Source organism: Triturus cristatus, chromosome 7, assembly GCF_964204655.1.
Source record: "Triturus cristatus chromosome 7, aTriCri1.1, whole genome shotgun sequence".
NCBI lineage: Eukaryota > Metazoa > Chordata > Amphibia > Caudata > Salamandridae > Triturus > Triturus cristatus.
In genome coordinates, this window is record NC_140590.1 from 1,535,549,155 (window position 1) to 1,535,693,333 (window position 144,179).

General features: G+C 44.8%; 1 protein-coding gene across 5 annotated transcripts; it reads left to right on the forward strand.

Annotated features, from left to right (window-relative positions):
• The first annotated feature begins 24,091 nt into the window (after positions 1–24,091).
• TP53RK (TP53 regulating kinase) lies at positions 24,092–91,255 on the forward strand. 5 transcript variants are annotated; one of them, XM_085619306.1, is made up of 4 exons: positions 24,092–24,232; positions 32,718–32,970; positions 82,938–83,445; positions 91,050–91,255. In XM_085619306.1, exons 1-3 carry the CDS (start codon positions 24,101–24,103, stop codon positions 83,414–83,416), a joined length of 864 nt encoding a protein of 287 aa, XP_085475432.1. In that variant the 5' UTR covers positions 24,092–24,100; the 3' UTR covers positions 83,417–83,445; positions 91,050–91,255. The 5 variants fall into 5 exon arrangements, with proteins under 5 accessions (XP_085475432.1, XP_085475430.1, XP_085475431.1 ...); XM_085619304.1 differs by having other exon boundaries at positions 82,938–83,412; XM_085619307.1 differs by having other exon boundaries at positions 24,157–24,236; positions 82,938–83,412.
• The last annotated feature ends 52,924 nt before the right edge of the window (positions 91,256–144,179 follow it).

Genomic DNA, 144,179 nt, shown 5'->3' on the forward strand with positions numbered 1-144,179 from the left:
TGAAGTTTAGATTTGGCATTTAGCCTTTGGATTCTTTCACAAGTAAATGGGATAAGAAAAAATCGGCATCCTTTAACTGTTCGTTTCGCCCAAGGGTGCCAGAGACAGATGATCACTGTATTTTCTTCTGCCCAGTCTATGTCCTGCCACAAAGGAGGTGGATAATCCCGGTGTGCAAGCTATTGGGTATATCCCACTACTGGGAAGAGTGCAGAATGTGACACAAACAAATAGATTGTGTTTCCTGTCTCTAGGTAATTATTGTGGGCATCGAGAATTAGAACAAGTAAATCAACAGAGAGAGACAAGGATATGTCCTAAAGATCTGTTTGTGCTAACATAATAAGCTCTAACCATTGGATGCGTCTGAAACCTTTATTCATCGCATCTTGTTTCCTCACTCTACATGCTACCAGATATCATTGCAACAAATATTTCATGTTGTCATGATTTGTAAAATTTTTAGGTCGAGCCTAGAACAGCGCATGTGCTGTTGCTCGACATTTAGTATACGGGTTTCCAAAGTGCTACCTACCAGATGTCGCTGGCCTAGCGCTTGCGTTCACGCGAGCGTGCACGCGCGCAGTCGCCAATCACTGCTGCGCGTGCACCACTCGCGTGCTTGACACACAGCGTGTCCCGTCCTCGCGATCACTTTCGCTGTGATCGCGATTACTTTCGCTTTCACGGCTGCGCGGCCGTTACTTTTACGGCCGCGCGGCCAATGCTTGTTTATTAATGCTTCTTTGCATTTTGAATGTTTTAATCGCCAAAAATGTATCTATGTGAAAGGAGTTTTATGCCGGCGATTGAGCCTTGTGTTTTTTTTCACGTTACAGACATTGGGGTCAGTTTACAGTGTAAAACTAGCCTGTAAACTGCCAGTAGGTCAGAGCCCATATCGTGTCTACTCTTCCTGCAGTAAGTATATAATATTTCTCCGTCTCATTTCACGTCCTGGGACACGTCTCTGCCGTACGGAGAAACAGAGTATTGTTGTGTCATAAGTGAGATGCTCAGCTGATGTTACAAGACAGTTTAAAAATTGTTGTGCGATTGGAACTTAGTGTAGGGTGCATGCTGTGATTGTTTACAGGTTTTCATCTCCTCTGTTGATGTAGTTGACGGATTTATAAATCACAGGAAGGGTTTGTGGCTTAAGGGTGATATTTTTGTATTTTCAAAAAACCTTGATTGATGTTAATCGGACTTTGTGAATGTTTTCAGCTGGCCTTTAACTGACGGTGCATTGTATGGAAGACATTTTGTCAGCTATTAATCTACAAAAATAAACGCAAGAGTTTTTGGAGCCATCTGAACTTACATAGTGTTTTAGTCCAACATCTAAACTGAGGTCTCCTCGGCTAAACTGAAACTTCATTTGTCTTGACTTGTGTCTACGTTTGATGACAAACCCAAACGTTTTTATAGCTGTTGGAATTTTACTTCCATGTAGATAACTGTTCTGCCACTTAACCTAATTATTTTATCAAACAATTATGCATGTGTTTTGACATGAATACCAAAATTATGCATTTGCTGTCTCGAAACTAGTGTGAACCATGGCACACCATCCGTTGTCGCCAGCTTAGAAGGGTCTCCTGTCACTTTCCTTTTCATGAGACTTTTACACCACAGTTCAAATTTGCATTTCTTTCCTACTTAAAATGTTACCTTTAACACAAGTGAAAACAGTTCAAATACTTGTACAAATACACAAAGCAGTTTGTTTTCATTCATTGTGCCTTTAGTGGAACATTAAAAGGGATTTAGAACAAACGTAAGCAGTTGATGGAAGCTTGGTCATTAATTGTAATTTATATGCTGTTGACCAGTGATTGATTTGATATGATTTCAGGATTCTTTTTTGTATTCAGAGATCAAATATTCTGTATATAAAAAAAAAATATTTCGCAATGTGTTTTGTCTTTATTGCATGTTGGGGATACTCTGGGTCATAATGCACACAACGCCAGCACTCATTTTTCAATGGTGCAGTGTTCAGATCGCTGAATGTGTGATTGGAGCATCTAATATTTGTTACCTTCAGCCCTATGCCTCCTCTTTCACCTCAGTTTGGAAACGCCTTCAACCACAGATATGTGAAAAAAGCCCACCGAAAATGTCACTTTAAAAGCGAAAGGGCACAGCTACTTCGTGTCACCAAACATTCCCAGCCAGTTGCTTTGATCAGGGTGGGCAACTGCCTACTCTGTTGCACTTCCTCTTGCTGGGTTGTTTCCTTTATTTTTGTATGTGTTATATCTTGTAAGATTGTTTTTCAAAAAATGTTTTTCCTCCATGAAATTGTAAAAGATACTTGTGAGTACTGAACATCTTTGCAGCATCTCTTAATACATTATGATAGTGGAACCTTTTGATTAGTAGTTAAATTAGTTTATCTAGTTTCCGTTGTTTTAGTTATGTCAAAATATCCAGGGTAACACTGCATGATAGTGAGGGTATCAAACTTTGTGGCAAGATAGAAGGCTCCAGAAGGTACTGTTTTTCAAAAGCTGGTTGAGGGTCACAGCCTTCAAATATGATTTGTGGTTACACCTCCATCACGAAAGAGCATATTGTTCAGCTTCAAGACCCTTCAAGAGGGAGAACCGAGAAATAGCTAGAAAATGCATGAAAAATGGAAGTAAGCAGATGACCAGATTTTTGATTATTTACATCAAGTACACTAAGTCCATCAGAGGAACTGGATGTACGCAAATGATCTGTAGAACTCTTACCTTTATTTCCCAATTGCTTGAAACTATCATTTTTCTCAGCTTTTTCGCTTTGTGGTAGGAAGGAACCACGATCCGTAGATTGGCCTAAATTCACCCTCCTTCCACATGCATGCTAGTGGTGGCATTACAGTTCAGGATGGAGAAAATAGTAATCTACTGATATTTGTACATTAAGCAAATAAGGATGTTTTATTTTCTTACCATAAAGAAAGGCAAGATTTTGCTAGTCATTTAGCTGTTGGGTCTGGGATTCTATATAATTTTCAAAGTACTTTTAGTCCAGTGAAACGACCATCACTTGGAAGCCATTCCGGACATACAGGAAATAAATGTCTCTGAATATCTCCCTATAGCGCATTAGATGTCGCCAGTACTAGATTTGACAATTATTCTGCATTTTTAGTGCCCAAAATGTTTGTTTGTGACCATCATATCAGCAGTATTTTTTAAACTCAGATGACAAACTGAGTGCATCTTTGGCAGCTTTTCATATATTTGCATGGTGGTGTGGCCCTAAGTACTTATTGAAACTAGTTCCTTTCCGACAGAAGTTACCTGTGCAAACAACATTGACGTTGCGTCAACTGGATAGGTCACATTGGTCAGTTTTAAATCCAGAAAATGTTTTAAGAAGGAATTCCCTTTACCACATCAACATTTTGAAGTAAAAATCTTTTGTCAGTTGCTTCTGACCAACTCCATTCATGTGCATATCTAAAACTCTACAGTGTATTGCTCCGACATGGTCGAGCACCCACTCTGTAAAAGTGTAAATCAAGCCTTGCTTGATAGCACAAAACCTCTCGATTACAGCTCGATGCATGTGCAAACCCAGAACCAGTTACTTTGAGGAGAACTTTCCAAGAAAATTGGTGGGTCCTCAAGTACTAGTTTTTGCACGACTTTTCCTGAAAGTGGGGTTGTCTACACATACATGATTACCATGAACAATAAATAGCTGTGCCTCCTAACAGGATCTCAACTTTTATTTTACATGCCCGATTTTCTAACAGTAAGTTTACTTGTCTCTGGAATGTATTTGTCCAAAACAAATGCACACCATATTTATCAATTTGTCTGATATGTGAAAGATTACGGTGATATCCAGGATTTGTGAATTTGTTTGGAAAGTTTTGAAAAAGAACCCCAAGTATGACTATTGTATTTTTAGAATAGGATGCTAAAAATGGATGTACGAGAATGTTTTTATTGTTTTACCCAAAACTTCATTAAGAGATTTTCACTGCGTTGTGATCACCTTCTTTTGCTCTTTCTTAAAAGAAATGGAGTGAAACAGATACTTTCTCAGCGTTATTTAATTATTAACATGCTTGTAGTTAAAGGGAAAAAATCATAGATGAAATATTTTTATAATCTCTTGTCAAGCTCTGAATTTAGCAAACTGGTCATTTGTTTAGATTGTTCAAGGCTCCATCCCCACCCCAAGAAACAAATGTTCTCAATTTCATAAAATAGTGGTGAAAATAGGTTGGAAAAAAGAATTACTAACTGTTTTTTTATATGTAACTTTTGTTTTTGTTGAAACACATCTATGAATATGATGCTGCATCCCCTAGACCGCTCCAGTTGTAAAAATACCTGTATCGTTTATAGGCTAAATATGCATGCAGTGACTGCTACTGAGATGTGTCTACAGTGAGTTTTCATTGTGTAGACTATAAAATTGATAACAAGGAAAAAAATGTATTTTTGAATTGTACGCACAAATTAAAATTCAGGTACTGATGTCATTCCAATGTCAATGTATTCTGGGGGATTTTAAGCAAGAATAGGTTGTTGGCTGATTCTCGCAATCTGAAATGAAGTAATAACAGGAACTGTTCTTCAATCCTTTGTGTGGTTCTGCATGTGTGTGGATAACCACACCACACTGGAGACTACCAACGATACCACGGACATTTTGGAGGTGTGACAAGTAGGATATATGCAGTTCTTGACCCTGCGTTACTCATTAAAGCCTACTAGCCTTAGGCACTTTAGACAACTTAAAATTTAGTGTGATTTCAGTGCAGTGAATTGTGTAGCTCGCACCAGGTTTTCTTAACCAATATGCCCTACATACTTAAAAATGTGCCCTAGGAACTATTATCTAATATTTACTAGATATAAATCATCAATATGTACTTTCAGAAGCAAATGTTTTTCCGACCATTCTGTGTTACAAACCTGGTACATCTCTAGAGGTAGATGTGCCTGCTTGCAAAAGTTGTAGACATCTCTTGGAAAAAGTCTGGCAAAAACATACCTCCAAAGGACACTTGGCGTAGCCACATAGTTGGTCTATTTGTTGAGCGGTATCCCCACCCTCCTATACGAAGTATCTTTTTTGACAGGACTGTGAGAATGCAAAATAGTAGGACAATTTCAGCTGCAGAAACATTCCAGTGTTTTCTTGGATGTAAATCTTAGTAAATGGTGTTAATCAGAATGAGTTGTTTGTGGTCTAGTATGGACAGAAAACATTCAGAGACCCTGCTAGGTGATTGACGCAGAGCCAGATTCATTGGTGGTGTGCCCAACACCACAGTCTTGACGCTTTGAGTCAAAGGAGGTGAGATCCTACCCCCACACCACAACTTGTTGACGTACCACATTGCTGTTATGTTGTCTGTCAAGGTTTGGACGGGCCAACATTGGATGGAGGTGCGGAAGGCCTTGAGCCCAAGTCGAATTGTCTGCAATTGCAACAGATTGATGTGATGAACCTGTTTTTAATAGGCCTCTGATCTTCAGATCCCCCAGATAGACTCCGCATCATAGGATGGAGGCATCCGTCACTACTGTAGTCATGGCCAAAGGAAAAGTGAAGGCCATCCCACTGCTCAAGTTAGTCTTGTTCCCCCACCAAGCCACTTTTGCAGCAGCTCTGAGGGAGATCACGGTGGAGTTCGATACGTCTCCCCTGTCCTGTAGCCACTACCTTCGGAGGGACAACTGTAGAGCCCTCATGCGCCACCCTGTGTGGAGAATGCAGGAAGCCACCAAACCTATGAATCTCAGGACGCTCAGCACTGCGACTCTTGCATCTTGCTGGAAAAATGACAGTTTATTGGATATTGCTGATCCTTTGCGTAGAGGAAAGGCTCCGAGACTGGTGATGTCCAGTACCAACTCTATGAACTGGAGTTGTTGGGAGGACCACAGGTCAGATTTGGGTTTGCTGACTTAAAAGCCCATATCGAACAGCAGGGAAGCTGTTGATGGCAGATTGCGTGACACCACCTCTGGCAAACCAACTTTGATTAGGCAGTCGTCCAGATATGAGAATATTGAGGTGCCTGATCTGAGTTGGGCCACCACTGAAATCACTCATGTGAAGTTTGAAGCGTTGCTGACAAGCCAAAGGGCAATCAGCAAATTGGTAGTGTAGAGCCACCACAAATTGCAAGTATTTGCAACGTGACTGCAGGATAAAGATGCAGAAGTACACATCCAGCAGATCGAGTGAGACTATCCTTTCTCAAAGTTCCAATGCCAGTAGTACCTGAGTTAGGGTCAGCATCTTGAACGTTTCGTTTTTGAGGAAAAAGTTCAATTCCCCATGGTTCAAGATCGGATGTAAACCGCTGTCCTTCTTGACCACCAGAAAGTAACGAGCGTAACTTTCTTAGCCCTTTTCCTTTTCTGGCACTAATCCATTGCTCCTTTCCATAGTTGTGCTAACATCTCCTGTTGCAGTATGGCAAGGTGGTCCAGGGATGGGTAAGAGGGCCAAGAGGGTTAATGGGTAGAGCCTGATGGAAGAGAAGTGTATAACTCCATTCCACAATTTGGAGGACTCACTGGGCCAAAGTAATGGCCTTCTAGGCCTGGAGAATGGACATCCAAACTCCAACAGGCTCCAAGTGGCTTTGGGGGAGCAAACTAGGTCTGCTTTCCTAGTGGTATGGGAGAAGTGGTGGTGTGCTGGGTGGATCCATTACCCCTTCCTCTGGATCTGCCTCTGTATTATTTTACCAGCAGGTTTGGCAGCTGTTGAATTTGCAGCTGGTATGGCTGGCAGTGGCTATGCTAGTCCTAAAACTTTCCAGTGCTGAATTAGCCTTATCACTAAGCAGACGTCCCCTGTTGAATGGCAGGTTTATAATGATCGCCTGGACATTCCAGTAAAATGTTGGAGGTCCTGGGCCAGGCATGGCAGTGGACGGTGTGGGAGGTGCCCATGGCACTGGCCAGTAAGGCCGGTGTTTCCAACACTGATTTTATGATCGTCCGCAAGTCATTTGGGCTGTCTTGTATAACCACTTTGAAATGCTGCTGCATGTCTTCAGGAGGCAGTTTACTTTGATAGATTTCAGTGCCATGCTCCCCGTATAAAAAGCTTTTTTTCCCAAGCCTCCATCCATTTTTATTCCCTTTCGGCAGGGTTTGTCGGGAAGGCTCCTCCTTATTGACCAGAGTAGGAAGCTTGTACGACAAGGCTCTCTGGGGAAGAATAGATAGCAATGGTGGATCACCTGGCGCTGAACAGTAACGAATGGCCACTGGTCTATTGATCGCTGTGGTCGAAGATGGCTGCGCCCACCCGCCACAACAGGGTCTAGTATGGCTTCATTAACAAGCATTGGCATAGCCAATAGGTCTTGCCTTTGCGACCTTATAAGTGTTTGGTTATCCTGCACAATATCCTTGGTGCAACAACATCAACTGTTGCATGGCTAAACACTTATAAGGTCCCAAAGGCGAGACCTATTGGCTATGCCAATGCTTGTTTTTATTGGTATGTGCACTGTTTTTCATTCACATAAGTGTTTTTAATTAGTTGTGTGCTTCTTTTACGGTTTGTATGACCGAAATAAAGAAATCATTGAATTTAATTGACTTGGGCCCGGTCGTTCCTGAACTTCTTGAGAACTCTGGACAGGGGTAGTATTGCCGGAAAGGCATGTAGGAGGCCGGAGCGCCACTCAAGACAGAAAGCATCTCAGAGCGCGAGCAGCCTTGGAAACTGCTGTCAGTGCGCGTTCTTTGCATAGGATCTAACCAAGGATCGCCCCACTCTTGGAAGAGACCTTGTGCCACCTACGGATGGAGATGCCATCTGTGATCCGCTAGGCATCAACGGCTGAGTTTGTCCGCTCTGACATTCAGAGAGCCCACCAGATGTTGAGCCACTATGGATATGCCCTGGTGCTCCAACCATGTCCACAGGTGCAAAGCCTCTAGACAGAGGGTCCACGACCCCGCCCAACCCTGTTTTTTACAATACCACATGGCGGTGGTGTGGCCTGTGAACACCTTGCTAGACCTGAGAACCCTAGGGTGGTCTTCACCTCAGCTTTTTGCCTACCTCCACCACTTTTCTGACCTCAGTTTTGCTGGCTTTGGGACCCTGTGCACTTTACCACTGCTAACCAGTGCTAAAGTGCCTGTGCTCTCACCCCTAAACATCGCAGCATTGGTTCATCCCCAACTGGCATAATTAATTTAGTAACTTATATGTCACAAGTAAAGTGGTGGCCCTTGTACCCAAGGCCTGTAAATTAAATGCTACTGGTGGCCTGCCACTGCAGAGCCTGTGTGAGAAGTTTACAATGCCCTCTCAACCTGGCAAAACAACCCTTTTGCCAGGTCCAAACCTCCCCTTTTTATATATGCAAGTCACTCCTAAGGTAGGACCTTTATAACCCACAGGGCAGGCTGCAATGTATTTAAAAGGCAGGACATGTAGTTTAAAGTTTTACATGTCTTGGTAGGAAAAACTCCCAAAATCTTTTTTCTCTATTGCTAGGCCTATCTCTCCAATAGGATACGGTTGGGGTTACCTTATTACAATTTATAAGTGTCATTTCTAATTGGGAAGCGATAAGATCCCCACGTCTGGTGTCTCTGGAATCACAATTTAAAATCCCATCTTATGATGAAGTCAGATTTTAAATTGTAATTCTTAAAATGCCACTTTTAGAAAGCTGGCATTTTCTTATTTTAGCCATTTGGTGCCCGCTGCCTGTCTCTGTTCAGTCTGGGTTGGGTGACAGCAGGGCATTGTGTATTCCCTCTACACAGTCACACACAAAGGGAGCTTAGATGTGACTTTGGTGGGCCAACCTGGGAGATGGGAGGAAGGAGCTGGGCACAGCTTCACACTTACACCTGAATAGGCTGTGTCCTGTCCAGACACAAAGGGCTGCATGCCCCAATGTAGTGAGTCTGGATTGAGGGCAGGAAGGGAGGACCTCTAGTCACTTCAAAGACCCTTCTTTGAAGTCTCTCCCACTTAAAAGGCACAACTGGATATAAGTACTGGACCTCTGACACCATGACGAAAGTACACTTCTGGACCAGTGGCTACTTGACCAAGAATAAGGACTGCTGTGCTGCTGAAGGACTGTCACTCTGCTGGACTGCCGCTCAGGAAGAACTGCTGCCTTGCTGTGCCTACCTGCTGCCCTCTTGCCTAGAGAAGAAGAACTGGACCTGGAACCCAGGACCCCAGAGTGACTCCAAGGGTGAGTCTGCTGGCCTCCTGATCTGAGCCTCAGGGACATAACAGGCTCCCCAAAGCTCCTGGACCCTTCTTCAACGAGATCCTGACACCCAAGAGGGGCCACTGAGGTCCTGAGCCCTTGGAAGTGCTTTTTGGCTCTTGTAATCAAGCTTGTGGGCTCTTTGCAAATGCACTCATTTAATCTAGAACTGCGTCGCTTGCACAAAGAATCAGCGCAAGCCGCTGCAAGTTTGTCTCTTCACACAGTATGTATCGCTGCACGTGACCGCGAGGCTCTGGCCTGCCCATCCGCGATGCCTGGCGGCTCTTCGTGCCCGGCTGTAGTGAAAGAGACACTCTTGTGGTTGGGCACCCTATGCTGACTACCACCATTTTAACTGACTTTAGTGTGTTATTTTACCCTAGCCTTAATGTAGGATGGTCCTGAATTTGCCTGCTTCTCTTCTGTCCTGTAATCTTGCTGTCTTTCAGTGGGAGCTGTCACAGAGTGGAACAGTCTTGCCAAGAGCAGAGTGTGTGGGATGTGCATTTGAAGGCGTGAGAGGGAGAGAGAGGTGTGGAATGTACTTTTTGGGTCTCGAAGTGCAGTGTTGTGACCGGTGGTGCACACATGTGCTCGGTGTTGTACATTGGTGAGAATTATAAGGTCTTACTATTGGCTTTGGCATGGCCTCATGTCATCTTGCTTTCTCACTTTGCCTTGCTTCAGTTCTTCTGCGTGCCCAGTGGTGTTTGCAAGTTGTTTGGTTATGAGAATTATAAGTGCTTACAATTGGCTTTGACATGGCCTCATGTGATCTTGCTTTCTGACTTTACCTTGTTTCAAGCTTTTTCAGTGCTTGCAAGTTGTGTGGATGAGAATTATAAGTGCTTACTATTGGCTTTACATTGGCCTCATGTTTTCTGACTTTTCCTTGTTTCTGAGTGCAAAGCAGTGCCTGCGATTCACATTCAAGGTCTTTCTGCTCCTCACTTTTTTTTCGCTCTCACTGACCAGAGTGAACTGGATATTATCTGTGGAATGTACAACTCTGCCTCAGAGTCAAAATACGGGAGCTTGGCCAGCCTCCGTCTTGGCTTTGACGCAGACTGGTACCAGCCAGCTCGGTTTTTTCCAATGAGACGGGGGCGAGGTTTTCTAGAAGCTTCGCCTCACGTTGAGTAATAGTATTAAAGCTGGGAACCTGCGGGGGCCAGGTGGAAGTTCACCACAGAATAGACGTATTGCTGTGGAGGTGACGGAACTTGGGTCCTGACTGAACTCCTTCCTGCGCTGTTGAAAGGGCTTCCCCAGCTAGAGTTGGCAAGGATGTTGCAGAATCAGTCGGTGAAGTGTTCCTAACCATCTTTTTGTATATATTTTCTACTCTTTGCTATTTGTATATACTGCATTCTATTTCAATTGTCCATTTAATTAGTCACTTGATATATGGGAGTCTGCAATTACTGATATATTCAGCCTGCCTTTTCTAAATATTGCATTAATAAATTTGGGTGTCATTTTTAAATGCACCGGAATTTGTCTTCTTGCCTCGCCTTTGGGAGTGCTGGGTTTTCGCCTCGCCTTTGGGAGTGCTTTGCAAACGTGTATGATTTAAAGGTGCAGTGATACATTTGCCTTTCTTTAACCCCTTCCCTGCACATGACGGAACCACTCCGTCATGAGCCACGGTTGCGCTGTGCTCATGACGGAGTGGTTCCGTCATGCTGCGGCCGTTGGCCGCCGCTCCGCCCACGTGGCGCTAATTCCCGCCTGTGCGGGCGATTAGCGCAGTGGGCGGAGACGTGACGGAACCACTCCGTCATGAGCACAGCTCAACCGTGGCTCGTGACGGAGCGGTTCCGTCACGAGCACAGCGCCACCGCGCTGCCCCCAAACCCCCCCCAGCGCCGCAGCGGAATTCCTGCCGCGGCAAAGGGGTTAAGGGAGTGCAGGGTTTGGGTGTGGCTTATTGGTGAGAAGTCACATTCATTACACCGGTGCACCACTGCCAGCGACGCACTCATTACTCCTGGTGACCTGTCTCCCAGCAAATGGGACTCTTTGCACTATTTTTGAGACAGTAAATCTTCAGCTGGACTTACCTGGTACTGGATATCCGAAGAGCTATTTTACAGTTTATTCTTTAAAAATTCATATCTCAAGTTTTACTTATTGGATTTTTGTTGTTTTGCTCTTGTTTTATTTATAAAACTAAGTTCATTTTTCTAACTTGGATTGGAGTCTTTTTATGGTGTTTTCACTGTGTTACTGTTTGAAGGGTTGCACCAATACTTTACACATTGCCTCTTTAAGTTAAGCCTGACTGCTCTGTGCCAAGCTCCCAGGGGGTGTGCACAGGTTAATTTAGGGTGTGTCTGTGACTTAGCCTGAAGATTGTAGTGCCTGCTTGGACAGGGTGCATACCTCTACCAACCAGAAACCCATCACACCAGTACCAGCCTCCCCCTGATTGAAGAAAGGCTTCCAACGCAACTAGATCTCCCGAAGCTCCAACAGATTGATGTGGAGCACAGAATCTACCGGAGACCAGAGTCCTCTAATCTCCACCTCTTCCAGATGGCAGACCCGGACCAGGAGTGATGCATCTGTTCCAGCAGTCAGCTTTGGTTGGGGAAGGGAGATGGGTCTGCCACTAACCCAATCATGGTTCGTGAGCCAACACTGAAGAGCTTTTGCAGTTCACTTTGAGATCTGGATCATGTCGGAGAGATTTACTTGAGGCTGTGCCCACTGGAACTTCAGGTCCCATTGCAGAGCCCACATATGCCAACGTGCATATGTTACAAGCAGTATGCAGGAAGCCATTTGGCCCAACAACCTCAGAGTCAATCTCCCTGAAATTATGGATAGAGGCTGAAAAATCAGTAGTATAGCACGAATATCCTGGACTCGCCGCTCAGGAGGATAGGCCATAAACTGCACTGTATCTAGACCAGCTCAGGTAAAAAGGAGCATCGGAGAGGGGTCAGATGTGACTTCGGCAAGTTGATAGTGAACCCCAGTGAGTACAGAAGATTCACCATAGTCTGGAGGTGGGACACAACTGGCTGTGGCGAGCCTGCCTTCAACAGCCAATCATTGTGGTGGGGGAGACTTGACGCCCTGACCTCATGAGGTTTGCTGCATGCACCAACTTCACTTGGGTGAAAACCTGAGGGGCACTGGTAAGGCTGAAGGGAAGCATGGCAAACTGAAAGTGCTCTTGGCCCACCGTGAACCGCAGGTAACATCTGAGTGCAGCAGCACAGGAATTTGGAAATATGTATCCTGCAAGTCCAACGCTACCATCCAGTCCCCCAGGTACAGGGCAGACAGGACTTGCATGAGTGTGAGCATCCTGAATTTCTGCTTTTTCAGGAAGAGATTGAGAAGGTGTAGGTCTAGATAGGATAAAGTCCTTTGTTCTTCTGGAGCACCAGAAAGTAGCGGGAATAGCAACCACAACCTACTTCTGATGCAGACACCCTCTCTATAGCTCCCTTGGCCAAGAAAGCCAACACTTCCTGACGGAACAAGGAGAGGTGGGTGAAGGGGTGGTTACAAAGAGGAGGGAGTAGCCCTTCTGGATGAGCTGCAAAACACAACTGTCGGATGTTATTGACCTCGAGTGGTGCAGGCGATGTCGTATCCTGCCTCCCACTGGATGCCCATGATGGTTGGAGGACAAACTAAAGGGGTTTGGAGGCTGTGGCTGCCGGGCGGAGGTGCTCGACTGACCCGACTTCTGGCTACCTGTCACATGGTACGTGGGAATCACATCCTCCGCCATGAAAAGATTGTGAATCTTGTTAGCCATGGTGGCTGGGAGTGTAGAGATGCGGTTCAAAGCCCCTTCCGTGGCCACAAAATGAGCGGAAGGTGGACTGGGGATGGCGAGGGGCCATGGAAAGACCTGTTGTCCTTTAAGCGCTCCAGCGCTGGGACTGCCTTCTCTCAGAACAGACGGGAGCCATCAAAGGGCATGTCCATGAGCGAGGCCAGGAAATCTCCTGAAAAGCCAGTGGTTCTCCACCAATGGTGGTGCCTAAGGGTCACCGATAACTAAATCATAAGAAGTGGGCTGTCGTGTCAAGCCCACTTCTTATGGTAATTTTGGCTGCATCCGTCCCATCAGCAATTGTTTGAGAGAATATGGCTCGGTCTCCTCTGAGACAATGAGCAGTACTTGCGCACCAAGTCCCAGATTATATGGGAGTATTGGCCCAAGAAGCACGCCGTCTTTACCGACTGCAGTGCCAGGCTGGTAGCCAGGCTGGTAGATGAGAACATCCTCTTCCTGGATTTCCCATCCGGTGGAGTGCTAGGGAATGCATTGGGGTTGATTTTGGAGGTGGAGGCCTGGACCACCAAGCTCTCCGGAGTGGGGTGCTGGGTGAGGAAACTGGGTCCCCTGGGGCGGGGCAATGGCGGTGGGCAATTGTCCTATGCACAGGAGCCCTTTTTGAAGGCTTGGACCAGGCCCAAATAGGACGCCAGTAAGGCGTCTATTAAATAGGAGTAATGGTTCAGTGGGGGCCACTCCTGGCTGAAGCACCTCTGCCAAGACGTTTGTCTGGACTGCCATGGAGGGTACAGTAAGGTCCAGGACCTCGCCGCCCTCTGCACCACCACTGCAAGTGGTAGCCATGGTAGGAGGGAGAAACCCGGCAAGTGTCTGGGAAGGTGTCCAGTCCACTGGTATCTGCCAGATCCTCATACCAGGTATCCTCTGGATCTTCTAATTGCTGATACCCATAAGTGTCCACAGACCTCTATCAATCATCACCCAATCCAGGCCTGTCATAGGAACAAGGCACTGGCTTCAATATGGGAATCTGCCACCGGTCGGCGACGGGCGACACCCTTCCGACTCAGTATCGGAGTCAGGAATGATGATGGGGGGTGCCACCTCTGGGTGTCAGTGGCACCGGAGTAGGCGTCAGCATTGATCGAGGTTGTTCGACCGGCACCTCTCTGGATCTGTCACTGGATACCTTGGGCCTGTCTGGCACAAAGCGCAAACCTGCCGGCGGGAGATCAGTAGGGACCAATCGCAGATCCTTGGGGTCCGAGGGCGGTCTAGAGGCGTCCGGCTACCCAAAAATGAGGTGCATGGCCTCATAAAAGTCTTTGAGTTGGGCGGGGGTCGCTCCAGCTCCTGGAAACCTAGGGAAGAGCAGAGACAGCCCAGGCTCCACCATAGAGCTAGGTCTCAATTGCTGATGGCCCCATGACTCGTCCGAAGACTAGCACGGCAAAGTGGAAGCCCCTCTGACTTCTTTTTACTTTTTCTTTTGCGACATACCCGATAATTTGGAGTAGGATGATGATCGCCTGGTACGGCTAAGCAAACGATCTTGGGACCTTCCTCCCGACCAAGATCTGAAACGTCGTGAGGTCGATCAGAGTCGGACAGTGAGGAGCTTGAGGGATTGCAACCTCAATGCTTCAGGGTGCATGGTGCAGCAATCCTTGCATGTTTTGGCATTGTGATTGCGGTTCAGGCACCAAAGCCAAACCAAGTACGGGTCTGTCACCGACATCCGGCTGTGACAGGTGACGCATGGTTTAAAACATGCCTTTGCGGTGGAAACATCACCCCAGAAGAAAAAGTTTCAAATAATCTTTGACAAAAAGTTGAAAAATAATCAGTCAAAAAGTGATTGGGGGTAGCTCTCTCTGGGTTTGAGCTTACTGCAGAGGAAAGAAAAGAACTGACATTAGCGCACTGAAGTGGTGCCTATATAGGCACCACACGTCACCATGACACCTACGACGCCATGTGGAGCCAAACAAACCCACGTACCAGCGCGCAAAGGTACTGCTCACCAATAGTTTCTGGATCCAGTCCTCTGCCTGGGGAATATTCTAAGGTTAGGAATCTGCGGCTAGAAGTCTCTATCAGATAAGGATTTTTTTTTTAACATAGCGTCTGAGCAAAGAGCGATGGGTTAGGCATACGGCTATTGTGGAGGAACTACAATGCACAGATCTTTTTCATTCCATTCCAATGCCTGATGGTAAAGCAGATCTGCTACTGAATCAGAGGTCTTTTAGGATCCATTGGTCAAAACATTGGTCAGTTCATTGCTGACCCAGGGATAAGCATAGATAAGAACCTGAGAAGTGAGGCTCTTACCTGACCAGTCATGCGTGTGTTTCTCAACTGTAATGCAACAACTGGTAATAGTTTTCACTACTTAGATCCGGGAAGATGGGCGGCATAATGACTCAGGCTGCCTGTGATGCTCTAATATGACAGAATAGGCAATGCAACTTAAGCATTCCATTGGCATCTGCCAACACATGCATTCCCTGTGATATTGTTTTTTACCTGGTATCCCATGTCTATGTTTCCCCGATTAAGATTTGAGTAACAAAAATGTAACTGCATGTATACATTGCTGCCAAAAAAGTACATGAAACACCTATTAAGTCATGGTCGAAAGTCCAGCGCTGCAAAAGTGAAAAGGTTTTTCCTAATATGTGATTATTCACTTCTGAAATGTATTAGAGCTTAGAAACACATTATTTTATATAGGCACATTTGTTGGAGAGATCTGTGTTTGTCCAGTCATATTATTGACTCAAAGTAACATAGAGGGCTAATATGCCTTCTGCAAAGCACTTCATGTGACATGCAGATGACAGATTTTTTAATTTATGTAGATAGGTACATAAGTTACTGTTTTTAACACAGAGATCCTTTTATTACTTGCCGTTCATAAATTGCAATCCTTCTAACATACCAGAGTGACCTCTATGAAAGACAATATGTGCCTCCAAAACCACGTAACCCACATTGTTTTATGTACCATGTCCTGTACATTGATTAACATACTTGTACGATTTATTGTCAATGTATCTGGTGTATGTATGAAGTAAAGCAATCTGACACCCCAAACTGGGACGAGTAGGGCTATCAAAGAAATTTAAAAAAATAGTGATTTTTTTATTATTTGAGTACATACTAGTACAAGGCAATACATCTGATATGCTTGCAGTGTATGCGTGTATTTTATATAGGTAACAAATAAGTTCAAAATCTTGCCTCCAAATTGTAGTTTCTCTTTTTCTACTTGTGAGTACATGCTGTGTGCCTTTGTTTCCCCTCCACTGCATTTGCATTTAGATGTGAGATTCAGGTAGCTCACAGCCAGGATCATACTGGAACAAAAGGGAAGAGCTGATGGTCTCTTAAATTCAGACTTTGTCTTGGGCTCTGCTGGAGGTAAAAATAAGAAAGCCCCCTCACTGCTTGCTCGCTGCTGCTGGGAACAGAAAGAAGACGACGTGTAGGAGCCACCGAATGTGTACCGGTGTCGGAAAATGACACCACGACAAGTTCAGTGTATTCAACTGGGGTCCAGCCTCTTGGCAGGGAGGACACGGCCACCTTGTGAAAATAGTGGGTGGATGCTGTCTGTGTGTATCCTTTACTTGTGCCCTGCAAGTACTGGCTGGCTATCTCACATATGATTACAGGGAGGAGCTCCTGGAAGATACACAGGACAGGTAGATGTACAGGCAGCAGTCAAGGGTTTCAACTCCTTGGAGTGGAAAACGTGTGTTGGACGTGTCTAAGAGAAGGATAAACTAGGTTCTAAAGCAGCCTTGTGAATTTCAACTAATACACTGCAGCTTCTATATGCTGCACTCTGAAGGAAATACATTTTGCCTCACCCCAGAAACACATACACACAGTTTATGCTCATTAAGTGTGTACCTGACAACACGATGGACATGCACTCATCAAATGGACATAAGTCTGAAAAAGTAACACAGTGCCACACTTAAGGCAATCAAATATCACATATAAACACAATGAAAAATCACACATAAGGAATCTATAAATTTGGCAGCTATGATCCACTGTGAGGTAATCTTGCATATGTAATGTTCATACTGCAACCAGGCCTTCCAAGTGGCTCCTTGTCACGTGTAACACCTCCCAACAAACCTGGGGCTACATGTACCAAAATTGTATATTGCGAATACCTAATTGCGATTTTCGGAGAATCGCAATTAGGTAATCGCAATTTATAATGTATGAAAATCAAAGAGTTTCATATAGCAATTCCTAGCGGGCCGCAAATCGCTCTACCTCATTAATATTAATATGGTAGATCGCAATTTGCGAACCTCTAGGAGTCCCTAAAATCACGGGGATGGTGGCCTGCTGGGGACGGCAGACCACCATGTCCGTGATTGATTTTAAATAAAGCAATCTTTTTTTTTTTTTTAATGCAGCTGGTTTTCCTTAAAGGAAAATGGGATGCGTTTCAAAAACAAAAATGAAAAGTTTTCATTTCATTTTTAGGTCTCGCGTGACCCAGCGCATGCGCTGGTCTGGCGAGACTTTTTGTGAGGGCTTAAAAAAATGCTACCATGGCCGGCCTAGAGCTACAGTGCATGTGCGTGGGTGCGCGCCGCGCTTGATCGTGATCACTTTCACGGCCGCTTTGATGTTTGATCGCGATTACGATCACTTTCACTTTCGCGGCCGCTTTGATGTTCTCCGTGAGCTTCTCCGTGAGCCAATGCTTGTTCCATTTGTAACTGGCCAGAACACAAGCGCTCAGTTCCTGAGCTCTTTGTTTAGTTTAATTTGAATTTGTCACTCTGCACTATCGTGGGACTTTCAGGCTCTAATCATTAAATAAACCCAGCAAATTAACCCAGCAGAGCCCCCACTCAGCCTGTCTCAGTCCCGGTTTCCAGACTTAGGCGGACAATACAGTACAATTTTAGGGTGGCCGCAGGTCTTCTGCTGGCTGAGGCTGGTATCTGCCAACGGCTTCACTGTCTGGGAGCAGGGTCACATGACGCAGTTGTGTACAGCGCGAGGCTCAGCGCTGGTGTTCCAGACAGCAGCGTCACTGTTCTGTTATGAAACTCACAGTGGCAAGCGTCCAGGCAAACGTTCCATTGACCCCAGCAATAGAACAGAAGATAATTTTAGTTTAACTATGTGGAGAGAAGCACACCATTTTTCCTTTCTTCAGTTAAACTTCTTGAAGAAAACGTCATCAATTGAAGAATAATTTAACACGCACAGTACCCCTCAACCCTTTCTACCGATCTCCTTCCACCATGGCAGAAGTGTCACACTCAGTCACCTTTCACTCTGAAGAGCACTGCCCTTTTTACCTTATCCCATTTCGGAACAGTGTCTCCTCCTTCCCCTTTCTCCTCACCAATCGTGCTACCCGTCTGAAGGCTTACACTAGCCTTTCTGAACTACTCACCAATATTAATATTTTTTCTTTCCTTAAGTGCCTCTCACCGCACTTCTGAGATAAGCACTATAAGTAACAGGTGATGATATCACCCAATGTAATGGCACTCAGTTTATCATCTCAGAAGGATGGAAGGTGAGATAGCCTTGCTGGAATTTGACCTTGTACGGTCACTGGTATCTTAATGGTGACCATTTAGCTCACTGAGCCTTGCTGGCAGCCTGCACTACATCCTCCACCTCGTGGCACTACGGGCACATCATTTGCATTTACTGCACAGTACACACCTGTCAAGTCAAGTCAAGTCAATGAAACTTTATTCGGATCAATAATAATCCATAAAAGCACAGTAAATCAAATAAGCGTTGCAAAATACACAGTATGATGCTATTTACAAGTAAAAACAACAGACCATACAAATTTTAAGACATTGTTAATCGAGCACGAACCACAGTTTTTAAGAAAGAGCTCACACGAAAGACAAGTTCATCGTCGTCCAGGGTCAAAATCATCGAAAATGCAAGTTCCAGGCTAATTGGTTTTAATTTTTTAAAATACGGGGTTAAAAACCATTTAATATACTTGATATAAAATTTACAGAAAAATAAAAAGTGTAAAATTGTTTGCTTGCTCCGACAGTCACAAGGGCATGGCTCAACACATTGTTCATTATAATTCCATAAGGGAAAACTAAGAGCATATTTAATGGTACCTGCCCTAAGACGGAATATAAGGCCACGCTTCCAGTGAGTCATTGGGAGAGTTAAATAACTGGGTGTAGGGTAAGTTAAAAGATTGCGAGCTAGATATCTAGAAACGCTAGGTTTCAAAGACTCCCTCGCTGCCCTTTCGGCACTGAACAACATATAAAGTGTTTTTTTAAGTTCACATTTAGATGGAAGCGTAGTGGTGGTGGGTTTTAAGAAAACATTTTGGGAGTTCACGCTGTGAAGTGCACTCAGCACCCCTGAAAGCCAGGGGATAGCCATGCCCTTATCACAACGTAAACAATCCTCAATAATGTCCCTGGTCAATTTGGCGGCAGGATTTTTCCAAATCGCCAGCCAAAAAAGGGCAGGGCGGGCACGAATAAAATCCCCTATAAAATGCAACCCCAATTCCTTATGGCATATATAGTGTGGGGAGGATATGGGGGCACAGAGGAGCCTCCTGCAGAATCTGTTTTCCTCTGCAATTATATGAGAACATCTAGTAGTTCCCCAAACCTCAGCACCGTATGTGGCAACCGGGACGCATTGGGCTTTGTATATTTTTTAAATAGCAGCCAGCGCACCGGTCTTCTTGGGGCGGGGGTGGCTCAGGATTGAGTTAATGGCCTTTGAGAACTTACCCCTGGAGTGGGCAATATGCCCACTCCAGGAGTTGCTCGCAGCAAAGACCACTCCCAAATACGGGAAGCTGCTAGTTGACCCCAGTCTCTCTGTCCCCACAACAATGCTACCAATATGTCGTTTCTTTGGGCCACATGACATTACAAAGGATTTTTTTAAATTAGTCTTTAGGTCTAGGGAGTCCATATGGTCAACAAAGCCATTCACTAAAGTGCGTAGTGCGTTAGGGGTGCGGCCCATAAGGACCGCATCATCTGCATATAGCAGGGCGGGGAGATGGTTACCGTTTATTATCGGGACATCGCCAGTTAGGGAGACCAAATGTTTGTGTAGGCCATTGATATAAATGATAAATAAAAGAGGGGCTAGAACACAGCCCTGTCTAACCCCTCTATTAACTCTTACCATCTCAGTTACCTCACCCCCATGGCCAATCCTGACACAAGCCTTCAAATCTCTATGCAAATAGGCCAGGAAGTGAACCATGGATTCGTCCAGACCATATTTCAATAAGGCCCTCCAAAGCAGCGACCTGTTGACAAGGTCGAAGGCAGTAGATAAATCCATAAAAGCAAGGTAAATTGGGCATTTACGTGCAACGGTGTATTTGCCCAAAATAAGGTTGAGATTGAGGCACTGCTCTGCAGTGCCAACCTTATTACGAAAACCCAGCTGGCAACTTTCCAAAATGTGGTTATCCTCGGCCCATGTTAGGATTTTATTATACAATACTCTGCCTAAAATTTTTAAGGTGTTATCGATAAGGGAGATTGGCCTATAACATGATGGTTGGGACCGATCGCCCTTCTTAAAAATAGGCACTATTATACTCGATGACCAAGTTAGTGGTGGTGGAGAGGTGAAAGTTAAATTTTTAAAAACGTTCAACAAGAGAGGGGCCCATAAGTCAGGGTAGGCTTTAATAATGTCAATGGGAAGGCCGTCTGAGCCTGGGGCTTTATTCCCCGTGCTCTGTGCGATGGCCTCTTCCACCTCAGATAATGATATGTCTACCCATGGAGAGTCGTTAAATATTGGAGTAGCCGTCGATGAGGATGGGACCGCATAAATCTTAGAAAAATGGTCCACCCAGGCAGCTCCGGGAATGGTACAATCCATTGGGGTCGAGAGCTGACCTGAGCAGCGCAGATCTTTAACCGCAGCCCAAAAGATATCCCCCCTTCCACGGGCAGCGGTTTGCGCTAACACCTCCCAGCGCTCCTCGAGGATCTCCTCCTTCCTTCTACTAATGGCCAGTTTATATCGAGTCCTAGCATTTTTCACGTCGGTCAAGTTCCTCAGGCAGGAAGATAAGACACGCCGCAAATCACGGTTGGCCAGAGAACACTCATGATCAAACCATCCCTGGTCAACCGCGATTACGCGCGGCGGGGTCATAAGCTGGGCTCGAAGAGCCGAGCAAATCTTAACGAAATCCTCAACTGCCCCAGGATTCGGGTTTAGATCAGACAGACATGAGAAAAAAAGGGGTAGTTTATCTCTGACCAGAGTCTGGAAAGTCGCCATAACATTAATACCCCTCCATTTTAATCTAAGGTTATTTGAACTAATGGAGAGGTTCCTAGCACCACATTCCTTGTTATATACTGGGCGGTGGATTGCTTTTAGGCAGATCCTAATGGGGTTGTGATCCCCTTGAGGCATAGGAATTACCATAGCCTTACTGATACGATAGGCCAGCCCAGGGGAAATAAAAATATAGTCAATTATTGATGAGCAATCTCTACCTCTAAATGTGGGCACTAGGGAGGCTGTTGGGAAACAGTTAACCATTATGTCCATGGCATTCTCCAGATTATGTGTGCTCAAAAGGGAAGTTAATTCCACACCTCTTTGACACCCAGGTACCGGATTACAGTCCTTCATGGTTCAGCAGTCAGCATTAAGTCTTGCATTAAAATCGCCTCCCAGCACAAGGCCACTGGTGTCGTCAAAATCGGGCCGAGACTCCAGAGTGGTGATAAAATTAAAGAGATTTCTAAAATGTATATTTGGTAATGAGCTAAAATCATTATTATAAAAATTAACCAGGAAAAAACGTATTTTCTGATTAAATAGTATAGCCTGGAAATTCTGATTATTCGTTGGTATAACCCTGGTAGTGCCTCCAACAGAAATATTAATCCAGATAGATAAGCCTCCCGAGGGACGGCCCATTCTGGATTTAGTTGCAAGAGTGTTATGACACTGGAACCCATTAACATGTAAATCTGCGGTGGCCCACGTCTCCTGTAACATGATTATATCCTGACTCTGGATAAAACTAACCCACCCAGGGTCACAAAGCCTTTGTTGGAGGCCTGCTACATTCCAGCTTAAAACATTCAAGGTGCCTGCTCTTGATACTACACTCTCTAATTGATTGTCTAAACTATTGGGAGTGACAGGTACTTTCTTCAGTTAAACTTCTTGAAGAAAACTCCATCAATTGAAGAATAATTTAAAACGCACAGTACCCCTCAACCCTTTCTACCGATCTCCTTCCACCATGGCAGAAGTGTCACACTCAGTCACCTTTCACTCTGAAGAGCACTGCCCTTTTTACCTTATCCCATTACGGAACAGTGTCTCCTCCTTCCCCTTTCTCCTCACCAATCGTGCTACCTGTCTGAAGGCTTACACTAGCCTTTCTGAACTACTCACCAATATTAATATTTTTTCTTTCCTTAAGTGTCTCTCACCGCACTTCTGAGATAAGCACTATAAGTAACAGGTGATGATATCACCCAATGTAATGGCACTCAGTTTATCATCTCAGAAGGATGGAAGGTGAGATAGCCTTGCCGGAATTTGACCTTGTACGGTCACTGGTATCTTAATGGTGAGCATTTAGCTCACTGAGTCTTGCTGGCAGCCTGCACTACATCCTTCACCTCGTGGCACTACGGGCACATCATTTGCATTTACTGCACAGTACACACCTGTCTTATTTACCTTAATCCAATGATTTGTACATTCCTACTTGAAGTAGGTGGTAAAATGCGAATGTTTTGCGACCGCATTTCTGTCACAACACATTCCTACATACTGATGCGATTCCGTATTAGGAAAGGGCGCCCTAAATATGCCCCTTCCTAGTAGCAAATCGCAAACCCATTTTGCGATTAGGTAACAGGTTACTGAATCGCAAAATGGGTTTAGATACATGTAAAAATACTTTTTTGAGTTCGCAAACGGGCCGCTACATGTAGGCCTTGGTGTTTAGGCAACCAATGTTTGCTTGCCGCAATTTCTGAGCGTGTATTTAAAATGCTGAAAGACAAACGTCACATCAAAGTTTGCAATATGCTGCAGCTTTAAAACGAGAGCCTGGATGAAGGTGTCACATATGAATGGGTAGGTGCTAATAACAGAATCTTATACTCTTGCAACTCCTGCATAATAGTGCGTCGTATGCTAATGACTATTTGTGAATCGCTTTATTATTTAGAAATAACTTCCAAAGCATGTTCTTTCTCCTGAGCTTTTCTCTTCCATCTCTTTTAAAAAATAATCTTTTAAGCCCTTCTGAATTTCCTTTTTCTTCTCCTTGCTGCCTTTATTCCCGTCTTTCTTTCTCTTTACCGTCAATTTATTTCACTTCGTTTACTTAGTCATGCCTTATTCTTTCCACTCGGGTACTTTGCATTCCTTTCATAGGCTCAATGGTTCCCTTACTGCGCTCATTTAAGATTGTATTTGGGGCATTTCTCACACCTCTCAATTAGCCTCACATCCTTATCAATAAAATGCATCATTTGTTAGCTCTTATTTTATTTACGACCTTCGCCTCGATGCTGGCAGTGCTCACAGAAAGGGTAGCATACAGTACAAAGGGAAGTCGTTTAGCATCAATTCAGAGTAGCCTGTGGCTACGCTCGAAGCCCAATGAGCGAAGCCAAGGGTGTGTGCACTTTTAGCAGCAACCAATGGCAGACAGCGAGATGTTAGCCAATTCGAGCCTGCGCTGCAAAAAAACTCCACCGTCGATTTTATTCTATGTAATGGAGACAGGGTATATATCTTTGAAATACATTTCCTTTAACGTAGGTAAAAAAAACCTAGAACATAACATAGAATTAAAAGAAGCACATTTAAGTTGTATTTCATGGAACGAAAATGCAGTCTTCATAAACTACGTTTATTATTAATAAAATTCATTATAAAAGTATCCTGTATTTTACGCTCATTAAGAGGCACAACTTCATTTAACAAGTTAACCAGTTTGGAAAGTAAACGCTGAGGCTTTAAAATTATTGTATTAGTATGTTTTCAGTAAGTACCTGGTTATTACCTTAATATCTTCATATTCCAAGATGGCGACTCCTTGTATTTGTGTTTATAGCACGTCCTCTGCGGAAGAGCCATTTCAGCTCTTGAGTTCAAGCAACGCAGGTCTCGAACAGCGGCGTGCTTTCTCCGTCAGCTCCGGGAATGTGCTTTTCTCTGTAGGTACTGTACAGTGAACAGTTTTAATAATGGTAAACGTGCGAAGTAAGGCTTTTTTTGTTATGCATCTAGCTGGTCAGCATGTGATTTGGAATTACTCTATGAATCGAGCTTGAGATTCTGACCGAGGAAGGGGTAATATTAACGAATCACTGCTTGTTCGCACTGTACTCTGCTTATGGTCTGGAAAGCGGAATGGAGACAGGCTTCTTTTAATATTAAGGGTCACTCCGAGGCCGCCTGCTCTCAAATATAGTGTTGTTTCATGGGAGTAGACATACAAGCAACGCACGGCAAAAAACAGAAGGGAATGCATGGTTACATTATCATTACAACAGCGACCCCTAGCGGAAAAAGAACGGCTACCTCTTACCGTTTATTAAGAAGAGAGCGCGTATTTTGAATAGATTGAAGCTAGCTCAGCAGCAAAGTTCCCGCCTTTCATGCATGAGGTTGAGAGTTCGAGAATGCAAGACGTCCAAGCACGTCAGGCTGATCCGGTGCCTCCCGTGCATTACACGCTTGCTATATCATATAATGGATCAAGTGCTCGATTTCTGAATTGTAGGAATTGTGGTTCCACCGGTCCATTTACACATTTTGTGTACTTGCTCTAGGGCACATTCCTTAAAAAAAGAAGTGGGGTACTAACCAAGTTAGACAGAATGCAAGTGACATCATGGTGTTTGACATCACCGCATGTGGCATCACAACACATGACCTCAGATCTTCACACCTCACATGTTGAGCAGGTCTATCAAAAGTACATTTAAGCGTATTATGAGATTTTGCGTCGAGTTTGTACCAAAAAAGTGACGCAACTCTGACGCAAAATCTATGCCTCAAAGTATACATTAAAAAAAACTGCAACAATGAAATTGGCAACAAGGAGAAATATTGTAGTAAATCTGTTAAGTTCAAATGGTTGCAAAGTCTGGATTTTAAAATATCTTTTGGGGTTAAAACACCTGCTGCAGAGGTCTTTTTGTGCCCAGTAGATCTCAGGGAATAAAATGAAAAACTCTGGAAGTTAACACATTTGCTGGAGTCATCTTTGTTTTGTTTAGTCACATCCTTTAATCAAAGAAGCATAGAGGTTTAATGTGTCTCTTGCTAACCATATCTTGTAACATGCAGACAACATATTTTTATTCTATGTAGATAGGTAAATGGTTACTGGTTTTAACACAGAGATCTTTTTGTTATTGGCAGTTCATAAATTGCAATCCTTCTAATATAGCACAGCGAGCTATGAAGGATATGTGACTCCTGCACATTATAAGTCTCACTGTCTTATTTAACACATCCTGTACATTGATTTACACACTTGTATGATATATTGTCAATGTGTAAAGTTTATGTGTGATGTAAAGTGCTCTGACACCATCATGCATTGGGATAAGTAGAGCTATAAAAGAAATAAAACAAAATAGTGTTATTTGAATTGTGTAAATACTGGGGCAGGCCAACACACCTGACATTCTTACAGTGCATGCATATCACATATATACAGGAACTGAACAAAGTCATGCCTCTCTTAATTACCTGTGAAGTGATAACAAGCTGTGTGCCTGCACGAAGGGATGAAAGAGGTAGCCGAGTGGATGGCGACCAGCCGCCTGAAACGGAACTCTGACAAGACGGAGGTCCTCATCCTGGGCTCTTCACCCTCCGCCTGGGACGACTCCTGGTGGCCTCCCGCCCTGGGCGCCGCACCCAAACCGACAGACCATGCACGCAACCTGGGCTTCATCCTGGACTCCTCCCTCTCCATGACCAGGCAAGTCAACAACGTCTCCTCGGCGTGCTTCAACATCCTACGCATGCTACGGAAGATCTTCTGGTGGATCCCCACCGAGACCAGGAAGACCGTCACCCAGGCCCTCGTCACCAGCCGACTGGACTACGGCAACGCCCTCTACGCCGGTACCACCGCCAAGATCCAGAAGAGACTCCAGCGGATCCAGAATGCCTCAGCCAGACTCATCCTCGACATCCCACGAACCAGCCACATCACCGGACACCTGAGAGACCTTCACTGGCTCCCCGTCAACAAAAGAATCACCTTCCGCCTCCTCACCCACGCACACAAAGCCCTACACGACCAAGGCCCGAGCTACCTCAACAGCCGGATCAACTTCTACGCTCCCAAACGCCACCTCCGATCAGCCAACCACGCCCTCGCCGCCGTCCCCCGCATCCGAAGAGCGACTACAGGAGGAAGGTCCTTCTCCTACCTGGCCGCCAAGACCTGGAACTCCCTCCCGACCGACCTGCGCCTGACCCAAGACCACCTCTCCTTCAGGAAGAAGCTGAAGACCTGGCTGTTCGAGCAGTAGCGGCACCCCCCCCCCAGCGCCTTGAGACCCTACGGGTATGTAGCGCGCTCTATAAGTGTCATTGATTGATTGATTGATTGTATTCCTTCCGTTGCTTCTATGTGTGAGGTTCCAGATATCTCCCAGCCAGAATACTTGAACAAAAAGAGGCTTGATGGGCCCTTAACTTTGGCCTTTGTTTTGGGCCCACTTGAATTTAAAATAACAAAGTCCCCTTGCTGCATGCAGTTGCTGCTCAGAACGAAAGCAGACAACGTGCAGACGCCGCTGAATGTGTCCTGGTGTCTGAAACTTACACCGGGACAAACTCAGTATATTTTAGTGTTGGCCAACTTCTTCACAGGTTAGAGAGCGTCCACCCTGTGAAAATACTGTGTGCACGCTGTCTACCTTCATGTACCTCCGACTTGTGCCTTCTTTGCTCTACCAGCCTATTGCACTCTGCTAGACCATCACAGCACTAGTGAGGGTTACTGTTTGTAAAAATTACAGAGATTTCCTTCCAGCCCCATTTGCTGATATGAGGTTTTGAACATAAGGTGAACTGCTGCAGAGAAATACCAGCTGCCTCGTGAAACTAGTCAATGGTCTGTTGGTCTCACTTACTATTTGTGTTTCACCAGTAGAATTTATATTTTTTTCCCTCTCAACATATATAGTCTAAAACCCATATGCCGACTCGATCTATTACAAACTAATTTCATTGGTCTACTGGATTTTTTTTTTCTTTCAAATATTTATCCAGAGTTTGTGGAAAGTGTTCCCATGGCTGAGAGCGTAGGTTAACGGGAAACCCCACAGCCTTAATTGCATCTTGTAATCCTTTGACACCAGTATGAAGAAAAAAACCTGCCTCACTAGGTGCCTACCTTACCTTGCACATTTGGCACATATAGTCCTCACCATAGTGGTTAATCTTGGTTAAATATTACCCCCATTGTACTGAACAATTCAGTTTTGCAGTGTGCGTGATAGAAATACAGTTAAATACATGTACCAACAGAGTATCTTATGTGCAAAATGTTATGTCTGAAAAAATAATAAAAAGAATTTGTACAGTAAACTCCATATCATTTTTATACGAATTCCCCTTTTTGGACGTTTCAAATTTGTATAGGTAAAGCTGTTCATTCTGCCTATTATTACCAGATGGTTTATCCTTCCCCCTCAGTGGCACCACATTTATGTTTGTGGAGGTGGGAGTGTATTGGAAAATTAGAATTTAAAAGAAGTTGCAGTACATACAATCATACCAAAAAAATGTAGAGAACTGAAAAAGTCTTGTTTTATATATAAAATAAAAAGTGGTTTTATTTAAATATTGAAAAAGTCAGGGCGGACTGGCCTCGTAGTTCGAGCTGGACTGTTCCCATTGGAGCAGGGTCAAGATTGGTTTGCAAATGGTTGGGTCCAAACTGAGGTGGCATGGTGTGTAAAATAACGATGGGCTGGGATGCCGACCAAGTTGTTACCAGTGGCTGAGATTAATTCAAGCATTCCATCCATCACTTTTTTTTGTATACCTTAGTGTGTCGCCCTAAGTGGGACAGGTAAGCCCAGACGTGGGTCTTGTGCACACTGTAACATTGGAACCAAGCTATCTATACCTAGCCGATGAGTGTGGTGAAGAACCTGATGTTAACAGTGGAGATGAATAAAGGTAGTCTTTATTAAAACCAGCCTCCGGGTGCGTGATCCCCTCTTGCCATCCAAGATCCACTGTCAAGAATAGAATCTCCACTCCAGAGGACACCACAGAACACATAATAACACATGGTTCTAAATATCCCATAAAAGGCAAAAGCAATAGCTGGACCCATCATAACACATCCCCTCTCGTTCCATAAAAGCAGAAAGGAAAACCCCCAAGAAGTGAGGCACTTTCCTCTAATATCACATGGTGTGCTGTGGAGGACTCTGCAAGTAATCCCACACAGAGAGCAACTGGTCTGCTTTGTGCACGCTGGCCTTAACATTCATTTGTTGCCGATTTCGTGGACAGAGGCGCGCTAACCTTGTGCTGTACAGTTGCTGATCTTGCGATTGCTTTGTGGCGGATATTGAAACTGGAGAACAGCGCATAGCTCGAGGCTGCCTCGCACTCGTAGCTTCTTGTGACCGTTAAACCAGTGATACTCAAAGCATGCGCTCCTCCTGACCTTTACGTCCGACCCTCATGGTCAACAGCAGCAGCAGCATTGGTCTACTGTTTATTAGACTCAATGCTAACATTAAAAGATGTTAAATAAACAGGCAAGCATTTATTTAAAGGTTAATTTAAGTTAAAGGAAGTAACTAGGGTGTCCTGCAAAGCTTAAATTTAGAAACAACTATTTTTAAAGACAGCTTGCAGCAAATATGTAAAATATGATAAAAGCCTGTTCAAAATTCAAAAACTGTATACCATTAACATGCAGAATAGTTTCACCTTACAGGGATGTGGAATCCCTATAGGCCGGCGCCCAGAACATATTGTTTGGGGTTAAGGGCAACACATTTTCATGTGCATTTTGTCCTTGGGACAAGTAGGCCCAACCCCCTGCAGCACAAACCCTTTGGCTGCCAGTTTGCAGTACCACATTATGGATCAGGGAAGGGAACTGTCTGCAGTTAAGGAAATATATATTTTTTCCATATGTTAATGCTGTTCAAATTTGTATTTATGGCTATTTAATTGACAGCCTTTCTTATTAGTGTGAGTGCGCTAAGTAAATGTTGTAAGCTCTGACTGCATTACTGACAGTGGTTCCAGTATAAAAATATGTACACACGTTTTCAAAGTTTAGCAATATGAGGCTATGTATAATGCTCCCAGAATACTCTGTTTTGATGCAAATATTTGCAGAAGCTTGAAAGCAAGATTGATGATTATTTGCTTTCAAAATAAAATGTTCATGAAAAAATGAAAGCAGGAAAAAAAACATTTCACTAAACTACTGTCAGGCACCCTTTCTTTGCAGCATCATTTAGTAACATGTGTTGATGCAGGCTAGCATTTCCCAAAAATATTCATAATTGAAAATCGGTTTAACCAGTTTTAATAAGATTATAGGAAACACAAATATACAAGCATTTGCAAAGCCAGTAGGACTGAAATTGGTGGCCAGCTTTTAAGTTTTGTCAATGTGTGACTTGTTTTGGCATGGTTTTTGTAAAACCTTATTTGTGTGGGAGCTGCCAGGCCCTCACCATTATAAGAAACATTGGCAAAAGCAAAAAAATGTTTTGGTCTCAAAAAGCACACACTGCCACAGTAGTTACTGGCACTGAACCAAACTACTTTGTGTGCCGATATGCTACTTGTGAAAAAGCAGAAAGCTGTCACTCACAGTGAAGCCAGCTGATACAGAGAGAGAGAGAGACAGAATTTTAGTAAACCAAAAGGTCATGGTCAACGCCAGACCAAATTAGGGGTACAATTATTAAAGAAAGTCTCAAAAGTGCTCCCATGGTATATGTCCTTGCATTAGATGCAGCTATATGGCTTTCGTGAATTCCCAAGAATTTACAGAAGTAGGGCAAGAAATAGTACTCCTAGAAAATATTTGTGAACTGCATTTTAGCATGAGCAAATGTGCATGTGTAGATTTGCTCATGCAAAAATCAGAGTGTTTGCAAGTTTACTTTCCCTAAAACCACTTTTTCCCCACCTCTGGAAGAAGGTTTACGTCTGTCAGGAGTAAATTTCCAACATTTCTCAGTATGGGAAAATATTAGAGAAGATTTGTTGAAAACCCTCAAAACATGCAAGTTAGTAGGTTTGCACAGACTCAAAAGGGCATTCTAACCCTGGAACTATTGCGTACCACTACCTTCAGCCCAGTATGTAGATCTGCGGAAACGTGGCAACATAAGAGGATTGCAAGTATTCAAACACTACTATGGTATGAGCCCTGGCATAATCAGAGGCTATATCAGAGCTCCTATGTTATGAGATTGCTGCCATAATTTGTTGCGGCACAACATGGCACCAAAGGGACAAGAAGATTTTGTTACAGGACAAGTTGATTAATGAAGCAAGCTGCCCCATGGACAAGTAGATATTTGATTAAATTCCACACCCCTGACCTTCGTACATCAGATTATATCAGATGTACTATGTAAGAGTTCTTGCATCCAGTCGCCCTAAATCATTTTTCTTTGCAGTGCGGCATAAATTCCATACAAAGATACTCCTTGTGTAATCGCATATAATAGAGACCTAAAACGGCTTTGACCATTAGTCCAGAGGCACAGACAAAGTATGGAGTTGGCCGGGTCAGCCGATCACCTCATAGGCTGCTTGGCTGGCAAAATGTCATCAAAATGTGGTGAAGAACGTAATGTTGACAGCGGAGATGAATAGAGATAGTCTTTATTGAGAGCAGCTTTCCGGAGCGTGATCCCCTCTTGTCAGCCAAGATCGAACTGCCAAGAATAGAATCTCCGTTCTGGAGGATACCACAGAACACACAACGATGCAAGTTTCTAAATAACCACTTAAAGGAAAAAACTCTTGCTAAACCCATCATAACAATACGCCATAATGAGGGCAAAACAGGCCCTAGGTTGCTTGTGTAACGGTTCAATGTGGACCTTGCCTGCATTTCGGGCTGGACTGTTACCATTGGAGTAGGGTCATGACTGATTTGCACATGGCAGGGTCCAAACTGAGTTGGCATGGTGTGCAAAGTAACAATGAACTGGTATGCAGCCCTAGTAATAGCCAGTGGCTGAGGTTAATGCAAGCATTCTAGCCATCACTTTTTCATATACTTAATATTTTAGGTTGAAGCAGGGGCTCGAGATTGATAAGGAAGACGAGCAAAGTGGGTGGAAGGGTTAGGACTGCTTGCGCAACGAGCAGCATAACATGAACCCTATACGTAGTGGACTGCGAAGCCTCAAAAATTCAATCGGTCTGGGCACAAGAAGAGGTTTAGTAGAGGAAGGAGGGCTCCTTAAGGCGGAGTACCAGTAGGGTGATCTGTCAGACCTGTGCAGCTCTGAGAGTAGTATGGATGTTTCCAGGAGAAGTTCTCGCTCTTCCAGAGACATTGGCTGATCCCACTAATCAGTCACCTTTCTCAAATGCAGCCTTATTGAAGCCGCAATTTTTACTTATTCGAGATTTCTGCACTAAATTACTTCATTACTCAAGCTGGCTCCTTCCAGCTGGGCCTATTTGATAGATTAGCTTCCTGGCCTCAGACTTGTTTCTGCCGTTAAAGCAACTGCAATATACAGACTTAACTGAGTGGAAGCCTGTTGTACAGTGTGACTGTGTAACATCTCTCAAATTCTTCTCTGATTCCATTAAAGAGTAACTCAAATCAAAGATCCAGATCCAGGAGACTGTCTGTAACTAATGGACCCAGTAAGGTGGCAGTACCTTTCACACTGTCTGACTTGAGTGGCACAAAGATTCTGTGTTTCTTCTGCCTACTGCTAGGGCTTGGCCCAGCAGAGTCAGCCATTTTTCTGAAGCATTCCAAGGTACCATGCACCCAAAGTAGATACACCGCTACCGCTGCTTCTAATTTGGCACACAAAAGTATGTTTGAGCCTGTGTAGTGAGATTAACAAAGAGCACAGGCTCAAACTCAGATATTGTTTTGTTATCCTAATCTCAGAAAATTTACTATGCATAAGTCCTAGTGTTCTAAAATTAGTATCAGTCATCAGCACCGACAAACCATAGCCTGTAATCTGGTGCACTGCGTTGGGCATTACATTACGTTTTAACTTCGATGCAGAGACCAACACTATCAAAGAAAAATATAGATGGTGAGTATTTTGCCCTCAAAGCTACTTTCATGCTAATAGACAAATTGCAAAACAATAGAGAGTAAAGGGATGTAGAACATTTCAGGCCCTTCTAAAATCTCCAATTTCAGGTCACTTTTACATGAAAATTGTTCTTTTTTTATAATATAGCTATGACTTGGTCATATGATTGCTGAAGTGATGTTAAACTCTTGAAATGTTTAAATGAGCGTGTTAAAAAATCTTGTTGGTATGGCTTGCATGACAAAAAGGCGTGAGCACGTTGGAAGGGTGGTGGAAAAGTGTGATGTTATAAGATGATGAAATGCTTATATTTGCTCTTGTCACCAACTCATTATTTTGGTTAGAGTTTACTCTGAAATCCGTCTTATTTTTTTAGGCTACCTTCACATCACTGATGGAGGGAGACGTCGAAAAGTGTGCTCGACAGAGGACTTGCAGTTTTCTAAAAACTTTAAACCTTGTTAAGCAAGGAGCTGAAGCTCGTATCTACAAGGGCACCTTCCTGGGAAAAGCGACTGTTGTGAAAGAAAGATTTCCAAAAGCTTACCGACACCCTGTTCTGGATGAGAAGTTAACCCACAAAAGGACATCCCAAGAGGTCCGCTCAATCCTTAGATGCAGGAAAGCAGGTGGGACTAAAATTCTGTTTTTTATTTTTGGATTAAAATGAAGGTTGCAAATCTCATTACTTTACCTTAATTGAACGTACTTACCAAAGAAATGTTCTTTTTATTATTTCAAATGTGCAATCAATTGCAAACGTTTTATTATTTTGCATTAAAAATGAATAAAAGTGCATGAAATTTAATTTCTTAAACATGCTTTTAGCTACATTACCTTCTATCAACAAAGTTTATAAAACAATTTAGTTACATATAATTATCAATCAATCAAATAGCTTTATTTCGATATCCAATATCTTAAAAGCATTTCCATTATTACATCCGTCAATCATTTAAATCGTTAAAAAAAATATATAAAACATCAATTTAAAAAATATAAAATACATTCAACGTTCGACACATCCAATTCTGGATACCCTCGGTATTAAGTAATAGAATTATTGCAAAGGTAGTCTAATCTAGAATCAATATTTACAAAACTCATTAATAGCCCTTCTAATCATAAAAGCCTTTTTCCCCTTTGGGTTAAACTTAGAGTATCTCTCGAGAATAAAGTGACTGTGCAGAATATCACAAATAAATCGTAACACTAAAGGTAAAAACATAGTTCATTGCAAGTCTTTGCGCAGGAATTAAAATCTTACAATCCAAGCACAGCCAAGATATTTGGCTACTCCACAGGCAAAGAGGGTCCGCGAGTCAGCCTTTAAAATACGTAAAGCAGTGCAATGTTCATGCGTACTCAACTCTCTGCAAATAGGTTTCAGCCATTTCATCCTTGCACTTTTATAGGCAGGGCAAGCAAACATAAGATGGGCTATGCTCTCTGTCGGTGCTTTGCAGCAGGGGCACCCTAAGGACGTCTGATGTGGGGTGCTCCATTTTGCAGTTAACTCTCTAACCGGCAGGGAACCTACCCTAAACTGGATATAGAGCGCTCTATCACGTGGTGTTTTTATAAAATATAGGTATGGTTCTAAAAACGTGCGTTGCTTGTGAAGATAATACATATAATTATAATAATACGATACGGCCTGTACTACATCATACAAGGGAATTACATTAAAAATGTATTTTTCCACAATTATTTTAAATCAGAATATACTACAATTCTTTACAATTATTGCTGTAGCAGAATACAAAAGCCTGGATAATCTAGAATGCCTTAATAGAAATAATTATCCTTTAAGGTTAGAATGGGTAACTTAGGTTCTCCATTTTAGGTCTCGGCCTGACGTATGCAGCGCATGCGTTGCCCTCGTCTTACGAGGCTTCTTGGAATTGAGACGATTCCAGAAGCCTCGTCCCAGCTCCGCCTTCAGTTTTGATTTGTGCGCGTCGTTTGGCGTCACAAATTATGCCGAAGGCAGTGCAATGATTGCATGCAAAGCATGTCTATCGCTGCTTGTTGCCCCCCTGTCTCCTTTTAGCCATGGCCAGCGGGATTGAATCTCTTACCCTGGCGTGGCACAGAAGGTTTAGTATTAGCTTGCCGTACGTTCTTTTGTATGCTTGTTTTTGTTGGTCCTTATAGCGCGCACACACCACTCGCGGGCTTAACTACACGCCCGCTTTCATTTTCACCGTTGCGGTTTTATTATTTTAATTTGGAGGTCACGCGTCTTTTAACTAGAAGCCCACTTTCATTATAAATTACAAACGTGTTCCTGCATTGTGATTCCGCGTGCGATATAAATAAAAAGATTTTGACGCAGAGAGTTTAAAAGGCGGAGAGAAAAGTTTCCGTCGAGATTGAACTCCCCTGTGAGATGCTGACTTCCCACCCTTGCCTTTCTCTTTGCTGGTGGCAGCTTTGTTTTTTTGTAGATTTATTTGGCAGCTCTGACTGTAAGGTCCCCTCCCCCATGGCAATCTCGGAGAAGAATCTTCGGGTTAGGTTAAGCGTCTGGTGGTGACTCGCTTCAAATACCAACCAACAGGAAAGGCGATAATGCCTCCAAAATGTGGGGCCTGCGGTGTCTGTGCCAGGCGGTCTCTATGGTCTGCGAGCCCTGCTGTGCTCTGAAGCCACCTCCGATGCCTGCCTCTGGCTCCAGCCGCAGCATCTGCGGTGAGCTGGCGTTCCGAGATGTGCTGACGTAAGCCAGGAGTTTAAGCTCTTTTTATCTCTTACTGTTTGCTAGACCACCACAAAACTTCATGGGGACGTGTGATCTTTGCTGTTAGACAGTTCAGGGAAATACATTCCCTGTTTTTATTTTTATGGAGGCGTTTGAAGCTGAGACTGATTTTGCTCGGGTGAAATGCTTAGGGCTGTTTTTATTATTTCCTAGCACGGCGTTACTTTGCCAGCAGTAGATTTAATGCATTCATTTCCTCAGTGCCATCTTTCGTGCTTTTATGAGTCTCTTTTTTATAATTACAAGGCTGACACAAACTCGTACAGTATGTGTTAGTAAAGGCTGTTGTAGGGCAGGTAGGTAAATGTCTCACTTGCCCTTAGTGCAAATCATAATCGCGTGAACGAGGGCCAGCTACGCTGAAAAGTAGAATGCTGTAAAATCTGTGTAATTTTTTTGCCACTAACGGTATCCGAGCAAACATGCTTTCGAAATGGTATTCTTAAACAGTGCTTCCGGGTTTGTTGGAAGAAGTCAAAGTGTGATATTAAATTGTTTATGTAGGTTTAGTGATGTGCAAGCTGGTTAGGTGTGAGGACGATCTAACAATTCTTCGGTGTAGGCATGATCACCTGCTGTGACTCGAGCTGTGCCATGGGCCCCATCTCTTGGTTTTAGCAAACAGAAATTTTCAACATGTTTTTTTCTGTGAGGCACGTTAGTTTGTGAGAAAATTACACATTGAAACTATTTACACTAAAGATGCTGGCACAGTACATCAATGTGCACCTACACGAACAGTTTTTAAAGTGCACGTGTCTTTAAAAGTGCCACGTCTCGTAGTGTCTTCAAAAGTGCCACGTCTCGTAGTGTCTTCAAAAGTGCCACGTCTCGTAGTTTGCAAGTGATTCCACTTACACACCGAATATCCACCCCACTGTTCTATTTTGTACCTTTTCTCTCATGTAACATAACTGGTTCTATTGTACAGCGCTCTGACACCTTCAGCTAAAGTCCGCGCTATATAAAAATGCATTAAATAAATGAATAAATAAACTGTGTACCGCTGACCCTCTCTCTGGATGCCAGAGGCTGGTTGCCATGCCAACGTTTTAGTTTTGTAGAGGGTGTGGCTTCGCCGGCTTGCGAAATAGCCGCACACTAGTGAGGCTCCGCCGGCCGAGCAGAATTAATCCTCCAATATCCATCAATATCACCCCAAGATAGCGCTTGCTGCTGTCACACAGACTGGTGGAAGAGGCGACATCGCCGAAGTCCTAAAATATACGCGCCAGGAGCAGTTGGAGCCGGAGCTACATACCAGGTCTGCAGACGCACGACCCTTGCGAAGCCGGGATCTCGGGTGAATCCGTGCCGGGAGGCCCCGAGCCGTGGCTGGGAGACGCAGACGGGACGAAGTGGTAGCAGCTGGCCTGTGGAGAGAGAACCTCGAGCTGCAACATGCTGAAGCTGGTGGCCGATACAAGCAAGCGTGAGGTAGGCAGCGGATGAGTCTGCATGGGAGATTGGAGGAGCCGACGCATGCTGCGCCCCGGAGGGAGCGGTGAACTTTGGTAACTCTGCCGATAAAGTAGGTGCGGCGGGGCACTTTGCAGTAGCGGCCTGGGAGCTTTGCGGGGGCCTAAGCATATAGTCACGGTGACTTCCCCCCAGCTGAGGCCATGCAGTGGGACACTACCTTCGGGAGGCGGAGATGCCGATGTGAGGGCTCGCCTGGCCGCCGATACGGAGATAAGTCATGCATGCAGTAGCGAGCTCGGGGACACCAGAGGCACCGTGGGCTGGTTGGCATTAGTGTGCCTAAAGAAAGTGGAGGGATCCTGATATACCGGCTCGCGGCTGATACTGTGAAGGGAGATAGTGAACCACGCGGGACACGACCGGTGTGGTTTGAGGAGGCCGACTTATAGCGAAGGAGCTGAGGCCCTTGGGACATTAGATGCGGAGGCTGGGCTGTTGATTTTCTGCGGGGAGCTACGCAGAGGACTGTGGTGGAACCGAAAAGCGCTGTCACCAACTAGGAGCCGCCACGCCACTGACTTGGCCTTCATTGCCGCTGTACATTTCTAGCAGTGCAGACGCATGGTCTGCAGACGCCGGATTACACGCTGAGGGGTGCCACCTAGAGCCCGGGGGCACAGGAGGAACGGTCCATGCCGCACCTTCAGTACGCCGCACACTGACTGCATCAGCCCGGTGGTGCCTGGAAAGGCCGTGTCGGGCAAGAGACGACGATTGTGCAGGAGAATACCAGCGGAGGGGAGTGCTGAGTCGCGCCGGGCAGGTCTGTCCTGCGAGTGCCCCATAGCGATGCTGTGACAATAGGACGTCTGACTGCCCTGTGAAGCCGCAGAAGGGAAAGACGACAGTAGCGCCATTTGTGGCAGCCAATTGTTCCTCATTGGAGGTGGCCGGTTGCGGTAGAGCTGGAGAGGCACACATCGGCCACAATGGAGAAACCAGATACGAGGCAGCCGAGGCTCACTTTCGACAAAGAAGCAAACAAAGCGGCGGAGGGTGAGACTGGGCAGCAGAGTCAGGTGGAGGAGGGGGCCACCTCGATGCCACCGGCAGAGGACATTCGTGCCATGTTCAAGGACCTTAAGGCAAGTCTTCAGGGTCTCGATTCCAAAATGGACTCCCTGGCGGTGCGAATGGATCGGATAACACAGAGAATGGACAAACAGGAAGGTCGAATAGGAGTGTTGGAAACTAGAGTCACGGAGGCGGAAGAGGGGCACACGGAAATGGATAAGTAAATGCGTGAGATGGATGGGGTGCTACAGGTAATCCAGTTAAAGAATGAGGATTTGGAAGCGCGGTCTAGAAGAAATAACATATGGATCACGGGCATATCGGAAACCACAGACATTCAGAACATGGAGAGATACATAGAGACCATGATGAAAGAGCTTTTTGGCCCTGCTTTGTCCCCCATGTTCCTCCTAGAACGTGTACATAGAACATTGGGCCCTAGGCCGCGACCTGACGCTCCGCCAAGACCTATCCGGGCAAGAGTCCTCAACTATAAGGATCGAGATGCGATACTTCGATCGGCACGAGAGAAAGGGAATATACAATATGACGGAAACACCCCAGTATGGAGAAGGAGACCGAGCCGGAAAAACTCTGGCGGGATTACTCAGATCGCCTAGGGGAGCGGCTTACATAACTGAAATAAGCACGGAGGACGGGGAGTTGGTCAGGTCACCGCCGGAAATTGTAACCACAATGTCCCGGTATTACGAAAAGTTATCTACATCCAAGACTGCCCCTTCCCAATATGACATAACTGACTACCTCGATACCATGGCATTGGCATGGTTCAGCAATAGTGCAAGGCAATACATGGACCTTCCCATCATGGTGGAAGACGTTCGGCAAGTGATAGGCAGTATGCCGGCTCGTAAGGCTCCGGGGGCTGACGGGCTGACAGCGGCCTTTTATACAGAATACTCCGATATATTGGCGCCACGCCTGTTGCAGGTATATCACGAGGCTATGGAGACGGGCATCCTTCCCCCCACGTTGAGAGAGGCTATTATCATAGCTTTGTTGAAACCTGGCAAAGATCCCACAGCCCCTGACTCGTATCGCCCCCTCTCCCTAATAAATCTTGATGCTAAAATCTATGCCAAACTCATAGCAACCCATGCTACCGCAAATAGCATTGCCAGATCAGTCTGGTTTTATACCGGGCCGCTCAACTGCCCATAATTTACGTACGCTGTTTGGTGTTTTGCACTATCTGGCCCCCTATGTCCAGGCAACTGCTGCACTACTAGAAGCCACCAAGACGTTTGATTCATTGGAGTGGCGATTTCTCTTTGTTTTGTTGCCCCGCATGGGGTTTAGCCCCTTGTCTATTAAACAAATACAGTTACTGTACACGAAACCTATGGCTAGGGTGCGAATAAATGGGCAAATGTCGGAACATTTCGCCATAACCAGGGGAACTAGACTGGGCTGTCCATTGTCGCCGCTGCTGTTCGGTTAATGGACTGGATAGTGAGCAAGGTACAGAAATGGAAGCAGCTACCGTTGTCACTAATGGGGCGTATAGCCATCATAAAAATGGTGATACTTCCCAAGCTCTTATATTTGTTCGTCAACATACCGATGCCTCTAAACACAAATTTTTTTTAGACAGCTGCGATCTCGTGTCCTCGAACTGGTATGGGCGGGTAAACAGCCGAGAGCATCCTGGAAGCTGTTGACACTACCCTTTGCTCAGGGGGGCTTGGGTGCTCCTGATTTCGAGCTTTATGCGTATAGTGCGCAGGCGCAGTATTTGCATTTTTGGCAGCACCCTACGCCCTTCCAGCCCCATGTAGCGATAGAAATTGATAGAGTGGCTCCCACCCCGCTGGAAACGGCGATATACCAGCCTTACAAAAGGCCCCATTTAGAAATCGATACGGTAGAAACAATGAGCTGGGCATGGAAAGGGATAGCTAAAAAGGCCAATATTGAGGAATTATATGCACCATCCATGCCGCTGAGGGGCAACCCACTATTGGCTCCACTAGAGGACATGGTAATAACGCTTAGAGCCACGGCTCATGCCCTAGTGAAGGGTGGGGTTCTCTTCCCAGATAATACTTCCCTAACATTACAACAGATGTGCAATGATCAAACACCCACGGCATCATATACACTCCTGTACTATCAGCTTCGGGCCGCGTGCCGTGCTCGATATGCGTCCTTCCCGCAAGCACCGCTTGCATTACCTGCGTTAGAAACGTGCTGGTAAGTCCGTCTCCTCGCAAATTGATTACGCACATATACAGCACAACGCAAAAAGAATCACCGATAATAGTATGCACGGCCAGGGTGGAGTAGAAGGCTGACTCATGTATTGTTAACACGGATAAGCAATGGCAATACTGCTGTTCGCAGCTGCAACGTCTCTCACCCAACTATAGATTGAGGCTAACCCACTTCAATTACTTGCACAGATTATATAGAACGCCATCACAGCTGCATCGCATGGGCATACACCCAGACACTAACTGTTGGAGTTGCGGGCCCCTAGCGCTACATTCTCCCACTTAGCTTTGGACTGCGGTCCGATAGGGAGATACTGGGAGGCAGCGTTTGGGCATATTCGGCAAATCACAGGACATCAGGTGCCGATCACTCCACTGACGGCGCTTCTGGGCTTTGTTTTTGAGGTCCCAAAGGAATCCCGTAAGCTTACGGCCATGTTGTTGCTGCTGGCAAAGAGACAGGTTGGAATTCGTTGGAAAAAACAACAGCCACAATAGCGGCATGGCTGAACACAGTGATCTATTATAAAGACCAGCTGTCCCACTATTGGGAGTTAATGCCTAGCAGATTCAGGCCGGCAGACATGTGGTCACCACTAGTGGCCTGGCTGGACGCGGCTCTGACCTTCAAAGGCGCTAGGCAGAGAGGAGCTGGAGGGTTCGCCATAATATGTGGGCCTGAACTAATCTATGCAGTATGCGTTACACATTTTGAGAAGTAAAGGGAGAGTCTCTTTATGATCAAGAGGCACATAGGGGATCATGGGACTAGTCGGACCACGACAACCAAGTAAACCGCATGACATGCTGGGTGACAACGCAGTACACTAGGAGAAGGCCGATAGGGTTGGGGGGAGGGAGGGGTTGTTGGTTTGTTTAGATTTAATACATACACATTTGCATCATCAGCTGATATGTGATAACGAATGGATATAGTGGATGTTACACAACTGGAATGATCTATCGCTGCCGGCCCGCTGGGTTGTAGGCGTACAAGCTGTATTCTGTTGATAATGCTGATGCCAGTAATAAGCGGCCGGCCTCCGGGTTGTAGGCAAACAGCTGTGTTAACATACTTTCTCACGAAAAAAAACAAAAAAAAAACGTTTTAGTTTTGTTAGCAGTAGTGTATGCCAAGGAGAACATCAGGAGCAGGGTGTTTATCTGTCTGTCTTCCTGCCACATATAAGTAACTATAATCTTGTAGATGTCGTGTAAATATTGATGATGTTGATGGCAAATTGTAGGCTCTTCCTCACCTCATGGGAATTCTTAGGGCAAGTGAAGCATTTTCAAACTGCATTGATGTTGTTTCTACATTAAGTAAACAGTGCAGAACAGGAAACGAAGGAGAATACTAACAGTTCCCCAAACTCTGATTTTGGGATCATTTCCTCCCAATTGTACAGACTTTACTATAACGCCTTCAAAATGTGGGGCCCGGAACGTCTGTGTCTTTTCAGTCAGAAAATAATGGGTTACGTCTATTCTGAAAGACCACACAAAATAAAATAAAATGCCCACAAAGAAACTAATTCCTTTTCCAATCATAGTAACTCCAAAAATATCTTCTCAGCCTAGCGCAGTTATACTTAATCAAAAACTTCAAGTAGTGCGACGTAAAACAGAGAATTATAATGCACCCCCGAAAGAGTAAAATATGAGGGGGAGAGGAGAAGTCAAAACCAGGAGGATTGTGGGCATTTCTTTCAACAGCACCGCATTCCTCATATAAATTGTCTGTGAAATCAACTGCTTACAGTTAAAGATCCAACCAGCCGATGGCAGTAAAGCCGACACTAGGCTGCAAAAGCAGGTTATTCATTCCAGGCCGTCCCTCTAGTAAAAACAGATTGCAAAACCATCTTTCACCAGAACATTGACTTAGCTACACAGAGTGGCAGAATCCTGACCTTGCACACATAGTTCTCTACAAACAGTTCGACGTCTATTTAATTTTTAAATCCAGCCACACTCACTTCCCCCAGATGGTAGGTCTTGTTTAATTTACTCTTCCAGTTCAAATCACAGCATATTTTGAGACTTGCGCTTGATAACTGCAGGTCGATTTTTATTTTTGTACAAGGTCAGTTTTCGAGTCTTTCTTTTTGCAAAGGTTGTTTTCAAGTGACGTAGTCCACTAAAAGCTACTAACATGGCTACACACCACTGTGCCCTGCATGGTGCCTGCTAGGAGATGCCCCCTCGGGCTTGCAGCAGTGCCCACGCTGGCCTGGGCATTACCTTCTTAAAGAAAGGGATGCGCTTGGCATTGGAGGTGGGGGTGGTGACGCTGCTAACCCTGCTGAGAGGGGAGCGGGGGCTGCCCGGCCCCTCCGCCTCCTCTTCCTCTGGCTCCAGGGGCTCGAGCTCGTCCCTCAAGTGGGTGATATCCAGGGGACCTGGTGGGGGGGATAGAAGCGAAGAGGAGGAGAAGGGAAGTGAAGGGTGAGGGGGACAGGAAAGAAAGGGAGAAAGTGATTTGGGGAAGGAAGGGCCAGGGGAAGAGTAGAAGAAGGAAGAAAAGAGTGGAGGAAGCATGAGACGCGTGAAGGGAGGGTGGGCAAAAGGTGTGAGAAATAAGGGAGAGGAGAGAGAACAAGCATTAAAAATGCAATAGGTCTCGCCTTTTATTAAGTTAAAGCCATTTGCTTTGCTATACAATACCATTAGCAAAGCAAATGGCTTTAACTTAGTAAAAGGCGAGACCTATTGCATTTCCAATGCTTGTTAACTTCAGCTGTCAGTCATCACATATCATTATGGAAATGCTCTATATAAGCAAGCAAATTCCAACCATCAGATGGTATAGCCCAAAGTTCATATTTAACTAGGCTATACATTTACCATTAGTTTGTTGCTAACTATGTGTGCACATTTCCTGGGTTAAGTCATTATTAGAGTAGTCCTGCCTCGGGTTTTTATGGCTGCCTGTAAAAATTATGCAGTCACAAAACATACATATGGGATTTCAATTGTTGAAAGACTAACAGTGCTGCAGAAGAGTTTCACAGACTGAATTTTCTCAATAATGAGACGATTAACGTCTTTCTCTCTGTAACATAGAGAGAACAATAAAATATGTGAAGTTGATTGTTTTGATTTACAATCACAAGGACACACAGAAAGATGGTTTGATGAACATGAGTATGGCGGATAGCCTAACATTAAAGGGACGTAATTTAAGCGAAATCTTGTCAAGATGTAACGGTGCTGGGAGTTCTCTACAAAGGCAAGGTAGGAAAAAGGGCCATACAACACCGGGGGTAAGGCATGATATGTCATTATTGTACCTTTATCTTTATTCCTTTCCCATCTATCTTGTGTACTTTTAGCCATAAAACGGTCTTTCAGTCTCGATTTAGGGAAGGATTCGCAAAGATTTGGGGTGTCATAAATTTCCGCCAAACCCAGAGAAATAAGTCAGTCTAACATAGGATAGCCAGGGTATTTTAATGGCGTGATGTAAATTCATAATATCTTTTAAAAATAAGTTGATTTAGTTGGACCGTTTTCCTCTTCCAGATCGATAGCATTTCAAACGTGCAGGAGGAATCAATGTGTGCTTGATGCAATTAACTGGAATTTATAACATATTGTTTGTAATGTTGATGTTACTAGATAACAGATAAACCATGATTCTGTTAAGGAAGTGAACGATGAGGAGTGTTCTTAAATTCTATATGTTTACTCTGACAGCAGCCTTTACTTAAATAACAAGATTTCAACACCCAAACAACCTTAGTCAGAAAACAGTAGGCTGTAAAGTGCTTCAGTAAAAACAACACCTGACATTAGCAAACAAATCATAGCTGGTCACAAAGTTAATATTTGCTCCTGACCACCTCTTTCTTTGCGATGGTGACACTTTGATATTCCAGACCAGTCAGCTGCCTTCAGGATATATGACCATAGCTTTTGATGCCATAGAACACCTTCACGAATGAGCGCCAAACGTCTGACTGTAAATGGTAGGAGAATGTGCAAATAGTCTTCATAGGGAGAGCAACAGCTACCCTTGAATACTGCACCAGATAATCTTGCGTGCTGTTATTGCTTCAATCCATTTAAACACGTGGGTCTTCAGCTCATTTGGAAAAGCCTAATTAAAAAACATGCAGTGTTAGTTTTGCTGTAACCCGGTAATATTAAACAGGGTGTGGAATTTAATAAAATATCAACCTGTCCATTGGGCAGGTTGCTTCATAAATCGACCTGTCCTGTAACAAAATCCACTTGTCCCTTTGGTGCCATGTAGTGCGGCGACAAATTACGGCAGCAATCTCATTATATAAGAGCTCTTATATAGCCTCTCTGATTATGCCAGGGCTCATACCATGGTAGTGTTTCAATACTTGCAATCCTGTTATGTTGTCACTTTTCCGCAGATCTACATACTGGGGCTGAAGGTAGTGGTAAGCAATAGTTCCAGGGTTAGAATGCCCTGTTGAGTCTGTGCAAACCTACTAACTTGCATGTTTTAAGGGTTTTCAACAACTCTTGTCTAATCTTTTCCTATAGTGAGAAATGTTGGAAATTTACTCGGGACAACGACAGATGTAAACCTTCTTCCAGAGTTGGGGAAAAAAGTGGTTGGAGGAAAAAGTGAACTTGCAAACACCCAGATTTTTGCAAGAGCAAATCTACACATGCAAATTTGCTCATACTAAAATGCAGTTCACAAATATTTTCTAGGAGTACTATTTCTTGTCCTGTAAATTCATGGGAATTCACGAAAGCCGTATAGCTGCACTTAATGCAAGCACATATACCATAGGTGCACTTTTGAGACTTTCGTTATTAAATGGGCTCCTAATTTGGTCTGGCGTTGACCATGAACTTTTGCATTTATTAAAATTCTGTCTCTCTTTCTCTGTGTATCTGCTGACTTCCCTGTGACTGACAGCATTCTGCTCTTTCACAAGGAGCCTATCGCCACACAAAATAGTTTTGTTCAGTGCCAGTGTGTGCTTTTTGAGACCAAAAACAATTTTCGCTTTAGCCAATGTTTGTTATAATGGTGAGGGCCAGGCAGCTCCCACACCAATAAGGTTTTACAAAAACCATGGCAAAACAAATCACGCATTGACAAAACTAAAAAGCTTACCACCAATGTCAGACCTACTGGCTTTGTCAATGCTTGTTTATTTCTGTTTCCCATAATCTTATTGAAACTGGTTACACTGATTTTCCATTATGAATATTTTTGGGGAAAACTAGCATGCATCAACACATGTTACTAAATGATGCTGCAAAGAAATGGTACCTGAAATATTACAGTAGTTTAGTGAAATGTTTTTTCCCGGCTTTCATTTTTTTAAATCAACATTTCTTTGCTTTCAAAATAAATCTTCAATCTTGCTTTCAAGCTTTTGCAAATATGTGCATCAAATCAGAGAGCTTTCTGGGAGCATTATACATAGCCTCATATTGCTAAACTCTGAAAACGTGTGTACTCATTAGGTCTCGCCTGATTCAGCGCTTGCGCTAATCTGGCCGAGACATTTTGTAAACAGGCTTTTTCAAAGTGCTGCCTGGCCTAAAGCTACAGTGCACGTGAACGTGCACGCGCGCCCTCCGTTGCACGCGATCGTAATCGCGATTGCGATCACTTTCACTTTCGGCCGCGTTGCCAAAGCTTGTTTTATTTTCATTTTAGCTACAGATCTCCCCCCACCTCCGTTCTACAACCACCTTATTTACACTATGTAGCAATAACGTTATTATAAACTACTAGATGTTTGCCGAAATCATTTATCTCGTTATAGATATAGGCAGCAGAGTTACACAGAAGCTTGCTTTACTTTGCCATTTACTTCCAGGCAATGTTTTACTTTCACCTACAGCTACACCGTCATTTACATTGGTGTTTGCTTGCTAGCGAAGGCTTACTTTTGCAAAATACAAGCAGCAGCAGCTTTTCTTTCGGCGAGAGGTGAAGTTTTTGTTTTTGTTTTCGCTACAGCTTCCCCAGCATTTGTAAGCCGCATTATTAGTGTTATTGTTTACATATTTCTTATGCGTGCAACCCGTCTATTGTTCAACTGTTTGTGAGCTTCGGAACGCAACGTTCTTCAAGCCTCGCTTTCTGGCCTGAGGCGCCCCCTCCCCACTCCCCCCCCCCCCCCCCCTCCCACATGTCAGTTGTGGCTGTCTCTGGCGCTCAGCTGAGATGATAAATAAACCCTAGACTCCACCTCCTTTCATCTTCCCTGCACAGATAAATAGTAATCATGGAAAAAAGGCTTAACTCCGGTCAAATGTTCAGAACACAAGATATGTTGCAAAATTCCCATTCGGTGCCAGTAAATGCTATGGCTACCATTAAGTGCCCACCCCACAGTGTCAACCAAAGCACATCAGATTTCTTGCAGGGTCCTATGGTTTTAACTAGTCCCAAAACGCGTCTTTCAGAATCCCACTGGCTCAGATCTTTGTGAACTGCGTCAATCAGTTTGGTGCACTAGATTTATTGTCACCTTTACTTCTATTTTCCACAAGAGGTGGGATGTTAGATCGATGGTGGAAAACGGTGTGCACACAAACGAATCCGGACGCAGTGAATTGCTTCCTCAGTAACTGTGAGTTTGAATGTATTCAAATTATTAAAGGCTTTGTTCAAATAGGAACCTCTTCCGAGCTGCCTCCACTCCGCCTGTTCTCCGTTCCAACTGTGCACCTTCTGCACGTGTGCCTCATTCCAGAATGTTTGGAAGCTCGCACTTAGAACACTACATGGGACACACATGGGTAATAAATGGTCTATACAGCCATTAGTTATACCTCGGATTCGGATAGCAATATCCTTGATGCCAGTGCGCTGACCAAACCTAGCAGGGACTCGAGAAACGGCAGCCTGCCGCGAGCTCATGATGAAACACTATCCGGGAAATAGATTGCACTGGCAGTTTATATTTGTGTCTGTGATATGGAGAAGAAGTGGAGCTCTCTGATCGGGGTTAAGTATATGGCTACAGGGCATTTCACAAAGTATTGGAAAACACGTGTGAACTATGCTTATTTTACGCCTATGCTCCGCCATAGTTTATAATTGTTACAGGTATCTCACGCGTTTCTCTGCTACACAAACGGTGTAATGTATGTACTTCTGTTTGTATATGGTGTTCGTGTCCATTATTTTAAAACTGTAGAAAAGCGACCTCTTAGTTTACCAAAAAGTTTTCATTTTTTCTTTTTCATTTCTTTAATATAGCATTACGTTGCCTTTCACAACAACATAAACAACTCAACGAAGAGAAACATAAATGCCATTACATAGTCTCATTAACACTCTTGTTTTTAGGGATGCAGCATTACTTAAAACGTTTATATTCATCACAGCCAAAGTGTCCCAACACCAACCCCAGTATCAGTATGAAGGTGTTTTAGGTTCCCATGCACCACACGCGATTCAGTGGAAGAAGTGTTGTCATTGATGGCAAGGGACAGACATACTCCAGAGATCCAGGCTGCATTTGCTGATACTGCTCTTGTTATAAAAGCTGCATATGAGATCAGAGACAAGAGGCGAGCGCCCATGGCGCGGACAAGCAGTTGTTTGGCCAATACTGCCACTTTGCTTTCAAGGGCTGGAAGAACAGAGGAAGCTTGGAAAATGCTGGAACTCTTCAAAAAATGGAATAGAGTACCCAACAACGAAGTGAGGGTTGAGTTTTTGAACTGCACCAAGCAGAGTGGTAACAAAGAGCAAGCAGTTAAGCTTGTTCAGCTGGCAGCTGACTTTGGTTTGCCATCTGCAGGGACCTTAGCGGAAAAAGTAATGCAAGATTTCTCTATCTCTGAGGAACAAAAACATTTTAGAGCAAGCTTTGGCATAGCCAATAGGTCTCGCTTTTGGGACCTTATAAGTATTTAGTTATGCAGCACAATATCCTTGGCGCAACAACATCAACTGTTGCATAGCTAACCACTAATAAGGTTCCAAAGGCGAGACCTATTGGCTATGCCAATGCTTGTTTTTATACTGGAACCACTGTCGTAGTGCAGTCAGAGCTTACAACATTTACTTAGAGCGCTCACCCTAATAATAAAGGCTTTCAATTAATGAACTATAAATAAAAGTTTGAACAGTATTAGCATATGGACAAAAATATTACCTTAACTGTAGACAGTGCCCCTCCCTGATCCATAATATGGTACTGCAAACTGGCAGCTTCTCGGGTTGGGTCTACTTGTCTCAAGGACAAAATACACATGAAAACCTGTTGCCCTTGACCCCAAACAATATGTCCTGGGCATTGGGCTATAGGAATTCCACATCCCTGTAGTGGTATTCTTTCCTGGTTCAGATTTGGCGACATTAAACCTCACACAGGCAGGACTGATGTTTTTCGGATTAAGTTAAGGTCTGCTTGTCATAATTCTCATGGTCTTATAATAAAAGTGCCTTTTGTGCTGAAGTTGTCTATGGGCTGGTGCCTGTCTCCATTGTGGACAGAGTAATCAAAACATGGCAATGAGCCCTTTGGGACTTCAATTACTCTCTGGTGATATTAAGTTCCTGCCAGGCCTCGAAAAATCAGAAAAATATTACCAGACCTGCAGATCTAGTAACTTGAATATTCTACTTGATATTAATTTCCTGCCAGGCCTAAAAAAATCAGAAAAATATTACCAGACCTGTAGATCTAGTAACTTGAATATTCTACTCTACCTAAATGTAATGCGCTTGATCCCTAAACTCCCCTCAAAGTGTGAGATCCTGGTAAATATTTTAATTCACATTTTCCTTTTTTTCATTATTGCATACGAAAGCACCTTCAAATATGTGAGTTCAAGATGGCTGCTGTACAAAAAACTGTTTGGTTTGTCTTAATTGACTCAACATCTGAAAGAAACACGTTAGTTATAGATTCCTTACTTTATAATAACCCCCAGGCCTCAGACTGGATCCAGAAAGTTTTACTTCAGCAGTACCTTTGCGTGTCGGAAGGTGGTGTCGATCAGCTCCGCGTTCGTCGTTGGCGTCGTGACGCCGGGATGATGTCGCGGTAGCTACTTAGACGCCGCCCTCGCGCGCTGACGTCAGTCTTTTTTTTTCGTGCCAGGCAGCGCAGATCCTTAGAGAGCGGTACCTCCAGTCTCTTTTTGACTGACTTTTTCTCGACTTTCGTCGACATCTTTTTTGAGTCTACGACTCCTGATGCATGAGGGATGCCCGGTTTCAAGGCCTGTGGCTCCTGTCCCCGACTAATGTCGGTTACGGATCCACACCGCATGTGCCTTTTTTGCCTGGAGGGCGATCACGACCCCACGTTGTGCTCCGATTGCCGGTCGATGGCGCAGAAGCCTTTGCTGGAGCGGTCCCGTAAGCTGCTTGAGCGCCGGCGGTCATCTCCGCGCCGTTCGAAGTCCCGGTCACGAGGGAGGTCGAGGGAGCGGTCACGGAGCCATCACCATTCGTCCAAGTCATCGAAGTTTTCGCACTCAGGGTTGGGTAAGTCGAAGCACAAAAAGAAGTCGAAGAAGCATCGTCGCTCTTCGACTTCTCCCCTTCGGTCGGCTGGCGCGATGTGGGATGTGGGCGGTACCCCTCCCGCGGAGCCCGAAGAGTCGACTCCAGGCTTCCCTCCCTTTCCGGGACCCGGTGCGACTCCCGCCCAACTTCGTACGTTCTACGAGGCTATACATGCCATCTTTGGGTGGCCCGAACCTGCCTGCGCGCCTTTGGGCCCCGCGGACTCGGTTGGGGGGCCTAGGCCATCTCCGCCGTCTGCTCTGGCGCCGCAGGCCCCCTTTGGATCCAGGCTCCGACGCCAAGAGGGGTTTATGTGCCCCTGTTCACTCCTGGGGTCCCTTTTGTCAGATTGGCAACCTGAGGATGAGGAGGAGGACTGGGAGGGGTCAGGTGACCCTTTAACTGATCAGATGAGATCTGAGCAGGAGTGGAGAGAGGAACTGGGGGATGTCAGTGGTCTTGACACATCTCCTGACCTTGGCATGATGTCTCCTCCTACCGTGGCTACAGAGGAAGGAGTGTCTAAGCTCTCGAGCTTCCTGCGGTGACGGTCAGGACTAACCTGACAGAGGTGATTCAGCCAACAGCGAGCTCTTCAGAGACCCTGCTGCCGTTTAATGAGGCCCTTACCGACATCCTTTTAGGTACGTGGTCCAGTCCCAACACTGGGACTCCCGTGGTAGGATGATTGCCCGATGCCACCGCCCAGCTCCGGGCGACCCCACTTTCTTCTCCCAACACCCCACCCTGGAGAGCTTGGTGGCCCAAGCCTCCACTTCCAAGAGTGCATTCCCTACCGCCCCAGTGGAAAAGGAATCCAAGAAGCTGGACCCTCTTGGGAAGAAAATGTTCTCTTCCGCCAGCTTGGGATTGCGGTCTGTAAACACCACATGTCTATTGGGCCGTTATTCCCACTCTGTGTGGGAAACGGTTGCGCAGGTGCTGCCCCAGTGTCCAGAGGAGGCCCGGACAGGGCTGTCGCCGCCGGGAGGGATACGGCTAAGTTTACCGTACGTTGTGGGCTGGATACCGCCGACTCTAGGCAGGACGATTTCCACATCTGTAGGCCTTCGTCGCTACGCCTGGATGAGGTTGATTGGCTTTTCAGGGGATGTCCAGAACACCTTGATGGACATGCCCTTTGATGGCCGTCACCTTTTCGGCGACAAAACAGACAATGCTCTAGAGCATTTCAAGGACTCACGGGCTACGGCCAAGTCCTTGGGCCTCTCCAGCCGCCCTGCGCAGTCTGCTTTTCGCCCCTTTCGTGGCTACGAAAGGGGTGCCCCGGTACGTCCCGCCCAGAGCCACAAGCCACAGCAAGTTACCCAACCTTCGCGCGGCCGGGGATGTGGGTACAACCTACGTAGTTCTGGGGGCCAGTGGGCGGGCCAGTCCACTTCCCCCCCCCCCCCCCCCCCTGCAGCAGCCTCCAAACCTTCCTAGTCTGACATTTCAGGCCCATCAAATGCCAGTGGGCGGCAGGGTTCGCCATCACCTCCCCCACTGGCGCACCATCACGTCGGACAGGTGGGTTTTGCAGATAGTCCAAAGGGGCTACTCCCTCCCCTTCGAGCCTACCCCTCCAGCCATGCCACCGCAATACCACCGCATGTCGGAGGATCATCTGGCCCTTCTCCAGCAGGAAGTTACGCCTCTCTTGGTCAAGGGAGCCATCGAACGCGTTCCTGTCCCAGAAGTAGGTCGTGGTTGTTATTCCCACTACTTTCTGGTCCCCAAGAAGGAACAAGGGTCTGTGTCCTATCTTGGATCTCAGGGACGTCAACAGCTTCCTCCGGAAGGAGAAGTTCAAGATGTTGACGCTTGCTTAGGTCTTGTCTGCCCCGACCCGGAAGACTGGATGGTAGCGTTGGACTTGCAGAACGCTTACTTTCATATCCCCGTCCTGCCGGCCCACCGGCATTGCCCACGGTTCATGGTAGGCCACGAGCATTTTCAATTTACCGTGCTCCCCTTTGGCCTTACCAGCGCCCCTCGGGTGTTCACGAAAGTGATGGCGGTGGTCGCAGCTCATCTGCGCAGATCAGGGGTGTCAGTCTTCCCCTATCTTGATGAAGGGGGCTCGCCCCAGGCAGTCGTCTCCGACCTCCAGACTACGGCCGACCTCCTTCATTCGCTAGGGTTCTCACACCTGATTCCCTCTCAGAAGCTCCTCTTCATCGGAGCGGTCTGGACACGACGTGGTTTCAGGTCTATCCTCCCGAACAGCGAGTCCGGGATATTCAGGCTATGATTCCGATCTTGAAATGCTGTCACTGGGGTTTTGGGTTTAGGTAAAGGCGCCACAGGGAAACTTCACATACGTTATCTGGTTTCTTGCTAAGTAATTTGACGGTGCTATAAGGTGGGAAGTACCGCCTGACTTCCCAGAATTAAGAGCCTTTGCTCTAAACAGTTGTGCAAACAATCCTTAGCACACGTCCTCGTATCACAAACTAAAAGTTATTTCATGTTTTCACATTTACTGTTCAAATCAGTTAGCAGAAGAAATAAATTAGTCTTCTCTTCTAGATGGTTCTTTATTCATTAGGTGTCTTCTGTGTGGTACATAACAGCCAGCCAACACGTGTTTCGTCGCAACAAGGGAATGTAGTCCCGCGACTTTTTCAAGGCTGTATTTACAAAAGAAATTGAAAACCTATATTGTACATAACTTGAAAACATGTACTTGATGATAATGTCATAGCAACATGGTGGTGAGAGTCAAGAACCGACGTAAAGCGGGTGAACTATGTAGTCCATTGCAATAACAGAACGTATGAACATTTGAACATATCACCACGATTCGTGAAATCATAATATAACCAAAAGTTTCTATGATTCTAATAACAGTGGAGAGAGCTGAAACATCGTGCTTGAGTGGGGAAAACACGCCGGAAAATAAAGCTAATCCTATTTGTGAATGGCAAACCCACGTGAAGATAGTCGTGGTGTGATGAAGCGGGTTTGACTCATTATATTTAAGACTAAAAGGTGTGCGTCTCCATATGTGCTCATGTGAAGAGACGGTTTATGTGCCGTATATCGGTGAAAAAAAGAGGGTGAACGTAATACTAAAAAGCATCCGGTCATAGCTACCTATTCTTGGCTTAGTAGAAAATTTCTGGAAAGAATGAACATATCTAAATTAAGATATAGTCCAAAAGACTTTAGGAAACCAGAACAATTATAGACCAGAGCAGTACTCATTATAGTAAAACACCTACTTATTAGGTGGTGATAATTCCAAACCACCTATGGCTTCTGCAGTAATGGCATCACTTTCTTCATTTAGTCAATGTTCCTTGATCAGGTTCAAATACTTCTCAGTACTACAAAAATAAGTTACACTAATTACTTAACCTTAGTCTTAGATTATAAACTGTTTATGCTACTAGTGGTACGCGGTAATGTGCTAATGGGGCACGATGCTATGTGTAGTTTAAAGTTCTGAATTTGTCTATGGACAGGAATAATCAGATGTTTATTAAAGTATGACGTGCAACTATGATAAAATTTCCACCTGTCACATCTCGAGTATACGTGTTACTAACAATCACGAGCGCTTATAGGCTAAACAACCATTTGTGCAGGCTAATGCCAAATCGAAAACGTCCCTTAATTTAGACCAGTTAGCGTTAACCACCATTGTATGCTCATTTCCCTATTTCAATAATATCGCGTGATTTGTAAAATATAATCGGGTGTAACCACTTACAGACTACTATAGATACGGAATACAGTCATGATGAACTCTCTATCTGTCACCAAACTGAAGCGTCCCTGAATATATGCCAGAAAGCGTAAACCGCCAGTGGATGCTATTCAGCCCTATTATTTTAGCGTGACGCGACTTGTAAAAATAATCAGAAGTAAACACATAAATCCCTTCTAAAGGAAAGTATTTATTAACTATTCTATCCGTTACATGAGTAGACAGTCCTCATATACTCTGACTCGCATCGTGCTCGAGCAGCGCTTACCTTATATGACTGAGAGTGGAACCGAAGTGACGCCCGTCTCTGGTTTCCCGGTTTGGAGTGTGTGCATGCGAGTGGTTTCTCTTGTGGCTATATTTCCGGTTTGGAGACGTGAAGCGTAATCACGTGACTAGTTCTATCTCGTGCCTACTCCCATGCCGTGATTAGAAGAAGGACTAAGGTGAACTTGCAAATACGGCGGCCATTTTGAAGCTAGTCCATTCTATCATAATGTTAGTGGTCTATGGTCATGTGTGGGCCAGTAAATAGTGCACCTGCTTAGTGTTTGGTGAAAGTCAAGAACTAATATCTATCATATTGGTCTCTCCAACTATTAGATTCAGCACAAAGTCTTTTAACGTAATAATGTAAAAAGAAAAACAGACAGTGCGAACTATAGGCATGTTGTAAAACATAAGTATCTTAATTATACATACAGTTAATAGACATCATGTATTAAACAACTGTGAGTTAACAAGAAAGTTGCAAATTGGAAAAACACTCTTTTCTTCTGTAGAGATGACATAAAAACATAAACAAATCTGTCATCTCTATTCCATTAGGATTGGAATTTCTATTTAGGCAATCACATGTGTTGTAGTATGTTATAGGTAGAGTAATCCTATAGACCATTGTGTATTTAGATCTAGGCAAAACGGAACTCTTGAGTTAGTCAGTATGTTGCAGTTACTAGAATTCGGATAAAGGAGGTCTCACCTTCCTAGAAAGTAGTGTAATTCATGGTCAATGTTAAGACCATGTTCCACACTGTGCATTTTTAAAATCTATTGTGCCTCTCTTTGTCTCAGTGTAAGTTCTCTGTTCCCTCCCCTTGGACTTCTTGGGACATGTTCTATTCCATAGAATTTAAATGTGCGGTTCATTGTTTGAGCAGGGCAAATAGACATGTGCGCCGCTAGTGGGTATCTCATGTCTCCCTGTTTTATTGCCCTGGTGTGTTCCCCTATGCGATCCCGCAAAGGTCTGATTGTGCTTCCAATGTAGTATTTTTCACATTTGCATTCTATTATGTATACTACAAATTTTGTTAGGCAATTGATGTTGGAGTTTATTTTGTATTTCCTTTCCCCTGGTCCCATGAATTCAGTCTTACGGTCATCCGCCCATTTGCACGAGCTGCAATGACCGCATGTGTAAAAGCCACATGAATATTGGCTAAACCAATTGGTTGTGGTGGTTGGTTTTGGGTAGCTTGGACTCAGTAGGTTCCTCAATGTGACCCCCTTCCTGTATGTTACGTTGGGTTTGTCTGTAATTAACTCCCTAAGAGTATTGTCTGCCTTTAGTAAGTGCCAATGTCTGTTAAGGCTCCTTTTTAGAACTGCCGACCAATTGTTGTAACCGGTAATCAGTCTGATTTTTTGATCGTTATCTTTCTGTTTGGGTTTGTCCCTCAGGGTTTCAAGTTGGGTTATTTTTTCTATTCTCTCTTCTGCTTTCTTCAGTAAAGACTTGCTGTAACCCCTCCTTTTGAATCTGGTTAGTATTCCTTTTTTCTGAGTCTGAAATTCATCATCCCTACTGCAATTACGTCTAATTCTAGTCAGCTCTCCAAATGGGATTGAGCGTATTTGGTGAAAGGGATGTGCACTACTTGCATGTAAAAGGGAATTGCAAGCTGTTGCCTTACGGTACAGTCTACTTTCAATTTTACTGTTGTGTATGTACAGTTCCACATCTAGAAATGATATGTGCGTTTTGCTGTGTTCCATGGTGAATTTTATGTTGCATTCATTGTTGTTAAGAAATTCAAAAAAGCTAAGGAGTTTAGAATTTGTTCCTGTCCAGATCATAATACAGTCGTCTATGTAACGACCCCAAAATAGAATTGAGTCGTTCCATTTGGCACCCAATGCGCCCCAGATTCTCGTCTCCTCGTACCAACCCATAAACAGGTTGGCATACGAGGGAGAAAATCTGGAGCCCATTGCAACTCCCTGTGTTTGTCTAAACCATTGTTCTTTGAAAAGAAATACATTGTTGTCCAATATAAGTTCTATCATTTCAATTAGCATCTCTGTGTGGTTCCAAGAGCTTGCAGCCCTTCTGTTCAACATCCTCTTGACTGCCCTTATGCCAATGTCTCTTTTAATACTGGTGTATAGAGCGGTTACATCTAGTGTGACCATAGTCATGTTTTCTTCCCAGTTTAAATCAGCCAAAGTGCTCAAGATATGTTTCGTGTCCCTTATATATGAAGCTAAGTTGGTTACCAAAGGCTTCAAAAAAATGTCTACGTACTCAGATATCCTTTCTGTCGGACCACCTATGCCTGATATTATAGGTCTTCTTAGTTGAGTGTTTATGTATTTGGTTAGTGTCCAAATTGGATTGCCTGTTATGGTCTCATAGCATTCTTGGTCACTCAATTGGGTCTGTATTTCTTGTTCATAGTCTGTGCTACGCATGACCACCAATTTGGACACTAACCAAATACATAAACACTCAACTAAAAAGATGGCAAAACCAGGGACTTCTTGATGACAATGAATTCACTTATCTAAAAGTTGACCGACCAAGATATCCTTGCATTTACACTGTACCAAAAGTACATAAAAATCTTCCTTTCCCACCTGGAAGACCTATAATATCAGGCATAGGTGGTCCGACAGAAAGGATATCTGAGTACGTAGACATTTTTTTGAAGCCTTTGGTAACCAACTTAGCTTCATATATAAGGGACACGAAACATATCTTGAGCACTTTGGCTGATTTAAACTGGGAAGAAAACATGACTATGGTCACACTAGATGTAACCGCTCTATACACCAGTATTAAAAGAGACATTGGCATAAGGGCAGTCAAGAGGATGTTGAACAGAAGGGCTGCAAGCTCTTGGAACCACACAGAGATGCTAATTGAAATGATAGAACTTATATTGGACAACAATGTATTTCTTTTCAAAGAACAATGGTTTAGACAAACACAGGGAGTTGCAATGGGCTCCAGATTTTCTCCCTCGTATGCCAACCTGTTTATGGGTTGGTACGAGGAGACGAGAATCTGGGGCGCATTGGGTGCCAAATGGAACGACTCAATTCTATTTTGGGGTCGTTACATAGACGACTGTATTATGATCTGGACAGGAACAAATTCTAAACTCCTTAGCTTTTTTGAATTTCTTAACAACAATGAATGCAACATAAAATTCACCATGGAACACAGCAAAACGCACATATCATTTCTAGATGTGGAACTGTACATACACAACAGTAAAATTGAAAGTAGACTGTACCGTAAGGCAACAGCTTGCAATTCCCTTTTACATGCAAGTAGTGCACATCCCTTTCACCAAATACGCTCAATCCCATTTGGAGAGCTGACTAGAACTAGACGTAATTGCAGTAGGGATGATGAATTTCAGACTCAGAAAAAAGGAATACTAACCAGACTCAAAAGGAGGGGTTACAGCAAGTCTTTACTGAAGAAAGCAGAAGAGAGAATAGAAAAAATAACCCAACTTGAAACCCTGAGGGACAAACCCAAACAGAAAGATAACGATCAAAAAATCAGACTGATTACCGGTTACAACAATTGGTCGGCAGTTCTAAAAAGGAGCCTTAACAGACATTGGCACTTACTATAGGCAGACAATACTCTTAGGGAGTTCATTACAGACAAACCCAACGTAACATACAGGAAGGGGGTCACATTGAGGAACCTACTGAGTCCAAGCTACCCAAAACCAACCACCACAACCAATTGGTTTAGCCAATATTCATGTGGCTTTTACACATGCGGTCATTGCAGCTCGTGCAAATGGGCGGATGACCGTAAGACTGAATTCATGGGACCAGGGGAAAGGAAATACAAAATAAACTCCAACATCAATTGCCTAACAAAATTTGTAGTATACATAATAGAATGCAAATGTGAAAAATACTACATTGGAAGCACAATCAGACCTTTGCGGGATCGCATAGGGGAACACACCAGGGCAATAAAACAGGGAGACATGAGATACCCACTAGCGGCGCACATGTCTATTTGCCCTGCTCAAACAATGAACCGCACATTTAAATTCTATGGAATAGAACATGTCCCAAGAAGTCCAAGGGGAGGGAACAGAGAACTTACACTGAGACAAAGAGAGGCACAATGGATTTTAAAAATGCACAGTGTGGAACATGGTCTTAACATTGACCATGAATTACACTACTTTCTAGGAAGGTGAGACCTCCTTTATCCGAATTCTAGTAACTGCAACATACTGACTAACTCAAGAGTTCCGTTTTGCCTAGATCTAAATACACAATGGTCTATAGGATTACTCTACCTATAACATACTACCCAACACATGTGATTGCCTAAATAGAAATTCCAATCCTAATGGAATAGAGATGACAGATTTGTTTATGTTTTTATGTCATCTCTACAGAAGAAAAGAGTGTTTTTCCAATTTGCAACTTTCTTGTTAACTCACAGTTGTTTAATACATGATGTCTATTAACTGTATGTATAATTAAGATACTTATGTTTTACAACATGCCTATAGTTCGCACTGTCTGTTTTTCTTTTTACGTTATTACGTTAAAAGACTTTGTGCTGAATCTAATAGTTGGAGAGACCAATATGATAGATATTAGTTCTTGACTTTCACCAAACACTAAGCAGGTGCACTATTTACTGGCCCACACATGACCATAGACCACTAACATTATGATAGAATGGACTAGCTTCAAAATGGCCGCCGTATTTGCAAGTTCACCTTAGTCCTTCTTCTAATCACGGCATGGGAGTAGGCACGAGATAGAACTAGTCACGTGATTACGCTTCACGTCTCCAAACCGGAAATATAGCCACAAGAGAAACCACTCGCATGCACACACTCCAAACCGGGAAACCAGAGACGGGCGTCACTTCGGTTCCACTCTCAGTCATATAAGGTAAGCGCTGCTCGAGCACGATGCGAGTCAGAGTATATGAGGACTGTCTACTCATGTAACGGATAGAATAGTTAATAAATACTTTCCTTTAGAAGGGATTTATGTGTTTACTTCTGATTATTTTTACAAGTCGCGTCACGCTAAAATAATAGGGCTGAATAGCATCCACTGGCGGTTTACGCTTTCTGGCATATATTCAGGGACGCTTCAGTTTGGTGACAGATAGAGAGTTCATCATGACTGTATTCCGTATCTATAGTAGTCTGTAAGTGGTTACACCCGATTTATATTTTACAAATCACGCGATATTATTGAAATAGGGAAATGAGCATACAATGGTGGTTAACGCTAACTGGTCTAAATTAAGGGACGTTTTCGATTTGGCATTAGCCTGCACAAATGGTTGTTTAGCCTATAAGCGCTCGTGATTGTTAGTAACACGTATACTCGAGATGTGACAGGTGGAAATTTTATCATAGTTGCACGTCATACTTTAATAAACATCTGATTATTCCTGTCCATAGACAAATTCAGAACTTTAAACTACACATAGCATCGTGCCCCATTAGCACATTACCGCGTACCACTAGTAGCATAAACAGTTTATAATCTAAGACTAAGGTTAAGTAATTAGTGTAACTTATTTTTGTAGTACTGAGAAGTATTTGAACCTGATCAAGGAACATTGACTAAATGAAGAAAGTGATGCCATTACTGCAGAAGCCATAGGTGGTTTGGAATTATCACCACCTAATAAGTAGGTGTTTTACTATAATGAGTACTGCTCTGGTCTATAATTGTTCTGGTTTCCTAAAGTCTTTTGGACTATATCTTAATTTAGATATGTTCATTCTTTCCAGAAATTTTCTACTAAGCCAAGAATAGGTAGCTATGACCGGATGCTTTTTAGTATTACGTTCACCCTCTTTTTTTCACCGATATACGGCACATAAACCGTCTCTTCACATGAGCACATATGGAGACGCACACCTTTTAGTCTTAAATATAATGAGTCAAACCCGCTTCATCACACCACGACTATCTTCACGTGGGTTTGCCATTCACAAATAGGATTAGCTTTATTTTCCGGCGTGTTTTCCCCACTCAAGCACGATGTTTCAGCTCTCTCCACTGTTATTAGAATCATAGAAACTTTTGGTTATATTATGATTTCACGAATCGTGGTGATATGTTCAAATGTTCATACGTTCTGTTATTGCAATGGACTACATAGTTCACCCGCTTTACGTCGGTTCTTGACTCTCACCACCATGTTGCTATGACATTATCATCAAGTACATGTTTTCAAGTTATGTACAATATAGGTTTTCAATTTCTTTTGTAAATACAGCCTTGAAAAAGTCGCGGGACTACATTCCCTTGTTGCGACGAAACACGTGTTGGCTGGCTGTTATGTACCACACAGAAGACACCTAATGAATAAAGAACCATCTAGAAGAGAAGACTAATTTATTTCTTCTGCTAACTGATTTGACCAGTAAATGTGAAAACATGAAATAACTTTTAGTTTGTGATACGAGGACGTGTGCTAAGGATTGTTTGCACATATGATTCCGATCTTTCAGCCTCTATCCCGGATTTCGGTCAGGATGACTGTGAGGCTGATGGGCCTCATGGCCTCCTGCATCCTGCTGTTCGATCATTCCAGGTGGCATATGCGGGCTCTGCAGTAGGACCTGAAGTTCAGGGGGGCACAGCATCAGGGGAATCTTTCTGATTGCTTCCAGATCTCGGAGGGCACTGCATGTCAATTGCAGTGGTGGCTCACGAACTAGGATTGGGTCAACAGCAGATTCCTATCCCTTTCCCAACCAGACCACACAGTGGTGACAGACTCATCCCTTCTGGGATGGGGCGGCCACATGGGAGAGGCGGAGATCAGAGGCCTCCACATCAACCTTCTGGAGCTTCGGGTGATTTGTCTTGCACTAAAAGCATTCCTTCCCTCTGTCCAGGGAAGAGTAGTGCAGGTGTTCACGGACAACACCACCGCCATGTGGTACTGCAACAAACAGGGCGAGTGGGGTCGTGGACCCTATGTCAGGAGGCCCTCTGCCTCTGGACATGGCTGGAACATCAGGGCATATCCCTGGTGGTTCAATACCTGGCAGGTTCCCTGAGCGCCACGGCAGCCGAACTCAGCCGCAGGTGCATGATGGATCACGAATGGCGTCTTCACTCAGAGGTGGTGCAAGGTCTCTTTCGGCAGTGGGGAGAGCCTTGGTTAGATCTATTCGCCACCGAAGAGAACGCGCAATGTCAGCAATTCTGCCATTGGTATTTCCAAGGCGCCACTCGCTAGGTGACGCTTTTCGTCGTGAGTGGAGTTGCCTTTCCGCCTATACCACTTCTGCCCAGAGTGCTGAAGAAGATCAGGCGCAACCGGGCCCAATTCATCCTTGTGGCTCCAGATTGGGCACAAAGAGTCTGGTATCTCGAGCTGCTTAGCATGGCCATCAGTCCTCCGACCCGTCTGCCCCATCGGGAGGATCTTCTGTCGCAGCATCAGGGGACGGTCCTCCACCCGAACCTGTCCAGCCTCCACCTCCTTGTATGGAGATTGAGTGGCGGCAGTTGACATCTTTTGACCTGCCTCCTGAAGTCTGCGATGTTGTCTTGGCAGCCAGGTGTCCCTCCACTAAGACGGTATACGCCTGTCGGTGGAACAAATTTGTGTCATGGTGCACAGCAAAGGCTGTGGATCCCCTCTCTGACCCTCTTTATGATGTTCTCTTGTTGTTTCTTTCTGTGGCCCAGCAGGACTCTGCTCTGGGCACTATCAAAGGCTATCTCTTGGCCATTTCTGCCTTCCTTCGGCTTCCAGATCAGCCTTCTCTTTTCAAGTCCCCGGTTGTCAATCGTTTCTTGAAAGGCATACCTCATCTCTTTCCTCCTATTCCTTTCGTTATGCCGCAGTGGGACTTGAATCAGGTTTTAACTTATTTAATGTGCGCTCCCTTTGAGCCGCTTCATTACTGTCCTTTGCGGCTTTTAATGCTTAAGACTGCTTACCTGGTTGCCATCACATGTGCCAGAAGAGTGATTGAGCTCCAGGCTCTTTATTCTCAGCATCCTTTTCTGTCTGTCCATCCGGACAAGGTAGTTCTCCGGGCTCATCCATCCTTCCTGCCCAAGGTTGTCACTGCCTTTCACATCTGGCAGACCATCACTTTGCCCACCTTCTTCCTGCCTCCGCATCCTGAGAAAGAGGAGGAGAGTCTCCACTGTCTGGACCCAAAACATGCGCTTTCCTTTTATCTGGATCGCACCAAAGAGTTCTGGGTGGATGACCAGCTCTTTGTTGGGTCCGTGGGCGCCAAGAAAGGTCGGGCCGTACACAAGCTGACTATCTCCCAAAGGGTCGTTTTGTGTAACAAAGCCTGCTATTATTTGGCAAAGAAGGAGCCTCCAGTGGGGCTGCGCGGCCATTCCACCAGGGCGACGGCAGCAACTACTGCTTTGGGGTGGGGAGTGCCTCTCAATGACATCTGTCAGGCAGCTACGTGGGCTTCGTTGCACACATTTACAAAACACTGCTGCCTTGACAGTCAAGTCCAGAGAGACAACTTCTTTGGCCGTTCTGTTCTCCAGGACTTTCTGGTGTGATCTTGGTTTGCACACCCACCTCCGGGGTTGGTATTGCTGGGGTATCTATTCTAAGGTAAGGAATCTATAACTAACGTGTTTCTTTCAGCTGAACAAGTTACTTACCTTCGGTAAAGATATATCTGTAAGAAACATTAGTTATTGATTCCTTACCGCCCCACCCATCCTCCCGTGCTGCGAACGGATTTCTAGGGCTATGGATATCCTTTCAGGGCCCTAGGTTTGTGCACCAGTGGTCAGTGTCTTGCATGGCTCTGCGTTTCTGGTGCAGAAAGTCGTGTACAGAACTGACGTCAGTGCGCGAGGGCGGCTTCTAAGTAGCTACCACAACGTCATCCCGGCGACATGACGCCAACGTCTAACGCGGAGCCGATCGACACCACCTTCCGCTTCGCAGAGGTACTGCTGACGAAAAACTTTCCGAATCCAGTCTGACGCCTGGGGGTAGTTCTAAGGTAAGGAATCTATAACTAACTAATGTTTGTTACAGATATATTGTTACCGAAGGTAAGTAACTTGTTCTTTTGATCCCTGTGTAATACAAATAGAGTTCACATATAGGGTACACATGACCCCTGACTTGCCTCTTAGTTAACTAAAAGCATTGTCATCTGGGGTGGCAGGAATGTTACTCTGTTCATATTTAAGAACTCTAACATTTAATGAAATATTACTAAAGCATGATGTGGTAGCGCACTGTCATTTACAAACATTTTCTGTTCAAATGACCACAAGCCTTCCCACTGGCGTGCAGGTGAACAGATAAAACTGTACAGCGTGTAAACGATAATATGTGGAAATCGGTTTCAGCAAATTTCAGCAAATACAAGGACGATATGATAATGAGTTTTGTCATTCAGGCTACTGTTGTACACACACAATAAATGTTGACATTTGAATCAATATCTCCTTGTACCTAGATGATGGACCCTTCAAAGAAAATGCTTACTTAAATAAGCAAATGTATTTAAAATATAGTTACCATTAGTGAGCAGTGCCTTTATTGCAGTCCCAGCAAAGGTATTGAACTAAAATCTCTAAGGGCAACCTTTTTGCCTTTGATGTGGCCCAAGTTCATATAGAGGCTTATTGGGCGTCACCTTCTTTTTTCGATTATCTTTGCAGAAACTGCTGCATTTTACCAAAGGTTTTTTTTTCTTCCGGGATTGTAACTGGGAAGAACGAAACCCTTTGCCTTACATTGTAGAGAAACCATTGAATGTTGGGAGGCGAAGCAGTAGTTGGAGTCAAGCTGTGTGAGGGAACTTTGGGTAGCAGGTCAAGGATCAGAATGTTAAAGTCAAGAGCAGACCATTAATTATCAACAGCATGTCGCCATCAAGAAAGCGTCCAGAGGACATTGGTTGGAGCAGAGCCGAGTAAACATTCTAAAGCATGTATGTACACTGAGCTATGAACTAGCATGTCTGTACCCTTAGTTATGAACCGCCATCTTTGTCCCAGCAGGGCCTGCTGCTGCCTCAACTGTCATCCCACAAAACCTTGTCTGCTATCTGTCTAAGCCCCTCTGCAACTTTTATTGTTCTACTTTCACAGCGGACAAACTCCACCCCCCCAGCCCCACCATATTATGGCGCAATAGTCCTACAGTAAAAGTACCCACCAAGCTAAAAACAAACATAATTACTAAACAATGGGGGAACCTAAAAAGCCGAAGGACATGGGTATGAAATAGTACAGAAACAATTGCTCCCAGCGGGATTATGTTATCGCCGATAGTACCCAAAACATTGGAAACAGACACTCAGGAAATGCAAAACCGTTTATTCCAATCTTTATCATAAGTTTAATAATTGATACATTTTATACGTTCATTCCTTATATAATAAAGTTGCTCAAAAGTTTGTAAAAGAGTGATTGAAGAAAGTGCTCGTGAAAGAGATGAAGTGAAGGGCAAAGGTTTGAGTGCCAATATACAATTCATATAACCATTATATACAACTTCATTCAGAAAAGGCTTGTACGGAATTCTCTTATAATACATATTTTCAACATCTCATTTAGCACCCTATATTGTGGAACAAAGATAAGACGAGAATCGTATCTCCGGTACAGGTAATTTATATGTGTTGACGTTTTGACCCCAAGTAGAAGTTAGGCCCTATCCGGAGTATGGCCCGGCAAGTTTAACCAGGATCCCGTGGTGAAACTTTACAAACTGACTTGAAACGTGGTTCATATCATGCCGCTTGAATCGGTTCTTAGTGACTATGCCGTCTTCTGGGAGAGTGGGAAATAACTGCTATTTCCAGTCCGTTTGTAAAATTTCACCCCAGGATTCTTGTTAAACTTGCTATACTCCAGATAAGGAGCTAATCTCGACATACGCCTCTTTTCTTTTACTCTCTATTTGTGGAAACGTCCAGAACTTAATTTGGATCCCCGTATGCCCGGGTTGTAGATTAAATCGCACCTAGCACGTCCAGGGATTGGATCCTTGTGGACCTTTGTTCTAACTGATTTATCGACCTGCAGGAGCCGGCCAGCCCTGAGCGGGAGGCCCCCCACCAGTCTCCGACCGGTGGTCTTTAAGTTGATCGTTACCCTGTTCTGCTGAAGACAACCACTTAAGGAATTAGTCAGCCTACCTTCTACTTGGGGTCGAAACGTCGACACATATGTATTACCTGTACCGGAGATACGATTCTCGTCCTATCTTTGTTCCACAATATAGGGTGCTAAGTAAGACGTTGGAAATCGGTATTCTAATGGAATTACGTACAGGCTTTTTTCTGTATGAATTTGTATATATTAGTTTTATGTATTGTATATTGGCATTTAAACCTTTGCCCTTCTCTTGATCTCTTTCACGAGCACTTTCTCCAATCACTCTTTTACTCAATTGTGAGCAACTTCTTATATAAGGAATGAACGTATAAAAATGTATCAATTATTGAACTCATGATAAAGTTTAGAAAAAACTGTTTTGCATTTCCTGAGTGTCTGTTTTCAGTGTTTCGGGTACTATCGACGATAACATAATCCCGCTGGGACCAATTGTTTCTGTATTAAAACGAACATAGGCACCTTAGTGCGCACACCAAAAAGGTACTGACTTTTCTCACTCTATGGAGACAGGCAAACTGTAAGCCCAGATCAAACAATATGACCACTGTGTCATTAAATGCAAAGCTTTGGTGACAAAAGCCGTCTGTCCTTCCAGCTAGGAAAATGTAGTTCATTTTTAATTTGAGTAACTATTTCAAATTTCTAAAGGTTTCCGCAAGACTACCTGTTCGTTAACACACGAAACAAGAAAAAGCAACTATTTGCACTGTTTATTGTGGGCTTGGCAATAATCTAGAAAAAAATAAAAACACATATTAACAGGTTAGTATTTTTTTCAAAAGTGTGCGTTTTTTGTGGCTGCAGAGAAATAAAACAGTTCTGGTCATTTCAAAGTACAGTCTTACAATTTCAAGTAATGTGCATGTCTGTGCATACAGTATGTCTGTTTCTGCATCAGTGTTTTTTTTTCTACGTGTGTGTCTGTGTGTTTGTATATTTGTGTCCACTTTACCCCATTCCACTCCACTCCACTCTTCACCACTCCACGGTACTCTACACCAATCCACTGTACACCGCACTGCATCATTGCACTCTACTCTACGTCACTTCACTCTATGCCTCTTTTCTCTACACCCCTGTACTCTACTCTGCATCACTCTACGCCAATGCGATATACCCCACTCTACTCTGCTATGCACCACTGCACTCTACACCACTCCACTCTATGGTCTCCACTCTGCAAAACTGCACTCTGCCACTGCCCCTCTATGCAAGTGCACTCCACTATGCACCACTCCAATGTATACCAGTGCACTCTGTGCCAACAAGACTATGCCACTCTAATCTACTCTGCACCACTTCACTGTACCCTGCACCACTCCACTCTACCATTCACCATCCCACTGTACATCAATTCACTCTACTCTGAAACAATGAATTCGGCGCCACTCCACCCTATGCCAATGCAGTCTATGCTGCACCACTCCACTCTTTGCCACTCTACGCCACTGCACCCTGCTCTAACCACTGCACTCTACTCTAACCACTGCAAACAATTCCAATGCACTCTACGCCACTTTACTCAAAATCAATGCACTCTACGTATGTGAACTGCAAGCCAATCTACTCGACGCCACTATACTCTACAATACTCTACGCCACTGCACTCTACACCATTGTACTCAGCCATTGCACTCTGTGCCATTCTGTTCTACTCTGCACCACTGTACTCTATGCCACTGCTCTCTGTGCCACAATACTCTGCACCACTCTATTGTACACCACTCTATGCAGATCACTACGTCATTCTACTATGTCACTGCACTGTGCAGCAGTCTATTCTGCAACACTGCACTCTGTCAGTGAACTCTACTGAACTCTGTTCTGTGCGACTGCATCCACGTCACTGCACTCTATTCTTCACCACTTTACTCGACTCCATGCCAATGCTCTCTACATCACTATACTCTATGCCACTCTACTCTGCATCACTCCACTGTACACAACTGTACACTATCCTGCACTGCTCCTCTCTGTGCTACAACACTCTGCTTTGCAACACTGCACTCTCTTCCACTGAACTTAACACATCTCTACCCTGCACCGCTGCAGTCTATTCTTCTTTACTTCACTCTATGCCAATGCACTGTACATGCCTAGGCTCAGTGCCACTCTACTATGCATCCCTCCAATTTACGTCCTTCTGCACTACGGCACACTACTCTATGCCACTGCATTCTAAGCTGCTTCGCTGTACTCTGAAGCAATATATGCTAATGCACTCTGCACCACTCTGTTCTACTCTATGCCACTCCACTCTGCTGCTCTCTCCACTGCTGCACTCTACACTTCTGCACTCTGCGCTCTACACTATTGCATTCTGCACTGCTACACTCTTTGCCAATGTATGCTACACGCCGTTACTCAAAACATTCTACGTCACTGCACTGTATGCCACTATACTCTACTCTGCAACACACTACATCACTGCACAATACAACACTGTACTCTCCGCCACTGAACTCTGTGCCGCTCTATTCTGCGCCATTGCACTCTACGGCACTGCACTCAATGCCACTTCACCACTCTATGGCACTTTACGCCACTCTAATCTACTGTGAATCACTGCACTCCACAGCACTTCACTCCCAACCTCTCTACTCTGCACCACTCTAATCTGTGCCAATGCACTCTACTTTAATATGCACCACTGTGCTCTGCACCACTCCAGTCTAGGCCACTCCACTCCACTCTGCACCAATCCACTCTACACCAGTGCACGCTACACCACTACTCTATACCGCTCCACTCTACCCTGCACCAGTCCACTCTACACTACTTCAATCTATTCTGAAATAGTCCACTCTATGCCACTGTACTCTACGCTGCGCCACTCTACACCACTCTACTCTGCACCACTGCTGTCTAAACCACTGCACTCTACCCAATGTACTCTACATCACTTTACTCAAAACCAATGCACTCTATGCCACTATACTCTACTCTGCAACACTGTACTCTACGCCACTGCATGCTATGCCACTCTACATCATTGTGCTCTACGTCACAGCCCTCTACGCCACTCTATTCTATTCTGCACCACTGTACTGTTCGCCACTGCTCGCTACAGCACTCTACTATACTGCACTCTATGCCACTGCACTCTACGCCACTGCACTCTAAGACACTCTCCTCTGCAAGACTGCACTCTCCGCCATTTACCTCTATGCTTCGCTGCACCACCTGACTCTGTGCCACTGCATTCTGTCACTGTATCACTCAACTCTACGCCACTACACTCTACTCGACTACAACGTACGCCACTACACTGCATCACTGACTGCACTCTATGCCACTCTAATCTACTCTGCCCCACTGCTGTCCATGCCACTGCACTCTAAAGCCACTCTACACCACACCTCTGCACTTACACAACTTAACTTTACACTGCACCACTTCATTCTACTCTGAAGCAATCTACTCTACTCCATAGCACTCCACACCCCTTTACTAAAGAAAAGTGCACTCTATGCCAATCTACTCTGCACCACTATACTTGATGCCACTTCACTCAAGCCCACTCTAGAACACTCCACTCTGATGCTCTACTCCGTTAAACTCTACTCCACTCTGATACTCCACTCATTCACTCCACTCTGTCACTCTACTCCACTCAATGCCACTTTACGACAAACACTCCACTCCATGATGCTCTACGCAACTGCCTCTACACCACTCCATGCCACTTTACTCCATTCTATTCTATGACACACTACTTCACTCTACTCCACGCTGACACTCTATGCCTATCTCCTCTACTCCTCTCTATGCCATTCCACTCTACTCCACTCTATGCAACTTTGCTCTATGACAATCTACTCCGCTCTACACCACTCTACTTCACAACAACATACTCTACGCAACACCCTCTACTCAATTCTGCTCTACCCTACAGTGCTCTACTCCACTCTATGCCCTTCCACTGTACGGCATCTCTACTTCCTCCATGATCGTCCGCAGGAATATATGCCATTCCACTCTATGCCACTCCATAACACTCCACTTCACGCTTCTCAATTCCACACCACTACACGACTCTCTATGCCAGTCTATAACACTCCACTCTAGTCCACAACACTTTACTTTGTGACACTCCACGCCACTCTCCTTTACGCCTCTAACTTTTAGCCACGCTGAACAGCAGCCAAGCTTGTCAACAACCTGGCTAAAACATATTGGCAAAACCAATAGCTCTTGCATAGACGAGACCTTTTCTCTTTGCAAATGCTTGTCCTGCCATCAAAACCCCACTCCCGTCACCTTCTGCTGATCTTCAGGGGACAAAGAAAAACGTTATTTGGCCCTGAATTACCTTTACCTAACATGGCCCTCACAACCTGTCAGTTGTCCCTCCCAGACCTTCTCCTAGACTTTCAGACCCATGACCATCTCTCACAGTATTTGGCTCCATCCTGCCAGCCACCAGCGTCTGTCAGAGCTTCTTAATGAGCACTTAGATATCATCACTTAGCCATGAATGGCACCTCAGTCAGCCTGCAGACCATCCTTCCAGTTCAGATATCTACAAAGCATCGTTGCTATTTCTCGGGCACTAATCGTGACCTCTAAGATACCCTCAGTCCCTTCTTTCTGACTTTCAGAGCCCCTTACAAAACCTACATTAGTTCCGATTTCCTCTTTCCCGCATAGCCCCAGACACCTGTGTTTGGAGGGCAGTCAGGTCCTTCACTTATCTGCAGATGGTTATACATTTATGTATGACACAGTGCATATTTGTAACTCTGCCAAGGTCCTTTTGCTAATTGTCACCTTGAAAACCTCTTAGCAGGTACATTCTGTGTCCTCACAGCAACTTCTTAGATGACTGACCAAAACATAAACAACAGAGAAGAACAAATCACTTACCCAGCACCTCTAGAGCCATGCTGGTAATAGTGACCAATACTTATGTGGCCATTGGCTCGCTCAGCGCAGTTTATTTTCGATATATCGTTTTCAAAGTGCTCTGTGTTCATTTAGCTAAAGATAGGCAAAGAAGCCATTTCCTTTGCACTAACTTATTGAATGAATTATTCAGTTGTAAAGAATCAGTTGGGCTGTATTTGAGGGAGAGCAAGATGGCGTCTGTGTAGGACGCGAGCTCACGTCGCTCCCATCCGTGAAACTCACGACGTGGGAAAAAAAAATGAGTTCTGCCGGAGGATCCTGTCTGGTCTCTACCTCTACGAACATTTCAGTCAAGGTGTACCAGGAGCTGAATTATGGATTAATCGGAGGCTTCAGGCGGCGGCCGGCATCGTCCTAAATGCTATGTGGTGTCTCCTTGGCTCCAGCACTCTCTGTTACGGCTCACGCTTAAGTCGCAAAGCAGCGAAGAATGCCCTGCCGGGGAACCAGGAAAACAGGCATGGCTGCTGGTTCATCGGGCGGACTCCCTCCCTCCTCGCTGGACTGTTGTAAGGTGGCAATGGGGTTGGGGAACTATGAAGGGGCTGGGGATAAGGGAAACGCCAAAATCAGTGGTTTAGAGAGTGGAACTAGGACTCAACCCGGAAAGGCTGGCTTACCAGGAGATACAAGGGGGTCCCAACCCTTAATCGCCACTTTACTATCTGGCAATGGCAAGGGCCATTCTGTGGAGTATAAAGAGCGGAGTCTGAACAAGGAGCCAGGGATAAATTTGGCTGTCACGCGGGTGGAGGGAAGAGCTGACGCCCCCTCCCTGGTGCAGCAGAAGGCAGTAGTGGTTTTAAATGACCCCAATCCACCTCAGAGCAAGACACCACCACAAAATTATGACCCTCAAACCACTTCTAAAACCAGCGAAGGGACACTAGATGATGTAGCTTTAACCCCAGCTGATCATGAAGGTGCCATTGGTGACGGCCCTAACAATGAGGGTCAGGGTCACGACTGGAGTAAGCAGACGCAGTTGAGAGACGCTTATGTGGAAACCAGATGTAGGAGCCAGCCTGAGACATCTATCCCCCCAGAGACCCTCACTATTGAAATCACGGGGTCTGCTCCGGAGGCCGTTCGGGGTCAGGGCAGGGCTACAAAAGAGTTGCTTCCAATATGCACAGCTAAGTCTCCTGACGCTGGGGAGAAATTCTTCTCACTGGACGAGTCAGATCTCTCTAATCTGGAGGATTCATCGTCTTCCCTAACTGATGAACTAGCCTCACAGTCGTCCTCCGGTGATGCTCTGGAAAATACCACTTTTTTAACCCAACGTAAACACTCTGGCAAAGGCACATGGGGGGAAAAAAGAAGAATAAGAAAAGGTGAGTTGGCGGTGAAGTCTCCAATGCCAGTAGCAGAGACATCTCTGGGTAATCTACATTGGGACTATTCAGCAACACAGTTGGTTTTCTCTGGAGAGGAACCCAAAGGACCCCCAAAGGAATGTAATGTTGGAACATCAGGCACGCTCCTGCAACCTTCCACCGTTGAGGGATCTCTGACGACCATCCTCCAAACGATAAAGCAGGTCCAGGAAGAAGCCTGGAGCTCGAGTTGGCAAGCCTTGCTACAAAAAAACTACATGGGACTATTAAAAAAATCAACAAATCCTGCTCAGATATTGCTGGTAGAATCACAATGGTGGAGGAATGGAATGAGCACCTGGAAACTGAAGTTAAGTCTCTAAAACTACAGGAATCTTCACAGGAAGCAACGATGGCCAATGTTCTCTGGAAGCTAGAGGACTATGAGAATAGACAGAGGCGCAATACATTGAGAGTTTTTAGGAGTACCTGAGGGAGCTGAAGGCTCTGATATAAGAGTGTACATCATATCTCTTTTCAAGGGCGCCTTCCCAGAAAAAAACAACTGGGACTGGGGGGCAGAAATCCAACATGCCCGCAGATTTCCCTCAACGCTGAAGAAATCCCGATCCAATGAGGTAGAAAGACCTAGGGCGATCTTGGTCTACTTCGTGAAAGCACTCGGACCTGTGGTGTGGCAATCCTGGCTAAAAGGGATTTGATACTGTTTTTCACACATGTTTGTACTGATAAACTTGGGAGATGGGTTATCTTAGAATTTCGGTTTAATGTGTGTACTTTTACCTTGTACTCTGTATATGGACCAATTCTAGATGGTGCAGTTTTATATGATTGGCTGACTAATGAATTGGTGTCTTGGCCATCTCCTATTGTTCTATGTGGAGACCTAAACATTAATCTATCTAGTAGATGGTCCTGTGAGGAGCAGTATAAATACTGTGGAAGGAAACCTAGGGTATTCCAGTCTCTTAAAAGCCTTTGTAAAGATCACACCCTGATGGATGTTTGGCAGATTAAGAGAACATCTGAATATGGATATACCTTTTTTTCCTTTCCTCACCAGTCGCGTGCTCGACTGGATTTTTTTTTTTGTCTCACGTTCTATAATCCAAGAGTGCGATATCGAAATTTACCCCCGGGTTATGTCCGATCATAATCCTCTTGTTTTAGTAATTAAAAAGGGCGGGCCCTGCTAAAAGGGTAGTATTTGGAGCTTTGAGCAGGCATTACTGGTTAATAACGAATACCTTACCCACATGAAGAGCTGGATAGCACTATTCCGTTGAGAAAACCTAGGTAGTACCTCACTGGAAATTGTTTGGGATACGCTGAAAGCAGAGATTCGGGGAGAAACCCTGCATTCACGTTAACCAGGGTGAGGAAGGAAAAACAGAAAATGCGGGAGCAATATGCCATACTAGCCCTGGAAGAAAGGAAATGAATAACTGCCACACAACAGGGGGGAGATATCCAAGAGGTGCAGATGGGAGGTCATTATGGCAAACACAGCTATAAACGATATCACGATAGCAAAGACAGCAGACAAATTCCTAGTCTATAGGAAACAAGCCTATGAATACGGCGAACAAGTCGGTCGTACACTTGCTATAAGGACCAGACAAGAGTGTGGTCAGAATGAAGTTAGGGAGAAACAGGATCTAGTACGGGGTATGATTTCCGATCCAGCATGAATAAGGTTAGCGTTGAAAAGATTGTATCAAACACTGCATCTGGAAACTAGCAGCTGAGAGCACGATGATATCTTTCCCTATCTAGATCTAACTCTACTCCCTAGATTTGGTGAAGAAGAGCAGGCGGGTTTAGAAGTGACCCCTCCGCGGGAAGAGATTTTAACCGGTATCTCGTCTCTGGCGACGGGGAAGGCATCCGGGGAGGACGGCATCCGGGATGTATTTTACAGAGCATTTGCTTTGGAACTGAGGGATTGCCTAACGGGATTGTTCATGCACATATTTAAAGGAAACAAGCCCCCTGCTTCATGGTCGCTGGCAAGATTGTGGTTTTCCCTAAAAAGAACAAACCCGTAGGTGAACTCTGGTCCTACAGACCGATCACACTGATTAACGGGGACTCTAAAATCTGCTCCAAAATCCTAGCTTTCCTATTGTCCCCAGTCATCAGCATAGTAAATGGGCGGCAACATGGGTTTATACCTGGGAGAAACAGACCACATTAGACATGTAATTGCATTGTTCGATGCTGCCCAGGTGGCGGGAGACCCTATGACTTTGATTCTGCTGGATGCAGAGAAAGCTTTTGATAGGGTCTCCTGGCACTACCTCTGGAACGTGCTAGAGAAAGTAAATATAGGACCCGAGTTCCAGCAAGCACTTAAGGCGCTATATTTTAAGCCAGAGGCTAGGGTGTTTGTCGCAGGGGAACTCTGATTCATTTGTGATCTCAAGAGGGAGCAGGAAGGGCTACCCCTGTTCTCCACTTTTGTTCTCCCTCTATATAGACCCTTTTATTCGTAGGCTTGAGTTAAATGTCAGGATCCCCCCCTATGGTTTTTAACAGTTGGGGTACAAAAACTCTCGCGTACGCTGATGATATTGCCCTAATTACGCCCGAACCTTCTATAGCAATTGCCGAGATTGAGAAAGAGGCAGCGGAATTCGGACGCATTTTGGGCTATTCTCTAAATAGGGGAAAAACTTTAATTTTGGTAAATAATCAGATATACCTGCAGTATTCACGGGTAGCCACGAGTGCGATATATCTGGGAGTTGCCATCAACCCCGATCTGGATTGTATCGTTAAGGACAATCTCGAGCCTTTGTTTGAAAAATCTAAGAAACACCTACTTAGTCTGAATAACTTACACCTATTCCTGGCTGGCCTATGCAACGTTATGAAAATGATTTTCTTCCCCAAAATTCTTTAATTTTTTCGTGCTATCCCCTTAGAGATAGGAAACCTATGGCTTAAAAAATGAGACTAATTGATCTCCCGATTTGTTTGGTCTTACGCAAAACCAAGGAGAGCTTTACATTTTCTGACCCTCCGAAAAGACCAATGAAGGTGGGGACTTCCAAACTTAAAGTTGTATTACTGGGCTACTGTTTTACAGAATTTAGGACCCCTGCTACAAGAGAAAACATCCCGGCAATTAGGAGTTGAATAATTCCCTTCCCCATATGACTTATTGGTAAGTGAAGGGGCATGGGGAAATTTATGGAGGCAAATTGAGCTGAAATGCTTCAAGCGAGTTTGCTTTAAGACCTTATTGAATACCTGGTCAACAGTCCGTAAACTAACGGGTCTGGGCTGGCTTCATTTTTTATACCCCTCTGAATGATAACACGTATTTCCCAGAAATCTTCTGGGACAAACATGCCCTACGCTGGGTTAAAACGAGCTCAATCAAGGTAGGCTTTTTCTTCTCCACCATGGGTATAAAATCATTCCAAGAGATCAGGGGTGAATTTGGCTTCAGTCATAAAGATTTTTTTACGTACCTACAAGTCAGGGATTTTTTATATCACAAGGGTGGAGGGGTGATTGGATTCCAAAGGTGTGACCTGGTTGACGCTCTGTTAGCAGGAGGCAAACGTTCAATTGGTATCATCTATTCCCTCATCAACAATCGTATGAAGGATGACATTGACAAACACTTTTCGAGATGGCAAGAACAACTGGCCATCCCTGAATCTAGTTTCCGGTAATCCTTCTCTCTGGTCCAATCGTCGTTCCTATCTTCTGAACTACATGTACAGTATTATAAAACTTGTTTTAATCTATTTTACACTCCTAGTAGGATTATTAAATGGGGGGATCGTAAAGGCTCACAATGCCCTAGATGTCAACTTAGGGGGCCGATATAATACATATTTGTGCCACTTGCCAGTCTCTAACTCTCATTAAAACTCAGATCACAGATTTTTTAAATAATAAGTTAAATATTCAGGTATCCTTGTCCCCTGCTGTGATTCTTTTGGGAGTATCAGAAGTTAAGAGACCGGTCAGCGGTAGAGTGTTGGTCTTTATTGCCATGACCATCTACCGTTTATGTATTGCCTCGGCATGGCTTTATAACAATCCACCAGTGTTTCAACAATGGTTAACTAGGGTGCTGGCAATTTGTAATCTAGAAAAGGCAATTTGTTCAAGGAAGGGGAGCCATGGTAAAAGGAAGGGTCTTAGGATATGGGGGCATCTATTGGATTGGATAGAAGTAAGGAGTTGAGAATGTTAGGCCCAATGCACTTTAACTAGGTCTATATTAGGATTTGTTTTTCTGTCCCGTAGGGCTTGTTCTCATTTTATTTTTTATTTTCTTCTCTCTCCCTTTGTATGAACTTGCTATGAAATACGATCTGTACCAATGGTAAAATGTTATTTAAATGTGTAGCTGGGGTGGGTGAGGTGTGAAGGGTTTTATTGGGGTAAAATGATTGCCCCTTTTTCTATGTCATGCATTATGGTTTTGCAATTGATAATAAATAAAATATATTTAAAAAAAAAAAAAGTAAAGAATCCGTTGATTGACTTTGGTTGTCACATAGTTGCTATGTTTGTAAACAATATATTTGTGTCCACTAGCTCTGATGTTATTTGGATTTCATTTTGCTGTAGTACATTTTCTGAATCTTTCAATATAACATTTTACAAATATCTAATGAAGATGAAAGCATTCCCTTTGCATATACCATTTATATGGAGAAATGTAATCTGAGTATGTAGTCAGAAATGCGGTAGTGTAACTTAGTTTATGGTGGCCTTTTTGGATGCTGGAGACATTGAGCATCAAATATCAATTATTTTCCTGGTATAGGAGTGCTGCAACTATGAATATGACTTTATCAAAGGGCTGTGACTTTAAAGTTAAGCATTGACTCCAGGGAATGACAAAGCTTTACTTATGAAGGAACTAAGCCAGTTCTCAAAACACTCTCATCATGTTAAAGGGAACTAACTGGATCCATCAGAACAGAGTCTTGTAAACACCTGGTGTGAGAAAGTGCCCTCTTTCTTGCATGGTATGCCCCCACTTTTTGCTGAATTGCTGATGTGCTTTGACTGAGTGTGCCCTGGGCTCCTGCCAATCAGGTAGGTGGGTTGAAGTCCTTTAATGCAGCTTATCTTGATGATATTGCTGTCATTAGTTCCACCTGGCAGGATCACTTGATCCACATTGGGAAGGTTTTAAAAGCCCTGCAAACTGCAGGGCTAACTATCAAGGCATCCAAATGCCAGATAGGGCAGAGCACTGTGGTGTACTTGGGCCACCTTGTTGGTGAAGGCCAGGTTCAGCCCAAGATCCAGGCCATCCTGGACTTGTCAGCTCCAACAACCCAGACCCAAGTCACGGCATTCCTTGGCTTGACTGGGTACTACAGGAGGTTTGTGCCGGGATATGGGTCCATTGTGACTCCCCTCACAGAACTCACCTCCAAGAAAATGCCCAAGAAGGTTAACTGGACAGTTAGTTGCCAGAAGGCTTTTGATACCCTGAAAGAAGCAATGTGCTCAACACCAATTCTAAAAGCTCCATATTATGCCAAGCAGTTCATAGTGCAGACTGATGCCTCTGAGCTAGGGATAGGAGCGTTCCTATCCTAGACCAATGATGAAGGCCAAGACCAACCTGTTGCTTTTATAAGAAGAAGGCTTCTCCCCAGGGAGCAGCGTTGGAGTGCCATTGAGAGGGAGGCCTTTGCTGTGGTTTGGTCCCTGAAGAAGTTGAGGCAATACTTGTTTGTTACTCACTTCCTAGGTCGAACTGACCACAGACCTCTCAGATGGCTAATGCAAATGAAAGGAGAAAATCCTAAACTGTTGAGGTGGTCCATCTCCATACAGGGAATGGACTTTGAAGTGGAACACAGACCTGGGACTGCCCATGCCAATGCAGATGGACTTTCCAGGTTCTTCCACTTAGACAATGAAGACTCTCTAGGGCAAGGTTAGTCTTATCATCTTTCGTTTGGGGGGTGGGGGGCCATTTGTGTGAGAAAGTGCCCTCTTTCTTGCATGGTATGCCCGCACTTTTTGCTGAGTTGCTGATGTGCTTTGACTGAGTGTGCCCTGGGCTCCTGCCAATCAGGTACCCAGGGCCTGTGTTCCTTCCCTAAAACTGCATTGAAGCCTAAACCCAATTGGCATCTCTGCCCACATGTCAGCCCCTGGTAAATGGTACCATAGGTACCCAGGGCACTGTGACCACGGAAGGCCCCTAAGGACTGCAACACTTATTATTCCACCCTTAAAGGCCCTGTACCCTGACACACACACACACTGCCTTTGCAGGCTGAGTGCCTGGGTGCAGAACAAAACAAAGAGTCGACATGACACACATCCCTGTGTGACATGTCCACAAACCACTGCCCTGGTATACATCAGTCACCCCTCTAGCTGGGTGCCCTATGCCAGTGGTGAGGGTACAGGTGCATGAGCCCTGTAGCCCTACATTGCCCAGGTCCATTCCTGGGCCCTGTAAGTGCAGTGCTGCCATTAAGAGTATATGGTGCTGGGAGGTTGTCATTACGAACCCCACAGCACCATAATGGCTACACTGAAGACTGGGTTTGGTATCAAACTTCTCAGCACATTAAACCCACACTGATGCCAGTGTGGGATTTAATGTAAAATGCACCACAGAGGGCATCTTAGAGATGCCCCCTGAAAAACAACCAACTACCAGTGACCTGACTGAGTGGCTGCGCAGGCTGCCACCACCAGACATGTTTCTTGACCCCTGCTGCTCTCGGGGGCCTGAAACAATGCACATCTTGGGATGAGGTGCCAAGCCTCCTCCCCTAGGATGGTCAGGGTTCACGAAGGAGAAGCTTCAAAGGCATGCTGCCTTTGTGAGCCTCTTCAGACCATTTGCTGCTTTCGGCAACTGGTCCCCACTGGTTCTACCCCCCACTTTGGACGGGTGTACCGGCGGGGAAAACAAGTGAGGAAGAGAGGTGTGCCCACCTCTGCCAACTCCACCCCTAAGGTGGGGGAGGCGAGGTGAAGCACAACCTCGAGTCCCTGCCTTCTTGAGGATGGGGAGACCCAGCCAACCAGGGACAGGCTCCTGCCCCCTCCCACTGGAGAGTAGCAGAATAGGGGGTGTACCCACCCCCGGGAAGGGACCCATTGATCCCTGCCCTTTACCTACCTGTAACGCCCCTAAATTTAGTATTTAGGGGCACCCTGAACCTTCCTTCCTCGGATCCAGCACCCAGAAGAAAAGAAGAAGGATGAAAAGCCGTGCAGAGCTAACATGAGGACAACGCCCACGGACTTGGCCCCAGCCCTACAGGCCTGTTTCCCCTCGAACCTGCTCCTGCAAAACCCCGGCATGTCCAGCGGCCAGCAACCTCATAAACCCCGGAGGTCCTGCCTGCATTCACTTTCCAAGCTACTTCTCCCGTGAACACTGGACGTGTTTGAACTGCAGCTTCTGGTGCCAGCCAGAAACCGCAAATCCAGCCCACTCTGCACCCGCCGAGCCCGGCCCGAGCTTGAGTGGAAAAACACCACAAGGAGGTCCCCCAGGCGATCCTGACCCAAGATCCGGTGACCCCTGACCTGCCTCAAGCCTCCTGACGACGCCTGCTACCTCAATCCAGAGGACCCCTCCTACCGCGACCAGAGCGGGTAAGAAAATCCGACGTCCCCAGGCACCCCTGCACCTGACGCCCCACAGCCTTGTGTGCCCAACCCAGCAGTGCCTAACCAACCCTCAACATCCCAACTTGCCCCTCGAAGCGGTGGTCACTCCTGGAAGATCCTCGTCCCCGAGACTGCAGTGTTTCTTTGTCCCGGAGAATCTCCATTGAAATCAACAGGGCACCCGACCTCAAAACAGCACCCTGCATCCGGCCGCCCTAGTGCCGCTGAGGGTGCCCCTTTTGGGCTAACCTGGTCCCCAACTTGCCCTGAGCTTAACCCTAGGAGCTTGGCTCCCACAACCCTGTGGCCTCCTTGCCAGCAGCCACCAACCGGAGCCCCCTATCCTTCATAGGATAACATTGGGCCTCAACACTCTGTACCCGGCCGCCCTAGTGCCACTGGGGGTGCAACAACAGTGCATCACTGACCTTGGGGGACCCCTGAGTCTTACCCCAGAACCCTAACTCAAAATACTGATTACCTACCTGGAAACCGATAACCTCTTTTTCCTCATTGAACAACATTGACACTTTTCCTTAAAAAATCAGCCGAATAACCGAAACGCATTTTCTCAACTGTTTTCAGGAAATATCCTAGTGCTGAATCTAGGTATCCAGCACTGAGGAAGAAAAAGTATCATTAACATAACTTACCTGCTAAGTGAATGTCCTTCCATAGGATAACATTGGTGATTCTATGTGAAAAAGTTTCTGTCAACTTTTGAAATGCAATAATATTCTTTAAAAATCGTACCTCTAACTAAAACGCATTTACTCACCTGTTTTCAGGAAATGTCCCAGGGCTGAATCTAGGATCCAACCCTGTGTTAGCAAAAGTAATCTGAAAAGTAATTAACTGCATTTTTCTTAAAAAGCCTATTCATTTGAATGTACTATACCTGCAATGTGTTGCAAACTGCTTACTTAAAACTGTAACCAAAGCCAGTACAAGTCATACTGCAATTTTGAACTGTGTTCATACAAGTAATTTACTACTGCAAAGTATTTATATGCTTACCTGTACCAGGCTTGCTTTTTTTCTAGAAATAAAACATTATATTTTTTTATACAAAACAATTGGCCTAGAGTTCAGTTCTTGAGTGTGTGAATTCATTTGTTGACTGAGTGTGTATATTAAATGCTTAACAATGTCCTCTGATACTGCCTTACTGCTGAACCAAGCTACCACTTTAGAGAGTAAGGTTCTGTCTAACTTTAAACTCTGCCAGACCTCTGGAGTCCCTTGGACTCTATACACACTGTACCTCACTTTGGTGCAGTATATATAGAGCCAGTTTCTTAAACCTGGCCAACAATGAGGATCATTAGAGAAGTACTCTGTTGGGGTCTTAAAGGGGGCCCACTACTGAGAAATCTCATAGACAGTGAATTTCTTTATGGCGACATGGTTTACCAAGTGTTTGCTTGAGCCTAGTCAGTGTACAGTGGACAGCCATATTCATAGTTTTGGTCTGTCCACGCTTTTTCTGAGACTGTTTTTAGCTGGAGGCAGTTTAAGACTTCACTCTTCACACCATTATTCAGCCGCTACAGGTGGGTACTTCCCCATGCATAGAGATGAACTTAGAATTGAAATGTAATATGCAAACTCAGGCTTAAACAAGCATTTGCAATGCAATAGGTCTTGCATTTGCGAGATTCTGAGCTATTAGCATTGTAAATGACAATGCCTTTTATTTATGTGTTTTAAAAACCTGCAAGCAACGACTAGGAGTGCAAAGTGCAAATAAATAAAAGGCATTGTCATTTACAATACCAATAGGTCAAAGTTTCGAAAATGCGAGACCTATAGCATTACAATTGCTTGTTTCATGTTAGCCACCTTACACAGGATCAGGGATTCTTTGCAGCGTGTTTAGAATCCATTGGCAAAGTCAATAGGTCACAAAGGTGAGACCTATTGACTTTGCCAATGCTTATTAAGGAATGCGTCTAGTAATATATCCTTCTGTTACGACCTTATGCCTTGTTTGGTATCTGGTGAAGGCCACAATAAATTGTCTGTGTTAAAGAATCGCCATTTCAAATAATTTGTGCTGCAAACGCTCGTTGCCTGCGCAGTCACCTTTCCTGAGCAGACTTCTCGCGCTAATTCTTTAAAAACAATCTGGTGGCATCATGTACTACGACGCACGTCGTTAACGCACATGCTGGAATTACTTTTACATTTCATTCAACCCCCGTGTTATTCTGCAATTAATGGAAGAGCTGAAAAGGCTGCTCCCTGGAGAGAGTGCGTCTGGAAATGGGTTCTGTTTTATTTGCAAAATTGCCAAGTTGAAGTGCTCTGGGGGCAGCCGGACTGAGCAGTGGGCGCTGAATGGAGGCTCTGTCCAAACTGGACAGCCTGAGCCATGCCACAGAGGGGCAGGCCTTATTAGCATACCAGATGTTAGGCTAGTGAGAAGGAGTGCATTTAGAATGCCCTATTGGCCAGTCAGACGCTGCCCGTTGTAAGTGATTTGCTTGCCATATGATAGATGAGATGTCGTGAGTCCCGGGCCCACATGTCATTAATGAGGACACAGACACAAATTGTAGTAGTGTACTGGAACTGGCCCAGGGCACGTGTGCCCGGCCCCTTTTATTAGCGTGGTCACCTGACCGTTGACACCTGTGATGAGTGGGTGTATTACACAGGCAGAACACTAGAATGTGTCCAGCAGGACAATGCAATAGGAACCAACACCTCTTCTGACCCACGCTATGAATGCCCCTGCTAGGGACAGTTTGCGCATTTGATAAGCAGCTGATGTAAAAAGCTTAGTCGGTTTTAGTCTGTTCTTAGCGCGCCTTTACTACTCCATGACAGGGACTCACGGGTGGCTAGTAAGTAACGCTGGGGGGAGGGGGAACAGTCAGAACCGACTGCAGCAAGATTTTTCTGATCAAGTGAGCAGGTTTAACAGACAATACACAAAGTCTGCATAACACAACCACATGTAGAAACCAAGACGCCACCTGCAGCTGATGTACACAGCTTCAAGCTGCGAGTGGTATCCGGCGCCATAAGCAGGTGGAGTAGATTGGAAGGGGCCTGCCTGTGACCCAGAAGTATGACAGAGGTGCACATAACAGAACTGCCCCTGTAACCCCAGAAGGCGGCCAGCGAGCACTTACTGTTGTGGGAAGCAGCGGCCTCTCCATAAAGCGCTTATCCAGCTGGAGCACCGACCTCTTGGCACGAAGGTCTGTGTGTATCAACAGCTCGCTTTTTAACGCCTGCCAGGTGAGCATCTGGAGCATCGCAATCTAGGAGTCAGGGCAGCCCGGGGGTGGAGGCTCCTCAGCGAGGTAAGTGAGCGGGACACTGACTCGAGTCGGGCCCCTCCTGCATGAGCACCTGGTACAGAGCTCTCAAGGTGTTCCGCTCCAAACCCCGGTATCCATTGCTGGTAATTTCTGATGATTGCTGGGACTTGTAGTTAACGTTTCCAAATGCAAACTACATGTACCAGATTGCAACACATATCATTGGAGAACTACGTCTGGCACTCAACAGCGTGAGATCTACAGAGTGCTGCATGCAAGCAAACACTGCTCCTATAAAGTGCAGGCCCGCCTGTGGGATATCGAATGCAGACTGTTGCAGGACACATCTGTGTATGTGTTAAATGTGTGTCCTGTGCTGGGACCCAGAAGCCATACGAATAGTATTCTGCCTGTCCATAGGCCTATTTTGCGCATGCGTTTTTTATAATTCTGCTCCTAGGACAGTACTTGCAATAGAAAAGAGAGAAAGAGAGGCTACAAGTCCCTAAATGTAAGGCGCAGTTAGTTTAAAAGCAGGCGCTGGAGTTTGGTTGGTTGGATATGGCGCCCTATTACATTAACATTAAAGTGCAGCCACTGTTGACCTGTATATTAAATAGCAGATTCCTGCGTGGCACATGATCATTACAAGTTTATCGAAGTGCAGACCATAGTGTTTAAAAGCGACTTCATCGCTTTATATTAAAATGAGTCGTTGTGCCTAATCTAGAAAAAACTCAATGACGAAAAAAGTACATGTACCGTGTAACAACCAAGTAAAGGGGCCAGTAGCCATGGGATAATACAAATGACGACATGACTGTACTAAGGAGGGACTAACAAGCCTCATAATGAATCAGAAGACAGCATTTACAAAGACAAACGCACAAGCCAAAGAAAAATAAGGGCAGGGGAGTGGGCGAGCCTTCTGTCCGTACTGAACTACCACAGCTCTTCGCAGGGCAGCGCTTTTGTGCTGGCTCACGCTCGACCTAAATATGAGCTCTGCACTACATACAGTAAGAGGCGTAAAAAGGAGAGGGAAAGGCCAAAATACATTTTAGCCAAAGTACAAAGTTAAAATACCCTTTAAAAAACAGACCAACATAAAACACTATACAACATTGTTCCTTACTGTGTCTTCAATTTTTTTTATTTTTTACTTTGAATAAGACACTGATTGAAGCACATTATTTGTGAATGTTGAACAGCTGAGCAGAGGCAATCAACTGCCCAAGCAGCCAGTAAAATTGCATACCCCTTCTTTGGTATGGAAATCTCTATACTGTTGGGCTCTATATTTGAAACACGGTTGACAAAGTTTATTTATACAATATGCTTTCTGAAGTAACGCATGTGTATTTCTTCTCAGGCATTTCGGCTCCAGTGGTCTACTTTGTAGACTATGTCTCCAACTGTATATACCTTGAGGATATTGTACATTCAACCACTATCCGGGATCATGTTACTAACCTGCAACGTTCTGAAAATTATACTGCAAAACTTTACCCCCTCGCTGAGCGGATAGGCCATATTTTGGCACGAATGCATGACGAAGATGTTGTTCATGGAGACTTAACAACGTCTAATATGCTATTACGATCACCCGCAGAAGCCCTGGACGTAGTGTTAATAGATTTTGGACTGAGTTCCATCTCTGCTCTTCCAGAAGATAAAGGCGTTGACCTGTATGTCTTGGAGAAAGCATTCCTCAGTACTCATCCTAACACAGAGGATCTTTTTGCAGCGCTTCTAAAGAGCTACTCGGCTACATCTAAAAAGTCCGGGCCAGTAATAAAGAAACTGGATGAAGTTCGCCTAAGAGGAAGAAAAAGATCAATGATTGGGTAACAAACCAAGAAACCTACTTCTCAAAACAGGTTTCTGGTTCCTCTTTTGTTAATTATTAGTCAATATTTTTCATTTAATTTTGCAGTGCTTAAATCTTTCAGGTCTGATGTAATTTCTACCGCGATCTTTCTGACCACATTGTTCAAAGGTATTATTGAAATCCTAATATTTCTTTTAGTCCGTTCTTCAGGGATTCTGCTTAAGAATGGGTTGATGTAATACTATACTGTCTTCCACCATTACTGCCTACTATCTATATGCAATAAACTTAAATGCAACGTCTCCTGTGGTAAATGAACATTGCATTTTTTTCTTGCAAGCAGTTGGGGATCACAGAATAGCCAGTTTAGCATGCACGAAACATCGGAATATAATTTGTCAAAAACATAAGTATGATCCATCTAGTGAAAAATATGTGTTGTTTTAATTCTCTCCCTTTCTTTGCCAGACCTCTTTGCTTCCAGATTTAGATGTAGGTCCCTTATTTTGGAGATGTATGTACGGAACTAAGAGATTTCACTTTGAAGACCTTTACGTCGCATTAGCATATGATGAAATACTCCAAATCAGTGATGTGCCAGGCTACGGGACTAAAGACTCCATATTTGAAAAAAAACACCTATGCAAGGGTCTGAATTAAGGCGTATTAACACCTTTAATTTTTTTGTACTTGTACTTTTGTGTAAGTTTTACATAAAAAAAAAAAGAAGACATTCAATCCAATAAAAAAGTTGACACATTACTTACATACAGCAAACAAATGATGGACGGAATGCTGACAATGCAAACATTCTCCCCCACTCAAAAGATCTGGGTTTAATCCATTTTTCTTTTGCCCACTACGCCACCCCAGTTTGGATCCAGCCATATGCAAATCAGTCTTGACCCTGTGCCTCATGGGAATAGTCCAGACCGAACTGCAAGGCCAGGTCCTGCCTGGACCGGAAACAAGCATCCTGGGACTGGTTTCAGGGTATGTCACCCTTCTTCAGCCAGGCTAGCTTGAATCCAGCGGCACAGTGAGCAAGGGACCCACATCTGCGCATACCCATCCCACTTAGGGTGAAAAGTGTTACAGCAAACAAATGATGGACGGAATGCTGACAATGCAAACATTCTCCCCCAGTCAAAAGATCTGGGTTAAATCCATCGTTCTTTTGTCTAGGATGCTTGTTTCCAGTCTAGGGAGGACCTGGCATGGCAGTTCGGGCTGGACTGTTCCCATGGGGCACAGGGTCAAGACTGATTTGCATATGGCTGCGTTCAAACTGAAATGGCATGGTGAGTAAAAAACGATTGATTTAGGCCCAGATCTCTATACTGGTGTTAATGTATGACATTGTTCTGCATTCTGTCCATCAACTGTTGTGTTTGCACATTACTAACATATTAAAGAACCTGAGAATAATATTTTCCAAAATTACAAAAGGAATTTAATAAACTTCAACCCATCATAATTCTATTTGATTTTTTGCTGATTATCATCATTCTTTTGCGAATATAATACAGTTCAGGCTACTCAATTGACAAGCTGTAATTTTATCACCCATACAATTGCACCCCATGGTTGTGCGCCTTTCTGGACAATCGCCTTTTCTCACCAGCGCACTACTTAACGTGCCATTGTAGCATTGCCCATCACCTAAAGAACACAAAGGGCTGAATTTGGTTTACTGAGCACCCAGTGCTGTGAAGCTGGAGAAAAAGTTAATTGGGAAAATTACCTATTCAGTTACAATGCACATATTCTAATAAATTCTATCTGTACGTTTTTGCAATAATGGTTTTGAATTTTTCTTACTACTGATTGAAGCCACTTGCACTTCAGGTTATTGTATTGGTTTGTGCTGTCTTGCAAAGCGAACTGAAGCCGCAGCGCCTCAGAGAAAGCGTTGTGTCGCCAGGGTTTCTGGAAAGGTATAAATTGAGACCGATATAGGTAGTTCAAGAGACGATGACTCGCATCGTTACCTGGTGCGACAGAAGGAGGTGGCTGCACTACAACAAAACAACTTCTTGTGTGAGCTGCAGCAGGCAGTCATTTTAAATAGAACTCAGCCTTTTTTTCAAAACATTTTTTTAACTTTGTTACGGAGCTTTCTGGTCTTTGAGGGGGAGACACTCCCTCTAGAGTACTGTATTCGAAGCAAGAACCAATGAAGGAACTGTCACTATCAAAAACCATAAATCAAAATCTTCTTTGTTGGTGAGATCTTAGTAATCATGATGGGAAACACTTATGGTGTATGACCCTTAATGTACCTGATGATGCCAGAGGCTCCTACCTGTTGAGCCCCTTTCCCACCAAGGTGCAAACATGAAAGCCTGTATGCGAGAACCATGGGTACACTAATTTGTTAAGGTGCAGCAGGATCTGTCTGACAGTCATGCATGTGAACAGCTGCAGTATTTCTTCTAGAATGAATGCATGGGAGGAAATCAATTGAAGTGTGATGATGATAGGACACTGACTGTTATCTATCAATTTTCTCAAACTTCCTGACATCTAATTGTAAGGTCCACAAAAGCATTTTGCAAAAATCTCTTAAATCACCTGACATTATGGGTAATCCAGAATTCAGTGTTTCTTGATACCCAGGATATATTTAATTTTTCATTCTCAAGTTATGCATGGTGTGGCGACAATAATTTATCACTGTTATGCACATACCTGTTGCTGGCACAGAGTATCGTTTGTTTTTGAACCAGTACCAAAGCTCTGTGTCACTGTGACTTGAAACCCTGGTGGACTTAACAGTGCACTGCTTTTGTAGATGAATTGACATTCAAAAAGTAAATAATGTAAACCTTTTCTCCCATTTCTCTTTTTCCCTGTTGACACTATTTTCAGATTTCAACAAGTAGTTCATTTGAGAGAAAAAAACTTAAACAAGCTACACAAATTACCCCTTACACAACATAGTTTTCAGAAATGTGTAGCTTTGTTGATTCACCTGTGGATTTCACACCTATGTCTAGCACAAAGGGGAAGTGGGTAGAAACTATAAACATAGGAAATAGAGCAAACAGGCCCGAAAATACTAAATCCTGTTTTACCTTCATTTTCCAAGGTATACATTTAACTCCATTCAGATTGTTATTCTAGTAAATAAAAAGATGACATGTTATGTAACCCGGGATCTTTTAAACAGATCAGAGCTGTCCAGGAGTCTCCAATATTATAGACACTGAAGTTGTGCTCTATTTTTCTAAAGTTCTCTTTCGACACCTTAGCACATAAAAAGGGCAAATATTCTGCATAAATTCAATTATATATAACATTTGCTCATCGTCCTTCCAAGCACTCGCAGAAAATCTTAGCATGTTCAATGTAGGGGTGGATGATAAATTCTGCTCCGCCAGCGTAGTTGGTGTAGTTTAGGCAACTGCACTTTATGCATGTAATGCGGATTTCCCCTTAATTTTTCCAGCAGCCATGTGGCAGACTTTTTCTCACGCGTAGCTCGCCAATGATAGGTTGGTGAGTGCTAGCGAGATTTGGCGTCCCCTGTCACGATTTTTGGTCGGCAGCAAGATTTCCTCAATGCAGGCAGTTGCGACCATTCGCGGTCAGAAAGCCGCTGTTCAAGTAGAAAATCTACTTGAGCTGCAGCAAATCAACTCGAGAGGCAGTGCTCTCTGGTATGCCATGTGGTGTTGTTCACACTTACTTTTCAGCATGGAACTAGCTCCCGACACTAAAAATCAGCAGAAGCACATTTGCAGAATTCCACGGAATCTCACCACGTTTTTATGTAACTGAGTGTGGGTGAGTTCCACTCACCCTTAGTTAAATGAAATATTGAGATTGGTTCAGACATGCAGAATGCTTATAATTCTTGCACTAATGTTGTTTTCTAAAATTATTGGTTCAGTGACAGATAAAAATAAGATAGAGAGAATAGGCTTCTCTATGTGCCCGTATTTGGTGAGATTAGGGGTATTGTTTCTAATTAACTTATTGCAGACCGGCTCTTGTGCGTTACTAGATGGTAATTGTCTTTCCTCTCCTTATTAGATCTCGCCTGTAGCTCTGGCCAATAACTGAGAGCGAACATTTAACAGAAGTTAAAACAATCTGAGGAGGGCATGATCACTGTGAGCAACCTGAGCGAGTGTTGAAAGGGCAAGTTGTAAAAAAGGTCATGTTGAACAATCCGATATGTTGAAGGGACACCGATAGACCCCAAAGAATTACGGCAGTGGGTCAAAAGGACAATATGCTTGATTGGCAACGCTAATACTGCCATCTCCAACGAACGGAGGAAAAGTATCCTATTGAAAATTGACCCAAAACTAATTGAGCTAGCGAATAAAGAAGGAGGACCATCTTCTCAAGGACTCCTCTTTGGAGAAGAGTTCATTCGCAACATGGCTAAATATGTGGGGGCCTTTAGCTCTATTCAAAAGTCTCAACGCGAAATAAAAAAAGTATTTTTTCAAGATAACATTTTTGGAAGGGCCGGGCGAATGCGGGGTCGATTCCCCGGCCGCAGACAATCTCCCTCCAGACTCTTTCTGGGAAGAGGCACAAGATTCCAATAGACATCCTTTTATGGAGGCCAATCTTTCTTCCCGCAAAGACAGAGAAACCGTACAAGACCTTTCCGGGGAGAGAGAAGAAACCGAGGTTTCTCCTCAGGTAAGAACCTTGAAAGACCCTTCAGATACCCCTATAAAGGTGGGAGGAAGACTAGCCTTTTTCTCTGGGAATTGGACTGTGATAACACTAGACCAATGGGTTCTAGATACAGTCAAGGGTTACAAGATAGAGTTCATAGATACCCACATTCAAAGAATAAGACCTCGAGAAATACAGTTCTCTCAACAACAGAGAGAATTAGTCTCTCAGGAAGTAAAAGACCTGTTAGCCAAAGGGGCAATAATGGAAAGTTCACAAATTGGTTTTGTGAGCAACATTTTCCTAGTGGAAAAGAAAGACAAAGGACAGAGACCTGTGATACATTTGAAAAGCTTAAACGAATGGGTAACGTACCATCACTTCAAAATGGAGGGAATACATCTCCTAAGGGACGTTCTGAGAAAGGCCAACTGGTTAACTCGTCTAGACTTGAAGGACGCTTACCTGACCATTCCCATTTGGCAACCACACAGGAAGTTTCTTCAATTCAATTGGGAAAGAAATCATTGGGAATTTCGCACCCTCCCCTTCGGGCTTTCTTCAGCCCCTTGGTGTTTCACCAAGGTATTACGACCGGTAGTAGCATGGCTAAGGCAGGGGGGTGTAAGATTGATTATTTATCTAGACGATATCCTCATAATTGGTCAATCCAAATCGATGGTAACTCATCACACGGATCTTACTATCCGACTACTTCAACACTTAGGCTTCGTAATAAACAAAAAAATCATGTACAATTCCATCCCAAGAAACGCAATTTCTGGGTTTCATGGTCAATACATTGAATGCAGAACTGAAACTTCCAAGGGAAAAGATAAAGAAACTTCGAAAAGAGCTCAGAAAGATACTATCTTTGAAATTTTTTCCCCTCAAACTCTTAGCCAGGATCCTGGGCTTGCTTTCTTCAACCATCCAGGCAATTTTTCCAGGACCTCTACATTACAGAGCCCTTCAGAGACTGAAAGCGAAAGCTCTCAGAAACAACCTCTCCTACTCACAAATGACTTGTCTAGACCAAGACTCAAAGAAGGAACTGCCTTGGTGGCTGAAGAATGCAGAAGCCTGGAATGGCAGGGCCATCTTTGGGGAAGCACCAGAATTGATAATAGAATCAGACGCGAGCCTAGAGGGATGGGGTGTCACATGTGGCAATTCTTCGACAGGGGGTTGTTGGACACAACTCGAGAAGGAACTTCATATCAACTTCTTGGAGTTACTAGCAGGTTCTTTTGCGGTTCAGAGTTTCACTCAGAATTCAATAAAATGTTGCATAATGCTACGCATGGACAATGTCTCTGCAGTGAAATATGTCAACAAGATGGGGGGACCACACTCAAAGGGTCTTACGGAAATAGCTAAATGTTTCTGGAACTATTGTTTGAACAAGGGACTCTCTGTTACAGCAGAGCATATTCCTGGTTTGAACAACGGCGTAGCGGATTGGTTCTCAAGGAATTTCAAGGATTCCAGCAATTTTAAACTAGATGAGAAAGTATTTATGATAATCCAAGACAGATGGGGTCGGTTCGGGACAGATCTTTTCGCGGACAGACTGAACACACAGCTAAAGAGCTTCTTCAGTTGGAAACCGGACCCTCGGGCATCCGGAGTGGATGCCTTCCTCCAGAACTGGCAGGGCTTAAAGCCATATGCCTTCCCGCTGTTTGTCATGCTTCCTCGTCTTCTCCTACATGCCCATTGTTACTTACAGAACATGACCGTGATAACCAGTCTTTAGAGGTCGCAAGCGTGGTTCCCACTCATTTTAGAGATGACTGTGGACTTCCCGATCCTAATACCACCTTTCAGAGAAATACTTCGGGGCCCAGAGGGCGATTCTCTTCCTCTCATAGACCAGGGTCTTTTGACTTTGACGGCATGGAGGATTTCAGGCGACAATGGAGAATCTCGGGTCTTCGGCAGGATGCTTTCCAACTCATATCTGAGTCTTGGGCATCTGGAACAAGAAAGGCATATCGACTGGCGTGGAACAAATGGGTTCGCTGGTGTATTCAACAACACTATGATCCCGTTTCAACTGATTTAGTTCACGTAGTTAATTTTCTATCTGAACTCTTTTCTTCTGGCCTATCTTACAGAACAGTTAATGTCTATAGATCAGCAATTGCTGCAGGCCATTGCTTAGTTGATGACGTATCGGTGGGACAAAACCTTTTAACTAAGAAAATTATGAGAAGCATGCGGGTTCTTAATCCTCCAACCCCTAAATATACCGCCTTATGGGACGTAAGAAATGTTTTACAAGTTATATCCTCTTGGGGGGACAATGTCGAGCTTTCTCTTAAACGTATCTCTTACAAGCTTACTGTATTGCTTTGCCTAGTTTCTTTTAGACGAACCTCTGATGTCAAGGCCTTGGAAGTTTGTAGCAGAGCTTACCAACCTAAGGGAGTCTGTTTTTATCTTAGAATAAGGACTAAAACTATGTCATCTTCGATCTTCTACCCTTTCTTCTCTTTGAATGAAAGTTTGTGCGTTGTCAAATGCCTGAAAGAGTATGAAGAGAACTGCCTCCTTGAGAGGTGTTGGAAGCCAATTATTGATCTCTCACAGATTCCCACATAAAGCTGTTTCATCTCCCACGCTTGCAAGGTGGGTGAAAGAAGTGATGAGAGAGGGTGGTGTTGATGTCTCTATCTTCGGCGCACATTCCCTCAGAGGCGCTTCAGCTTCTAAAGCTTTTATGTTAGGAGGTGGACTGCAAGATATTCTTAGAGCCGCTGATTGGTAGAATGAAACTATGTTTAAAAAATGTTACTTTAGGCCAATCAATGTGATTGACAATGTGCTTAATTCACTATAAACTTGCATAATGTTGCCCTCCGTGTCGTGCCATAAAATTTAGATTTTTCACAGCCTGGTGGGCAGAAAATCTGGATTTTATTAAGGACACGGAGGCAAAGATTATCCCACCACTTCTTGACCCTCCCAGGGTTTATTCATTTTGACCTATTGTGTTTTTTCTTACAGAATAATTCTCCTATGCATTACTGCTGTTTAAAGAAAGTTCTTCACGTCATTTTCAAGATATGTTTATTGTTCGCAGCATTGGACTAAGACAAAGAAGGAAGACTGATGTGTGCTCATGCTCTATATACTATATGGAATGTTGTTTAAAGTTCTATATTCTATTCATTGTTACTGCTGAGTTGTGGCAATAAAGGAGATTTGCATAATCTTTGCCTCCGTGTCCTTAATAAAATCCAGATTTTCTGCCCACCAGGCTGTGAAAAATCTAAATTTCACACCTATGTCTAGCACAAAGGGGAAGTAGGTAGAAACTATAAACATAGGAAATAACCACCACTTACAAAAATTCAAAAACTGTGGTAACATTTTTAAAAAAACTTTTTTCTATTTCAGAAAGCCAGTAAGAGGGCATTCTATTCACACAAATCGTTTTTAGATGCCACTTTTTTGAAAAAAGTACACCTGCTTTCTGGCAATAAAAAGTTTCTAATTCTTAAAAAAATAAAAAAAAACAGAATTTTGCTTAATCTTGGGTATTTTCTCAGTTTCCTCCAAGGTAAATTCACAGGCCATTGGTATGTTTTGTAATCTCTAAAATGTGGAGGAAACCGAAAGCAAAATTGGCCCACTCGTTTAAAAACAAAAAAAGAAAGTTGAGGCTTATGTGTGTGTGTGTGTGTAGTAATTAGGAGACCACACTGGACTGATGATGTCAACATAGGTTTATTCATGTAGCAGGTAAGCAGGTAAACTGGTAGAATAAGTCCAAATATAAGGCATAGCAAACCCCACCAGGACCAGCCTGCCAGCTGCTCAGCCCCATCCATCAACTATCATCCTCATTCAGTCACCCAAGCATTCCACTCATAGCCCACACACCAAACATTCCATTCAGAACACTCACACAGGCTGAGCAGCTAGGGACAGGGAAACATGGGAGAGGCAATCCATAACATCAGGACACCACATACCTCTTCCCTAATGAACAGAAGAATGATGCAACATAAACAAAGCATAGAAGATAAAAACAGCAATTAACTATAAACATAAAATTACAGCAAGAATAAATAGTTCACAACCCAGGGACGAGGGAAAAACATCACAAGGGGAATAGAACTAATGAAGATGAATCTAAAGCCCAGACCCAGGGATGGCGGGAAACACCCATCATGAGAGGGAAAGGAACAGAAGACTATAGAGAAAGACGGATAAACAATAATACCCATCCCCCTCCTCTAATGGAAAAAAATGAGTAAACGTAAAAATTTAATATCTACATGTAAGGAGTAAAGTTAATGTGGACAGAAGGGACTAGTACCCAGCGCCCTGCCCCCACCCTAAACGGGAAAATGTGTATGTAAATGTGGACTAGAGAAACTGATGCCCAATGTCCTGCCCCCGCCAACAAAAAGGGACAACAGTAAGTTAGAAAATTTTCACTATATAAAGAATAATGTTATGAGGACAAAAGGGACTTGTACCCGATGTCCTGCCCCGCCAATCAAAAGGGACAAACCAGTAAGAGAAAAAAACGTGAATGCTCTCCAATGTGAGGAGGCAGGCAAGGTGAAGACCCTGCAACAAAGACCCATGCAGCGCAAAGCGTCTTAAGCACGCAGGGAAGACACCCTTGCAACAAAAACCTGTGCAGCGCAAAGCGTCTTAAGCACGCAGGGAGAACACCCCTGCAACAAAAACCAGTGCAGCGCAAAGTGTCTTATGCACGCAGGGAACCCACAACTGCAACAGGTCAAAGGAAGGAAAAACACAACCCTCCAGAGACCACCCTCACGTAAGGGTACAATGTAAAATGAGTAATTGGGACTAATAACCCATTAATGTGAAAAGGGAAAACAAAAACCCTAACGTCAACCCTTGTGTAGGGGCACCAGCATAGGCGTTTAATAATGCAACAACTTTTAAACAACTCAACCCAAAAAAGGCAACACTAGTGAGGGATACTCCACAAGAATCAGAAACAGTCAATAAAGTATGAGAAGGCCACGCCTGTGAGCGACGACTCACACAAATTTCCAACAGTCAACCAGAGTCTCGTTTCCGTAACAAGAGTGCGATTTCCTCCACTCAACTGTGGACAAAAGTTCCAACAAAAAAAAATGAAAAGTACCTGCGAAAATGAAGAGTACCTGCGAGTTCTTTCTCTCTAAAGGACACACACAGCAGGCAAACAGACAGCGATGAAGTGGCATGGTCGATCTTCTCTATACAACTTTCTAGTCAGTCTTGTGGCTTGAATAAAACGTGGTTGGCAAATAGGCGGAAGGAGAACCAACAACTCAGATGGGGTTTGCCAACCCCAAAATGGAGGTACGCTGCATCACGCCATGCCAGGTAGCTCCCGGCACGCTTGTGCAGCAAAACGTCTGTCACAGCAGCGCCAGGCACTAGATTGTCGAGACAGTCACAGATGGAGCCACTAGCGATCGGTGCGTCTTAAACAAACAAGTAAGCCCCCCACGCGCTTACAAGAGCTCGTGCCTAGTTTGTTTAAATGAGTAAAGGGCGTTTGAAAAACGCTGCTGACAACGGGTCTCATGGTAGGCTAAAGATCAAAGACAAAATGTGTCTCACCTGACTTTCCCATTGGGTTAACCTTGTGTTGCAGTTTGTGTTGCTAAATGTGGGGAGACACGTCTGAGTAAATCAGCTCCACTATAGACCTTCAATAAAACAAAGCGCGAGAAGCCCCAGACATCGTGCCATTCCAAGTAATCCATACGTGTTCAAGGCTTTTGGCACGTGTCAAAAGGGTCTCAGGAAACACCAATGTCATGTCCCCAAAATGCCCTTCAATGTTTTTGTTGATTTTGAACTGCGCAAACTTAACTTCAACACTGCCAAGACGTGTCACCAGTCATCACCTTTTCGAGGCACAGCCAAAGTAAATATATGGTGCAACACATAGATGAGATGAGCTTCATATGTGTTCCTTGGTTAGAGCCATTGTAAGACCCAGTGTGTAGGGAGCTTTTTTCAACGCAGGCAGAAAGCAGGCACACAATCTGCGCCGCATCAAAGTAATTTAAGAAAGGGCTTACTGTATTTGAAGGCTCGGTATGAGCAGGCTCCACAAACTACCTAGTTGTAGTTGCCTCATGAGATGGAGTACAGCACGCTTGTCTGGGGGCTGCCCGATGTAATGGGCACTGGTGGGGCTGCACTGCGTGCCGTAGTTGTACCTGTATCATTTGTTTCTTTTGTTTCAGAATGTCTTCAAGATGACATTCCTGTGTGGTCTCTTGTGACTGTCTTTTGTAGCATTTCCTCCCTGTTGTAGCTTCATCCAGAAACAACATAAAAGCCATGTTGATGTGTTTCACGTCCACTTGTACCACTGTAGAGCGTAGGGACGCCCTCAACTCGTCGCCAAAAATAAGTGTAGTAATTAGGAGACCACACTGGAGTGATGATGTCAATGTAGGTTTATTCATGTAGCAGGTAAGCAGGTAAACGGGTATAATAAGTCCAACTATAAGTCATAGCAAACCCCACCGGGAGCAGCCTGCTAGCTGCTCAGCCCCATCCATCAACTGTCATCCTCATTCAGTCACCCAAGCATTCCACTCATAGTCCACACACCAAACATTCCATTCAGAACACTCACACAGGCTGAGCAGCTAGGGACAGGAAAACATGGGCGAGGCAATCCATAACATCAGGATACTACAGTGTGATCTGTTCCAAATGAAGGGGGGAAAAACATTGGCAAAGTCAATGGGTCTGACTTCACACAAAAGCATGATCACACCAGCATAGATGAGTGCAGGGAAAAGTAGCAAGCCTTTCTGTATAGAATGTGTATAGAAGATAAATAATAGAATGTGACAGACAGTGTGGCGATTGAATGAAGTTTACAGATGTAAAATAGTCTGGCATTCATTCTAATGTGCGCACTTCTTTGAAGGCTGAATGACATGCCAAAGAGCATGTGATGAGAGATTAATACTCCTCAGAGTGAAGCCAAAGTCCACTCATGCACATATTTTAAAGCCAGACCTAAAACATTTTAGCCCCAGGATATATACACCACAGAACGTAAGAGACTAATGGAAACGGAATGTCCTCAAACAGAAGTGTTTGTGTTTAAGCTCCAGATTGGTGGATTGAATACAAGTATGCTGGTTGAGTGGGAGAAAGCTGAAAGGGTAGCTCATGTGTCTGGAAGTACTGTCACAATCTGATGATAAAAAAAATAAGTGCTGGTCGTGAATAATGAGTGTCGGTGCCCACCACCGGCACAGATTATCCACTGCAAAAGTCTATAGATTAAGTGGTGTATAAATATCTAGGGGGTTGCCGTAGTGACCCCACAATAACTAGGCAAAGTACAAGTAACAAAAGTATGCTCTATTGTGGGAAAAGATAGTACATTCGTTATTAGCATAATACTTAAATTAGTCACTGGAGCATATGTCTTATTTCAAAATACATTGTTTATTTCACTCATTACCTGTATAACAGTCTTCACTCTTGGTACTGGTACTTGGATTGTGTCTTTTCAAAATTAACATTTGAACATACAAATAAAGACATAAGAGAAACAAAAAGAGTAGTGGGAATAATCACAGAACTTTTTCTTACAATAACATAAATGTAACAACTAGAAAAACATTTTGTTCTTCCAGTTGGGCTGAGTGGTGTGGCTGCACTCGTTATTTAATAGGCAGTCCACCAAGGAGATAATCTTTAATGTGGTTTCTCATTAAGGTTAATTCTGTCCTCTATTTCTGTAATATGTGTCCAGATTGTTATTTGGTAGTTTTAAAGTTTGTTGGCTCCTCCAAGGATGATAGTGACGCATTTCGGCCCTTTTGAATGTAGGCCTCCTCAGGACAGTGGAAGAAAGAGGTACCTTGTACTCCAGTGGCGTGAAGGTACTGGGAAGTAGAGATCCCCATGGGTAGAGGTTGCTTGAACAAAAGCAGGGGATAGGCGGCGGATGTGTTCATCTGCTCGAGAGGAAGCCAGGCAGTTGTGCATGGGGTTAGCTGTATTTGCAGATTGAGCAGCTCACGCGGCAAGGGGGGTTTTGGGGGCAGCCAAACCTGGTGATGTCTGCCCCCCTCGCAGATTGGGAGGGGGCTGGGTGGTCCGACTAGCGGCCAATTAGTGTATTTGGTCTATGTTAAGATGGCCTAATTAGAAGTGGCTGTTTGGGATGCTCCCATCCACCATTTTAGGTTTGGTGACCTGGTGGCTGGGAGCATTGTAGTGTAGCTTTTGCGTTTTTGTCACTTAATTTTGGTTTAGAGGCTATTTGACTAGCTTTAAGTGCTTTGCTTAACTGGTACGGTTAGTGTAGAACAGTAGATTGTATAGCGATGGAGGATTACCGTGTCCTCGAGGCCGTCAGGCTTTTGAGGGAGGCCGGGCGCTTGGATCTTCTGCTGCCAGAGGCCGCGGGAGGTGCGTGCCCCTTAAGGTGTGCTTCCGCAGGGGTGGTGGACACCGTCACGGCCTGCACGTCCCGAAGCAGGCCAGGAAGAGTAAGGTGAGTTCACGGGGCCGCTCATGTGTCAGGAGAGCAGACCTGATAAATGGTGCTGAGCCGTAGCCTCGTGTTCACGCTGAGGCTCTGGCGAAGGTGCGGGGGCGGAGCCCACCGGAGGAACACATCCCGCGTGTCTCCAGCCGGAGTACCTCAGGACATCCTTCCTGCCCGGAGGAAGGGGCCGAGTGGGCCTGAGGCCCCTGATGTGGCAGGGGTTAGTCAGATGAGGGAGGGGCGTAGGGGAGGGGTTCCCCTTGGGCTGGTGTCCTCCAGAGAGTGCCCAGTGAGTGAAAACAGTCAGCTCGTGGCCTTCGGGATAAAAGAGCTGGTGGGGGGAGGCAGATGGGTTGGGGGGACTGCTTTTTATCAATTAGAGTATGGGGATGAGCTGGTACTCGGCAGGGGCAGGGAGGAGGGGGCCAGCATCCTGGGAGCGGAGGAGGGTCCTTTTCGGGGGAGGATAGTGAGGGGGGTTGTGGGAGAAAGGGGCAGGCAGCATGGTATGGGGGTGGATGAGGTTTTGCTTTGGGCTTTGGAGCCAACAGGGGGGAGCCAGGACTGGGAGGGCCTAGATATATTCACTTCGTGGAATGAAGAAGTGAGGGGTTGAGCAGGTTGGCGCAGGTAGACGCCTACATGGCGGAAGGAGGATCTGTAGTGTTGGAGGCTAAAGGGGTGATACAGAAGTAGTGGGCCAATGGTTCAGGGTTCGGGGCCCTGCCGGGCACAGGCTGACATTCAGCAGTGCTTGAATGGAGTGAAGGTGAGGAGGGGGGGGGGGGAGGGGGTGGTTACCGACCGGGAGTGTGAGGATTTTTATAAAGTAGGGCGTAGGTGGGTGGAGAGTACATTGGGGGCAAGTAGGAAGAGGAGACGGGACATAGGGGAGAAGTCATGTAGGCCCAGGACACTAGACCAGTCTTTTGTATTGCAGTAGAGGAGCAACGGCAAGGTACAGACTTGGCAGAGCTGGGAGCGGCTCAGAGGTGCTGAAGAGAAGGAACGGCGGAGTCTGCCCAGTACCGTCGGGGATCCAGTCGCGGCTGGCAGGTGTAGGCCCGAGCGGTCTCACTGGCCCAAACACCCGACGGACCTCAGCAGTCTGCAGGCAACAGAGACACAGGAAAACACCTCTGAAGGGTGCCTGGGAGTACCAGCGGGTGCAGTCGGCACCTCCCAAGGGAAGGAATCGGGGGTGGGCAGGCCAACAGATTGAGTATTGGGGTTGGTATGAAGAGTAAGATTATGATGAAGAAAGCCTTGAGGAGGGCGAGCTAAGAGAGATCAATGAAGGGGATGCGGGAGGGGGGGCAGAGTAACGTGTCTCATAGTATATTGCAGGACGTGCATTGGAGCCTGCGGGGAGGACAGCAAGGTCGGCTCAGAACACGACTCCCATGGCAAGGTGGACTGCAGCAACACAGGCACCCTCCTTAGAGCCAAGTAAAGCACAGGTAAAAGTTGAAAAGCCAAAAATGGTTTCGGTGGGGATCGGGGGAGGAGGAGAGAGTAACAAAGGGAGGCGCGTAGGTTGAGGAAGGGTAAATACATATTAGATGTCAGTGTGGGCACTGAAGATAATGGTAAGACGGCCACAACTGAGATAGAGGAGAATAATGTGACGGTAAAATCTGACAAAGCGGAGAAAATGGCTACAGAGAAGAAAGCAAGGAGTTAAAACTAAAAAAATTGCCTTACATGGGGGTAACTAAGTCGCTGGCGGCACATTTAATGTTGGCAACTAACGAGCGCATTTGGAAGGGAGAGTATGTTGAGATGATCAAACTTTTGCATAGGGAAGTTCGCGCAAAAGAAGGATCAAAAGAAGAGGGATATGAGCTGGCCAAGTGGCCAAGGATTACACTCACGATAGATAATTGGACAGCATTTTTGTTATACACAAGCGTTTACTGTGAGAAGTACCCAGAGCGTTGTGTAGCTCTATTCAAATATATGGATGTAATCCGGAAGGCCCAGATCACAGAGGGGGATATGCGTTGGCGTATTATGACAAGGAATTTAGAGCACGCATGGCATGGGACCCTGAATCAAAATAGAGGGAGTTAGATACAGACCTGTGGCAGCATACTATGGGGGCATCCAGGGCCGGTAAAACGATTTTCACGGCCAGCGGGCTCCTGATAGTTTATGGGCCCTTTCAAGGGAAGCCCACCCGGGGAGCGTTGAGAGGAACAGGTAGAGATCAGACCTGGTTGGGAGGGTCCTGCTGGGACTTTAACAAGGGTTTGTGCACTCTACAGTTTTATAAATTTAGACACGAGTGCTCGAAGTGTGGAGGCGGACACTCGTTGGTTAATTGTTTTGGGGGAGGGGGTCAGGCCACCAACAGGGAAGTCAGCAGTGGCAGCAAGGGAAAAGCAATACGGGTGGGCAGCAACAACAGCATTTTACAGAAGCGCGGGGGCAAGGGGGGCTGGGCCAAAGGCTCACACACTGGTTAAGGTAGACCAGTTGGAAGCAGGTTTACAGGGTTATGACAACCAGAAGGCTGCAAAAACTTTGAAAGAGGGGTTCAGATGGGGTTTTACACTAGGATATGGGGAACCAAGATGCAGAAAATGGGTGGAAACTTGCAATCGGCAAAAGAACATCCTAAAATAGTTCAGGAGAAATTGGATAACGAAAGTGCGTGAAGGAAGGATGGCGGGCCCCTTTATGGACTGGCCTCTAGAGAATTTGATGTTTTCACCGATTGTGGTGGTAACTAAGAAGGAACATGATCAGTTCCGTCTTATTCAACATTTGTCATGGCCAGATGGAAGCTCAGTAAATGATTTTATTGATGGAGAGGCTACTGTTTCACATTTGTCAGTTGACGTGGCCATGTCACTAGTGGTGACGGTAGGCGCAACGGCTGAAATGGCAAAATGAAACATAAAATCAGCTTTCCGTTTGCTTCCAGTCCATCCGGATGATTGGGATCTTCTGGGTATCCATTTCAATGGGAGATGGTACGTGGACAAAGCATTACCGATGGGCTGCTCATGTCATGCGCATTATTTGAGTGTGTCAGCACGTTTCTCCAGTGCCTGTCGTACCAATTGGTGACGCATTACCTAGATGATTTCTTTTTTGCGGGCACCTCAGGCTCCACGGAGTGCCAGATTGCCCCGGAAAACTTCAAAGAGCTCATGAGGGAGTTGGGGGTGCCTTTGGCTCCAGGATGATGCAGGCGCGCTTGCCAGAGGACAAAAAACAAAATATGTTTGGGCTACTGAATGAAATATTGGCTCAGGACAAGGTCACAGTTAAGGAGATTGAAGTGCTGCTAGGGCAGCTCAATTTTGCTTGCGGAGTGGTTAGGTTGGGGAGGACATTTTGAAGAAGATTGGGTCGGGCACTTATTGGACATAGACCACCACATCACCATGTGCAACATTTCAGCAGGGGTAAAAGAAGACCTGAGAATGTGGAGGGTCTTTTTGCAGGAATTCAATGGCGTATTGCTTGCAAGGGAGGGGGACATTGTCTAGGATGTACAAATGTTTCGGATGCAGCAGGCAGCAAAGGTTTTGGCAAGGTAAGTGGTGTGCTCAGCAGTGGCCAGCTGAATTGGGGGGTGGGGGGTAGGAGTATCAAATTTTTGGAATTCTTTCCTATAGTAGTAGCAGTGACTTTGTGGCGCGAACTGCTGGCACACAAGATGACATTCAGAATTGACAGTAGTGGAGATAGTGAACCACCAGTCAGCCTGCGACAAACAGGTTTTGAAGCTGTTTAGAGTTTTCGTGACATAGCATTCATGGTGTGGACGATGACATAGCGGATGCTCGATCACACTGGGGGAGATTCTGTGGGCTAGCCAAGGACGCCGACAGGACCCCGGCGCCCATGCCGCAGCAGTTGTGGTACGTAGGCAACACAGGGTGCAACAGCTGGTGGTAGGGTCGTTGGCAAAATCCACGAGATAGCCTGGGAGGAGTTTTTGCTCTCAGTAACCCAGCGGCGTTCCAATTTAGAGCAGAGAAGGGAGGATATTGTTCGATTCATCCTAAAGTTGATTGATAAGGGTATATCCCGAGTTACAATTGCAGGAAATTAGCTGGAATTGACTTTGTGGGCAAGTTGATATGGGGTTATGCTCCATCTGCCCGGGGAGCTAGGCACCCGGATGCTGGAAGGTTGGACTAGGGAACAAGGTCAGGTAAAGCGTAACAGAAAACCTTTGACTTGGCGCTTGCTGGGCAAGGTTATACAAGCATTGCCTCTGATTTGCTCAGACGAATTTGAGACCTATTTATTTTCCACGTTGATGGTGTGGATGTTTTTTGGGGTGTTTCGGGTGTCTGAATTGTTGGGGGACAAAAAAGGTGGGGGGATAGAGTGGGAGGATGTGGTACCGCGGCAGGACAAGGTATGCATTTGGCTACAAAAGTCGAAAACAGACAATAGAGGTGCGGGTAAATGGGTGTCCCTACAGGCTTCTTTTCCTAGGATAACTTGTCCTTGTAGGTGGGAGATAAAATGGAGGGCTTTTTTTTAAAACCAGGGAGGGTTTGGTATTTGTAAATGCAAATGGAAGCAAGGTCACTGTGTTTCAGCTGTTGGCAGTCCTGCCAAAGGCCCTCAAAGCTTTGGGAATTGATGGTACAGGTTTTGGGACACATTCTTTCAGAATTGGAGCTGCATCCGAAGCGCATACCAGGGGGTTGGGGCCAGAGGACATTATGCGGCTGGGGAGATGGTCATCTGATTGTTAAAAACGTTATGTGCGCAGCGTGGCTGTGGGGGTCTAATGCGGTTGGATCCATTACCTAAGTTCACACAGTTTTTCTCATTTCAGGTTCAGTGGCTGGCCCCCTCTCCAGGGAGATGACAATTTGGATAGTTGGGCATTCTTTTGTGAAGTGGGCCCAGATTCAAGCTCGCAAGAGTTATTTTGGAGAGAATTTGGGTTTTTATAAAAAGCTTTTTAATGTGTCTTGGTGGGGAAAAGGGCATATGCTCTGTTTGAATGGCTTGCTTGCTGGTGTCAAATAAGTGTCCGGACATTTTGGTCCTTCATTTGGGGGAAAATGACTTAGTAAAAGAGAAAGGGATAGTTTTAATGAGGAGCATGGAAAGAGACCTGGCCATGCTCAAAAAGTAGTGGTCTGGGTGTTCAGTCATTTGGACTGAGTTTGTCCCCCATAGGGTATGGCAGGGCACTGTTAACCCTGGGGTAGTGGAGAGAACCAGGAGTAAGTTTCACACAGAAATGGTTCGTTTTTGTAGGGAGCTGGATTTTGGGAGGATTGCGGATAGGGAAATCGGTTTTGACACAGAGTTTTTTAGGGGTGATGGTGTTCATCTTTCGCGTCTGGGCATGGATTCGAATCTTCTGGAAATTAAAGAGGTGCTAGCCAGGGCCCTGAATGTCCAAAACAATGGAGGAGGTTGTTCCTATGAGGAAGGGGGGGCAGAAAAAAGGGGAGGTGACGTAGCCTGCTCTTCTCCCTCTTTTTCCTGGGTGGCAGGGTTTTTAAAAGTTGGCCAGGGTTGGCAGAAGTTTTTGGTTAAGTGTTGGTGGGGGGCGGGGCAGGCCGATAAACGGCCATTTTGTGTATTTCGGCTATGTTAAGGTAGCCCAATTATAAGTGGCTGTTTGGGATGCTCCCAGACACTATTTTAGGTTTGGTGACCTGGTGATCGGAAGCATTGTAGCGTAGCTTTAGCATTTTTGCCCACCCTCCCATCCCAAAATGTTGTTTTGATTGGGGTTTTTTAAGGGTTAACTATTTCTTTTTTTCCTCAGGCTAGGTTTGTTGGGGACAGGTGCATAGGGGATGCTCATTTGTTCAATTGTCGCTTGGAACAGGTGCTGGCTGGGTTTTTAAAGGTTGGCCAGGGTTGGCAGAAGTTTTTGGTTAAGTGTTGGAAGTTTGTGAGCTGGGGCAGGGAAAGGGTAGGCAGGTAGGCTAAGTTTAGAGTAGATGTTTGGTAGTTACAGTTGCAGAAAGACAAGTAGGGGATTTGAGTTTCATTGGAGGGCATGATTTTTACCTGCAATACTGTGTAATGTTATGTTACCAGCAGGGTGGGGGATCGGCTGAGGGGATCTTAGGGGCGGGGGGGATCAGGGGGTTAGTGATTTGATGTATAGCGAGGTTTTAGTTTGGTAAGGTAGTTGCCAGTATTTTTAATGTGATATGCACCTGTTTCAATAAAGCGGCCTTTTACACACACAAACCTGGTCTCGATGTGGCTTGCCCCCCTCCCTCCCAAGGCAGCACGACTAAGGCTGTGCAGCCTGAAATACGCTGGTGACTCTGCCGCACCGACCCAGAAGCATCACATCAGTCACAAGAGCCTCTGAGCGGATGAAGGACTTTGCCGCCACCCCCTTGTGATTGGTATTCACACACCCTTGTAGGTTGCTGCCCCCCAGTGTGACTAGATTGCCCCACACAGAGAACTCTACAGCTCGTCCCATTGACAGCCGTCCATCTTCCTCTCGAGCAGACGAACACATCTGCCACCTATCCCCTGCTCTTGTTCAAGCATCCTCTATCTCAAAGAGTAAAGGCTGTTACACAGCTGATGAGCGAAATAAACAATGCATTTTGAAATCAGACATCTACACCAGTGACTAATTTAAGTATTTATTGCGTTAATAACGAATGTACGATCTTTTCCCACAATATACCATACTTTAGTTTACCTGTAGAGTAGGTTGCAGCATGTGGGTGGAGTAGAAGCTTGATGAACATGTGTAATGAGTGAGGAAAACTTGTTGAATAATATAAACTATCTTTGGGAAACTGCATTGCTGTAACGCATGCAGTAGCTTCTAATTTTCATCAGCCTTCTGAAGCATCTGTATTGATAAGGATCGGTGTTCGGGGTGTGCCATAAAATATAGTTTGGTTGGATTTAATTTGACCAGGAGCTGTCAGAATTGCTGCTTGGGATTCAACTCATGCAGCTACTTCTGCGTTTACTCGGTCTTATTTCAGATAGGAAATGTTTGCAGTTGTTTTACCCTGCTGTTAATTTTGTCTCTTTCTGTGACTGCTAGAAATTATATAAAACATGAAAGGAAAAAAAGAAATGCAGGAGACTAATTACTCAGAGGGTTAGGACACACTACTTCGTCTTTTTACCTTCCTTATTTCACCTTTGCATGGATATCCAAAAGGGGCCTACTGTAGACCAGCTGCAGGGAAGTCTAAGAATCGTCTTAGATTTGATATGGGCATTAACATCACGGCAGTGATTTACTTTATTTCTATACCAGGGCCACTGGAATTACTCGGCAGTAAGGGGGAAAATTATGCGGCATTGTTGACTTAAGTTGTGCAGCGAGATAAGGTAAAATATGCAGCTTAATGTGCCACATTTTGTCAGTCTTATTTCATTATTTTGTCCTTTGTAAGCATATGGATTCTGTTTTGGGAAAAGTTTTACTTCGTTAGTACCACTTTAACACACAAATACAGCAGTAAGAAAAAGAAAGTGACCAGTTAAGTTTGTCGAAGGCTTTTCCTCTACTCAGCAACACGTGTTTTTAATAAATTTTGATCTGTTTGAAATAAAGATTTTTTTCGCATGGAGCAGGTGATGATCTGGCAAATGCGACCAACCCATAATTATGCGGAAAATGCAGTGGCTGCAAAACCACGCTGTCAGTGGCCCTAATCTAAACGTATGCAGGCAATAATGCAGTATGTTTATCTGCACAGTCCACACAGGTTCCAGCATTCCTTGAAGTCTCGACAACATCCTACGGATGGACACGCTGTGATCACAAGAAGTGTGCTGTGGTTTTCTCTGAAATGCCATGTGTGTTGTGTAGTTAATGCATCGAGCTGCAATAATCATGCGCAAGCACTCTCTTAATTCGATTTTACATGATTTGCTATGTGTGAAAGTCTCGAAGAGAACTTCTTGATTTTAGAAAACATGAAGTTCTTTCCAATTTTGAATTTTGCAGCGTTTTTCGGCGGCCCATGCTTCACTGTGACTCAACCCACTCTTTTCCCATTTCTATTACACTCCCTGCCTAAATATCACTGATTTTGTTAAAAGCACTTTGGTCTTTCCCTTTTTTAATTTTAAGTGTTTTTTGTTTTACGTCTGTCCCTTTCCCCTCCTTTATCATGCAATTTGGCAGCCGCATTTTTTTTCTCCTCCCCCCCCCCCCCCCCGAATTGTGCCACTTGAAGCTGAAAAAATATTGCACACATAAAGCAAAACTTTGTATTTTTTTTGTGATTTTTCTTTTTCAGTATTTTTATTCGGCGTTGGGTATATACTGTTTTATAACACCGGTTTTCTTCTCAACCATGATAAAACTGTCCCATTAAAATTGCAGTTTCTCTTCTAACCTTGAGTGAGTTCAAGAGTGTTGCTTTCAGAGCAGAGAAGGGCGTTACACTGATGCATACCTTTTTGAAGTGAGTGTTGGTCTTTTGGGATGGCAGTCTTGAGGGCAGGCTTCTGTTCAGCATTTCTTGTCAAATCTTCCCTTGGATAAATCTGATCTTTGCCTTAGGCGGCCCTGAGGCAGTGCTGAGAGCCTTGTAGGAGAAGCACAAGACTCAGAGAAGGCACTAAATATGGTGGAGTGATGTGATCGTGTAGGTCCATTAAGTTCCTTGCTGCAGTACTCTGTGTTTTCATAGTCTGAGTTGGTAGACTGGCGCTCCCAGGTTAAATCTGCATAGTGCTGGTGCGTCACAACTTGCATGAAGGAAGGACCAAGAGGAGACCCATGTCGCCCACAATAGGACTTTGCCCACAGCACCAAACAAAGAGGCATACTCTGTCCCTCTGGCAACAGATTTGCAACTGCATGAACCAACCTCCTCCTTGGCTAAAACTAGGCACACCCAAAAAGAGGGACCCCTGTGGATGTCAGAAGCACTCTCAGACTCCCCTGGGCTAGTTCCCAGCAAACTGCTGGTAAAAACACTCACTGGATTCAGAGAAATGCTGGCCATCGGGGCCTCTTTGGTATCGCCCAAATTTAGGTGTTCCAGTGCATTGTGAAATTTGCCCCGAAGTTTGAGGACGCTACATCACCCCCCCCAGACCGAATAAAGTTCCAGTACTTTTTTGCTGTGCTGACCGCTGCCAAGGCTTGTTGATCATCAATCTGGTAACCAACCCCCACACTCAATGCTGCATCTATAAAGAACACTGTGCAACCATCATTCAACATCACCAGCTGTGTATCTTTTATGTTTTTTCATTCTGTTCCATGCAGCACTATGTAAGTCAGCACTAGCACAGCTCCTGTTCAGTACCATGGACAGCCAGAACATTTCTGCACCTGGACCCCACGGGCTAGGTAGAATTGCTTTGAGTGTCTTGGCCTGGTTCTGGGACCCGCAAGACCTTAACCCTGTAAGTGTACTACATAACTCAACTTGCAAGTGGCTGATTGTCACTAGTGATTTGTGCCGTTGACTCCAATGTTATCTTTTTCATGTATTGTTCTACACTGATTTAATATTGCTTCAAAAATGTATAACTCCAATTATATGTAAGCTATTCCGTTCATTTTTGTTGTTTAAATTAAGATAAAAATACACATTCTTTTTGTATAAATTGTGATTGAATTTCTTGAGTCATGTCAATTACTTATTGTTCATGTTGGTGCTCTGAAATGCTCAACACATGTTCAATCTTGGGTAGATCTGTCTTAATGACTGGTTTTCTACTGATAATCTCACTGCCCGAAACCTTAAATTGTTGAATGCAATTGTGTCCAATTGATTATGTATTTCGTAATTTGTATTGGTAAAGGGATTTAGTGTACTCCATGTGGGGGATAGTGACTACTTTCCACTAAGTATGTCACTTGACTTAGGGTAAGGAGTCATCAAAAAGCATCTCTCCCACTACTAGTGGAATGCTCTTAAAGATTGACGATTCAAATTGAAGAACTGTTAAATACTCTTGTCCTATTTCAGTTGAATAGTACATGTATGGCTGTAGGAGGAAGCACTTCTAATTTAAATAAATGGTATAATCAAGTGAAGTGTCTAGTAGTAGATCTGGGTTGTGATACTAAAAGGTGTACAAGGACCTTTAAAGCGAAAAAGGAACCCTCAACCATGGTTTGATAACCAATGTCAATTAAGAAAAATTACGTTGAGGAAAATAATGAAGTGGAAAAATAGGGAGGTAAATGAAATTGTAAGAGAAATAAAAAGTATTGTTTTGCGAATATAAATCCCTGATTGATTTTAAAAATAGAGAATATTTTAAGAAACAAATGGAAACCATGATATTTGTAATAGAGGCAAAAGATTCTAGAAAATAGGTCAAACTGGTATTGTGGATGATACATATAGAATAAGCTGTTTGGTCCCTAAGGATCTGTGGGTATTTATCTGGTGGAAACATGTAGAAAAGGGTATAATGGTCACCCACCCAAGAGATATGACTGTGAAAATAAGTTATTGAAACGCTTTACACTGAATCACATCAAATAGGTTATTTTGTTCCTTATGTTGACTAGAGCAGCTGGTCCTGATTACCTCCTGGCAGTTATAATTAAATCAAATAGTGATTGTTGGTCATGGTTTTAGAACTAACTTTTAGCAGTATTGTGACTACGGGAAGGTTCTGGGTAGCTGGAAAGGAGCTTTAATTAAACCAATTTTTAAGATAGGAAATTCTCAAAACCCAAAGAATTATAGGCTCAAAAGCCTAACTGATGTTGGGTCAAAAGATTTTTCTAAAATCATTCTTACTGAGTTGCAGAAGTGGATTGAGGTTAAGGATTTAATCCTGGTAGAACAAGTAGTTTTAAAACAAGCGTTTGAAATGCAATCGGTCTCGCCTTTGGAGCCTTATATTTTTCTAGCTATGCAGCATATTAACCTGGGTGCTTAAACATCTACTGTTCTTTAACATGGAGGGAAAGTAAGCATCAAACTGCGTGACACGCCAGGTATGGGAACACATGGAGAGAAAAATTGCCTTTCAGCGGGAAATGGTATAGTCCAGAGCTCTGTTTTTAATATAAAATCAGGGACTTCGGTGGTCATATCGCTGAAAATACAAGGTTTGAAAAAAATATTATTGTCTAAGGGGGCTTGTGGAAGACAATTTCTATGGACTGGAATCCAGAGAATGCTGAAGTGATTATGGTATTTTACTGACCTCTGCCGGTCGTTTTATATCAAGAATGTTAAATAGAGGCAGTTGCCAGAAATTTTGTTTTTTAAAAAGTCCCTCAGCAGAAAGCAATTCTGGTATTTTACTGACCTCTACTGGTCGTTTTCTATCCAGACAGTTAAATAGAGGCAGTTGAACAAGCAGAAAGCAATTGTGGTATTTTACTGACCTCTACTGGTCGTTTTCTATCCAGACAGTTAAATAGAGGCAGTTGAACAGAAAAAAAGTCTCTAAGCGGAAGCAGACTAGTCCTAGGGCTGATCTCCAGAGCCCACAAAGTATACACCCATTTAAGTTTGTACTAAAGTATATACAAGAGGTCTCAAATGCTCGACCCAATAAAGGACACTCCACCGTAGATCAATGCTTTACTCTTTGCACAGAAGTATATAGAACCTAGGAGCATAAAGTAGATGCTTGAATTCTGGAATCACCTATTAGCTGATAAGCACAAACTTTCCTTTTACAGTAAAAACTAATTATTGAACTGAGGTGGGATGCGAGACTAAGAGAGCCGATACAATGATAATGGGTCTGTTTCTCTTGGAGTGTCTTACCCTGGAGGTTCCATTGAGGACTTTGTGAGTTTGACTGCGTGGTTCACAGGGCGTGGTTCACAGTAAGCTCAGGTCAATTTTAGAACATATGGGAGTTGATGTTCAGATTATTTACTTTTTTAAACATTTTTATAGCAATGCCAAGGCACGCGTGTGTTGTGGTTTGAAGGGCGAGTGCTCGGCTGCTTTCGCGATCAGGAGCGGAGTCAGGCAAGGCTGTGTCCTGGTCCGTTCCTTTTTAACCTTTATATCAATGGATTGGGGAGGCCCTTCTTAAAGATAACCACCACTCCCCTCAAGTGGCCGGACGCCCAATACCTGCACTCTTGTATGCGGACGACGCGGTGCTGATGTCCCGCACACAAGTAGGTCTCCAGAGAGTGCTTGATAGTTTTTCTTTGTTTATGAATGATCTTGGTCTAAGAATAAATTCTTTCAAGACTTTCATTATGCGTTGTGGCCCTGGCATCAAGAAACCTAGAGACATTTTTGTGTCAGGACAGAAGATTGGGGTAACCAAGAGGTTTTCATATCTTGGTATTCTGTTTGCCCACAACGATAATTGGGCTCATACAGTTGCAGCTTAAAATTTAGAACTCCTATGAACAACATCCGCCCTCAATACCTTTGCTAGGAAACTGGGCCAAAGACCACCGGAGGAGCTTATCGCTATTTATAAGGCAAAGTGTGTTTCAGCGGTCGTTTATGGGACAGGAGTCTGGGGGTTTACTGACCTGCTCCCTATCCAACGCGCAGAAAATTCATTCCTAAGATACATTCTAACCGTCCCTAATAGTACTTCAGCATGTATATGCCATGCAGAGTTGGGGCTCCCCTTCATCTCTGATTTAATAAAACTTGAGCCCGTGCTATTATGGCATAGGCTCTGGACCAAAGAAGAGGCAAAACTGAACAGAGATATCCTTTTGGATACCCTGAAACTAGAAGGGGCTCCGAGGATCCCATGGATAAGATATGTCCGTAATTTCATTAAAGATCTGGGCTATCTGGAGTATTTAACTAACCCTAGTACCTTTTGGTCAATAACCAGGAAGGAATTAAGAAAATAGGGTATTCTGCTGTTGGACTCCATTAGAATGTTAACTGTCCTGCACAACCAAATGATTTTAACTTCTTTTAACATCCAACCTTATTTCACCTTTTTACCAGGAGCTCATGACAGGTTCCTATTAACCCGATTCAGGTTGGGGGTTTTTCACAGATTAGTCACCCATCCTAAAATGAAAGATTGAGCTGAAGACCTCCAACCATGCCCCTGCAATAACACTTCTGCCCAATCCACGATTCATGTTGTTCTTTTTTGTAAATGTTATTCCCACGCGAGGAGTATTTATTTTGTACCTGTCTTAAAGTGGTTTGGCCCTTGACAGTGTCGACCAGCTTTTTTGGCACTGCACACTTGGTCAACAAGCAAAGTGTTTTTAGGATAGCAATTTTCTTGAGAAAAGTGCTGAGTCAAAGGAAATGTATGCTCATTTAATGCCATATGAAAGAGGGCTATGCTAGCTTACCCTGTCCTAATTAATATTCGTATTGAATTGCGTGTAACGAAGAAACGCATTTTGTCTCTCCGCAATGTGTTTTTAAGACTGTTAGCTATGAGGAAAGTGATGAGCTAAAGGAAATATATGCCTGCTTAATTGTTTTATATGAAAGAGGGCTATGTTAGTTTAATACTGTTTTAACTAATAGCTTAACTGAATTTTTATTGTTTGTTATGAAAAAAAAATCTTTTTAACTTGCTTTCATGATTGTCTGATATAACATTCAAATAAAACCTTCTTTTGATTTTATTTGCTTGGACTCAAATTTGAAAAATGAAATGCTGTGGTGAAATCCAGATTTGCAATATTTTCGTTTAACAAGTTCAGTGTTGCACTTGATAGACTTCTGCGAGGGTCCAAGGTCCTCTGCCTCAAAACTGGCACAACCACATTGTGCCAACCAGGAGCCTGCTAGAGCAGAGTTCTCTGCAGCCTGCTTCTCAGAGAGACAATTTTTAACTGAAATGTGTAGCACATCCCAGTGTCCTACTTAGTTTTTCGTTCTCTCTACTGCAGGCACCAACTGGCAAACTGACTGTTCACTCAAGCTCCATCTACCTACTATACCTCCTCCTTTTCAGTGGCCACAACCCCATGTCCTTTGGTTCTGACCCCTAAGGACCTACTGTCTTTCACAATGTCTAAGGACTGTTAAACACTCCCTTGGGGGTAGAGGTTCCTTTTAAATCAAAGTGGATCACAGGATACCACAATGACAACCACTGAGCGCCCTGTACCCTTATCCCTGGGTGAAAACCCTAATTTTGTACCTACTGATCTCAAGTTCAGAATCCCTAGTGGGAAAGACGGACAGAGAACAGTGAAAGGAGGTGGAATGGAGGCACTGCACCCTTAATGTAAGTGTGACTAAAGGGGCATGCTCTTCAGCCTGTCCTTTTAAGGGGTGACATTAGTTAGCCTTAGGGCATTAATATATGCTTCAATGACCAGCAAGTAAGCCTGTGTGTTTTTACGTTGTTCGTCTGGTCTTGTCTAAGATAGCCCTGACTTATAGGACAAGGAATACAGGACATAGCGGCGATTCAGAGTGGGGTGCTAGTATTAGTCTTGATGAAAGCACCGGGCCCTAAGTGGCCTGCTGATCGAGGGCTGAAACATGTTGACAGTAATCAGGGTTTAGGGACATTATACCCAAGCCATAACACTCATGCAGGTTTTAACCATAGCAGGGTCACCTTAAAATAAAGGGATGCCAGAGTGCACTCGAGGTGTTTTTGGTTGACAATCTTAAACCCCCATCGGAAACAATATCTTAAGTTCTCCTTGAAATATGGTCGAGCCCATCCTGGTTTTTAGTGACGCAATGATGAAGCATAACTCCAATAAGAGGTGTGAGAGTCCGAAATAAAATCCACTTGGGATTCTAAAAATTGAGGTCAGCTTGAAGGAACTAGGGTTTCACCCAGAGGTAAGGGTAGAGGGTACTCCGTGGTTGTCATGCTCTGGACCTACGTCAGTGGTCACCTCACCTGGAGGCAGGGCATCTGCCACAGAATGGACTTGCAAGTCGTGCCAAGGATGACATCCTTCCTGTCCTTTGCGCAGAGTATAAACGGCAGGCTTAGATTAATGTAAGGTTTTAAGCTAATGTCAGGGGGGATTAGAATGTTGAGACCTGTATTCTCTGTAATGTACTTCACTTTTCCAGCATTTCCTTACATTTATTTGGATTGATGCTGTTCTAATTGCGATTAAAAGTAGTCAATAGTTACCTAATGGTATATTTGTTACATGGAAAACTTAGAGCAAACCTCAACCATGATAATAAAATTATCCGACTAACGATGGGAAGCATATTGAACTTCTTAATACCACTGGGCAAGTGGAAAATTAAATTTAGGGTAATCTGGGGCTAAGAGTGGCACCTCCCATACCCCAAACATATCAGAGTCAAATCATGTTGTAGATTAAATCTTTAACAATAGGATAGTTAGGTCATTATGCCCATTTCCTTGCATCATGATTTTCTCAACTAATGAGGCTTAATGGGTCTCTAATTTATCTAGCCAATCAAAATAATTTAGTGCAAAATCTGGTGAGCAATAGGTTCGTTTACAGCACAAGGGTAAGATTGTGGATACAATATGGACTTGGATAGAACTCGCTGCACCATGGATGTGGGTAACAGGCTTCATCACAGATTATAGTAAGTGGACAGTCCTATGGTTTATTAACCCTGTGTCCTGCGGATTGTTGACTTAAAAAGAGGGACACATCAAATAAAATGTTTATTTCAATTGCATTGTTATTTATTACAAGACAAAACATTATATACATTTATATAACGTAATCTTCATTTTTATTCATGCATCACATGCTCTACACACGTGCAATTGGATAAGGAAAGGGGAAATCAGAGATTTTTTCTTGAGTGAAACATCGAAACTCGACTAGTAGTCCTCGAACGGAAGCCACCAATAGCTGGCTATGTGTGAGAGCGCATGCAACATAGAGTCAAAAATAATGTGACTATCATTATATCCGGACCTGATGTACAAGGCTTTGCATTCACAAAGGCAAGTGCAATTGACTCTGCAAATAGTGTCCCGATCCACAAAGCACGAGTGTTTCTCAATGTTAATTACAGTTATGAAGCTTAATGCACACTTGCAATTCTAGAGAGTTGTAAAAGAAAGTGTCGAAGGACATTTCCTCCCAAAGGGCAATCCCTTCCTTGGGTCTCTGTGGTATGCGTAAATGCTTTGTAACCCTTTCTGCAGTCCCATAACCATGGAATGTTTAGCACTTGCCATGTCCAAGTGGTACGTATGTTAGCTGTCAATATTATCGAGCTTATGTTATGTTAATGAATACTTGATATAGCGCAACGACTCTCCCCCGAAGCGCTGAAGCAATAGACAAATTGAGAAGCGGGCATTAGAACAACCAGGTCTTAAGATGGTTTTTAAATCCTGAGAACTCAGTTCATTCCCTAACGAACAAGGGAAGCTTGTTCCAGTGGTACGGGATCAGATGAGAAAAACCTTGTCCACCAAACCTAGACGTACGAATACACCAAGGACAAAGGACCCAGTGGTTGCGCAGGCTGGGGACATTGGGAGCAGCAGATGGTTGCCCAACAAACTGCTGATGCTCTCTCAAGTGTCACATTCCCAGTGAGACACTTCTGGTATTGCAAGGGTGTATGTCAAAATATTGAGTAGAAAAATATTCTGGAACCAAGATATTGAGTAGGTAAGTGCATATAGGTAGTTATAGATTTACTATTCTTAACTCCACATTTATGTACCTAGAAGATGTGTATTTCATCAAGGCACATAGATGTGAAGATAAGAATAGTAAATCTATACTTACCTATATATAATTCCCTTTATGATAATTTTGTTCTCTGTACTTAAGCCTCGATATTGTAGCCCCACTATATTTTCTAAGTCATGTTCTGGTGTAATTCCATTGTAACTCCTGTCTCTTTAACTGACAGGCATTGCAGTGCCAGCACATTGTGAATGAGAACTGGAATGACTGTGTTTCTGTTTCGGCCTCTGTCCCATTATTCACAACTGTTCACAAAGTCACAAGCCAGTTCCCTCTCCATCAACATAACTAAAGCATGAGGCTTGTGCCTTATTACAAAGAATCCTTTTGTGCTGCAAGGCATTTGAGAATCCCATATATAGTAAAGAGAGAGTCTGTTGGTAACACACTGCAAAGAATTGGGCTGTGACAAGATGTTTACTGCTTAAACTAACCCCTCCTTATTCCATATAAAATTACACTGCAAGGATTGTAGATTTTGTTTTACTCTTTTGCACACTTTTCTGCAAACATGTGGCATGTTGTTACCAAAATATTCATTAGTGATATTACTGAAAACATAGAAGATTGAGAAAGCAAAAGACGCACAGATGATAGACGGAATGCAGAGCAAATCAAACATTCACCCCCAGTCAAGAGATCTGTCTTAAATGCATTGTTCTTTTTCTCACTGTTAGACCTGGCACCTTGGCGTGGGTCTCCCTTCCAATTTTTGCTGTTGCCTCATGTGTCTTTGCTGGTGTTAGATGCTTTGGTCACTGTGCCACTGCTGTCCAGTGCCGCAGTGCAAGTGCTCCCTATTGTAAATTGATGTATGGATTAGTGATTCCATGATTGGATGATTTGGTTTACTTGTCAGACCCTAGTACAGTGCACCAGGAGTGCCCAGGGCTTGTAAATACAAATGCTGCTGGTGGGCTTGCAGCACTGGTTGTGCCACCCACAGAAGCAGCCTGTAAAAGTGTGTCTAAGGCCTGCCATTGCAGAGCCTGCGTGCAGTCTGGTACTGTCATGCTGACTGGGCAAGTGCACCCACTTGCCAGTCCCTAAACCTTTCCTTTTCTTCATATCAGACAACCCTATGTTAGGCCCAAGGGCAGGGTGCATTGTAAGTATAAGGTAAGACATGCCCTGGTTTGTGTGGCATGTTCTAATAGTGAATTATAGCCATTTTCGTTTTTCACTATTGCAAGGCTACCTGTTCTCCATAGGCCAGATTGGGCAGTTTGATTATTACATCCTATAATCCTAACCGACTCAGGGAACATGGTAGAAATTCGAATTTAGTATGCCTGAACTCAGAATGATAAAATACATCTTTTAGTGAAGTTGGTTTTAATATTCTGTGTTTGAAAATACCACTTTTAGAAAGTAGGTATTTTCTTGTCTAACCATCCAAACCTGCCTCTGCTAGGCTGTGTATTCCTTGTCTGGAGTTTGAGTGCAGGGGCTGGGGGATTCCAGGAGACAGGGTGAGTCAGCCCAGTAGTGAATAGAGAGATCTTCATCTAAATGGGAGGGAGGAGTTGCACCTGGGACCTGAATAGGGCTGTGCCTTCCCTCCATAATGCTGGCTCCACCTCCTGTGTTGCGTCTGATGTCTCTGCCCTGCTCTCTGAAAGGAAAGAAGGAGTCATGTAAACAAAATGCTCCAGGACTGACCAGAACTGGTTTGGACTAGGCAAAGGCCTCTCTGCCTTCAGAGAACAAAGAGAAACTTAGTATAATAGAGGGGTCCCAAACCCCAGAGAATTAGATCACTTTTGGACAAGAAGAAGAAACCTTTGCTGAGGAGAGGAACCAGAAGAAACTGAGGAGAGACTATCCCTAAGCTGAAGTGCTGCTTAGGGGATTGGCCTGCAGTGGTTGCCTGACTGCCAAAGAAAGGAGAAAGGACTTTGTGTGCATTTTCATTCAACTTGTAAAAGATCTCCAAGGGCTTGAGAGAAGAGCTTGCCACTTCAACCCCCAGCACTCCGAGAGTTCTTTGGAAGTGCCTGCAGTTGTTGGGGCCTTCTGAGGGACTGCGTGTCTCAAGGAGCTGGAAGCGCCTCACAACGAAGAAGAAGCGTGCCGCCGTCGCAGCGCTGCCGTCACATCACGGAACAAGGGTGTCGCCGCTGTAGTTGTAGCATTGCACTGCAGAAGCGCCTCGCATCCACGGAGATGCGTGCCGCCATCGGAGCCACTTTCGTTGCATCACTGAACAAGGGTGTCGCCGCTGCAGCTGTCGCATCGAGCGGAAGCGTCTCGCATCGTTGGAGAAGAGTGTCGCTGCCAAAGCCGCTGTCGTCGCATCACGGAACAAGGGTGTCGCCGCTGCAGCTGACGCATCGAGTCGGGACTTCTCGCAACATCGGAGAAGCATGCCGCATCAAGAAGAAGACATCTTTATTTCTTGGCACCAAATTTTCATCGCATCACGGCGTTGCTCGCCGCATCGCCCCAGAAGCGCAGTAAGGAATCAATGCATCACCATCTTTGCAACACTTTCGTTGCCCTGCGTGTCGTATCCAAAGGTACATTGACTCAGTGTCACATTTTAAGATCCAAAAAGAACTAAGCCAATTCTACCATTTTAAAGTAACAGTATTGTGGATTTGTGTCGTTTGTGGTCTTGTGATAAGTCCATATAAAGAATACTTATTTGTAATATACAACTGTGTGGTGCCCATCTGTAGTGTTGTCACTGGATTACTGTATGTGTTCACCGATGCTTTACACACTGAGATAAGCCTGTCTGCTCGTGCCAAGATACCAAGGGGTTGAGCAGGGGTTATTTTAGGAGTGTACCCCCTTACCCTGACTAGAGGCAAGGGTCCCTATTTGTCACAGGTACCTACCTATGCCAACTAGAGACCCCCAAATCTAACACTAACCATGTCACCTCAGTTAGATCCAGCCATATGCAAATCAGTCTTAACCCTTTTCCTCATGGGAACAGTTTAGCCCGAACTGCCAAGCCAGGTCCTCGCTGGACTGGAAAACATAGAAGAGTTCTAACCTGCATTTTCCTATGGAGCCTGAAACCAGTGTTGCATCTACATTCCCCCTTCTTAGTTTGCCAGAAAATGTCAATCAATGCAGACCGGACGTTTCATGGGACATAGCTTATCTAGATGTATCCTCTTTATCCTCCCCTCATCCATTTACTTCCCTCCTTAATTCCTTAACCTTTGCAGCATTTGGGATTCCCCCAATATTACTCCCAGCATCTCCCCTAATATTGAACATGGTTTCCATTTTTTCCTATGAGTGATTCATTGGACATACGCCTTGATGCAGTGTTAGCTGTCAAATATGCATGTGACTTCCAAAATCCAATCCTAAATAATGCATTTCATTTTTTGGCCACTGTTACCTATTACAACTCAGCTTTATGTTTTTTACATGCTATTATCAAACTTCTTCTATTAATCTCCTCCTGTAAATTGTAATATACTGACTAGACTTGGGAGTGAGAAATTGAAGGTGGGGTGGCCATGGTTTACTGTAACGCAATCATTCTGAAAGAGAAACTTGGTCCAGCTTATAATTCCATCAAATACCTGCTGTACACACGACATACTTTCCATCTTAGATGCTGCTTTTTTAAATGGCAACCTGAATATTTGGGCAGATGACTTATCAAACTCAGACAGTCCAAAACTTTGTTGAAGGTGTTTATTCTATGGGTTCTTCCAATTGGTCATTGTCCCAACATACACGGGAGGACACAGCCATGACTTATTGTTCTTCATGATCCCTCAGCCCCACAATAAAAGGCATCTAACAGTTATCTTGGCCATACCATAGCTTGGTCAACTTCCTCATTGTAAATCAGTTTTGTACAAACTAACAAACCTCTGATCTAGGGACAATGCACTTTCGGGGAGCAATTGAACAAATCACAACCCGAGACCAACACTCAATTACTCACTAACCCCCACTCCCCCCTTAAATCACTTGTGGCTATCCTAGCACACCTGTAAACTAAAGTTACAACTAAGCTTTATACCCTCAATTTTCTCTTGCAAACCAAATATCACGATGATGGACAAATTGGTCACAGGAAATCTTTGTCAAACCCTGGTAGGAGGATGCTGCAATAATAAATCCAACATACCTTCTGACTGCACTCCATGCAGGGCATAATCCAGTGGGTATAAATTAGCTTTTGCCAGAGTCAAATGGGGCATAGTACCAGAACATCATTGTTAGAATATTGTGTGACTTAAAACAAAAATTGTGTTCTTTATATTCTCTACTTCCATAGTGCCTCATTGGAGTTAATATTAGAAAATGTACACCCAGTGGGTGATTATTTTTGTAACTGATATTTAGGACACAATATTTATGTCAGATGCTATATCTTCATATGATATACTGGCATACACACTAACAACAAATATTTCTGATCTATCGCTGAGGTCAAGTACTAAAAAAAGAGTGGTTTATAAACTTCAAGAAGATAGAGACTCCAAGTACATATTCTAGTCTCCCGGTGTCGATGGAAGATTTTTGTAGCAAAAACCTATTATGGTTTATCAGTCTAAGATCAAGCATCCCTCCCACTGACATTTGTCCTTGTGATTCTAACATAACTGCACGTCTGCTCTGCCCTTCCACCTCCTGTGAAGTCACATCAGTCTCTGAGGATAATATAAACAAAATCTTGTCCTTCAAAAAATATTCACTGTCGTTAGATGTATGTACCACTAAAGTTATTAACCTAGGTCTCACTGCACTATTATCACTCCTCACTGGGTTAATCACCACCTCATTCTCAACAAGACATGTCCCTCAATCCCTCAAACCTATTATCACCAATCTCATCCTTAGGAAACTTTCCGTGGACGTGGACAACTTTTGCAGTTATAGACCCTTCTCTGACCTATCCTGAATTGTAAAAGCTTCTGCTTGAAACAATTGCATCCCACCAATTTTCCTCAGACCTGGAGTGAAATGCCCTCTTAAGTGACATTCATTCTTATTTCAGGCGCAGTCGGGGCACTCACTCAAAGCTAATAAATATAAGGTAGGAACTACTCAACACCTGGAGAATATCACGCGCATTGATTTTATGAGACCTCATGGCTGCATTTGAAATTGGAGAAGCTGCTAGACAGAGTGACACCTTCCCCTTGCATCAGCAGCACAGCATTATGTTGGGCTAATTTATTTTCCTTAAAACTCTACTGATTAATTCAAGGTTTGGCACTGCCACTTTGGCTGTTCAATATTTGAATGGAATACCTTGCCAACACACTGGATTCTCCTGAGTGCGCCTACCATTTGTATATGCCGAAAACAACTCGCCCCACCTGAAGCAAGAAGGTTATTTTGAAAAACTTGCAAATTTGTTATATTGCCCAACAGAAGTTAAACAATGGATGTAAAAAATGGTTCTGCCTCAATGCTAAGAAAACAGAAACCTTGCTCATGTGACCTGTCAACCCAGATCCTCTCATTTAGTCCTGTCCAGATTAACTGGAGACTCCCCAATATTCAATAGAAAAATCCCTAAAAGTTTTTATGGTATTTGACCGCCATCTCTCCGTCACAGCCCAAAGAAACACTGTTCTCAAATCTGCTTTCCACCACCTATGACTTGTAAGAGATGTTTTATCAGTTCTTATTTCTCTCAGAAAGATTGCACTAATATTTGTGGTGGTTCTCTCACACTATTGTAATGGCCTCTATGCTGTTCTCACTTACAAATCGCTCTGTAAGTGCCAGAGTCCAGAAGCTTACTGCAACTGTCCTATTTGTCTTCAAACATTAAGGCCAAATCAGCCGGCTTGGAAGTCCCTGCAGTGGTTAACAGTGATGGAGTTATCAATTTACAAGTCTGCCTATCTTGTTCACAATGCACTATATTTCCAAAAATGTGATTAAAAATCTCACATCTTCAAGTAAGCCTATGGCTAGTCCAAGCCCTGTACAGAGATCTGGGCCTAAAGCCATAATTTTTTGCTCCCCATGCCATTCCTGTTTGAACTCCATGACATTGGGCGCAGGGTCAAGACTGATTTGCATATGGATGGGTTCAAACTGGAATGGCATGGGGAGCAAAAAAAGATGGATTTAGGCCCAGATGTCTACTGGGGTGAATGTATGACATTGTTCTGCATTTGGTCCATCATTTGTTCTTTTTGCATTTGTCACCCCGAGTGGGACGGGTATGCCCAGACGTGGGTCCCGTGCTCTCCATGCCACTGGAGTCATGCTATCCTGGCTTATGAGGGGTGAAACCCCGAAACCGGTCCTAGGATGCTTGTTTCCAGTCCAGGGAGGACCTGGCCTGGCAGTTCGGGCTGGACTGTTCCCATTGGGAGCAGGGTCAAGACTTATTTGCATATGGATTTAGGCCCAAATCTCTGTACTGGGGTGAATGTATGACACTGTTTTGCATTCAGTCCATCATTTGTTCTTTTTACATTAGTCAAAGCCCTGAACCAACCTCAATGTCCCCTCACCTCGATGGTCGTGCTTGCTTACCATAGCAAGGTCACCCCAGACTCTCGCCTGAATGGTCATGCTTGCTACCCTAGCAAGGTCACCCCGGACTCTCGCCTGAATGGTCATGCTTGCTTACCCTAGCAAGGTCACCCCGGACTCTCGCCTGGATGGTCACGCTTGCTTACCCTAGCAAGGTCAACCAGACTCTTGCCTGGATGGTCACACTTGCTTACCCTAGCAAGGTCACCTCGGCATACTGCCTGGACGGTCACGCTTGCTTACCCTAGCAAGGTCACCCCAGATTCTCATCTGGATTGTCACGCTTGCTTACACTAGCAAGGTCACCCAGACACTTGCCTGGATGGTCACGCTTGCTTGCCCTAGCAAGGTCACCCTGGACTCTGGCCTGGATGGTCATGCTTGCTTACCCTAGCCAGGTCACCCCAGACTCTCGCCTGGGTGTTCACGCTTGCTTACCCTAGCAAGGTCACCCAGACGCTCGCCCGGATTGTCACGCTTGCTTACCCTAGCAAGGTCACCTTGGACTCTAGCCTGGATGGTCACGCTTGCTTACCCTAGCAAGGTCACCCCGGATTCTTAATGCAATCCAAGGCTTCATAATCTCTAACACCATCCAGGGCTAGGACTTCTGTCAGATGACTTTATACTGCAGCTCGCTGATTTGCGTAGACCATCCAAGATCACAGTCCTTCACTCGCCTCAATGTGTCCTGTCGTAAAGCATTTTAAGGCTACCAAATAAAATAACTTCCTTTGTGTGATTTTATCAGCGGTGACATGACCACATAATTCAGAATGAAAACGAGCTTTGCTGGATAATTCTGAACTTCAGTTCAGTCATACTTTATTCGATGATTAAAAAACACCATAAAAGCACATATATACAAACAGTTAAAATACAATTAAAACATTATCAGAACCCTGAGATTACATACAAAGTTAAGAAAGAGGCTAAAAAAAAACAATTCCTTGTGATGATGACAATCAGGCTTGCCCTCTAGTTGCCCTCAATCGCACCGCAACTTTAATGAAGTTCATAATACAACATAATGTCAAGGGGTCAACCGCTTTTTGTAAAAAAATTAGAGCCTCTTTAGCATGTGTTAATTTGGCTTGCTTTAAAATTCCTACCAAAAATCTGCGCCTAGGCATTGAATAAAAAGAGCATAGGAGTACAAAATGAAGGGTGTCCTGCGGAGACCTGTTGTCGCAGCCGCAGGCACCCTTCTGCTCACTTGGGAGTATAAAACCTGGTGGATCAGCCAGTAAATAATGTAAAAGGTTGAGCCTAAAACGGGACATTAGAAATTTATCCTGTGCGTTATGCATGAGATAAAGGTACGGCTCCATTCCCTCGGTATTTTTTACAGAGCTATAGGCACTCACAGTACATTTGGTCCCTTCAACCTCTGCTCTGTGTGCAGTTCTCTGGGCCAAAAAAGATCTCTTAATAGACAGCTTATCTTGAGATACAATCATTGTATGATTTGAAAAAAGGTCCTTATGACCAAGGCTTTCCAAGCTAGACATTACATATTTCAGCCATGGTTTACTCATGCTTTTATCCCTTCCCATGCAGTCACTTCAAATTTGTCTGCTCAAAGTCGCCTCAGGATTTGATCAGATGTTTAGCCATGCCAAAATAGGTCTAAATTTAACCAAATCCTCTAAATATGGCCTCCCTAGTTCGCTATGGGCTATAACGGCTGGGGTGCTCTGCGGTATTTTCAAGAGTGACCGAAAAAATTTGTTTTCCTCCCGCTGTAGTTGCTGAATGTTCGCAAAGCCCCATACTTCCGCACCATAGGTGGCCTTGGAACAACAAATGGAACCATAAAGATTCATTGTTTGTTCGGGGGACCATCGGCCAACTCTCCGCCCATACCCTGCAATAGCACCATTGGAGGATATCAATTTACAGCAACGTTCCTCCACCAGGGACTTAAATTTTAAGGAGCCATCAAATAGTAAGCCCAAATACGAAAAAGACTGTACCTTTTCTAGTGTGTGGCTTCCTATCTTGTAAGAAAAGCTGGTACAAGGTTTATTGCCTGCCAACATCACATATGATTTACCCAAATTGACCGACAGGTCTAAAATTTCCATAAACTTTACAAATCCATCTATTAAAATCTGAAGACTCTTTGGGGTACGTGCGAGTAGGACCGCGTCATCCTCGTATAAAAGTACCGGGATGGGACGTGATCCTACGTTAGGGCATTCAGTTTTTAACTTAATCAAGGACTGCTCCAAATTGTTGATGTAGAGTGAGAATTAAAAGGGGGCAAGAATACAACCTTGCCTCACCCCGCTAGTACATGGAAAAGATTCAGTCAGCCCCCGTCCATGTTATAGCGTACCATCGCAGTGGTGTCCCTATGTAACTCCCTCAAAATGTTAATCAATCCCAGGTCTATCCCCAAACGAGTCATCATAGCCCAAAGTTTATCCCTATTCACGTGGTCAAAGGTGGCTGCCAAGTCCATAAACCCCAGGTAAATGGCTTCATTACTAGCTTTGGTATATTTCGCTACCAGCATGTACAAATTCAAGCATTGGTCACTTGTAGATCTCCCTATTCTAAAACCATACTGTATGTTTGAAATAATATTGTTCTCCTCAGTCCACTCGGTGAGGCGATTAAGGATTACCCGGCCCAGTATCTTAGCTGGCACATCAATCAGTGAAATTGGTCGATAACATTGTGGATTGTCCCTGTTCCCCTTTTTAAAAATTGGGACAATTATGGCTGTAGACCAAGTTTGGGGTAGGCCACACCTAATGGCAGCATTTATCACTCTAGTGAGTATTGGGGCCCATAGCTCAACATTACTCAAGAACAGATCCGGTGGAATCCCATCGGGACCGGGGGCCTTGTTTTTTGTCAAACCCTCAATTCCCACAATGATTTCATTTAGAGTAAAAACTGCTGCCTGCCCCTGCTTTACTGCCTCCCCATCCTCTGGGTCAGATACTATTCTGTGATTATAGAGACCCTTAAAATGTGTAAGCCACTGGTCCGGGAGAATATTTGTCCCAATCTCTGGGACATTACTGTCCTGGAAACATGGTTTGTTAATTATTCTCCAGAACTCAGTGATATCCCTCCTTTCTGCAGCCTCCCTTAAGTCAGTCCATGCTTCTCCCTGGAGAACTACTTTCCTTCTCTTGATCTCCTTGTTATATGTGAGTCCACACTGGGCTACTTTTTGTTTGTCCCTTGGCCTTTTTTTAAGGCTACACTTAAGTTCCCTTAGGGCACGTGAACAGTCTCTATCAAACCATCTCGGGCAGTTATTTTTCCTTATTGGACCACTTGATTTTAAAAGCCCGTCTACCAGGCTAGTTATTTGCTCTAATGCATCGAGTAACGGTAGCCCCTCTACTGTTAAATCAAGGCACTCATCAATGGGAATTTTCCCTATATCCATAAGAGTTTTATAGAAGTTTTCCCCATCTATTTTTGACCACCTAAGTCGCCTCCCCTGGTCTGTTACCCTCTGAGAGGTGCCACGCGGCTGTTCCATCCTGTGCTGAGTCAGGTGAAAAAGCTCCATTACCACCGGATTGTGGTCGCTAAATGGACTACACTTAATCCCTACAGATATAATCCTATTTTTTAGGAAGCTGGATATTACAATGTAGTCAATAAATGACGAGCACCCTCGCCCCTTAACCCCTTGGCTGCGGCAGGAATTCCGCCGCAGCGCTGGGGGGGGGGTTGGGGGCAGTGCGGTGGCGCTGTGCTCATGACGGAGCCACTCCGTCATGAGTCACGGTTGAGCTGTGCTCAGGACGGAGTGGTTCCGTCATGACTCCGCCCATTGCGCTAATCGCCCGCACAGGCGGGGAATTAGCGCCGCGTGGGCGGAGCGGCCGCCAACGGCCGCAGCATATCGGAACCACTCCGTCATGAGCACACGGCGCCCGTGGCTTATGACGGAGTGGTTCCGTCATGAGCACGGAACGGGTTAAACGTGGGGGAGAGCATCCCGTCCTTCTCCGTGTCCATCATGTTCATCGTATGCACCAAATCATAGGTGTCTAAAAGTTTGCTAAAGGCCATGCCTTCTTGTGTGTGGTCAAAGTGGGGTCCATTCTTCACTGGGCAATGTGACCATTCGACATCAATGGGAAGTAAAGCTGGGCATAGATGGCAATTAAAGTCGCCCATGATTAAAATAGTTGGAGCTGGTACCCCCTTACTAGCTTCCAGCTCTTGATTTAGACTATAATCCAATTCCTGAAGGAATGGGTTATTTTCTCCTGTTATCCCCGTATTATAAATATTAAAAAACAATCAGCCTTAGCCCTTTACCCTTATACCACACGGCCTGAAAATTCGGTGAAGACCAGGTCGTACTTGTCCATGTGCCTTAAAGGTTTAAGTCTACGTATATGGACAAACCTCCCCTAGCTCTGCCTGATCTTGATTTTCGTGCTGGAACGAAAAAACATTTATACCCTGGCATGTGGAAGAGACTATTATCAACCACCCAAGTCTCCTGTAAGCTTATTATTTGGTACCGGGTTATGTACTGCCGCCACTCGTCGTTATTAAATTTATTCGCCAGTCCGGCTATGTTCCAGGAGATAAATTGTAAGCCTTCCTCGGATTTGTGTGTGCCTACTGTGCCAGCAGGGGTAGATATTGTATTAGACAATCCTTCCATGATTCCTGTGTGCCCTAATTCTAGCCCACTGCCCGATGGTATTTGGTCATTTCCTATGTACCTTATCTCACTTATATCTGAGATATCTCCCCCATTTGATCTAGTTATGTGTACTGAGGTTTTTACTATGCTCTCCCTCCTGCATTTTCATGATATATCAACCTCCTCCATAGGCCCAGGGGCTTGAGGGGCATTGTTTTGTAGTGTATCTATCCCTACCTCTTGCATTTCCTCGAGGTTCATATTTCTTCCTTCTCTTCTTTGGCAAGAATCTACTGGAAGTGGGGGGCTAATAAGTCAATCATTCTCCTCTAGCGATGCCAGGGGGCTAAACCTGTTTCTCCAACTTGGTGTTCCAGGGTTCCGCAATCTAGGACCATCACAAGCGTACCCTTGGACCCTATGTGAATTAAATCTGTCCATGAATCTCCCAGATTGGGTTGAATCATCATGAGGTACTGAGTATCTGGGGTAAAAATATCCCAGTGGCAGTGATTTTATGCGGCTGGTATGGTTAACTGTCCCACATGCCGTAATATGTTCCACCACTCTCTTGTCCCTAAAATTGACTATTATGCAATTGCCTACAATGTCTTTGCGTCTAGTGCCTACCCAATTTACCCTTCTGACATGTAATATTTCCCCATTTCCGTTTTCATTTCCATTCAAGGGTTTATTATTATTCAACCAATGTGTGACCTTGTCTCGTTCTGGTCCCTTTTTAGTTGAGGTGCTCCTGCAAGAACTACTACGTAGGGGCACGCTTCCGGTGGTAAATTGATTGTGGGCAAAGCATTAGACGATGTCATAGGGGCATCAGAGTCAGACTGAATTATTGATTGCTCCTTTGGGATTAGGGGCTGTTTTGTTAATTGTGGTAGTGGTAACAATTGCTCAGATGAGCCCTTACCTATCTGTGGTACCCTTGCACTTGGGATCGTGACTCTACCCTTTTGCACTAGATGACCTAATGCGTCGGGGGTCTGTCTCCCTGAGGATTGCCCATCATTCAGCCCCATCGGCTGTATAGCCATGTGTGGGCCTGTAATGATGTCAGGGGTAACTACGATGTTATGCGACTCCACTGTTGTTCCCAGGGTCCTACCCCTGTTTTTTTACCTCATTCAAGATTTTATCTAACCTACTGGCCAATGGTTTTATTTGGTTTACTATAAATAATTCTAGGTGAGTTTGTATATCTAACACTATTTGAGTCGCCCATATGGGCGGGACTGATACCTGCGACACCTTGTCCACCCACCCCTCCCTTGATCTTCTTATTTTACTTTGAGGGTTACTGACTCTACTTTTCATCTCTTTCGGCTTTTTTGGGCAAGTGTTCCGTTTCCTATTCCTTAGGGGTGGATTACTAGAGACCGCTACCCCCATATTTGGCCCGGTATCCGACTGCGCACAAGGAAGATCTTGTTCCAAATTTTCTGACAAGCAAAAAGGTGAAATAAACATAGCTTCACTTGCTGGCCCTAACATTGAGACAGATGACTCCGATAGTGGAATTAGGGACAAGCGTCTCTCTGTGCGTTCAATCTCGCATGATTCCGCCCCAATTGCTTTCTACAACATGCGATCAATTGCCGTTGGCTTTGAGACTGGAGGTGGGTCTATGCTTATATCTGGCGATTGTGCCTGTCGCAGGGAGGGTGAATTTGGTTTTGCTCTAGCCGAGCGTGTTTTAACCTTGCTAGCCATACTATTGACGCAAATGATCAAACAACAACAAAAAAATATATCCTCAAATCAATAAACCACTTGCGTTTTTAGGTCCCAAGTTCCAATGAGCACAGTTAGATGTCCTCCTCCTTTTCCACAAACAATGTTAATATCGTGGCCCCTACTTGATGAAACAGCCACGAGAAGGGGCCCGGCTCGGCCTCCTTCGGTCCCTGACGGGCAAGGACGGGCTCGCCCTTGGCCCGGGTTTCGCCCGCGCTGCGGGAGGCTGCAAGCGTTTTTCAAGCGCCTCCGGGCGCGCTTAGCCGCGTCACTGCAGGTGACCGGCTGGGGCGTCTGGGGGTTGGAGTTCCGCTGGCCGTTGCCCTCACGGCGTGGTAGGATATCCCCCTGCAGCTACCAAGGTCGCGTCCCGCTGAAGAACCAGAACCTTTTGGGCCTGGCGGCGCAGGGTACGTCTTACTCTCCTGGGTTCTCCTGCTCCGCTACACAGAGACACGGGACACTCTGTTAGGCGTTAGAAGATTGGATTTATTAGCTGCAGCTAGTACAGTTATCCCAGAAGTACACAAGGTAGGTTCTCAGGAGACTGCCAATTCACTCCGTGACGCACAATCTTTTATACTACATAGGTGACATATACATTAACCAAATACACACCCAGAACATATAAGAAAGAGCCAATAAGAAAATGGCGGCGGAGCACAAAATGGCGGGTCGATTCGATCACGATCGAAAATCGAATTTTCTCAGACCCTCCTTTTGCCAGAACTCAGGCAAGATAGACTCATGTTAATCTGAGTCAATGTCGATGGCCATGAGGTCATCAAGCTGTTGCTGTAACATCATTTTTATGTTCTCGGCTCTTTGTGATTTGGGTTTAGGGATAAACATAGTAGCACAAAGGTCGCAGATGGCAGGACCACAGTGCATACAAAGGCAACAAGAGAAAATAATGGTCAAAACTATTCCAAGGAATGTCAATGCTTTCCAACCCCATTTGGACAGTAGTCCCCAAAACCACTCCGTAAATGACCAATCTCCTTCGTCCTGATGAATTGACTCAGAGATTATATGCAACTTAGAGATAGCTTGGTATACTGTCGGAGCGTCATTATGTATGAAAATACAGCAACTTGACCCGATCAATTTGCATACTCCACCACGATCCGCAAGAACAAAATCTAAGGCAACTCGATTTTGTAAGGTCATAAGACGATCCGCCTGTAGTTCTGCCGTGATATTACTTAAGGCTCCTACAGTGATGTCTATTGTGGTTTCTACGACACGAACCAGTTGCCTTATATTTCTGCTGTTGGCCATTGGACCCCAAAAAGGAAGAAATCCTTTGAGGAAATCTCCTCCCTCTTGTCCTGCTGTGTCTTTTGAATCAATAATCCCTCTGCCATATCTGTTTCGATGATAGTTTGCAGAAGTGGTGTATGTAGGGGGAAGAAGGAAAGCTATATAGCAGGTACCAGAAAAACCAGTTGGCAGCCAAGTGTAAGCCCTATTGTGGCAGATAAAATACGTGCCTTGAGATGGCACTAGAGGAGGCGAGTTCTGAGAGGAGTAAACGTATGTATGGGAACAGTTGTTTCTTTGTATGGTGTCAGAAGTCCGATCATTTATTTGCAGACAGAAATTTCCCTGATGAGGAATAGTCCAAATTGGTGGAGATTTTCTTTGTTGAATCTTATCATTAAGGCTAGTGACATAATGGCTGACGTTCCAGTTTGTATACGCTTTCCTTTCGTCAATGGAAATCTTACTATTTTCCATGATTTTAGCCATAGCTACCATTCCCTTTATCAATGAGCTATGACTAAAATCTATACCACCAATATATGAATTAACGGATCGTTTGAATTTACTTTGGTAGGCATTGGAGAAAATAACAAAATAGGCCCAAGCAGAACCCTCATAAGAAAACGGGAGAACTAAATATGTCATTCCTTTTTCTGCGGTATGTGGCATAAGTCCACAAACCCAACAATCAGTCGTGTTGACCACTAACTGGTGTTGATGTAATAACTGGACAAAGGAATTATTATAATATTCAGTTCTTCTAATGAGTTCATGTTGAGGAAGGGTATGAAATAGATGTGGAGAGACAGTAGAAGAAGACGAAGAGGAAGAAGGAGAGACAACTTTTTGCTGCAGAGCATAAATAATCCAACCTATAAACGCCAGAAGGATACACAATAATATAATAATACATAAGGTTATATTGAAACGACTATACATTAATTTACAGGATTCTTTCTTTATTTCATCCTTTCTCTCTCTTTTGCCTAGTGTAGTTTCCATCTTTCTACTGGATGCTCACAGCAATCTTCCTCGATCACTTAATTATGATTATCTGCTGTCCTATGACACTGCAAGTCCTGCAGGCCTATTGCCACTACTCAGGTCACAATCAAGACTCCGACCGTGACCCTGCAACCGGGATAGAATACTACACAGGAGAGAGAAAAATCTTAAGTGTTCTTTAGTCTAGGTCTCAAATTATAATGTTCTTTATCAGGTACGGTTTGGTTTCGGAACAATGTTCGTGGATTTGTCGTATCCAAGCGACGATGTGGTGTTATCGCTTCCTGCAGAATGTCGTCGTCCTCTTTTTCAGGCAGTGTCCCATTCAGGCGTGCATCGCTAAAAGGTACGAATCGTGGAACTTTTTCACTTTCAGAGTCACCAATACCCCTACGAACCCACTGATCGAAGGGCAAAGGCAAAGGCACTTTCTTACAATGCACGCCGTGAATCCAATTTTTCTTTCCTTCGACTTTGACTGCTATTCTCGTTGTCAAAAGCACTAAATGAGGCTCCTTCCACCTGGGCTCCAAATTTCTCGTCCTTTGGAAATTCTTTGTGCAGACCCAGTCACCTGGTCGGATGGAATGACCTGGGTCGGTGGAAGCCTCCGGTAAAGCACTCTGAACCTGTTGATGGAGAACACGCAATTTAGTTGTAAGTTCATGCAAGTAGTCAATCAACATTGGAGATGGCAAGTCTGAGTATTTCCTAGGGCGAGGGACTCCCCATACATTAGCTGGACGCCCAAAGACCACTTCGTAAGGGCTAAGTCCCAAACGAGAGTGCACAGCAGTTCTGGTGGACAGGAGAGCCAGTGGCAAAGCATCGGGCCAATGAAGTCCCAAAATTGAACGCTACACCAAAGGCGTATTGACTGTCGGTGTGCATGTTCACTCTTTTCCCTTTTGACAATACACATGCTCTCGTTAAAGCTGTCAGTTCTGCTGCTTGAGCTGAGTTGTGTCTGATACGTGCTGTTTCCACAACTGTATGTAAAGTAGTTACAGCATAGGCTGAAACTGTATCTCCATTAGGCATTTTAAAACAAGACCCATCTACCCATAGAGTTCCATCCGGATTCTCTAGCGGCGTATCTTTCAAGTCAATTCTACCTTTTGTCTCTTCCTCGGTACGGAAGAAACAATCATGTTGTTCCTCAACACCTTTCTCATCTGGAAGGGGCAACAGAGTAGCTGGATTTAGGGTATTACATCGTTTGATGTGTACGTGACTAGACAAAAACGTCAGCTCGTATCCAGTTAGACGAGCACTCGTAAGATGCTGCGTTTTCGTTCTGTTTAGTAGAGTATCCACTGCATGTGGTACCATGACAATGAGAGTATTATCCAACACCACTCCAGCAGACTGTCGAATAGAAATTGCTGCTGCTGCTGTTGCTTTGAGACAACTAGGTAATGCTTTAGCTACAGGATCTAACGTAGCCGAAAAATAGGCACATGGCCGCTGTTTGTCTCCAAATTGCTGTGTTAAAACTGACAACGCACAACCCTCTCTCTCATGAACATAGAGCGTAAAAGGCTTACTGTACTCAGGAGTACCCAGTACAGGAGCAGAACACAGAGCAGTACGTAAGTCAGTAAAACTCCTTTGACACTCGTCAATCCAAGGAAGGGGCTGAGGCGTATCTTTCAAAGTGAGTGCCAACGAAGGCTTGGCCAACAGAGAGAAGTTAGGGATCCACTGCCTACAGTAAGAAGTAATACCCAGAAAGGCACGTACCTCCCTTTGTGTGGATGGCACAGACATTTGCGTAATCGCCTGAATTCGTTCTGGTGTAAATCGTCGTCCCTCCTTTGATAGGAGATGACCCAAATAGGTAACCTCTCGACGGACATATTGTAGTTCGGAAGGTGAAACCTTGTGATTCAGATTAAACAAATGGCGTAACAATGCAACAGTCACATTTTTGCAAATATCTTCTGAATCAGCAGCGATCAACAAGTCATCCATGTATTGTATAAGGGCAGCACCAGACGGCAAATGAAAAGTATCAAGATGACATTTTAAAGCTTGGCTGTAAATGGAAGGACTTTCACAATAGCCCTGAGGTGCGCGCTTAAACCGGAAGCTTCGGCCTCCAAGAGAGAAGCCAAAAATGTCCCTACTCTCTTCGGCAATGGGAATACTAAAGAAGGTATTCTTTAGATCGATAACAGAGAACCAAGTCGCTGTGGAAGGTATCATTGTCAACAGAGCAGTGATATCTGGGACGACAGGAAATTGTGGTACAACAATTTTGTTTACCTCCCGAAGATCAATTACGAAACGATATACAGGTGGCTGAGAAGGATCAGTGCGTTTAAGAACAGGAAGTATAGGACTATTGCATATGTTTCCTCTTGTTTCTTCAACCACACCCTTCTGAATCAAATCATGAATGATTTCCAAAAGCGCTTTTTCACCTTCAGTGGAAATTCTATACTGCGGAATACGTGGCAATTCAACATTGGGCTTGAGAGTGACAACATAAGGTGGAATTTCAAGACAGCCTACATTGCTCTGACCCGTGGCCCAAAGCGTTGCCGGAAGAGAAAGCAATTCAGGTGGAAACTGATCTTTGGACAAATATATTGGAGAAATCTGTTTTTGTCCCAAAGTAAGATGTACACCAGAAGGAGAACAATATATTGTAGCATACATTCTTTTCAATAAGTCTAAACCCAACAGATTCTCACCGCAACCATTCGTCAAAAGAAATGGAGCTTCCAAATCATAAGGGCCAATTGAGATAGGCAGAGGACAAGAAACCGGATTACGAACAGGGGCGCCAGAAAATCCTACAGATACATTCGTTAAGCCAGACAAAGGTGCCCCGGGGAGTTTTGAATGGATGATAGAACTTCTCATCGCACCAGTATCTAAAAGAAATGGCTCTGAATCACCCATTGTAGTGACTTTAACATAAGGTCCATTCTGGTCTATTGGAATCGACACAACTCCCTTACTTTGTCCATGGCTGTCCTAGTTAGCATGAAGACTTTCATTCCCGTCTTCAATGTAACAATCCTCATTGTAGGACTGTGTAGACCGAACGTTCTGCTGATCAAAGTAATTCACAGAATTAGTAGGAGGAGGAGAACGCTGTTCTTGGGTCAACATAACCCGACCTCTACCTCTGTTTGCTGACTGGAGGCCAGCACGACCTCGTGAAGCAGATGGTGTGCCATTACACTGCAATAAAACCGGACAACTATTCTTGAAGTGTCCTTCCTCTCTACAATAGGCACATTGATTAGGTCCTAACAAAGGTCGCGGAATATATGGCTCAGGCTTTTGATACAACCTCTGAAACTGCGGAGGCTGTTGAAACTGAGGCTGAGCATAGCGAGGAGGATAAGCTTGTTGCAAGAGAACCTTCGTTTTTAATTCTTTCGTCTTTTTCTCTTGCTTTTCTTTTTCTTCTCTCTGTTTTCATAATATTGTGCAGTAGCCAATATCTGGGCAGAAGAAGAAACAGCCCATGAACTTTCTGAATCTTTCAATTTGTGTGACAGCTCGGGAAGCAAATTAAATACGAATTTATCCACAAATAATCGCTGTCCACCCTCTGTAGCCATATCTTGACCACTGTGATCAATAAATGTCTCCTCGAAACGAGTGAAGAAATCAGAGACACTTTCATCTTTCTTTTGTTTGCATGCCACTAATTTATCCCAATTAACTCTCAATGCAGGCATCATCGTTTTCATTAGTGTAATAATCCTACCAGGGAGTTCTGAAATCAAAGCGTCAGGTTTTGCACCACCCACTTGATCTCTATCTGTGGCAGTTATAACATCCCAATTAGCACCTAATTCTTGTGCGTGATTCTCTTTACGAATCCTAGCCCATATTGTCTGTGGGACTACATTTCCCATCAACATATCGATATCAGCTAGGTTCATGATGCAAGCGTCAACTGTCTGTGATAATTCTTTATAATAACCCGCAAGGTTTTTGCGAGGATCTGGTAGAGTCTGTTTAAGGGCCAAAACTTCAAATCTCTTCCAGGGGACATGTACCCATATACGCTGAAAATGAGCGGGAATAGCTGGATTAGCACCTACTGCTGCAACTACTTCCTTCCATACTGGAGGAACCTCTCTCATGGGATAATTTTTCAATGTCAGTTTAACCGATGGATCGGAATCAAGGAAAGTCTGAGAGGATAATACGTTTCTAAAGGAAATAAGTGTCCTTATAGCATTTTCAACTTTGGAACCCACAATAAGTCCTTTATCAAAGTCAGCCTGAACATCTAGCAGGCCCTGTGGAACCGAATTTAAATTCACATCCTCCCATTCTTTAATGAGAGTATCGCACATTACATTAATAACATATCTTTGCGTGGGTGCATTCCATTGTGAGAAGGTAGGCATAATATCGAGCACACTGTATTGGGGACCCTTTTTGATCCATTTTCGTGCGAGAGATTCCAATCTCTCTTGTTCTTCAGAATCTGGGAACTGACTACGAGATTGTCTTCGAGCAAAAGCCGGAGACACATATAAAGCTTCAAAGAAAGGAGATAGGATACCAGTGACAGTGTCTGTGAGTCGCTTACGCATAGACGGAGAATTGGACATGAGAATAGGAGATAAAGTATTAGGCGAGCTAACGGACGGAGAACCAATAATTGCGGGAGGTGCAGAAGGCAAAGGAGATCGAAGATCAGGAGATGAGGGCAAAGAAGTCGAAGTTAATGGTAAAACTGGCAGAGGCGGAAATACTGGAGGAGGCAAATGCGGAAGAGCCGGAACAGGCGGAGGTACCGCTGGCGGCTGAACAGGCTGTAACAACTGGGGTGCATTGGCACCTTGTGCATAGGGCGGAGGCAATCTCAATAAGTGAGACATTAGGGGATCTTCTTCTAAATCTCTCTTGTTTTCGGAAGGGGAAACAGGCAACACCGGATAGCATTTATCTATCTCCATACAATGCTGTCTCTCTGAGATTTCTGTCGCATTATCAATTTCATCGTCTTTAAATCGTTGAGCAGCCTGTATAATTGTCATACCCTGTGCTTTTCTATCTCGTTTTGTTTGCTTAATTTCTTTCTGTTTGGCTTCCTTACGCCAAAGGCGGAAAGAGTCAAACATTGCCGGCCGGGCTTTTCTTCTGAATAAGACTGCTTCTAAATTGTCTAACACATCAGGATCAAAACTACCATTTTCTGGCCATTTTAGAACACTATCTTTCTTCGTGTATCGGGTCCATGCCTCGTTAAAGGCAATGGGGCCAATACCATGTTTTGAATAGAGCTCATATGTGGGAGTTCCGACCGAAGGAATCGGACAAGAGTCCTCAAGCCGGGAATTCCTATTACAACCAAAGCAACAAATTCTTCCAAACTTAGTCAGACCAGGCATCTCGTGATTTCACCGGACTGTTCACAAACTTCAAGGGGGTAAAACTCAGTTTACGCAGCACAAATGCACTTACCCCTCGGCTTCGGCTATTGCAATAGTCGAATCTAAAAACCAGAGGATCAAAGTAACTAAGAAAACAAAATTGTGGGAGCGACCCACCAAATACTTAACTAAGGACGTCTTCTCACGCCAACAGAGGCCCGTCTATCGTCTCGCCTTACCATACATCACCAAAGGAAGGGCCAAGGCAGGGCGGCAGTCAGGGCAGCAGTTGTCAGTAGCCGTCAGGAAGGAGTAACCACGCTGAAAAAGACCTTCGGACCACTTTCGACATACAGGGGTCGCTTGATGTGGCTCACGAATCCTCCAGAATTTTCTTGCGGGGTTCCTCACGACCTTCAGGCAAAACCGGTATACATTAACCAAATACACACCCAGAACTTATAAGAAAGAGCCAATAAGAAAAGTTGGAAAACAGGACAGAACCAATAGAAAAGGTTTGAAAACAAAGTGTCAGATGACTCGAAGAAACCTCTCCTCCAACTGTGTTTGTCATCCCTCCCTCAAACTAATTCATTAACAGATCCGCAACTAACTTGCAGGTGGCGAGATACGTTTGTGTGTGTTGGAGGACAGTTGTGAAACGAGAGAATGCTAGCAGAGGACAGTGAAGGCCAGACGATAAGATAAAGTCAGAAGAGAATAGTGTGAACCAATAGATAGTTGAGACGGGGATTAGAAAAACCAGACAGGGATTAGTGTACTCGGCCAGTCCTAACACCAGCTTCGCAAATAGAGGCAGAAGGCTTATTTTGAAACGAAGCTGCAGAAAAAGCAGAATATACTTTGTTCGCCGTGCTGCCTGAGTGAAGGCAACACAAAATGGCGGCGGAGCACAAAATGGCGGGTCGATTCGATCACGATCGAAAATCGAATTTTCTCACCGCGCTGCGGGAGGCTGCAAGCGTTTTTCAAGCGCCTCCCGGCGCGCTTAGCCGCGTCACTGCAGGTGACCGGCTGGGGCGTCTGGGGGTTGGAGTTCCGCTGGCCGTTGCCCTCATGGCGTGGTAGGATATCACCTTGCAGCTACCAAGGTCGCGTCCCGCGCTGCGGGAGTCTGCGAGCGTTTTTCAAGTGCCTCCGGGCGCGCTTAGCCGCGTCACTGCAGGTGACCGGATGGGGCGTCTGGGGGTTGGAGTTCCGCTGGCCGTTGCCCTCACGGCGTGGTAGGATATCCCCCTGCAGCTACCAAGGTCGCGTCCCGTGCTGCGGGAGGCTGCAAACGTTTTTCAAGCGCCTCCGGGCGCGCTTAGCCGCGTCACTGCAGGTGACCGGCTGGGGCGTCTGGGGGTTGAAGTTCCGCTGGCCGTTGCCCTCACGGCGTGGTAGGATATCCCCCTGCAGCTACCAAGGTCGCGTCCCGCGTTGCGGGAGGCTGCGAGCGTTTTTCAAGTGCCTCCGGGCGCGCTTAGCCGCGTCACTGCAGGTAACCGGCTGGGGCGTCTGGGGGTTGGAGTTCCGCTGGCCGTTGCCCTCACGGCGTGGTAGGATATCCCCCTGCAGCTATCATATTACTTTTTATATTCAAGAAAAAAAAGTCTTCAGTGAAATGCATATTCGATACTGAAGGATTTGCAAAATGGAATTAAAATATTGACTTTAATTCCATCTTTTTACATTTTAGATGGAATGGCAATGGCTTACTAGTCACTGATATATTTTCCACATAAGCTCCGATAACATTTGCCCCAGGAAAGTCTGCAATATTTATCATACCCAATATATTCTGATGCCACAGAGATCAAAATATATTAGTTGTGGTAAACAGCACCCAGTCACGATTATTATAACGATCAAAATGGGGTATAACATGCAGATTTTGGTGCTTACCACACAGAACGTGGCGAGTGTGGTTCTTATTGCACAACTTTATTGTGATATGTGAGGTACCAGGAGTTACCGCACATATGTGCAATTAATCAGGCGGATCCTAATCAGGGCCAGAGCCCCTCATTACCAGCGACCCGGTAATTGGTATGACTTTTATCGCACCTGATAAAATCTGACTCTGTAGAGTTTGAATTTATCGGGCTCGTTAAATTCTATTCAATTACAACAAGATTCTGGGGAATACCAGGCGGATTTTTATGCCTACCTTACCAAAACCTTATTTTTCTGGTAAGTATCGGCTATTTTCCCCTATAAATGTCAGCAGGTTTCGGCTGTCGATATTTATCTTAAACCGAATAATTGCGATATGTGCAGGAACAGCAGTTACCGCACGTATCGCAATGAACTGGGCAGTTCGTAATGACGGCCAAAGTTTTTTATTTAAAAAATGAATTAATGTGAATCAATACGAGCATCATTATATGTTAAAATCAGAACCGCATATTTTGGCATTTGCAATACTAGAGACATTTAAAGAAACTTTATTCAGTCTTGGCTCGACTTGACGGTTAACTAGGGTGACCAGAAATTTAAAGCCAAATAAACTGGTGCATTTCCCAAAAATAGATGAAGGACTACAATTTTACTTCAAACCAAGGCACAGAATGACAGCGCTCCTTAGCAGAGAATTACAGAGGAGTCAGTAAAAACATAATTAAAATAAAAAATTTTGAGCCAGTAGCATGCCTGTTAATTAAATTGTTTTTTTAATGACAGCTGCTAAATCTCTGCTTTGCAAAACATAAAAAGAAAGATACCTCCCAACGTTTTCAGCCGACCCGCTCTCAAAACCGGGACATGAGTTTAATTTCCTGAAATCTGCCGGGACAGGTGGTCCTGGCAAATCCGGAAGGCCTGGTCGTACTCCGGTTAACCTAAAATCAACTTGTTTTGGCAAATTACTCTGCAGAAATACATGTTTCTCGAAACAGAGAAATTAGAAAGTCTTCCCATTTCAAAACAGGAAGGCACAGACTGAACGCTAGATGCCGCTCTATCCCCATGGACTCGAGTAAGGGGAACTTGAGACGTTAAATTAAACCCTACAACATCTCTACGCAGAATTCTCTACCCAGAACTAAATGTATAATTAATAAATCAATGCTATCTTTTAATTTAATGTGAAGTATTCTTTGACAAAAACGAAACAACTGGACATATTCATTTTGAATGGGGCGGGTTAAAGAAATGTCTGCCGCGGAGCTGGTGTATTTCTGCTTGGACGATGACTTCGAGAATGTTTTTTATTTCATCTCTATGGGAGTCTGTGTAACAAATACAAAATAAATAAAGTTTTGTTGTGGATTTTTCTCTCAACCTAGCACACTCCTTACTATAAACACCAACCTCTAATTAAGCACACTTATAACTAGTGTCCATGGGGATTTCTGCCAAAATATTATCCGCAGAGGAGCCATTTAATCAGAGCAATAAAGAACCACACCCACAAGTCTGTTGTAGCAGAGAAGGCCACTTTATTAGGACAGGCTTGTAGTTAAAACAGCATATCATTATACAACATGCAACAGTAAATTTATTAATGCATGATCCAATTGAAACCCCAGTTTATGCCTGATCTCCCAATTAAACACCCCATACTCCGCAAGGTCATTAATTCTGCTTGCACCCGTCCTTCACATCAACCTGTCTCTCTCTCACGTAACCCAAACCATCCTCACCAAAATCACTCCCCTTCACCTGCTCCATGTCCTCAAAGCCCCTCTTCCCGTCCCTTGGGTCCCCCGCTCCCCTGAGGGGTGGATGCACTTGCACCTTACTCTCCACTCCCCAAATTTCCACCACCTACAAAAACCCTGAAAGGTGTTTTCATGCCCCACCCCTGCAAGAAACACACACCCCATAATTCAAATGCACCAAGGTTTCTCATTCCACACCTGTGTCAGCAATTCCCTCAATTCTATGAAATAAAATGCATACCCAAATTTGGCCAAGTGACCACCATCTGCCGAAACAGATGCCCCTATTCCTCCCTAATGTTTGGATGACCAAGTACCACGACCCCGCTGAACTGGCAGAATAACCTCATGGCCCTGTTCAGCTTATGTCTCGCCTTTTCCACCACAGCATGTTGCAATTCCCCTTTCCATTCATTTCCTTTGAGGAACGAACTCAGTCTATACAATGGTTGTCCCCGACCATAACTGTCTCAACAACTTTGTCTGCTTTCATATGCTGCAGCAGTGTCAGTCCCGATAGGGGCACTGGATCATTCTCCCCCAGATTGATAAGTAATAAATCAGGACAACCCTTGGTGGATGACAACTGAGCCAACAATGGAAGCATTCCCCCCCCCACCGCATTCCACTCTTGCCCCACCAAAATAGTTTGTGTCGACTGCTAGCCAGGCCAAGGCCTCTCTCTGCCATACCGCTGTTGATCAGCAAATTGTAAATCTCATCTGATAAATGAATGTGTTAGACTTGGCATCTTTGGCGTGGTTTCTCTTGACTTTTAGCCTCTACCACCTGTATTTTTGATGGTATGCTGGATTTCGTTTTTGCTGGCTTAGATGTTTTGGGCACTTTGCCACAGTTGATCAGTGTCAAAGTGCAAGTGCTCCCTAGGGAAATTGTTATTCTGTTTGGTTATCCATGATTGGCATATTTGATGTACTAGTAAGTTCCTATCACAGTGCACAGTGTGTGCGCCTAGGGCCTGTAAATCAAATGCTACTGGCCATGTCTGAACTGGGGTGGCGTAGTGGGCAAAAGAACGATGGATTTAACCCAGATCTCTTGACTGGGGGAGAATGTCTGCATTGTCAGCATTCCGTCCATCATTTGTTTGTTGTAACGCTTTTCGCCCTAAGTGGGATGGGTATTCCCAGACGTGGGACCCGTGCTCACTACGCCACTGGAGTCAAGCTATCCTGGCTGATGACGGCTGATAGCCAGAAACCGGTCCTAGGATGCTTGATTCCGGTCCAGGGAAGACATGGCTTGGCAGTTCGGGCTGGACTGTTCCCATGAGGCACAGGGTCAAGACTGATTTGCATATGGCCATGTCTGAACTGGGGTGGCGTAGTGGGCAAAAGAACGATGGATTTAACCCAGATCTCTTGACTGGGGGAGAATGTCTGCATTGTCAGCATTCCGTCCATCATTTGTTTGTTGTAACGCTTTTCGCCCTAAGTGGGATGGGTATTCCCAGACGTGGGACCCGTGCTCACTACGCCACTGGAGTCAAGCTATCCTGGCTGATGACGGCTGATAGCCAGAAACCGGTCCTAGGATGCTTGATTCCGGTCCAGGGAAGACATGGCTTGGCAGTTCGGGCTGGACTGTTCCCATGAGGCACAGGGTCAAGACTGATTTGCATATGGCCATGTCTGAACTGGGGTGGCGTAGTGGGCAAAAGAACGATGGATTTAACCCAGATCTCTTGACTGGGGGAGAATGTCTGCATTGTCAGCATTCCGTCCATCATTTGTTTGTTGTAACGCTTTTCGCCCTAAGTGGGATGGGTATTCCCAGACGTGGGACCCGTGCTCACTACGCCACTGGAGTCAAGCTATCCTGGCTGATGACGGCTGATAGCCAGAAACCGGTCCTAGGATGCTTGATTCCGGTCCAGGGAAGACATGGCTTGGCAGTTCGGGCTGGACTGTTCCCATGAGGCACAGGGTCAAGACTGATTTGCATATGGCCATGTCTGAACTGGGGTGGCGTAGTGGGCAAAAGAACGATGGATTTAACCCAGATCTCTTGACTGGGGGAGAATGTCTGCATTGTCAGCATTCCGTCCATCATTTGTTTGTTGTAACGCTTTTCGCCCTAAGTGGGATGGGTATTCCCAGACGTGGGACCCGTGCTCACTACGCCACTGGAGTCAAGCTATCCTGGCTGATGACGGCTGATAGCCAGAAACCGGTCCTAGGATGCTTGATTCCGGTCCAGGGAAGACATGGCTTGGCAGTTCGGGCTGGACTGTTCCCATGAGGCACAGGGTCAAGACTGATTTGCATATGGCCATGTCTGAACTGGGGTGGCGTAGTGGGCAAAAGAACGATGGATTTAACCCAGATCTCTTGACTGGGGGAGAATGTCTGCATTGTCAGCATTCCGTCCATCATTTGTTTGTTGTAACGCTTTTCGCCCTAAGTGGGATGGGTATTCCCAGACGTGGGACCCGTGCTCACTACGCCACTGGAGTCAAGCTATCCTGGCTGATGACGGCTGATAGCCAGAAACCGGTCCTAGGATGCTTGATTCCGGTCCAGGGAAGACATGGCTTGGCAGTTCGGGCTGGACTGTTCCCATGAGGCACAGGGTCAAGACTGATTTGCATATGGCCATGTCTGAACTGGGGTGGCGTAGTGGGCAAAAGAACGATGGATTTAACCCAGATCTCTTGACTGGGGGAGAATGTCTGCATTGTCAGCATTCCGTCCATCATTTGTTTGTTGTAACGCTTTTCGCCCTAAGTGGGATGGGTATTCCCAGACGTGGGACCCGTGCTCACTACGCCACTGGAGTCAAGCTATCCTGGCTGATGACGGCTGATAGCCAGAAACCGGTCCTAGGATGCTTGATTCCGGTCCAGGGAAGACATGGCTTGGCAGTTCGGGCTGGACTGTTCCCATGAGGCACAGGGTCAAGACTGATTTGCATATGGCCATGTCTGAACTGGGGTGGCGTAGTGGGCAAAAGAACGATGGATTTAACCCAGATCTCTTGACTGGGGGAGAATGTCTGCATTGTCAGCATTCCGTCCATCATTTGTTTGTTGTAACGCTTTTCGCCCTAAGTGGGATGGGTATTCCCAGACGTGGGACCCGTGCTCACTACGCCACTGGAGTCAAGCTATCCTGGCTGATGACGGCTGATAGCCAGAAACCGGTCCTAGGATGCTTGATTCCGGTCCAGGGAAGACATGGCTTGGCAGTTCGGGCTGGACTGTTCCCATGAGGCACAGGGTCAAGACTGATTTGCATATGGCCATGTCTGAACTGGGGTGGCGTAGTGGGCAAAAGAACGATGGATTTAACCCAGATCTCTTGACTGGGGGAGAATGTCTGCATTGTCAGCATTCCGTCCATCATTTGTTTGTTGTAACGCTTTTCGCCCTAAGTGGGATGGGTATTCCCAGACGTGGGACCCGTGCTCACTACGCCACTGGAGTCAAGCTATCCTGGCTGATGACGGCTGATAGCCAGAAACCGGTCCTAGGATGCTTGATTCCGGTCCAGGGAAGACATGGCTTGGCAGTTCGGGCTGGACTGTTCCCATGAGGCACAGGGTCAAGACTGATTTGCATATGGCCATGTCTGAACTGGGGTGGCGTAGTGGGCAAAAGAACGATGGATTTAACCCAGATCTCTTGACTGGGGGAGAATGTCTGCATTGTCAGCATTCCGTCCATCATTTGTTTGTTGTAACGCTTTTCGCCCTAAGTGGGATGGGTATTCCCAGACGTGGGACCCGTGCTCACTACGCCACTGGAGTCAAGCTATCCTGGCTGATGACGGCTGATAGCCAGAAACCGGTCCTAGGATGCTTGATTCCGGTCCAGGGAAGACATGGCTTGGCAGTTCGGGCTGGACTGTTCCCATGAGGCACAGGGTCAAGACTGATTTGCATATGGCCATGTCTGAACTGGGGTGGCGTAGTGGGCAAAAGAACGATGGATTTAACCCAGATCTCTTGACTGGGGGAGAATGTCTGCATTGTCAGCATTCCGTCCATCATTTGTTTGTTGTAACGCTTTTCGCCCTAAGTGGGATGGGTATTCCCAGACGTGGGACCCGTGCTCACTACGCCACTGGAGTCAAGCTATCCTGGCTGATGACGGCTGATAGCCAGAAACCGGTCCTAGGATGCTTGATTCCGGTCCAGGGAAGACATGGCTTGGCAGTTCGGGCTGGACTGTTCCCATGAGGCACAGGGTCAAGACTGATTTGCATATGGCCATGTCTGAACTGGGGTGGCGTAGTGGGCAAAAGAACGATGGATTTAACCCAGATCTCTTGACTGGGGGAGAATGTCTGCATTGTCAGCATTCCGTCCATCATTTGTTTGTTGTAACGCTTTTCGCCCTAAGTGGGATGGGTATTCCCAGACGTGGGACCCGTGCTCACTACGCCACTGGAGTCAAGCTATCCTGGCTGATGACGGCTGATAGCCAGAAACCGGTCCTAGGATGCTTGATTCCGGTCCAGGGAAGACATGGCTTGGCAGTTCGGGCTGGACTGTTCCCATGAGGCACAGGGTCAAGACTGATTTGCATATGGCCATGTCTGAACTGGGGTGGCGTAGTGGGCAAAAGAACGATGGATTTAACCCAGATCTCTTGACTGGGGGAGAATGTCTGCATTGTCAGCATTCCGTCCATCATTTGTTTGTTGTAACGCTTTTCGCCCTAAGTGGGATGGGTATTCCCAGACGTGGGACCCGTGCTCACTACGCCACTGGAGTCAAGCTATCCTGGCTGATGACGGCTGATAGCCAGAAACCGGTCCTAGGATGCTTGATTCCGGTCCAGGGAAGACATGGCTTGGCAGTTCGGGCTGGACTGTTCCCATGAGGCACAGGGTCAAGACTGATTTGCATATGGCCATGTCTGAACTGGGGTGGCGTAGTGGGCAAAAGAACGATGGATTTAACCCAGATCTCTTGACTGGGGGAGAATGTCTGCATTGTCAGCATTCCGTCCATCATTTGTTTGTTGTAACGCTTTTCGCCCTAAGTGGGATGGGTATTCCCAGACGTGGGACCCGTGCTCACTACGCCACTGGAGTCAAGCTATCCTGGCTGATGACGGCTGATAGCCAGAAACCGGTCCTAGGATGCTTGATTCCGGTCCAGGGAAGACATGGCTTGGCAGTTCGGGCTGGACTGTTCCCATGAGGCACAGGGTCAAGACTGATTTGCATATGGCCATGTCTGAACTGGGGTGGCGTAGTGGGCAAAAGAACGATGGATTTAACCCAGATCTCTTGACTGGGGGAGAATGTCTGCATTGTCAGCATTCCGTCCATCATTTGTTTGTTGTAACGCTTTTCGCCCTAAGTGGGATGGGTATTCCCAGACGTGGGACCCGTGCTCACTACGCCACTGGAGTCAAGCTATCCTGGCTGATGACGGCTGATAGCCAGAAACCGGTCCTAGGATGCTTGATTCCGGTCCAGGGAAGACATGGCTTGGCAGTTCGGGCTGGACTGTTCCCATGAGGCACAGGGTCAAGACTGATTTGCATATGGCCATGTCTGAACTGGGGTGGCGTAGTGGGCAAAAGAACGATGGATTTAACCCAGATCTCTTGACTGGGGGAGAATGTCTGCATTGTCAGCATTCCGTCCATCATTTGTTTGTTGTAACGCTTTTCGCCCTAAGTGGGATGGGTATTCCCAGACGTGGGACCCGTGCTCACTACGCCACTGGAGTCAAGCTATCCTGGCTGATGACGGCTGATAGCCAGAAACCGGTCCTAGGATGCTTGATTCCGGTCCAGGGAAGACATGGCTTGGCAGTTCGGGCTGGACTGTTCCCATGAGGCACAGGGTCAAGACTGATTTGCATATGGCCATGTCTGAACTGGGGTGGCGTAGTGGGCAAAAGAACGATGGATTTAACCCAGATCTCTTGACTGGGGGAGAATGTCTGCATTGTCAGCATTCCGTCCATCATTTGTTTGTTGTAACGCTTTTCGCCCTAAGTGGGATGGGTATTCCCAGACGTGGGACCCGTGCTCACGACGCCACTGGAGTCAAGCTATCCTGGCTGATGACGGCTGATAGCCAGAAACCGGTCCTAGGATGCTTGATTCCGGTCCAGGGAAGACATGGCTTGGCAGTTCGGGCTGGACTGTTCCCATGAGGCACAGGGTCAAGACTGATTTGCATATGGCCATGTCTGAACTGGGGTGGCGTAGTGGGCAAAAGAACGATGGATTTAACCCAGATCTCTTGACTGGGGGAGAATGTCTGCATTGTCAGCATTCCGTCCATCATTTGTTTGTTGTAACGCTTTTCGCCCTAAGTGGGATGGGTATTCCCAGACGTGGGACCCGTGCTCACTACGCCACTGGAGTCAAGCTATCCTGGCTGATGACGGCTGATAGCCAGAAACCGGTCCTAGGATGCTTGATTCCGGTCCAGGGAAGACATGGCTTGGCAGTTCGGGCTGGACTGTTCCCATGAGGCACAGGGTCAAGACTGATTTGCATATGGCCATGTCTGAACTGGGGTGGCGTAGTGGGCAAAAGAACGATGGATTTAACCCAGATCTCTTGACTGGGGGAGAATGTCTGCATTGTCAGCATTCCGTCCATCATTTGTTTGTTGTAACGCTTTTCGCCCTAAGTGGGATGGGTATTCCCAGACGTGGGACCCGTGCTCACTACGCCACTGGAGTCAAGCTATCCTGGCTGATGACGGCTGATAGCCAGAAACCGGTCCTAGGATGCTTGATTCCGGTCCAGGGAAGACATGGCTTGGCAGTTCGGGCTGGACTGTTCCCATGAGGCACAGGGTCAAGACTGATTTGCATATGGCCATGTCTGAACTGGGGTGGCGTAGTGGGCAAAAGAACGATGGATTTAACCCAGATCTCTTGACTGGGGGAGAATGTCTGCATTGTCAGCATTCCGT

What these genes read in the sequence shown, in the direction of transcription:
- TP53RK (XM_085619304.1), top strand. Translation starts at nt 24,101, where the DNA reads ATGGCGACTCCTTGTATTTGTGTTTATAGCACGTCCTCTGCGGAAGAG. An exon ending in CCGGGAATGTGCTTTTCTCT is followed by an intron (nt 24,233 to 32,717) that starts GTAGGTACTGTA and finishes TTATTTTTTTAG; the next exon opens with GCTACCTTCACATCACTGAT. An exon ending in CCTTAGATGCAGGAAAGCAG is followed by an intron (nt 32,971 to 82,937) that starts GTGGGACTAAAA and finishes ATTTCTTCTCAG; the next exon opens with GCATTTCGGCTCCAGTGGTC.